The sequence below is a fragment of the Rhinolophus hipposideros genome (assembly GCF_964194185.1).
Source record: "Rhinolophus hipposideros genome assembly, chromosome: 17".
In the NCBI taxonomy this organism is placed as follows: domain Eukaryota; kingdom Metazoa; phylum Chordata; class Mammalia; order Chiroptera; family Rhinolophidae; genus Rhinolophus; species Rhinolophus hipposideros.
In genome coordinates, this window is record NC_138063.1 from 55,805,375 (window position 1) to 55,927,270 (window position 121,896).

The 121,896-nt window shown below is 41.4% G+C and overlaps 1 protein-coding gene across 4 annotated transcripts; it reads right to left on the bottom strand.

Annotated features, from left to right (window-relative positions):
* Positions 1–61,598: 61,598 nt before the first annotated feature.
* SLC41A3 (solute carrier family 41 member 3) lies at positions 61,599–121,418 on the bottom strand. 4 transcript variants are annotated; one of them, XM_081078652.1, is made up of 11 exons: positions 121,201–121,418; positions 116,622–116,908; positions 95,258–95,365; positions 89,086–89,157; positions 84,517–84,661; positions 81,305–81,451; positions 78,460–78,604; positions 77,202–77,281; positions 74,946–75,080; positions 63,680–63,828; positions 61,599–62,470 (listed from the first exon to the last, which is right to left on the bottom strand). In XM_081078652.1, exons 2-11 carry the CDS (start codon positions 116,874–116,876, stop codon positions 62,261–62,263), a joined length of 1,446 nt encoding a protein of 481 aa, XP_080934778.1. In that variant the 5' UTR covers positions 116,877–116,908; positions 121,201–121,418; the 3' UTR covers positions 61,599–62,260. The 4 variants fall into 4 exon arrangements, with proteins under 4 accessions (XP_080934778.1, XP_080934779.1, XP_080934780.1 ...); XM_081078653.1 differs by lacking the exon at positions 95,258–95,365 and having other exon boundaries at positions 121,201–121,324; XM_081078654.1 differs by lacking the exon at positions 81,305–81,451 and having other exon boundaries at positions 121,201–121,324.
* Positions 121,419–121,896: the final 478 nt, after the last annotated feature.

The window sequence follows — 121,896 nt, forward strand, 5'->3', positions numbered from 1 at the left end:
CTTTAAGCCCTAGTGACGAGCAGGGACTCAGTCAGCACTGCCATGTAGTCAGGGTAGGCAGAATGAGCAAAGATGCTTATGACCAGACAAGATGTACATAGTAGGACCACAGGCCCAGTGTGGGTGGGTTTCCCTAGACGTCCAGGATAGCTGAGAGCACACCATGTCTAGAAGACAGTACCGTTGAGGCAGATAAAGAGAGAAACATGATAAGTGAGACTTCAATGTGAACCCAATGCAGTGAAGGCAGTGCAAGGGATAACTGAGTTAAGGAAAGAGAAGCAACACAGAATAGGCAGAGTACAAAGCACCTGGGCATATACATTGGAGGAATTAAACAAACAAACAAAAAGGCTGAAAGAGGGGATGACAGAAGCAAGTGGACCTAGGCAACATAGGTCATGCCAGGTTCCAGGCTGAGGACTCAATAGGCTCATTCAGTATGCCGCTTGCAGACTAATGAAGGCAAAATTGGTTGTGTAGCAAGGCAGTATATAATTTATTAATTATATTATTAATACCAAATATTTGAATAGTCTCAAGAAATTCCCTTGTTTTTGAAAATCCCATATAATCCCATACATTCAGATAGCTTCTTTTTTGTATAAAGATCTGAACATTGATTGACCCTGTGCCTCATCTAGTGATACAGCTAGAATTAAAGAGAGCTAGGTTTGAATCTCAGCTCACCTCATATTCGCTATGACTTATAGTAAGTCCCTTACTCACTTAAGCCTCAATTTCCTTATTTATAAAACAGAGCATGATAATATCAACTGGAAGATTTAAAAATAAATTACATGTGAAATTCTACAGTGCTTGGGCCACGATAGGTATATAGCGTTATCATACTTATCATTAATTTTTATATTTTCAGTGTGAAGGCAGAGACTTTTTACAAAGGGAATCCTGATAACTGGAGTGAGTACATAGGTTGATTTTCTTCACCTCACTGGGATGAATCCCAGGCAACAAGCAGCCTCTGTTGGTCTTTTTCCTATCTTGGGTTGCATTCTTCTTGCTGTTCCCTCTTTCCTGCCTCCAAGGTTGGCAGTGTTGATCTCTCTCCATGTTGAATTCTGTCTGCAGTTGTGGTCAATGTGAAATGTTCAATTGCCCACCAGCAGGAACACCTGACCAAGATTAACCATAGGTGAGAGTCACCATCTTGTAAAAAGAAAGGTTTCAGAACTCATTTCAGTGCTACTTTTTCTGTCTGCTGCCTATAGTCCTGCCATCATTCCCTCGGAGGCCAATGTTCACCTTCATTTCTACCCAGGACCTTTGTGAAGACTTTACTCATGTAAAACTTTACAGTCCTTCAGAAGATGTATTTAACATTTAGTTGTTTTACAGAGTTTTTCTCAGATGGACCTGTGTAACGATGCTCTGTTCCTTGGCAAATCATTTGAACTTCTTTAGAAGGTGGCTAACCAGGAGATACAGTTATTAAACTTGCAGTGAATATTATTCAGAATTTAAGGATTAAAACTTTGCAGCTCAATGGCAGAACAAATAATTGAACAAAAGTTTGTTGTCTTATAATTTTCTTCTGGAAGATCTCAAATCTTTTCCTGGTGCACCTTCAAGCCACATTACTGATACTATTTCTCTCTCTCGCTCTCATTCTGATGCCATTTCCCACCCCCCTCTCTGTCTCTCTCTGTCTCTCTCTGTCTCTGCAGTGCAGAAGTCCCTGTTTCCATTCGTAAATTCTTAAGAGATCTGTGATCACCACCCATTCAACAGAGTGAGTGATGTACTTAGACTAACCACACCTTTCACAACAGTCAGATGTTCAGAAGAATAAATCATATCTTTACAGTCTAGACCAGAATAAAAAAGCTCATCCTCTTATTGCTGGTGAAATCCTGAGAGTCTCAAACAACGCCATTTTTGGCTACAACTACTGACTATTTTTGATCTTGCACATCAGTGCTTGCTGATTCAAAGTGTTTTCTTCTGTGACTATTAAGTGTTCTATCAAATGAACTCCACAGAGTGCAGGATTTCCACTTTGGTCTTGTCATAATGATCAAGTAATGAGAAGATAAAACAAGTCTGCCTAATTTATTAAAGTTAATTATGTTAAAGTTTTCTCATTAAATTAAATCCACATAACTAAAATGAAACAAAATGTAAGATAATTTATGGTTTCAGATCTTACATTTAAGTCTTTAAGCCATTTTGAATTTGTTTTTGTATATGGTGTAAGGAGGTGGTCCAGCTTCATTTTCTTGCATGTGTCTGTCCAGGTTTCCCAAGACCACTTATTGAACAGACTGTCTTTACCCCATCACCACAAGATGGCCTCGGGGTTTTTTTTTGTTTGTTTGTTTTTTTTTGTTTATTGTTTTTTTTTTTTGTTTTTTTTTGTTTTTGAAAATTAATTTGGGGAAGGTATTCTATAATGTTGTGGAGATTTTGTTGGGTATCCGATGGGCATGCGTCCTGTTTGGGAGACCACCTCAGGGATGCTGTGGATACCTGATCATGGCATTGGACACCAGAGGCTGGACATTAATGAATGCCAACTATAATTTTATATATATAATGTGATGGTTCGGTGTGGGGTCGGAGGGATGGTGGATGGGGGGAGGGGGGTTCACAGTGTGAGGGATATGGATGATGAACGTCTAAGTATTACCTTGTTTTGTACACCTGAAACTAATAAATAAATAAATTTATGAAAAAAAAAAAATCTTTAAAAAAAAAAAAATGTAAGATAAAACCATGGCTCTTGCATCACTGTGTTTATTTCTATAATTTTAAAATAAAATTGGAACCAGAGTTCCTTTTTCAACACATGCAGTAATTTGAATGTTTATGGCCATAGTCGTGGGGTGTTGTGGCTGTTTGTACCATAAGGAGCACATTTGGAGTCTGGTCTTTCAGAATACAGAAAGAGGTCTCCAGGCTCAAAAGAAACACATGTTATCCTACAAGTGTATCCCATCTGTTACTGGAAATACAGCATCTCCCTTGGTGACTGGTTTTATATGTCAGTTGTATGGGTTTAGTGTAACATCAGCCTTCTCCCAATAAATAGGTCAATTTTTGTGTGCTGTCAACTTAGTTTGTTCTAAGTGTGTAAGATTGATTAATTCCATGATCAATTCCAAAAGTAAATGAATGCCACCCTCTAAATCCTGTTGGGTCACAGCCTGCTACACCTGATACATCATTGGTTCAGTGTATATTTCTATAATGTAGGAAATAATACACAATTAAAGTGATGGCCTTGACAAAGCAACTTTGTAATTGGAGGAGATTTCAGAATAACCTCAGATATTACATCCATGAAAAATGCAAGGTTGATTATGTCTATATCCACAGTATTTAGGAACATAGAAACTAGGTCAAACATCACGTGTCTTCCAAAAATGTCTTCCTGGCTGACAGAATGTGGACAAGCTTCATTCATTACTCATTTCCGAATTGCCATGCTTACCAGGATTGTTGGCTTAATGCATGATTTACAAAAAGCTGCATGCTGGAAACTTTTTAATGGAATTTTTTGTTTGATTTTTTAAAAGATTTTTATTAAAATGTAACTAACACACAATATGGTATTAGTTTCAGGTGTACACCATAGTTTTTCAACATTTATATACCTAAAGAAGTGATTACCATGCAACCATCTGACACCATACCATGTTATCACAATATTATTGACAATATTCCTTATGCTGTACATTACATTTCCATGAATTATTTGTTTTATACCTGGAAATTTGAACTTCCTATTCCCCTTCACCTTTCCCCCTCCCCCTTTTTGATTTTTCAATTACAGTTGACATTCAAGATTATTTTATGTTAATTTCAGGTGTAGAGGATAGTGGTTAGACATTTATGTAATTTATAAAGTGATCCCCTTGACTAGTCTAGTACCCCCCTGGCACTACACATAGTTATTACCATATCATTGACTATATTCCCTATGCTTTACTTTACATCCCCATGACTGTTTTGTAACTACCAATTTGTACTTCTTATTCCCTTAACCTTTATCACCCATCTCCCCAACCCCTTCCCATCTGGCAATCATCAGCTTACATTCCAACTCCATTTCTATTTTGTTTGTTCATTTGTTTCATTCTTTAGACTCCACATCTAATGGGTTTGGTATTTTCTCCCAAAGAAAAAGGCTATATTTGGAGATTAAATTTTGTGTGTACCCCCTTGATTTTCCATATTAGATTACAAACAGATATGTAAGAGAGCATGCAATACTTTCCTATTTTTATTTTTATCATTTTTTTCAATATGACCCTTTTAATTAGCAAGAGGTATCTATACATCACGTCACACCAATTAGAATGGCTATCATGAACAAATAATAACAAGTGTTGGAGAGACTGTAGAGAAAAAGAAACCCTCATACACTGTTGGTAGGAATGCAGATTGGTGCAGCCGCTATGGAAGGCAGTGTGGAGGTTCCTCAAAAAATTAGGAATAGAATTACCATGTGACCCAGCAATCTCTCTCCGGGGTATCTACCCCAAAAATCTGAAAAGAATCTATAAAGATATATGTGCTCCGATGTTCATTGCAACTTTATTTACGGTGGCCAAGACATGGAAACAACCAAAGTGCCCTTTGATGGATGATTGGATAAAGAAGATGTGATATATATATATACACAATGGAATACTATTCTGCCATAATTTGCAACAACATGAATGGATCTTGAGATTATTAGGCTAAGTGAAATAAGTCAGACAAAAAAGTCGAGAACCATATGATTTCCCTGATATGTGAGATATAAAACTGAAAACAACAAAGGAACAAGACAAACAAATAAAGAAACAAAAACTCACAGACACAGACAATGGTTTAGTGTTTACCAGAGGGTAAATGGGGAGGGGTTGGCAGATGAGGGTAAATGGGATCAAATATATGGAAGGAGAACTGACTCTGGGTGGTGAGCACACAATGTGATATTACAGAATTGTACACCTGGAACCTAATAACTTTACTAACGATTGTTACCACAATAAACTTTAGTTTTTTTTAAAAAAAAAAAAGAAAAAAAAATAAACTATTATTGCAGAAATGCAAAGAGAAAGAAGTAGTTTGATTTCTGCTTTTTTACATTTTTGGAATAGGCTTTTAAAATCCAGATGAGAAATGAGTTTTAAAAGGCAATCCTTTTGCATTGGAAAAGATGAAAGTTATTGAATGAAGAGAAGGCCCTTGAAAATAAAAATGAGAAAACCCTGGACGAAGAGCACATTGAAATAACCCTGCCCCAGCAACAGGAGGAAAGAGGATAAAAAAAATCACACAGACAACCCTGTCTTGAGAGAGGGGAGAAGGTTCATTCTGGCTAAGGGAAGAAAGGAAGGAGGACTGAGTGCTACTCATGGAGGGATTTGTGGCTTCAGGGACAAGGGGACCTGACATGGGTTTTTTGGTGGGGGATCAGAATCATCATAGAAAGACAGAATCCCTCCATCAGCTGTGTGAGGGCATCAGCCAGCCCAGCCAAGGCCTGCAGACCCTCTGATGCCAACTGAGTGAGCATCACTGCTCTAAGGGCAAATTGGTGTTTTGCTCTTCACAGTTTCTGGTGGTCCTGGTCAAGTACTGCCCTCATGTCACTGTGGACCATCCAGAAGAAGCAATGCCCACATTTTCCCTGAGAATTTTTAAACTCTAGTTAGAAATCTCTCCTTTTTGATGGCCTGGGGTGTTATAAGCATTCCAAATGGTTTGCAGAGTCAGATAAAAAACAGTCATAATGAAAATACAGAGGAATGGATAATCATTTTTAAAGTCCTTTTGGGAGTCAGAATTTTTAAAGAACTGAATCTAGTTTCAGAAGGAAAGTCTAATAGTGAAAATGAGGTCATATGAGGTGGCTTGGGACTTATCTGAAGACCTAGTCTGAAGCAGTTCCTAGGATCCACGTCAAAGCTAGAAGGAAAACCCATGGTTGGTAATGGGAAGCAGAAGCCCGAATGAGAGCTGCTGGGATGGGGCTGTGTTGGTCCTCTGGGTACTCGTCTCCCTTTCCAGTCAGTTGATAATAATTGGCCAACAGACTGATAATAATTCTTAGGGGAGCGAGGCTTGGCAAGAGATTTAGCTGGGGTGGGGGTAGCTCACAGGTTCCTCACTGTATTTGTGACAGCTGCTCATCTTCTGGGATGAAAGTTCATCTGAGGGGCTTCTATTGGAGGGAAATTCTGCCTGAGTTTAAGAACGAGACTTGATCTCTTTTGACAAAGACAGAAGAATCAGTGGGGCCTGTGCTGGGAGGAGGCAGAGTCTTCTAGAAAATTAAGCAACCTGGGGTGGGCAGAGTGACATGGAGAAAATGATCTATTCCCTGCCTTTTTGGAAGGTAGAGATGATCACCTAAATGACAGAATGCATTTTAGGTGGCCACAAAAATTTATTCTGAGGAGGACACAATGGGAACACCTTTTTTTAAATGCCCAACTGAGGAGTCTAGGTTGACGGGCCTGCGATTGTGCTCCAGATATAGGTGGCACAGGGATCCATGTTTCTGCTTGAAAATCTGCTGAGCCCATCACGGAATGCCCTGTATGGATACTCACTATTTTACATGAAGAACACCTGTGATGCCCTGAAATGGGGTGGGGACTTTGAAACTCAGAAGAGGTTTCAGTTATTGAGGAAAGAGCCCCAAGCGCTTGTCCTTGGATGAGAGTGGACAGTGCTGAGATTTGTCAAATGGCACATACCTAAATCAAGTGACAATGGAGAACTATATTGTCCTTTGGCATCACTTCACTGTGCATCAATTCTATCTTAGCTCCTATTTCTTTCATTTCAACTTCATTTTTGGTATAAAGTTACACAGAACAAAAGAAAATCCAGAATATAGTGGGATGGGTACCACTGCCCCTGCTCCATTTCCTTGCTGAAATTAAAAAAAAAAAATCCAATTAGGCCATTGGCTGAGATGAAATTTGGAATACCTCATAATTACCGTTAAATATTAAGTTTCTGTATACTAAAAGTGACTTCCATCCCACATTTGCAAATTCAGGCAGACGAAATGGCTCGTGTAATAACAGCTATAAGTGCAAGCAATTCAATTGTGAGGATATTATTTCTTGTTTCAATTCCATGAGTCTCTGGGGACTTTATGAACAGATTACATCTTAAGTATCATTGCTGGCCTAAACGATAGGATGAATTGTAATTTACAGATGCATGAATAGAAATGTGAGAGACAAGTCCAAGGTCAACACTACCCAGAAGTATCATTGTTTATCCACTTACCTTAAAAAAAATCAGATAGTTTTTGCTCTTTTAAAAGCATGTATTAGCCACTTGAATGCCTGATGTATTAACACTGCCCACCTAGACTTTAAACCCAGCTTTACCATCCACACATCTGCCAGCCTTGTAAGTGAGGAGGTGCTCGAGAGGCATTTGGGTGGTGACTTGGATTCTTGTTTAGAGAGCATCCTTTACTGCTGCCAGAGTGAAGTACAGTTTATTTACACACAGGACCTCTTTTCATCCTGATCTGTCTTCTGATTCCTTGTTGCTATCTTGGTGTCCATGAACCTCATCTTCAACAGTATCCTTTGCTATCACAAGCCTCCAATGGTCACTTCCTCCCTTCAAGGGACCCACTCCCTTCATTGGTGCTGGCATAAAACTTCCCTCCACCTCATGGGCCTTTCAAAGCCCTTTCCTTTTCACTTTCTCATAGCTAATGCTCTGATCCACCACATGTGAGATCTCTTTTCAATATTTCCCACTCAGGGTGGAACTCATTATTTCTGGGGGTGAGTATACCTTGATGGTGTCTGTAATCATCTCTAGGACCCGGCACCTCCCACCTGACACTCACTTCAGCTGGGGACTCTGGGGCTGACTTTTAGAATCTATACATTCTGTAGTAGGCTTTGAAGGCATGGGCTCTCAGGATATTATATACTTCCCTTTCAGACCTTTTCTTTTTCTTCCTTCCTTCCTCCCTCCCTCCCTTCCTCCGTCCCTCTCTCCCTCCTTTCCTTCCTTCTTTCCTTTTTTCCTCATAATGTGAAAAAATTCTAATTGAACTAGCCACTATACAACTTCATATGTACAATTTATAGACTTCTTCAAAGTAGCCAAACATCAATGTCACATTCTAACCCACAAGGGAAGTTAAAACTTCCCCTGCTCCACTCCGCTCCTAGGGAAGAAGAGCCTTGATGAAATCAAGACAAGAAGCATTGGTGCTCCTGTTCTACGAAGGAGAGTCAAACTGTAATTAGCATCTTTTCAGAGTGACCATTCTCATTTGGATTATTTATCTTGTTAATCTTTTGTTTTCCCTGGTCATTGGTGACACCTGGGGCTGCCTACTGCTGGGGAAGTTCCCTTAATCTAAAAAATTCTAGCTAGATTGTGAGAGGTACCAGCAGGAAGACAGGATTGAGTGAGGCCAACTCTGTGGCCTCAGAGGAGACTAGTTTGTTTCTTTAGTTTCTCTCTGTGCACTCTTATCTAACAGCACTGGGACACATGGGGACAACATTCGGGGTGGGCTTACTGAAAAGGGGTCAAGACAGCTGTTCAGTTGTCCATTATTATAGACTTTAAGCAGAGAGGAGGAAGGAGCCTTGTAACTTGTTTTGTCCAGGTAGACACATTCTCCCATGGTGGCATTTCCCTGGAATCTCCGGTGATAACAAGTGTCTGATTCATGGATTTAAGAATTTGAGGTCCTGCCTCTCTTGAATAGTAGTTATTTGATTGGAAGTAAGAGAACGTGAAAATTTATTTTACACATACATGGATATCATACAGATCTCAAAGGCAGAACGTATGCGGACCCAATATGTGACTGAAGCAAAAACTAGACTCCTTAATCATGATCACCCTTTTCATTTCTCTGCCATATTTTCTCTGCTTCAGCCTTCTCTCCTAGCAGGAGTAGTAGTGATGTTATATTATAATTGACCTAGTTCCACACACATGCATTTCTGTCCTATAGAAAAAATAAATCATATTTTAATTTATTCATTACCAAATTTATTCTGAAGGGGAAATAACATGTACTGTTTCTGAGTTTCCTATGGCCCTTTACCTAAATCTCTTCTGTGACTCAGAACATCTTGACTTTGCAGTGATAGGCAGCAATATGGCTCCTGTTCCCATTGCAGTGCAAGCTGTTTGAGGGCACATTGATATGTGGCATCTTTACATATGCCACAGCATCTGGATTGGAAGTTGACCAATATGGACAAATAAGATGAAGAGTTTCTAGAGCCAATTTAGAAGAGTTCTCAAAACTGCATGAAATCAAGGGGAGAAAAAGAGGTACCAACAGTAGAATTGAGATCAAGAGTCAAGAAATATTGAGTTATGCTCCAACATGAATAGCTACAATTGGAATAAGTGGGTTGTGAAGATAACATGGAAGTAGAGAAAGAGGATCAGGAGAATGAAGGAAAAATCAAGGTGAAGGTAGGTGGGTCAGCAAGCTAAATCCCATTCCTGGGCAACCTTTACATGCTGCCAAAGCAATTGGTCTGCTGAAAGGGGACACAGGAGACCACATACACAGTGCTGGTGAGTTTTTTTGTTTGTTTTTGTTTTTTGCTGGTGAGTTTTTGATCCCTAATGGGTGCTTATTAGATGGATAAACAAAGAATAAATATTCCTTGTCAACACTGGGCATTTTTGATATAGATATATTTTTTGCTGAGGTGACAGGGGTTTACCAAGGCAGAGCTGTAAGGTATATAAGATTATTTTATTCCTTGAAATATTTTATTCCTTGAAGTATTTTTACTTCACTTATACTGTTTGCAACATTGTAATAGTAGCTATCCAGGTTATTATGCTGTGATAAACTACCTGATCAACGTTGGCTGTGATTCTTTCTTGTTCTGTGACACAGAACACATTAATTTAACTTCTTAAAACCTTGATTTCTTCAACTGTAAAATAATGGTGATATGACCTAAACGATAGGGATATATGAAGTCAAGAGAAATAATGAATGTGAAATGTTTATTATAATGCCTGGAACATAATTTCTCAATACGTATTAACTATTATTATTGTAAATGAATCTTTAAGAAGGTGTGATGATTAGTTTTATGTATCAACTTGACTGGACTAAAGGATTCCTAAATATTTGGTAAAACATCATTTCCAAGCGTATCAATGAAAGCGTTTCTGAAGAGATTAGCATTTGACTCAATGAACTGAATAAAAATCTGTCCTCACCAATGTGGGCAGGCATCATCCAAACTGTTGAAAGTCCCAAATAGAACAAAAACTCAGAGGAAGAGTGAATTCTCTCTCTGTCTCTGTCTCTGTCTCTCTCTCTCTCTTTCTCTCTCTCTCTCAATTCATGAGGTGAAGTTTCCATTTTCTCCTACCCACAGATATTAGAGTTCCTGCTTTTCAGGCCTTCAGACTCTGGGACTTACACTGGAGCCTTCCCCCATGTGGTTTTCAGGCCTTCAGCCTCAGACTGGTAGTCACACCAGTAGTTCCTCTGGTTCCCAGCCTTTGGACTCAGACTGAATCGCACCGTCAGTTTTTCTGGTTCTCCAGCTCACAAATGGCATATCATGTCATATCTCAGCTTCCATGATCACATGAGCCAATTCCCATAATAAATCTCCTCTATGTATCTATCTATTTATCTATCTATCTATCTATCTATCTATCTATCATCTATCTATCTATCCATCTATCTATGTACCCTATTGGTTCTATTTCTCTGAAAAGTCCTAATGCCAAAAGTATAAAAGACAAAATTTTGGAGAGATAGTCCAAGGCCTGAGTTCTAGCACCACAGACAATTCCTATGGATTATACCTTCAAATGTTATGTTGTGCAATATTTGTTGGTTTCTACCCACTGCTGGCATTCAGAATTCCTTTTTCTTAATGATTGCCACATGCTCTTTTTTCAGATGCTCAAAGATACCAATATCTGAGCCTGTATTTAATTCACGTGCAGGCATCACCACTCATCCTTACTCGCTATTGCTGTCCCTTACCCAGGAATTCCCAACTGCTTCTGTTTTGAACTGCAGAATTTTATATACAAGTAATCAATATACAGGTTGAAAATTTAGTTGCGATAATCTAAGAAAGAGTTTGATCATAATTTATTTTGGGGAAAGGCAAAAAATATCTTAAATTCTTCCTACTAATTGATGTTATAAAAGGCAATGGTTACGATGGAGAAATTACCTCTCGACAACTTTATGTATGTAACATAATAATTTTTTTCTAGCTTTTTGGCAACAGAAATAATTCTGCACTGTCAGTGTGTTTAGAAAACCACATCCAAATGCCGCTATCTTCACATTGAAATATAGAGCCTTTGAAGACAATATAGTCATGGAGTTAGCATCTAATAAACAAACTGCCTTGCAGTGAGAAATCTTTGTAGTTTCTAGGTCCAAGATTCATGGGAACACTCACTAAAATCTACCTCAACTTCAAAACACAGAATGGTATTTCTGATCATCCATAGTTTGAATTAGGGTTTTATAATTAAGTAGAAAGAAAGAATGAGGAAGGAGTCAATTGGATTTCAAATTTGATCTTTTCCTTAAATATAAATGCCTTAGTAAAAGGTTACAATAATACCATCCCTTTTGCTAAAATGATATAAGTATTAATATTTTAAAGATTGTGGTATAATTAAAATTTTCTGGTGAATGTACTTTAAATTTTACTTAAATTTTGTAGTGTGCATGTGTCACCAGTTTCTGTTAGGTGGTCTGCACAACAAGAAAGTTTTGCTGAGAAGCAGGGTGTCAGGGCTTGTTTGAGAGGAAGAGTAAGGGCTGAAAATTGACCCAATTTCATGATTTTTTCTAAATCGATATTAAAGGTTTAATATGATCTCCCATGTGAATACATGGCTCAAATCTGCTAAATTGAAGGAGGGGAACCAGAATGCTAAGCACAGGGGGAGAGTGAAGGTTTAAGTGACGGGTAAAAAGATACATTAATAACATTAAAAAGTCATCAATAGTTGCTTTGTCACAAGCTAACTAACTAAATGCTATAAATGATTACATAAAATAAAAATACACCAGTTATTCTGCCAAAGATTGCAGTAAAAGGATAGGTTGTTTAATTTCTATTTATACTTCTCTTGTTCTGAAGTTTAAGATTATACTAAGAAATTGGAATATTTTGGAAATACTTATCTTTGTTTTTATTATATTCCTCATTATTTTGAATTTAGATAACTTTTCTTCAACTTAAATCAGTAATTTAAATAAATCTTCAGTTATCTCATTTTTCCTTGGGGTCCAAATATGCAAGTCTTGAAGGTACTTGCAGCTAGACTTTTAACAGTGACACTTGATCCAGTAAACTGGAGGAACATTCCCTATGGGTTTATGTTGCCTTCTTACTGATCCATCTAGCGTTTGAAGATGTGTTTCCCATTTATTTCGGTAGAAGCCCAAAACTTTTCTTTCTCTGTTACCATGAACATGGCTCTCCGGCTCTGGCTCATCCTATAAAATTTCCAAGTAGCCCTGAAACCTTAGGCATTTGGCCATGCTGCTCACTCAGTGATATAAACACCTATTTCCTGGTGTCGTACAGATTTCCTAAACTTGAGAGTCATCTTTCCCCCTTCCTGCCTGCCTTCCTCAAATGCTGGCATTCCTGCCAGGTGCCAAGAACCAACTTGCTGCTGGGGATTAATTGGCATATGGACACACATCTGTTGATAAGTAAGTATAGGATTGTGATATTGTGATTTTTAAAAAGAAAGATGTATTTTGTCTTCATCCCCAGTTCCTGACACAGAGTTCCTAAAACCCTTGTAACTTCCTATTGTGTTTTCCCGAAAATAAGAATGGGGCTTACATTAATCTTTGTTCCAAAAGACGCATTAAGGCTTATGTTCAGGGATGTCATCCTGAAAAATCATGCCAGGGTTTATTTTCCAGTTAGGTCTTATTTTCGGGGAAACATGGTAAGTGATAAGAGCACTAGGAACATCTTTTGTGCTAATGAGGCGATTCTGGGTGGTCTCCTGGGTGGCTCCTGGATGGGGGCTGATCACCAGGAAGACCAATTAGAAACTTGAAACTTTCAGCCACATCCTTTATTCTCCAAAATAGGAGAGGAGCTGGAAATGGAGCTAATAATTGGTCATAATTATTTATGTGAGGAAGCCTCTATAAAATCCCAACAGTATGGGTTTTGAACAGCTTCCAAGGTGGTGAATATAGCCACACACAGGAGGGTGATGCTCCCCCAGCTCCACGAGGACAGAAGCTCCTTCACTGAGGACCCTCCCAAACCTGGCCTATGTGTCTCTTTTTCTGGCTGTCCATCCACATCCTTTATCATATCTACTATTATATAATAAACGGATAAACGTAAATTTTTCCCTGGGTTTTGTGAGTCAACTCTAGCAATTTAACTGAATCAGTGGAGGGGGTCGTGGGAAACTCTGATTTGTAGACAGGTCGGACAGTAGTTGCAGGTAAGCTGGGGACCAACTGTTTGCAACTGACATTTGAAGTAGACGGCAGACTCATGAGAATGAGCCCTTAACCTGTGGAATCAGATGCCATTTCCCAGTAGATAGTGTCAGAATTTAGTTAAATTATAGGATATCCTGTTAATGTCATAGAAAATTGCTTGATGGGGGAAAACCCCACACACATCTTGTGTCAGTGTTGTGAGTGCGGTAGTAAGTAAGAGTAAAGTAGAAACATAAAGGGGAGAAAAGATGGTTTTTGTTTTGCTTTTACAAGGATTGTATGAAAAAAATGCTTTTGAAAAGCTGAGAGCTATGAGAGCACACAGAGAAGTCTTCCAATAGATTTCTTAATATTGGTGCTAAAAATGGACCTGCGGAAATTAACTCTTAAGGTACTTAACTTTACTCAATATAGAAAGTGGCAATAAGAGCCTACTTTTAATTCGTCATTTCAAACATTTTCACAAGGTTATTTCATCCTTCTGATGGTTGTGAAAATCCCACACTTGATGAGAAAATAGAAAGGAGAATATTCTTGCAGTTATATCTCTATTGAATTTTTGCAGCCAAACATCAGAGTGAATGTGCCTAAAACATGATGTGTTCTAGATCGGGATGGCCTGCTTCAGGTCCTCAGCGTCTCACACTCACTCTCATCTCCATGTCAACCTACTTTGCGCTAGTCATCTCACCTTCTGAGGGCTGACTTAATATCAGTGAGAAGGACGTTTTCGTGGGTATTCAGAATAGCAATAGAAAAATTTATCTCCTTGGCATGTATTTATTTTAAACATATCTTGTAGCAAATTACATTTTTAATGTTTTGTGTTTAAATCATGTCATGATAAGATTTTTATAACATTTTACATTACTCTAGAGGTAATTAATAAAAATTGACAATAATAAAAATAGTAGAAATATGTCAAAATATCATTTTTCTTACATGTGTATCATATACAAAAATTACAAAAGTGAAATAAACAAAAACAAGAAAACCCATAAATTTATCATTCAGACATAAACACTAAAACTGTCTTTCCATTTATTTGTAAAAGACTACATCTGCTTATTTGTTAAAATAAATGACAATATATAGTGTCTTAAAATACATATTTAATATTTACAATATTGGGAACATCTTTACATACCATTACCTATTCTTCTGCAACAACACTCTAACGACCACATCACATGCCATGTTTTAGCATTTATTAACCAGTCCCCTTATTGGTGTCAACATGTTTTGTTTCTCATTATTCACTAGCATTATAAGCAGTGACTCAATTACAAATGAAACTTTTGTACAATTGTGGCTTTGGAATTTGTAAAAGAAAATTAAGAACTGATTTAAAACAGTTTCATAGCATTAAAAAAACAGACTCACTTAGTTTTAATTGAATTGAATAAAATAAAAAATTCAGCAGTTTGTCAAGAGCTCTGGTGAGAGTAAATAACATGAGGTTTTAATTTTGGTACAAAAGCCTGAAATGTTGTTATAATTTATTTAGGTTATTAAAATAGTTTAGAATAATAGCAGCATTATATTACTTAATAGCATGTATTGTGTTAATCACATACTATCTAATATACATAATACTAATGTAACTGATAGTTATGAATATTCTGGAAACCTTCTCTAAAGCCATTTGGTATTAACAATCTTTTTGTTATCCAGAATCTAAATTCTCCTACATTCAGTACTGAAAACACACACAGAGGAGACTAACATTTACTGTGAGTTTATCAAACACATAGTTGGTAGCTGTTTAAATCTGACTCTGTAATGTAAACTATTATATCAGTTATCTAATTGTATCTATTTGAAAATAGCACTCTCCTCTTTTTTAAATAATTAAGTGATTTTATTAACACAATTAAATGAAGGCAAACAATCACTATTTTATGTGAGAAGAAACAAAACATTAGCTGTTTAACTTTCTCTAAATAGCATAAAAGCATTTGACAAACACCAGCACCAACCACATTATCCCCTGATCTTCAGAATATAGCAAAAGCAAGACAACAATGATCAAAATAGAGGTGGATAAACATAAAACAGACTTTTCCCAAATGTTTTTCTCTTTTAATGTTATTGTACAAATTTAATGTTTTCTATAACCATTTGAGACATATTGTTCTCTAAATATTTAGCAAGAAACTTATTTTTAATGTGGTTTCATAGTTTTATATTAAATAATGCCATCATATATGCTAATAATTTCCTTAATGAGGACTTATTTGACAACTGGGACCTGAAGTATTGAGCAATAATGAAATATTTCCCTTCTTGATTGTCCTTGTGTTTTAGGACATTCCCAGTTCCCAGTTCCCAGGAAGAAATCAAAAGCAATGTCTCTGAAATCATGTATGACAGACACAAATGACTAAAAATAATGATCACATTTGGGCGTTTTTCTAACATTCACGGACTGTACAACTGTCATGCCTTCTTATCAGAAAACTCGTAGTTCTAATAAAAGTGTAATCATGAAGTTCTCAAAATTACTTTCACAGTTTAAAATGTCTCCAAAGCCAATTACATATATTTGCACATGCCTGATAAGGTCCCAGAAGACAAGTGTCTTGCCTTATAGCTTTACAAATATATCTACCATGTTTCTCCGAAAATAAGACCTAGCCGGACAATCAGCTCTAATGAGTCTTTTGGAGCAAAAATTAATATAAGACCCGGTCTTATTTTACTATAATATAAGACCAGGTATAATATGATATAATATAAGATAAGATAAGATAAGATAAGACAAGACAAGACAAGACAATATAATACAATACAATATAATAATACTGGTCTTGTATTAATTTTTGCTCCAAAAGATGCATTAGAGCTGATTATCTGGCTAGGTCTTATTTTCGGGGAAACATGGTATTATAAGTATAGAACATGGAAATCATCTTTATTTCTTTAAAAACACTGACAATAATTTCAACTAAAATCATGCAGCATTGTAAAATTACCCTATTTTATGTCTTGATTTGTAACCCATTTCCCTGATAATAAATGGAGATTTGATGGAAAATCTCGTTTAGTGTACATCTAAGTGCCATATTGGCTCAGAGAGCCAGAAGCTTTATAAGGTTCCACATTGGGAATTCTAGAAAGTGGAGGAAATGGACAAATCTCCAAACTGATGAAATGTAGTGATGGATTTGAATTTTCAGATCTAAGCAAAACAATGTTTTGCTGTAAGGAAAGGATGGCCCAGCTGGCAGCCCTATTCAGTTTGAAACTTCTGGCTGGGCAAGATGGCATTTATACTCTGGACACTGCTATGCAGTTCTGTTTCCAACAGTTTCTGAAGATGGAAATGAGATAATGATAGAAGAATAAGTGAAAATAGCTTAGACGATTTAGTGCTGACTCTTAACATCCTCTGACATGAGCAATCTGTGGAGGGATACTTCACTTCCTCGTTCTGTTTTCTTTCTGCTTTCCAAAGCTTCCTTATGCTTCTTTGAGCGGTCTAGAGATAGGATAGTACCAGACGTGGTTAATTAATCAGATCTAAAATTCCTCCTGGATGAGGTTCTTTTCAGCCCTCCTCTAGAGTATTTACTTTATCTCCAAGCAGGTCTCTCTTGGGCATAGACTGCTGTACAATTCCCAACACTGCTCCCAATGTCTCCTTCTTAGGAGCAAAGACACTTTTCAAAAAGCTCCGCAGCAGACCGCCATTCACATCCCATTGGACAGAATTGGGCAACCTATTGGCTTAAATTATCAGATTCAATTTCTGAGCTGGAAACTTGGTTTCTCCTGGAAGAGGAGTTATCTCCTTGAATAAGCAGGAGTGCTCATAGCAAGTAAGTCGGTGGGCAGTATGAGTGACTTGCTCAGGACACAGTGCCTCTTTTTCCTTTCCTGGGCAGCACTCAACTTTATGTGTAATTCCTGCTTGAATTTTCTACAAATCTGTGCTTTCCTGCCTTAGATGGGCAGCTCAATCACTTTTTGGAAATACATATTCCCCTTAGTTGACTGACTCCAGTGCCATGAAAGTCTCCCCCACATGCAATGCTCTTTGCTTAATATTAGGAAATGTTGAAATGTTTAATTCTATCTAATATCATGGGAACAATTTTACTAGCAGACTATAAAAATATAACAAATGCAGTATAATTTGGCATCCACGGTAACATGTTCCATGAAAAACAGAAACAGTACTAAGCATAGTTGATTATTTCAAGATAGTTCTGTTTTGCTTCTTTTATTACTTTCTTGTAATAGAAAAGAAAGTAATAGAAGATGTGCCAATGAGCAAGAGGGAGCAGGCACCAAAGGCTTTACTTATTGGAAAAACCTTAGAATTGCCAAAGTTATAAATAACAACTGGATGTTTTTCTAAATATTAAGGAGAGGCCACCATTTTTCAGTTTTAGCAGAAAAATATTTAATTCATCCCATTAAGTACTAACATTCTACAAGATCAACATTTGAGAAGACTTTCCCTACACTGATTCCTTAAAGCTGTTCCATGCTTTTCTCCTGGTTTTCAAATTCCTATCTCACACGTATTCTCTCATTATTAACCTTATCTTATCAATGAGAAGATAAAGGCCAGGCTTGAATTCCTTTACATCTTCACAAATTGTCATGTTTATCTATTTTTTATTACATAATATGTGAATACATATTTAAAAAGGCTTCACAAAATAAGTAAAAACATAGTAAAATGTGCTTCACCCACTGGCAGAGAATGTCTTTCTCACCTTTTTCCTCAGTAATCAGACCCCCAGATTTTTATTAGTCATGTTGTCACCCAAGATACAGACTGTATTTTCTAGCTTCCCAGACAGTTGGGAGTGGCCAAGTGACTAAATTCTGGCCAAGAGATTTAAGTGGAAGTGGTCTGTGCAACCTTTAGGAAGTTATCAGAATGGGAGGGGGGACGTCTTTCTCCTCTTTTTATTTCTTGTTGTCTAGCATGTAGATGTGATGGCTGGACTTGAAGCAACCATCATACTTTAATCTCGTTGTTCCAGCATGCATACTTTCCATGCTGGAGCAATGAGATTAAAGGACTCTGAGTTCCCATACTCCTGAATTCACCATAAGAGATCTGGACTGCCTACCTGCAATGTTATGTGAGAGAAAAATCAACTTTTACATTTCGTAAGCTGCAGTTTTTTGCATTTACTTTCTTGCATCTGAATAACATTTCAACTACTCCTCCCCCATTTAATCTTGAACTTCACTTTTGGTTCTGTTCTTAGAAGTAAAACTAGAACAGTTTAGTGTGTACCTTCCTACTCTTTTCTATGAATTTTCCTCAAATATATATATGTACACATATACACACATGGATTGGGAGTAATTTTTTTCTAAAATTGGTTCACTTATTATCTTCTTTTACTTTCATTCATGAGGAATGAGTTTCTCTTCCTTTTTCCAAATGTAAGTCTTCCATCTGTCAATGTCCCCTTCCCTTCATACACCCCTGCATTGCCTTTAGCAATGGTGCTTTCTAAGTGATGTATTGTAAATATGTAAAAATAGACATTCTTTTTTTTTAGTTTCAAGTACACAAAACAATATAATAGTTAGACATTTACACCCCTCACAAAATCATATCACCCTCCCCCAATCTATAACCCCTCTGACATCTTATATAGCTGTTACAATTCTATTCACTCTATTCCCTATGTTGTACTCCATATCGTGTGACTATATATATATATTAAATTGTAGTTGACATTCAGTATTATTCAGCTTCAAGTGTATAGCACAGTGATCACACATCTACACCATTCATGAAGTGGTCCCCCTAATAAAAAAAATATACGTTCCTTCAAATGCAATTTCTATACCTCAGAATCATGGCATGGAGTCATTTTTAGGAAGACTGGTGATTTTTCAGTGTTTTACTGGCTACCAGGAAAAAGCCAACGGGCCCACTGTCCTCCATTTATTCTGATGGAGTTTCAGGCTGGGGGTCTGGAGTGGGCCAGCAATACGTCCAGCAGTAGGGAAGTTAAATTAACATTCCAACACTGACTGTATCCAGTTACAGAAAGCCACTCAGCTTCACCCTGGGCAAATGAGCTGCAGTTGTTCTGAGCAGTGAAACATGCATTTTACCTGAGAAAAGGGATTATACACTGATCCGGGCTCTGAACTTTGTTCAAGGCTAGGTCAACTGTTCTTCCAGGTGATAGCCCTAGCTGATGACAGATTCAGAAGCAGAATTTATGCTGTCTGTTCCTCCCTCTTTCCGGTTAAAGGAACTGAGGCTAAAAAGCTTGAGACAGTAATACAGTTTAAGGATTATAACAGTGGTGTGAAAAACAAGCAAAAAGAAAATCATGCTCTAGAATGGATTATCACAATGGCTGTGTGAGGTGAGCCTCTGGAAATCGCCCCTGGAATTTACCACAAAATTTAAAAACTATAACTCCACAAAGGACACCCTGCACAGCAGACAGGCAAGACGAAGGATCTCACTACTGAATTCACCTAAAGATGGGTAAAATGCGTGAGCAGGGGTGAGGGAATGCAGAAGTGCACAGACAGAGCCGTGCAGGCTCAGGACGCAGACCTACTTCAGTGCTCTGAGCTCGCTGCATTCCGGAGCTACCACAGCCGTGGGAGAGGGAAGAACTTGGACTGCTGGGGCGCCGTTTATGGCCCACAGGGCTGAGGGGACAGAATATAACACGGCTGAACCCAACGCACACAGCAGAGACCTTGGAGCAAAGACTGAGGGAAGAAGGATAAAAAGAGTGTTCTAAGCCCTCACTGCCGAGCACAGAATGGAAGCCTTAGGCACTAAGACTAGCCGCCCCCTCCTCACCCTCCCAGAGCTCTCCCCGCCCCCACCTGCCAGTGCTAAGAGCCGAACAGTAGCAGTGTCAGATCAAAAGAAAAGAATATTTGCTGTTCTTAGAACTGTGGACCACAGACACAGATTCAGAGTCCAACTAGTTCTGGCAAAGTGGAGGGAGCTGTGGAAGTAGGACCAGCTGTGGTGGTGATCGCTGCCATTGCTCTCGGCACCTCTCACACTCACACCGCCACTGGCCCCACCTATCTGGGCTGATCCCTGCAGGAGTAAACAGAGCTGCTGAAACACACGGGCTTTGAATCTGGTTCGCCCCGTGACTCAGGAGAACTGTTAACAGAGGAGAAGCCCATCTCCCAGGGAATCCCCCCATTGTGTGAGAAGCTGGAATAGTGCAGAAAAAATATGGCACTTCCGTGTGAGAGAGACAAAAAGGCTGAAGTTGGAGAGAAAATAAAACATTCTACCAACAAGTACTGGAAAACAAAAGAAAGATCTCTTTCTATTAACCTGTTGTGGAAGCCACTACTGTAGATGTCTAGGAAGAGAAACAATAAATCAGTAATTGCCATGAATAAACAAAGCAACAAGACAGCTCAGAAAGAAAGTGAAAAGTCTCCAGAAAAGGAACTTAAAGATATGGAAATATGTGACGTAAAGGACAGAGAATTCAAGATTGCACTTCTTGAAAAACTCAACCAGATGCAAGAAAACACAGAAAGGCAGTTTTATGAACTCAGAAAAACAATCAAAGAATAACATGAGCATTTTACAAAAGAGATGCAAATTTTAAAAAAGAACCAAACAGAATTTCTGGAGATTAAGAACTCAATAGAAGAAATTAAGAATTAAATAGCCAGCTTAGGTAATAGAGTTGAACAGATGAAGGAAAGAATCAGTGACATCGAAGATAAAAACCTGAAAAATGACACGGGTGGAAAAAGAAAGAGACTTGAGACTTAAAAGAAATGAAAGAACTCTACAAGAACTTTCTGACTGCAAAGAGCAATATAAGAATAATGTGCATACCAGAAGGAGAAGAAAGAGAGAAGAGAAAAGAAAATATTATTCAAACAAATTGTCACTGAGAACTTCCTAAACTTGTGGACAGAACTAGATCCTCAAATCCAAGAACAAATAGAACACCTAATTACCTCAATTCCAACAGGCCTTCTCCAAGGCACATTGTATTGAAGTTGTCAAAAATCAACAACAAAGAAAGAATCCTCAAGGCAGCCAGGAAAAAGAAGATGGTAACACACAAAGGAAAGCCCATTAGATTATCATCAGATTTTTCAGCAGAAACTCTACAAGCCAGGAGGGAGTGGAACCAAATATTAGATTATCATCAGATTTTTCAGAAGAAACTCTACAAGCCAGGAGGGAGTGGAGCCAAATATTCAAACTATTAAAGGAAAGATGTTATGAGCCAGAAAATATATACCCAGCAAAGATATCCTGTAGATATGAAAGAGGAATAAGTCCTTTCCAGACATACAGAAGCTGAGGAAATTTTCTAATACACGACCTGCACTACAAGAAATACTAAAGGAGGCTATTCCACCACCATCAACAGGGACAATTAGTGGCAAACAAAAAATAAAAAGGGGGAGAGTAAAGGCCTGAACCGGAATATGGGAATAGAGAAAGTAAGCATGATGAAGAAAATGGAATACTCTAAATATCAAACTGTCTTTTACATAAACATAATGGTAACCACTCAAAAAAAAAAAAATCCAGAACTTAAATATATACTGTAGTCCAGATCAAAATGGCGGCGTGAGGTGAGCCTCTGTAAAGCTCTCCTGGAATTTACAACTAATTGGACAACAATAACTCCACAAAGGACTCCCTGCACAGCAGACAGGCAAGACGAAGAGGTCCACAACTGAATTCACCTCCAGGTGGGCGAATCGCGCGAGCGGGGGAGGAGGGAAGGGAGAAGTGCGGGGACGGAGACGCACGGGCAAAGGACGCAGACCTAGCTCAGTGCTCCGAGCTCACTGCATCCCGGAACTATTGCAGCTACGGGAGAGGGAAGGACTCGGACTGCTAGGGCTCCGCTTACGGCCCACAGGGCTGAGGGGGCAGCATATAATACGGCTGAACCCAACGCTCCCGGCACACATCTCGGAACAAAGACTGAGGGAAGAAGGCTGAAAACTGGTTTAAGCCCTCACTGCAGAGCGGAGAACGGAAGCCTTAGGCACTGAGACTAGCCGCCCCTCCCTCCCCTCCCAAAGCTCACCCCACCCCCACCTGCCCAGGGCTAGAAGCTATAAAGTAGCAGTGTCAGATCAAAAGAACCGAATATTTGCTGTTCTGAGAACTGTGGACCGAGAAACAGATTCGCAGCCCAACTAGTTCCAGCAAAGGGGAGGGAGCTCTGGAAGCAGGACTGGCTGTGGTGGTGGTCGCCGCCATTGCTCTGGGCCAGCTTTCACAACTCACCCCACCCCTGGCCCCACCTATCTGGGCGGATCCCTGCAGGAGTAAACAGAACTGCTGAAACATACGGGCTCTGAATTGGGTGCAGAAAGAGCTTTGGAACTTCAAAAGCTATCCTCACCCCCACAGAGACGTGGTGCCCTACACCCAGGTGAACTGTTAACAGAGGAGAGACCTGTCTCCCAGGGAATCCCCCCATTGTGTGAGAAGCTGGAAAAGTGCAGAGAAAATATAGCACTACTGTGTCAGAGAGAAAAAAAAAAGCTGCGGTCAGAGTGAAAATAAAACATTCTTCCAACAAGTATTGGAAAACAAAAGAAAGACCTCTTCCTATCAACCTATTGCAGAAGCCACTTCTGTAGATGTCTAGGAAGAGAAACAATAAATCAGTAATTGCCATGAATAACCAAGGCAACAAGACAACTCAGAGAGAAAGTGAAAAGTCTCCAGAAAAGGAACTTAAAGATATGGAAATATGTGACGTAAAGGACAGAGAATTCAAGATTGCACTTCTTGAAAAACTCAACCAGATGCAAGAAAACACAGAAAGGCAATTTAACGAACTCAGAAACGCAATCAAAGAATAACATGAGCATTTTACGAAAGAGATTGAAATTTTAAAAAAGAACCAAATGAAATTTCTGGAGATTAAGAACTCAATAGAAGAAATTAAGAATGAAATAACCAGCTTAGGTAGTAGAGTTGACAGATGGAAGAAAGAATCAGTGACATCGAAGATAGAAACCTGGAAATTACAAAGATGGAAGAAGAAAGAGACTTGAGACTTAAAAGAAACGAAAGAACACTACAAGAACTTTCTGACTCCATCAGAAAGAGCAATATAAGAATAATGGGCAAACCAGAAGGAGAAGAAAGAGAGAAGGGAACAGAGAATATACTCAAAGAAATTGTCAATGAGAACTTCCCAAATTTGTGGACAGAACTGGATCTTCGAATCCAAGAAGCAAATAGAACACCTAATTACCTCAATCACAACAGGCCTTCTCCAAGACACATTGTATTCAAGCTGTCTAAAATTAACACCAAAGAAAGAATCCTCAAGGCAGCCAGGGAAAAGAAGACGGTAACATACAAAGGAAAGCCCATTAGATGATCATCAGATTTTTCAGCAGCAACTCTACAAGCCAGGAGGGAGTGGAACCAAATAATCAAACTATTGAAAGAGAGAAATCATGAGCCAAACATAATATATCCAGCAAAGATATCCTTTAGATATGAAGGAGGAATAAAGACCTTTCCAGACATACAGAAGCTGAGGGAATTTTCTAATGCATAACCTGCACTACAAGAAATATTCGACCACCATCAACAGGGACAATTTGTGGCAACCGAAAAATAAAAAGGGGGAGCGTAAATGCCTGAAACGGAATATGGAAATGGAGAAAGTAAGCGTGCTGAAGAAAATGGAATACTCTAAATATCAAACTTTCTTTTACATAATCTTAAGGGTAACCACTCAAAAAAAATCCAGAACTGAAATATATACAGTAATAAAAAAAAGAAACAGAGGGAAACATCATAGAATACCACCACACAGAAATAATAGACAACAACAAAAAAGCAAAGAAACAATGGAGTCACAGCCTTACCAGAAAACTAAAGATAAAATGACAGGAAATCCTCACATATCAATAATCACCCTACATGTAAATGGACTGAACTAAAAAATAAAAAAGGTACAGAGTAGCAGATTGGATCAAAAAACTAAATCCAACAACATGCTGTCTCCAAGAGACACATCTCAGCTACAAGGACAAGCATAGACTCAAAGTGAAAGGGTAGAAATTGGCACTCCAAGCAAATGGTACCGAGAGAAAATCAGGTGTAGCCATAATGATATCAGATGAAACAGACTTCAGGGTGAAAAAGATAACAAGAGACAAAGATGGACATTTCATAATGGTAAAGGGGACTATACAACAAGAAGACAAGCAGTCATCAATATATGCCCCCAATCAGGGAGCACCAAAATATACCAAGCAACTACTAACAGAACTAAAGGGAGAAATTGACCAAAACACAATTATACTAGGGGACTTAAATACATCATTGACAGCTATGGATAGATCATCCGAACAGAAAATAAATAACGAAATCGCAGCCCTAAATGACACATTAGATGAAACGGACATCATTGACATATATAGAACACTTCATCCTAAAACATCAGACTATACATTATTTTCGAGTGTACATGAAACATTCTCAAGGATAGACCATATATTGGGTCATAAAAGCAGCCTCAGCAAATTTAAGAAGATTGAAATCATACGAAGCATATTCTCTGATCACAAGGCTTTGAAACTGGATATCAACTGCGAAAAGAAAGCAGGAAAAAACACAAATACATGGAGATTAAACCACATACTTTTAAAGAACGACTGGGTCAAAGAAGAAATTAGAGGAGAGATCAAAAGATACATAGAAACAAATGACAATGAAAACACATCCTACCAAAATTTTTGGGATGCGGCGAAAACAGTCTTAAGAGGGAAATTTATATCATTACAGGCCTATCTCAAGAAACGAGATAAATCCCAAAATAAATAACCTCATGTTACACCTCAAAGAACTAGAAAAAGAAGAACAAGTGAAACCCAAGGTCAGCAGAAGAAAGGAAATAACAAAAATCAGAGCAGAGCTTAATGAAATAGAGAACAAAAGACAATAGAAAAAATTAATGTGAAAAAAAGCTGGTTATTTGAAAAGATTAACAAAATCGACAAACCCTTGGCTAGGCTCACTAAGATAAAAAGAGAAAAGACACTAATTAACAAAATCAGAAATGAGAAAGTGGAAGTTATCACGGACACCACACAAATACAAAGGATCATTCAAGAAAACTATGAAGGACTATATGCCACCAAATTCAATAACCTAGAAGAAATGGACAAGTTCTTAGAAACATATAGCTTCCAAGACTGAGCCATGAAGAACTGGAAAATCTAAACAGACCAATCACCAGTAAAGAAATTGAATCAGTCATCCAAAACCTTCCCAAAAGCAAAAGTCCGGGACCAGATGGCTTCACTAGTGAATTCTACCAAACCTTCAAACAGGATCTAATACCAATTCTGCTCAAACTCTTCCAAAAAATTGAAGAAGAGTCAGTACTCCCTAACTCATTTTATGAGGCCAACATTACCCTGATACCAAACCTGGTAAGGACAACACAAAAAAGAAAACTACAGACCTATATCTCTGATGAATACTGATGCAAAAATCCTAAACAAAATTTTAGCAAATCGAATACAACAATGCATTAAAAAGATTATCCATCACGACCAAGTGGGGTTCATACCTGGGGCACAAGGATGGTTCAACATCCGCAAATCCATCAATGTGATACAGCACATAAACAAAATAAAGGACAAAAATCATATGACTATATCAATTGATGCAGAAAAAGCATTTGATAAGATACAACATCCATTTATGATTAAAACACTCAATAAAATATGTATAGAAGGAAAATACCTTAACATAATAAAGGCCATCTATGACAAGCCCTCAGCTAATCTCATAGTTAATGGTGAAAAACTGAAGCCCTTTGCTCTACGTTCAGGAACACGACAGGGCTGTCCCCTATCACCTCTGCTTTTCAACATAGTGTTGGAAGTCCTTGCCAGAGCCATCAGGCAAGAGAAAGAAATAAAAGGCATCCAAATTGGGAATGAAGAAATTAAAATATCACTCTTTGCGGATGACATGATGCTATATATAGAAAACCCTAAAGACTCCACCTAAAAGCTATTGGAAAAAATCAATGAATACAGTAAAGTTGCTGGCTACAAAATCAATGTACAAAAGTCCATTGCATTCTTATATAGTAACAATGAAATCTCAGAAAAAGAAATACAAGAAACAATTCCCTTTGCAATTGCAGCAAAAAGAATAAAATACCTAGGAATAAACTTAACCAAGGATGTGAAGTATTTGTATGCTGAAAACTATAAGACATTTTTGAAAGAAATTGAAGAAGACACAAAGAAATGGAAAGACATTCCGTGCTCATGGATTGGAAGAATCAACATAGTTAAAATGGCCATATTACCCAAAGCAATATACAGATTTAATGCAATCCCCATCAAAATCTCAATGGCATTTTTTAAAGAAATAGAACAAAAAATCATCAGATTTGTTTGGAACCACAAAAGACCCCGAATAGCCAAAGCAATATTAAGAAAAAAGAACAATGCTGGAGGAATCACACTGCCTGACTTTAGCTTGTACTACAGGGCAACAATCATCAAAACAGCATGGTATTGGCAGAAAAACAGACACATAGACCAATGGAATAGAATTGAGAACCCAGAAATAAAACCACATAAATATGGACAGATAATTTTTGACAAAGAAGCTAAAAACATACAATGGAGGAAAGACAGCCTCTTCAATAAATGGTGCTGGCAGAATTGGATAGCCATGTGCAAAAGAATGAAACTGGAGTGTTATCTGTCACCATGTACCAAAATTAATTCAAAATGGATCAAAGATTTAAGCATAAGACCTGACACAATAAACTGCATTGAAGAAAACATAGGTACTAAACTTATGGACCTTGGGTTCAAAGAGCATTTTATGAATTTGACTACAAAGGCAATGGAAGTAAACGCTAAAATAAACAAATGGCAGTATATGAAACTTAAAAGTTTCTGCACAGCAAAAGAAACCATCGACAAAATAAAGAGGCAATCGACTGAATGAGAGAAGATTTTTGCAAACAGTTTCTCCGATAAGGGTCTAATATCCAAATATACAAGGAACTCATGAAACTCAAGAACAGAAAAACAAACAACCCAATTGAAAAATGAGCAGAGGACCTGAAGAAACATTTCTCCAAAGAGGACTTACAAATGGCAAGTAGACATATGAAAAAATGCTCAACATCACTAATCATCAGAGAAATGCAAATAAAAACCACAATGAGATATCACCTCACCCCAGTCAGAATGGCTATCATCAACAAGACAAATAGCAACAAGTGTTGGAGTGGCTGTGGAGAAAAGGAACCCTCATACACTGTTGGTGGGAATGCAGACTGGTGCAGCCGCTGTGGAAGACAGTGTGGAGGTTTTTCAAGAAATTACGAATAGAATTACCATACGACCCAGCAATCGCACTCCTGGGTATCTATCCAAAAAATTTGAAAGCATTTCTCTATAGAGACACGTGTACTCCAATGTTCATTGCAGCTTTGTTTACGGTGGCCAAGACATGGAAACAACCAAAATGTCCTTCGATAGATGAATGGATAAAGAAGTTGTGGTATGTATACAAAATTGAATACTATTTGGCGTTAAGGAAAGATGATATAGGAACATTTGTGACAACATGGATGGATCTTGAGAGTATAATGCTAAGTGAAATAAGTCAGACAGACAAAGCAGAGAACCCTATGATTTCACTGATATGTGGTATATAAACCAAAAACAAGACAAACAAATGAGAAACAAAAACTCATAGACACAGACAATAGTTTAGTGGTTACCAGAGGGTAAGGGGCGTGGGGGGAGGGAAATGAGGGTAAGGGTGATCAAATATATGGTGATGGAAGGAGAACTGACTCTGGGTGGTGAATCAAAATGGGATTTATAGTTGATGTAATACAGAATTGTACACCTGAAATTATGTAATTTTATTAACAATTGTCACCCCAATAAATAAATTTAAATAAATATATACTGTAATAAAAGAAGAAACAGAGCAAACATCATAGAATACCACCACACAGAAATAATAGACAATAACAAAAAGGCAAAAAAACAATGAAGGCACAGTCTAAACAGAAAACTAAGGATAGAATAATAGGAAATCCTCACATATCAATAATCACCCTAAATGTAAATGGAATGAACTCACCAAAAAAAAAACTCCACAGAGTAGCAGATTGGATTTAAAAACTAAAGACAATCATATGCTGTCTGCAAAAGACACATTTCAGTTACAAGGACCAGCATAGACTCAAAGTGAAACGGTGGAAATTGACACTCCAAGCAAATGATATCCAGAGAAAATAAGGTGTAGTCATACTGATATTAGATGAAACAGACTTCAGGGTGAAAAAGATAACAAGAGACAAAGATGGACATTTCATAATGGTAAAGGGGACTATACAACAAGGAGACATAACAGTTATCAATATTTATGCCCCCAATCAGGGAGCACCGAAATATACCAAGCAACTACTAACAGAACTAAAGGGAGAAATTGACCAAAACACAATTATACTAGGGGACCTAAATACATCATTGACAGCTATGGAAAGATCATCGAAACAGAAAATAAATTATGAAATACCAGCCCTAAATGACACATTAGATGAAATGGAAATAACTGACATTTATAGAGCACTTCATCCTAAAACATCAGACTATACATTCTTTTTGAGTGTACATGGAACATTCTCAAAAATAGACCATATATTGGGACATAAAACTAACCTTAGCAAATTTAAGAAGATTGAAATCATACCAAGCACATTCTCTGATGACATTCTCAAAATAGACCATATATTAGGACATAAAACTAACCTCAGCAAATTTAAGCAGATTGAAATCATACCAAGCACATTCTCTGATGACAAGGCTTTGAAACTGGATATCAAATGCAAAAAGAAAGCAGGAAAAGACACAAATACATGGAAAATAAACAACATACTTTTAAAGAATGACTGGGTCAAAAAATAAATAGAGGAGAGATCAAAATATACACAGAAACAAATGAGAATAAAAATACATCCTACCAAAATTTTGGGGATGTGAAAAAGCTGTTCTAAGAGGAAAATTTACATCATTACAGGCTTATATCAAGAAACAACAAAATCACAAATAAATAACCTCATATTACACTTTAAAGAACTAGAAAAAGAACAAATAAAACCCAAGGTCAGCAGACAAAAAGAAATAATAAAAATCAGAGGAGAACTAAATGAAATAGAGAACAAATAGAAAATAGAAAAATTTAATTTGACAAAGAATTGGTTCTTTTAAGAAATGAACAAAATTGACAAACCCTTGGCTAGGCTTACTAAGATAAAAAGAGAGAAGACACTAATAAAGAAAATCAGAAATGAAAAGGGGAAGTAATCACAGATGCAATAGAAATACAAAGGATCATCCAAGAATACTATGAAGGACTATTTGTCACCAATTCAATAACCCAGAAGAGATGGACAAATTCTTAGAAACATATAGCTTTTCAAGGCTGAACCAAGAAGAACTAGAAAATCTAAACAAACCAATCACCAGTAACGAAATTGAATCAGTCATCCAAAACCTTTCTAAAAACAAAAGTCGGGGACCAGATGTCTTCACTAGTGAATTCTACCAAATCTTCCAAGAAGAACTAATACCAAATCTGCTCAAAGTCTTCCACAACGTTGAAGAAGAGTCAGTACTCCCTAACTCATTTTATGAGGCCAACATTAACCTGATACCAAAACCTGGTAAGGACAACACAATAAAATAAAACTACAGACCAATATCTCTGATGAATACAGGTGCAAAAATCCTAAGCAAAATTCTAGCCATTCGAATTCAACAATGCATTAAAAGATTATTCATGACGACCAAGTGGGGTTCATCCCCGGGGTACAAGGATAGTTCAACATACACAAATCCATCAATGTGATACATCACATAAACAAAATAAAGGACAAAAATCATATGATTATATCAATTGGTGCAGAAAAAGAATTTGACAAGATACAACATCCATTTATGATTAAAAAACTTAATAAAATAGGTATAGAAAGAAAATACCTTAACATAATAAGGTCATATATGACAAGCCCTCAGCTAATATCATAATTAGTGGTGGAAAACTGAAGCCCTTTGCTCTACGTTTTGGAACACGACAGGGCTGTCCCCTATCACCTCTGGTTTTCAACATAATGTTGGAAGTCCTCACCAGAGCAATCAGGCAAGAGAAAGAAATAAAAGGCATCCAAATTAGGAATGAAGAAGTTAAATTGTCGCTATTTGAGGATGACATGATGCTATATGTAGAAAACCCTAAAGACTCCTCCAATAGCTATTAGAAACAATCAATGAATACAGTAAAGTTACTGGCTACAAAATCAACGTACAAAAGTCCATTGCATTCTTATATAGTAACAATGAAATCTCAGAAAAAGAAATAAAAAAAACAATTCCCTTTGCAATTGCAGCAAAAAGAATAAAATACCTAGGAATAAACTTAACTAAGGATGTGAAGGATTTGTATGCTGAAAACTATAAGACATTTTTGAAAGAAATTGAAGAAGACACAAAGAAATGGAAAGACATTCCGTGCTCATGGATTGGAAGAATCAACGTAGTTAAAATGGCCATATTACCAAAGCAATATACAGATTTAATGCAATCCCCATCAAAATCCCAATGGCATTTTTTAAAGAAATAGAACAAAAAATCGTCAGATTTGTTTTCAACCACAAAAGACCACGAAAAACCAAAGCAATTTTAAGAAAAAAGAACAATACTGGAGGTATCACACTCCCTGACTTTAGCTTGTACTACGGGGCAACAATCATCAAAACAGCATGGTATTGGCAGAAAAACAGACACGTAGGCCAATGGAATACAATTGAGAACCCAGAAATAAAACCACATAAATATGGACAGATAGTTTTTGACAAAAAAGCAAAAAACATACAATGGATAAAAGACAGCCTCTTCAATAAATGGTGCTGGGAGAATTGGAAGACCATGTGCAAAAGAATGAAACTGGAATGCTCTCTGTCACCATGTACCAAAATTAATTCAAAATGGATCAAAGACTTAAGCATAGGACCTGACACAATAAACTGCATAGAAGAAAACATAGGTACTAAACTTATGGACCTAAAACTTTCCAAAAGCGTTTTATGAATTTGACTCTAAAGCAAGGGAAGTAAAATCTAAAATAAACAAATGGGACTGTATGAAACTTAAAAGCTTCTGCACAGCAAAAAAAAAAAACATCGACAAAATAAAGAGGCAACCAACTGAATGGTAGAAGATTTGTGCAAACAGTGCCTCCGATAAAATATACAAGGAACTCATGAAGCTCAACAACAACAAAACAAACAACCCAATTGAAAAATGGGCAGAGGACCTGAAGAGACATTTCTCCAAAGAGGACATACAAATAGCAAGTAGACATTTAAAAAAATGCTCAACATCACTAATCATCAGAGAAATGCAAATAAAAACCACCAGGAGATATCACCTCATCCCAGTTAGAATGGCTATCATCAACAACACAAATAGTAACCACTGTTGGAGAGGCTATGGAGAAAAAGGAACCCTCATACACTGTTGGTGGGAATGCAGACTGGTGCAGCCACTATGGAAGGCAGTGTGGAGGTTCCTCAAAAACTTACGAATAGAATTACCGTGTGATCCAGCAATCCCTCTCCTGGGTATCTACCCAAATATCTGAAAACGTTTATACATAAAGACAGGTGTGCTCCAATGTTCATTGCAGCTTTATTTACGGTGGCCAAGACATGGAAACAACCAAAATGTCCTTCAATAGGTGAGTGGATAAAAAAGTTGTGGTATATATACACAATGGAATACTATTCGGTGGTAAGAAAATATGAAATAGGACCATTTGTGACAACATGGATGGACCTTGAGATTATAATGCTAAGTGATATAAATCAGACAGAAAAAGTAGAGAACCATATGATTTCACTGATATGTGGTATATAAACCAAAAACAACAAAAGAACAAGACAAGCAAATGAGAAACAAAAACTCATAGACACAGGCAATAGGTTATTTGTTACCAGAGGGTAAGGGGGGTGGAGGGTGGTAGATGAGAGAAAAGGGGATCAAATATATGATGATGGAAGGAGAACTGACTCTGGGTGGTGAACACACAATGTGATTTATAGATGATGTAATACAGAATTGTACTCCTGAAATCTATGTAACTTTGCTAACAATTGTCACCCCAATAAACTTTAATTAAAAAAAATAAAAATAAAAGAAGGAAATAGTCCACATTTTTGATATTCAGCATCTATTCCTGCCATTCTTTCAGAGGAAGGAATTCATGAGCCCAATACAGGAGAGATAAAGACCCATCAGCCCACTTATCTATATAGGATGAAAAGGAAGGTCTTTAATAAGTAGCCTAAGTTTCAACTAAAGAAACTAGAAAAAGAAAAGAAAATTAAATCAAGAAAGCAGAAGGAAATAATAAAGATTAGAGCAGAAGTGAATATATTTGAGAACAGAAACAGAAACGAAAGCAAATAAAATTTTAAAACTGCTTTATTGATAACAAAATTAACAAAAACTTTAGCTAGATTAACTAAGAAAGTAAGAGAACACACAAGTTGCCAAAACCAGTATGAAAGAGAGTATATCACTACAATCCCATATAAGTGAAAATGATACTAAGGCATTATTATGTACAACTTTTTACCCACAAATTGAACAACTTAGAAAAAATGGACACCTTAGTAAAAAGACATATATTTCCAGAACTAACTCATCAAATAATAGAACATCAGAATAGACTTGTGATATATACAAAAATAATATTAGTAATATAAAAATCTTTCCATAAATAAAAGCCCCAGCTGATATTCACTGGTGATTTTCAAAAAATATGTAAAGAGGACGTCATAGGAATGGCGGCAGCAGGGCGCACTTTTTGAGTTCTCCTCTGGATCTTATCACAAACGGGACATATAACCCATTAAAGGACTCTGTTCATCACGCAGAACAGCTAAGTGAGTCGTGCAAGCATTACTGGCAGGTGTGCAAATTGGGTGAGCAGGGGAAAAGGGAAGTGAGCGGAGTGGAGACGCAGCCCTCACCTGTGGCTGTGGGGACGCGGTCCACATTTTCGGCTGTTGGAAACGCAGCCGGCATCTGTAGCAGTGGAAACAAGGTCCTCATCTGCGGCAGTTTATACGCAGCCGGCATCCACAGCTGCAGAAATGCAGGGGATCCTGGACAGAACAGAGAACACAAAAGCCAGGAGGTGGGCTCTGTCCCTGCATCCCACAGCTGATCTCTCCCGCCGAGGGGGCAGCATATCCAGCATGTGAGGCAATAATTGCAGCTGAGACCTCCAGCAGGGCCCTAGGCCAAACAAAGAACACAAACTCCATACCTGGGTCCCTCCTCCCCTCTCTTCCAATCCTACCCCTGACATTCCAGAGACTTAAACTGGCCCCTGAACTGAAGAGTAGTGTCAGATTACAGAGGAACCTTAGTGTTCAGGCTCTGGGAAGACTGGCATGCAGTTCTGACCCAGGGAAGAAGCTGGGAAGAGTTTGATTTTTGCTGGGCTGGGAGAGAAGAGACTCCTCTATCCCCAGCCACCATCTTTTCTAGCCTGTAGGAAGAGTGTGACACGGCTGGGCTGGGAGAGAGAAGACCCTTCATACCCAGCACCCATCCTTTCTGGCCTGCCTAGGGAGGGGCAATTACAACTGCAGAGGCACTCCCAGGGATCACCAGTAAACTGCAGATGCAGCTCCTGGCTTTCAACAGCTCAGAAATCTCCCGCCCACCACACACACACACACACACACACACACACACACACACAGAAGAAGTGCCCTAAGACTCAGGAAAACTGGACACAGGGCTGGTGGTGCTACTCTCAGCGTGCATATGTGCAGGCAAGGGCAGAAACTGCACTGACTTTGTAAAAACTACCATCCAGACCCCTCAGCTCCGCGCATCTAAATCTGCAGTCCCAACATCACTCTGTGACCAGCTCTGCCTGCACAATATGCAGGTTACTCTTTGGTACAGCAGAGGACAACCTGGAGATTACTTGATGGGCTTAAGACAAGACTGGCATTGCTTTTTGTTTTGTTTTGTTATATTTTGTCTTTATGGCTTTGATATCTTTGCCTGAGTTGAGTGGTGGTTGTCATTTGTTTTTACATGTGAATGTATTTGATTTTTTTCTTTGTTGTTGTTGTGGTGGTGGTGGTACTTGGTGATTTGCTTTGTTCTGAAATTGCCCTACCAGGGCCCATCTTAAGAGTTACAAGATTCAACATATGCAGAGGCCAACTCCAGACCAAACTAGAGTACTACCGGGTTTGACCTACAAGTCACACACCCAGAGGGAATTCTCTACAGGCACAAGAGCCCATAGAGGCCAAACCACATTTAAGCAGTCAACCCTCAACCAGCAGAACACCCTGCGGTGGTCTCTTCTCACCCTGCAGAGCCAAGTCTCACAACTAGTCAGCCTAGGCGTAACCCCACCTACTCAAGCAAAAAGCAATTAAAGATCTTCTTTAACAGGGACAATATACACAACACAAGAGTCACCTTTGGAGCACACGCAGAGAAGAACGAAGTAGTGCAAGTCAAATATAAAGGACACATACTACATAAGATAACCCAGCAAGAACTAAGAACTCTAGGGGATCTACCTATTATATCAAAGCAAACACAGAGAGTCAGCCAGAATGGGGAAACAAAGAAACATGTCTCAAATAAAAGAACCGAAGAAACCTCCAGAAGTGGAACCAAATGAAACAGAGGTAACCAACCTATCAGAGACACAGTTCAGAACACTGATGATAAGAATGTTTAAGGAGCTCAGAGATGACATAAAGAAGGATGTAGAAATCATAACGAACAACCAATTAGAACTAAACAACACAATTACCGAAATAAAGAACTCACTTGGAGGAATTAACAGCAGCTTAGATGAAGCAGAGTATCGAATCAGCAACTTAGAAGACAAGTTAGCAGACATCACCCAAACAGAACAGCAGAAAGAAAAAAGAATGAAAAACAATGAAGATGGTTTAAGAGACCTCTGGGATAACATCAAGTGCAACAACATGCACATCATAGGAATACCAGAAGGTGAAGAGAGGAAGCAAGGGATTGAGAACATATTTGAAGTAATAATGTATGAAAACGTCCCTAACATGATGAAGGAAACCCACATACAAGCCCAGAAAGTGCAGAGAGTTCCAACCAGGATAAACCCAAACAGGTCAACACCAAGACACATTATAGTTAAAATGGCAAAGCGTAAAGACAGAGAGAGAATCCTAAAAGCAGCAAGAGAAAGACAGAGGGTTACATACAAGGAAACTCCCATAAGACTATCAAATAACTTTTCTTTAGAAACATTGAAGGCCAGGAGGGAGTGGCAGGAGGTACTCAAAATGATGGAAAACAAAGGCCTACAACCTAGATTGCCTAATCCAGCAAGGCTGTCATTTAAAGTTGATGGAGAGATAAAGAGATTCCTGGAAAAGAATAAGCTAAAGGAATTTATTACCACCAAGCCAGCATTGCAAGAAATACTGAAAAGACTTCTGTAAATAAAAGAAAGATGAAAACAATCTAACTATAAATTTAAAAATGGCAATAACTATGTACCTATCAATAATCACTTTAAATGTAAATGCATTAAATGTTCCAATCAAGAGACATAGTGTAGCTGAGTGGATAAGAAAGCAAGACCTTTGTATATGTTGTACACAAGAGACTCACCTCAAATCAAAAGACACACACAGGCTGAAAGTGAAAGGTTGGAGTAAGATATTTCATGCAAATGGAAATGAGAAAAAATCTGGAGTTGCAATACTTATATCTGACAAAATAGACTTTAAATGAAGAACATATTAAAAGACAAAGATGGGCACTATATAATAATAAAGGGATAGATCCGACAAGAAGACATAACCCTAGTAAACATCTATGCATCCAACATAGGAGCACTTAAATATATAAAATAGATATTGACTGACATAAAGACAGAGATCACCAGAGAATATGAGGGGGTGGAACATGAGGGTAAGGGGGATCAAATATATGGTGATGGAAGAAGAACTGATTCTGGGTGTGAACACACAATGGGATTTATAGATGATGCAATACAGAATTGCACACCTGAAATCTATGTAATTTTACTAACAAATGTCACCCCAATAAATTAAAAAAAAAAAAGACAGAGACAAGAGTAACACTATCATAGTAGGGGACTTCAACACACATCTGACAACAAGGGACAGGTCTTCCAGACAGAAAATCAATATGGAAACAATGGCCTTAAATGATACCTTGGACCACTTGGATTTAATTGATATTTTCACAGCATTTCACCCCAATACTGCAAAATACATGTTCTTCTCATGCGCACATGGAATATTTTCCAAGATAGACCATATGTTAGGCCACAAAGCAACTCTTGATGTATTTAAGAAAATTGAAATCATACCAATTGTCCTCTCTGACCACAGTACTATCAAATTAGAAATGAACTACAGGAAAAAAACTGGAAGACACACCAGTTCATGGAGACTGAATAATATGTTACCAAATAATGAATGGGTCAAGCAGGAGGTCAAGGAAGAAATCAAAGATATCTCAAGACAAATGAAAATGAAAACACGACGACCCAAAATCTATGGGATGCTGCAAAAGCAGTCCTAAGAGGGAAATTCATAGCATTACAGGCCTACCTAAAGAAGCAAGAAACATCACTAATCAACAGTTTATCTACACACTTAAGGGATCTGGGAAAAGAACAGCAAAATAAGCCCAAAGGGAGCACAAGGAAGGAGATAATAAAGATCAGAGCAGAAATAAATAAAATAGAAACCAGAAAAACAATACAAAATATCAATGAATTCAAGTGTTGGTTCTTAGAGAAGATAAACAAAATTGACAAACCTTTAGCCAGACTCATTTAAAAAAAGAGAGAGAGGACCCAAATTAATAAAATCAGAAATGAAAAAAGGAGAAGTGACAACAGACACCGCAGAAATACAAACAATTTTAACAAATTACTATCAGCAACTATATACCAACATATTTGAGAATCTAGAAGAAATGGACAATTTTCTAGAGGCGTACAATCTTCCAAAGCTAACTCAAGAAGAAACAGAAAACCTGAGTAGACTGATTACCAGCAGGGAAATTGAATCAGTAATCATCACTCTCCCAACAAACAAAAGCCCTGGACTAGATGGCTTTACAGGAGAATTTTACAAAACGTTCCAAAAAGAGTTATCACCTATTCTCCTCAAACGCTTCCAAAAAATCCAGAAGGAGGGAAGACTCCCAAACGCTTTTTACGAAGCCACTATCACCCTGATCCCCAAATCAGACAGAGACACCACAAAAAAAGAAAACTAAAGGCCGATATCGCTAATGAACATAAATGCAAAAATCCTCAACAAAATATTAGCAAACAGAATTCAGCAATACATTAAAAAGATCATACACCATGATCAAGGTGGATTCATCCCTGGTATGCAGGGGTGGTTCAACATCCGCAAATCAATTAATGTGATACACCACATTAACAAAGTGAAAAATAAAAATCACATGATCATATCAATAGATGCAGAAAAAGCATTTGATAAAATCCAGCAGACATTTATGATAAAAACCCTTAAGAAAGTGGGAATAGAGGGATCATATCTCAACATAATAAAGACCATGTTTGATAAACCCACAGCTAACATCATACTCAATGGGGAAAAGCTAAAACCATTCCCCCTAAGATCAGGAACAAGGCAAGGTTGCCCACTTTCTCCACTTCTATTCAACATAGTGCTGGAAGTTCTAGCCACAGCAATCTGACAAGAAAAAGAAATTTAAAAAATGGTAAGGAGAAAGTAAAATTGTCATTATATGCAGATGATATGATACTATATAGAGAGAACCTTAAAGACTCCACCAAGAAGCTATTAGAGCTGACAGATGATGAATTTAGTAAAGTAGCGGAATACAAAATTAATATTCAGAAATCAGTTGCATTTGTATATACCAATAATGAAATATCAGAAGAAGAAATTAAAAAAAGCAATTCCATTTACAATTGCTCCAAAGACTATAAAATACCTGGGAATAAATTTAACTAAAGAAGTAAAAGATCTCCACTTGGAAAATTATGACACTGAAGAAAGAGATGAAAGAAGATACAGATAGATGGAAACACATACCACGTTCATGGATAGGAAGAATTAATATAGTTAAAATGTCCATACTGCCTAAGGCAATATACATATTCAACGCAATTCCTATCAAACTACCAACGATGTTTTTCACAAAAATAGAACATATAATTCTAAAACTTATATGGGACCATAAAAGACCCTAGATAGCCTCAGCAATCTTGAGAAATAAGAACAAAGTGGGAGGTATAACGATACCTGACATCAAATTATACTACAAGTCTACGGTAATCAAAACAGCATGGTACTGGCATAAAAACAGACACACAGATCAATGAAACACAATAGAGAGTCCAGAAATAAATCCACACCTATATGGCCATTTAATCTATGGCAATGGAAGCAAGAATTTACGGTGGGTAAAGACAGTCTATTCAATAAATGATGCTGGGAAACCTGGACAGATACATGCAAAAAATGAAGCTGGACCACCTCCTTACAGCATATACAAAAATAAATTCAAAATGGCTTAAAGACTTAAATGTAAGATCTGAAACCATAAAATACCTAGAAGAAAATATAGGAAGAAACTTCACAGACATTACCCAGAGTAAGGTTTTTACTGATATATCCCCTCACGTGAGGGAAGTAAGAGAAAAAATAAACATATGGGATTACATCAAACTAAAAAATTTTTTCACAGCAAAGGAAACCATCAATAAAACAAAAAGGGATCCTGCTGAATGGGAAAAGATATTTGCCAATGATATAGCTGATAAGGAGTTAATATCACAAATCTATAAAAATACTCACTCAACTCAACTCTAGGAAAACAAATAACCCAATTAAAAAATGTGCAGAGGACATGAAGAGACATTTTTTTTAAAGGGACATACAGATGGCAAACAGACATTTGAAGAAATACTCAACCTACTAACCATCAGAGAAATGCATATAAAAACCACAATGAGATACCACCTCACCCCAGTCAAAATGGCTATCATCAATAAATCAACAAACAACAAGTGCTGGCACGGATGTGGAGAAAAGGGAATGCTTGTGCACTGTTGGTGGGATTGCAGATTCGTGCAGCCACTATGGAAAACAGTATGGAGGTATCTCAAAAATCTCAAAATGGAACTACCTTATGATCCAGCAATTCCACTTCTAGGTATCTATCCGGAGAAATCCAAAACTCCAATTCAAAAATCTTTATGCGCTCCTATATTTATTGCAGCACTATACACAATAGCCAAGACATGGAAACAACCGAAATGCCCATCGGAAGATGACTGGATTAAGAAACTGTGGTACATTTATACAATGGAGTATTACACAGCCATAAAGAAGAAAGAAATCTTACCATATGCAACAACATGGATGGACTGAGAGAACATTATGTTAAGTGAAATAAGTCAGACAGAGAAAGACAAATACCGTATGATCTCACTTATATGCACAATGTAAAGAAGAGAATAAGTGAATGAACTAATCAGAAACAGTTTTGGAGACAAAGATGAAAAACTGATGGTTGCTAGATGGGCGGAGGGGTGTGGATAAAGGGGAAGGTGAGGGCATTAGAAAACAGTTGGTTACCATAAGATGGGCACGGGGTTTTGAAAATTAATTTGAGGAACGTAATCAATAATGTTGTAAAGATTTTGTAGGGTATCCGATGGGCATGTGTCCCATTTGGGAGACCACCTGAGGGATGATGTAGATGCCTGATCACTGTACTATACACCTGAAGCTGAACAATAATGAATGCCAACTACTGTTCTATATATATATGTATATATATTTATGTATATACTTACAAGAAGCAGAGTACAGAATTAGGAATAAAGACAGTGGAAATGTAATGGCTGTGTGCGATGTCAGAGGGATAGAGGATGGGGGCAGTGGGGATCACACAGTGTAAGGGATATAAATGATAAACGGCTAAGTATTACTTTGTCTTGTGCACCTGAAACTAATAAAAAAAATCTGAAACAAAAACAAATAAACATAAAAAAAAATTATAATCAATTATAATCAATATAAGTGGGAGTGAAAATTAATATAATTTTTGTGCAAAAAATTGATCAGTAGTTATTAAAATTTCAAAAAGTACAAATTCTTTGACACCCATTTCTACTTGTAGAAATACATCCTAGAAAATATTTGTTTATTTGTACAGGGAATTCTTGCAAAAAAGTTCACTGTAGTATTGTTTGTAGTAAAAGAAATATGAAAATAATCAAAGTGTCCATCAAGAGAAACATAATTAAACAAATTACTGCTAAAACTATTCCATGAAATATTACGCATCTGTTAAAAAGAATGAGGTAGATCTATGTGTGCTAAAATGGAAAGATATTAAAAATGTGTTATTCAGAAAAGATACATAAAAATACATGAAGTATAAAAAAATATGTAAAGAAGGAATAATAATAATCCTTCACATTTTTTTTTTTTGGAAAATAGAAGAGAATTCATGCTATTTTCATTTTAGGAGACCATATAACATTGTTACCATAGCCAGATAAAGGCATCATAAGAAAAGCTAAATAAGTCAGACAGAAAAAGTTGAGAACGATAAGACTTCACTCATATGTGGGATATAAAACTGAAAGCAGCAAAGGAACAAGACGAACAAAGAAACAAAAACTCAGAGACACGGAGAACGATTTCATGGTTACCAGGGGAGTGTGGTAGAATAGGGTAGAATAGGGGGTCAAATGTGTGGTGATGGAAGGAGAACTGACTGTGGGTGGTGAACACATAATGTGATACATAAATGATGTATTATAGAATTGTATATTTGAAACCGATGTCATTTTACTAAACGTTGTTACCCCAATACATTTAATGAAAAAATATTAATGTCAACTTTAATTGAAAAATTAAAATAGGGGAAGATAAAGAAGAATAAGAGGTTCGAACTTCCAGATATAAAACAAATGGGGATATAATATAGAGCATAGGAAAGGTAGGCAATAATATTGTAATAGCATGGTACAGTATCAGATGGTTGCTGGACTCACTACCATGGTGATCACTTCTTTAGTATAGGGAATATAATCAATAATGTGGCAATAACACTGTACAGTGCCAGACGGGTACTGTTGAATAACTATGCTGTACACCTGAAACTAATATAATGTTGTATGTCAGCTATATTTTAATAACAATCTTTAAAAAAATTGACAGAACTATAGGAGAAAAAGATTTCAAAAAGATTACATAGGAATAAATTTAACAAAAAAAGTTTAACATGTGTACAGTCATGCACCACTCAATGACAAGGATACATTCTGAGAAATATGTTGTTAAGTGATTTTTGTCATTGTGTAACAAAATTATGAATTTGAAAACTCAATATTGTTAAAATGGCAATTATTAAAATTGACATACAGATTCAATGAAATCTCTAAAAAATCCTAGCAGGTTTTGTAGAAATTGGCAAGCTAATTCTAAAATATGCAGAAATATCCCCAACCCCCTCCCACACACCCATCTAACCACTCTCGGTTTTTTATCTGCGTCCCTAAAACTGTCTCTGATTAGTTCATTCACATAGTCTTTTCTTTAGATTCCATATATAAGTGAGATCATATGGTACTTGTCTTTCTCTTTCTGACTTATTTCACTTAACATAATGTTCTCTAGATCCATCCATGTTGCTGCAAATGATAAGATTTCTTTCTTCTTTATGGCTGCGTAATACTCCATTGTATAAATGTACCACAGCTTCTTAATCCAGTCATCTACCGATGGGCATTTCGGTTGTTTCCATATCTTGGCTATTGTGTAAAGTGCTGCAATAAACATAGGAGTGCATACAGATTTTTGAATTGGAGTTTTGTAACCACAAGATGGCCTCAGGGTTTTTTTGAAAATTAATTTGGGGAAGGTATTCTATAATGTTGTAAAGATTTTGTTGGGTATCCGATGGACATGCGTTCTATTTGGGAGACCACCTCAGGGATACTGTGGATACCTGATCATGGCATTGTACACCAGAAGCTAAACATTAATGAATGCCAACTATAATTTTATATATATAATGTGATGGTTCAGTGTGAGGTCGGAGGGATAGTGGATGGGGGGAGGGGGGTTCACAGTATGAGGGATATAAATGATGAACGTCTAAGTATTACCTTGTTTTGTACACCTGAAACTAATAAATAAATTAATTAATTAATTAAAAAATAAAAAAAAATATGCAGAAATATAGGGGACCAAGATAGCTAAAATAATTCTGAAAAAGGAGAACAAAGTTACAGGACTTACATTTTCTAATTTCAAATTTTAGTAAAAACTTACAGTAATAAACACAACCTGGTATTAATATAAGGATAGGCATATAAATCAACAGAAAAGAGAAGAAAGTCTACAAATAAGCCCTTACATTTATGGCCTATTGATTCAAAATTGGGGACCACACAAAAATGTGGAAAGGATAGTTTTCTCAACAAATCTTGTTGGGATAATTCTATACCCATATGCAATAATGTCAGCTTCTATCCTTACCTCATAACATACACTAAAATTAACTCAAAATGAATCACACATCAAAATGTAAGAGTGAAAAGTATTAAATTTCTAGAAGAAAACATAGATGACAATCTTCATAATCTTGGCTTAGGTAAAGAATTCTCAGACACAACTCCAAAAACAGATGCCATTAAAGAAAAAAATAATAAATTAGACTTCATTAAAAATTATTTAAATTTATTGGGGTGAAAATTGTTAGTGAAATTACATAGATTTCAGGTGTACAATTCTGTATTACATCATCTATAAATCCCATTGTGTGTTCACCACCCAGAGTCAGTTCTCCTTCCATCACCATATATTTGATCCCCCTTACCCTCACCTTCCACCCCTTACCTCCCCCTTAACCTCTGGTAACCACTAAACTATTGTCTGTGTCTATGAGTTTTTGTTTCTCATTTGTTTGTCTTGTTCTTTTGTTGGTTTTGGTTTATATACCACATATCAGTGAAATAGTATGGTTCTTTGCTTTTTCTGTCTGACTTATTTCACTAAGCATTATACTCTCAAGATCCATCCATGTTGTCACAAATGTTCCTATATCATCTTTTCTTACTGCCGAATAGCATTCCATTGCAAATGTACACCCCAACTTCTTTATCCATTCATCTATTGAAGGACATTTTGGTTGTTTCCATGTCTTGCCTACCATAAATAAAACTGAAATAAACATTGGAGCACACATGTCTTTATGTAAAACTGTTTTTAGATTTTTTTGGTAGATACCCAGGAGAGCGATTGCTGGGTCATATGGTAATTCTATTTGTAATTTTTTGAGAAACCTCCACAATGCCTTCCATAGCGGCTATACAAGTCTGCATTCCCACCAACAGTGTATGAGGGTTCCTTTTTCTCCACAGCCTCTCCAACACTTGTTACTATTTGTCTTGATGATAGCCATTCAGACTGGGGTGAGGTGATATCTCATTGTGGTTTTTATTTGCATTTCTCTGATGATTAGTGATGTTGAGCATTTTTTCATATGTCTATTTGCCATTTGTATGTCCTCTTTGGAGAAATGTCTCTTCAGGTCCTCTGCCCATTTTTCAATTGGGTTGTTTGTTTTTTTGTTGTTGAGTTTCATGAGTTCCTTGTATATTTTGGATATTAGCCCCTTATCAGAGGCACTGTTTGCAAAAATCTTCTTCCATTCAGTCGGTTGCCTCTTTATATTGTCGATGGTTTCTTTTGCTGTGCAGAAGCTTTTAAGTTTCATACAGTCCCATTCGTTTATTTTAGCTTTTACTTCCATTGCCTTTGGAGTCAAATTCATAAAATGCTCTTTGAACCCAAGGTCCATAAGTTTAGTACCTATGCTTTCTTCTACGCAGTTTATTGTGTCAGGTCTTATGCTTAAGTCTTTGATCCATTTTGAATTAATTTTGATACATGGTGACAGATAACAGTTCAGTTTCATTCTTTTGCATGTAGCTATCCAATTCTGCCAGCACCATTTATTGAAGAGGCTGTCTTTCCTCCATTGTATGTTTTTAGCTTCTTTGTCAAAAATTATCTGTCCATATTTTTGTGGTTTTATTTCTGTGTTCTCAATTCTATTCCATTGGTCTTTGTGTCTGTTTTTCTGCCAATACCATGCTGTTTTGATACTTGTAGCCCTTTAGTACAAGCTAAAGTCAGGGAGTGCAATACCTCCAGTATTATTCTTTTTTCTTAAGATTGCTTTGGCTATTTGGGGTTTTTGTGGTTCCAAACAAATCTGATGATTTTTCGTTCTATTTCTTTAAAAAATGCCATTGGGATTTTGATGGGGATTGCATTAAATCTGTATATTGCTTTGGGTAATATGGTCATTTTAACTATGTTGATTCTTCCAATCCATGAGCACAGAATGTGTTTCCATTTCTTTGCGTCTTCTTCAATTTCTTTCAAAAATGTCTTACAGTTTTCAGCATATAGGTCCTTCACATCCTTAGTTAAGTTTATTCCTAGGTATTTTATTCTTTTCGCTGCAATTGGAAAAGGAATTGTTTTTCGTATTTCTTTTTATCAGATTTCATTGTTAGTATATAGGAACATAATGGACTTTTGTACGTTGATTTTGTAGCCAACAACTTTGCTGTATTTGTTGATTGTTTCTAACAGCTTTTTGGTGGAATCTTTAGTGTTTTCTATATAAAGTATCATGTCATCTGCAAAGAGTGATAATTTAACTTCTTCATTCCCAATTTGGATGCCTTTTATTTCTTTCTCTTACCTGATTGCTCTGGCGAGGACTTCCAACAACTATGTTGAAAAGCAGAGGTGATAGGGGACAGCCCTGTCGTGTTCCTGAACGTAGAGCAAAGGGCTTCAGTTTTTCACCATTAATTACGAGGTTAGCTGAGGGCTTGTCATATATGGCCTTTATTATGTTAAGGTATTTTCCTCCTATACCTATTTTATTAAGTGTTTTAAACATAAATGCATGTTGTATCTTGTCAAATGATTTTTCTGCATCAATTGATATAATCATATGGTTTTGTCCTTTATTTTGTTTATGTGATGTATCACATTGATTGATTTCCAGATGTTGAACCATCTTGTGCTCCGAGGATGAACCCGACTTGGTCGTGATAAATAATCTTTTTAATCCATTGTTGTATTCGATTTCCTAGAATTCTGTTTAGATTTTTGCATCTGTATTCATGAGAGATATTGGTCTATAGTTTTCTTTTTTTGTGTTCTTCTTACAAGGTTTTGTTATCAGGGTAATGTTGACCTCATAAAATCAGTTAGGGAGTACTGTCTCTTCTTCAATTTTTTGTAAGAGTTTGAACAGGATTGCTATTAGATCCTCTTTGAAGGTTTGATGGAATTCACTAGTGTAGCCATCTGGTCCTGAACTTTTGCTTTTGGGAATGTTTTGGATGACTGATTCAATTTCGTTACTAGTGATCGGTCTGTTTAGTGATCGGTCCAGTTCATGGTTCAGCCTTGGAAGGCTATATGTTTCTAAGAACTTGTCCATTTCTTCTAGGTTATTGAATTTCGTGGCATATAGTCCTTCATTTTTGAAGGTTGTCACAAATTATCCCTATTTATGCTAGTCCAGTAACCTTATTCAGTATTTGTTGTTTTTGTTGGCCAGGTCGTGTGTTAGAAAATTCCTTCAGCTTCTATATGTCTGGAAAGGTCTTTATTCCTCCTTCATATCTAAAGGATATCTTTGCTGGATACATTATTGTTGGCTCATAATTTCTCTGTTTCAATAGTTTGAATATTTGATTTCATTCTTTCCTGGCTTGTAGTGTTTCTGCTGAAAAATCTGATGATAATCTAATGTGCTTTCCTTTGTAGGTTACCGTCTTTTATTGCCTGGCTGCCTTGAGGATTCTTTCTTTGTCATTAATTTTGACAGTTTCAATATAATGTGCCTTGGAGAAGGCCTGTTGGGGTTGAGGTAGTTAGGTGTTCTATTTGCTTCCTGGATTTGAGGATCCAGTTCTGTCCACAAGTTTGGGAAATTCCCATTGACTGTTTGTTTGAAGGGACTGTCTGTTCCCTTCTCTCTGTCTTCTTCTCGTATGTCCGTTATTCTTATATTGCTCTTTCTGATAGTCAGAAAGTTCTTTTAGAGTTATTTCATTTTTTTAAGTCTCAAGTCTCGTTCTTCTTCCATCCGTGTCATTTCCAGATTTCTATCTTCGACGTCACTGATTCTTTCGTCCATCTGGTCAACTCTACTACCTAAGCTGTCTATTTCATTCTTCATGTTTTCTATTGAGTTCTTAATCTCCAGAAAATCTATTTGTTCTTTTTTAAAATTTCAATCTCTTTGGTAAAATGTTCATTTTGTTCTCTGATTGTTTTTCTGAGTTCATTAAACTGCCTTTCTGTGTTTTCTTGTATCTTGTGAATTTTCTGAGAACTGCAATCTTGAATTCTCTGTCATTTAAGTCACATATTTCCATGTCTTTAAGTTCATTTTTCAGATTTTCATTTTCTTTCTGAGTTGTCTCATTACCTTGGTTATTCATGGCACTTAATGATTCATTATATCTCTTCCTAGCCATCTACAGGTGTGAGTTCTGCAACACGTTGATAAAGAGGTCTTTCTTTTGTTTTCCTGTAGGTGTTAGTAGAATGTTTTATTTTTTCTCTGACTGCAGCTGTATTCTCTCTCACACTGTAGTTTTATGTTTTCTCCGCACTATTCTGGCTTCTCACACAATTGGGGATTCCCTGGAAGGTGGGCTTCTCCCTTGTAAACAATTCACCTGGGTCATATGGTACAGCCTTCATGGGAGGATGTGGAGTGCTTTTGAAGTTCCAAAACTCTTCGTGCACCAGATTCAGAGCCCATGTGTTTCAGCAGTTGTTTACTCCTGCAGGGATCCACCCAGACAGGTGGGGCCAGGGGCACGGTGGGTTGTGAGAGTTGGCCCAGAGTAATGGCTGTGTCCACCACCACAGCCAGTCCTGCTTCCAAGGCTTCCTCCCCTTTTCCTGGAACCTATTGGGCTGCATGTCCACATTTGCAGACCATAGTTCTCAGAAGTGCAAATATTCTCTTCTTTTAATCTGACAATTCTCTTCTTTTGATGTTTTAATCTACCATTCTGCTTTTAGCACTGGTTTGGTAGGGAGGCAGCTGCTAGGTCCAGTGCCTATCCTTCCATTCTCTGTTTGGCTGTGACCATTTAAATTGCTGTTTTCACCCCTTGTCCCTCAGTCTTAGCTCCGAGGTCTCATATGTTGTCCCTTCAGCCCTGTGGGCCATAAGCGGAGTCCTAGCAGTCTGAGTTCTTCTTTTTCCTGCAGCTGCAGTTGTTCCAGAATGTAGTGAGCCTGGAGCACGAGGCTAGCTAGGTCTGCACCCTGCGCCCTGCGCCCCTGCAGCCCCATCTCCGCACTTCTCCCTTCGCCCTCCCCTGCTCATGCAATTTGCCCAGCTTTAGATGATTTCAGTAGTATGCCTCTTAGTCTTGCCTATCTGCTGCACAGCGAGTCCTTTGTGGAGTTATAGTTGTTCAATTTGTTGTAAATTCCAGGGAAGATTTCCAGAGGCTCATCTCATGTCTCCATTTTTATGACATCATCATAGAAGTGATTCTTATACTCTCTCTGCCCCTTTAACCAGCCCAGCCCTCACCACACCTGGCTAATTTAACTCACCTGCTGACACACTTGCCTCCAACTAGACCTTGAACATCTGCTCTTGCTCATCTCTCTCACCTGTGCTCATCGCATAAACCAGTTCACTGTAGTCTCAGACCTGGTTAATAAGTGAATTACTTCCCCATCAAGGCCAAGGACAAAGTGAAAGACAAACAGCCTCTCATATTCCCTCTTTGCAAACACAGCTTTCTTAGAGTCTGGAACACGTTAGTATAAATGTTGGGAAGGAGGTGATTTCCACATCAATCCCTGAACCCTATGATCCTTTCAGAGATGTGGTATGACAGGACTGGAGCTCAAAATCTTGGATGCCTCTTAAATACACAAGTGGAGAATCCTTCCCATCCACTAAAAATAGGGTTGGTAATTCAGGAGAAAGTCCCTAGTTACTTGTGGGTGCATTGTCAAGAACTCAGCTGCCACCTATTTTCCTCTGTATCCTCACTTGTCTGTATACTAAGCAGGCAAATCAGAGAAAAGAAAAAGAAGCCATGAGACTTGAGTCCTGTCTACACTTTCCAAACCTGTCAGTCACGAATCCCCAAACCTTTACCTTGGGAGGGACCAACGAACCCACATGCAAATGCAGAATGGTCTAAGAGACAGTGAAAACTCCCCTTTCCCAGAGTAGGAACTAAGATGTCTTTGGCCTTCTGTTTCTCTTAAGGAATATATTAATATACCAAATTTACTTATAAGGAAATGAATATTATAAGTTTTAAAAAGTAATTAAGTCCTGATTTTCAAAGTTAATGTTCCATTTCTTCCCTCGCCCTAAATGCTAGAGAACCTTTATGTATTGACCTCACTCCCTGAATATTTGTGCCAACCTATCTTTGTTTTTATGCCAAATTTAATTAAATTAAGTAATATCAATATATGCGTATGAAAACGAAAAATTTTAATGTCCCTCTGACCTTTTATCACATCCGCTAATCGAGATTCCAGTCCTGGGTGACTCCAAATACCTGCTTCTTCCATGGTTGAATCTAACTATGATCTTAAACCTGGTCAGTCACAAATCGCCCAATGGCTTTTAAACACATCTGGCCTTTGTACTACATCTGGATAATTAAACCATTATTTTACACCTCATAAATAGTTTAGACTTTCACCACATCTTTCAATATTTAAACACTACCAGTTTTCCCTTCATTTTCCATAAAAGGAATCACTTTCTATTACACAGATGAATCAATAATTTGAGGAAATTCTACAGTTCGCTGCCATGAAATCTACAAATATTCCTGGATTCATACCCGTTGTTTACTCCTAATACCATAATAAAACTGAACAATCATCTCTGTCCTAGCTCAGCCCAATTTCTCCAATTGTATCATTTTCTCCCCTGCATTCTTGGGAATTTCATTTGATTGATTATAAGTTAAGTAATCTTTATTTTGACTTTAAAACATGAACACTTTAGAACCCTCCAAATATCTCCCTTGCATTTTTGATATTAGCATAAACACCACACTTATGTAGAGCTGCACTAAAGCCCATAGTATGAGAGGCTGTTGGTAGATTAAATTCACTTAAATTAAGACTGATACTCTTTCTGCCAGTTCTCTGCAGTACTTTCCAGAACTGATTCAAATCCACAAAGCAGTGAAGCCTTTGACAAAAGGCATCAAGTTTGCTTTGGAGGCTTTTAGAACATTAGCAGGATTAAAGGAATCTCCTTGTCCTTAAATGTATCTGAATGGTTGACATAAGAGAAAGAAAATCTTGTGATAAGCATTCCCTGATTAGTTTAATTTTGATTGGCATCCAAGTTAAAAAGTGTCTGTCCTTGGGATTATAAAACTGATAAGGTTAACAACTCTTTAAAAAGGGAGTCCACAAACAGTTCTATGCCTGGTTCTAGAGAGAGAATGAAGCTCTTAACACAGGGGTGTGGTGACTCTACCTTCAATAAGAACACAAACTTAGTTTTTCTATCTATTTCAACTCTGGTAATTACTGGACACAAATTTCTCCAGGAAGTGTCAGCTCTTTTATTGAGTCAAGGAATTTTGATCTGAAGGTGATTGTTTAATTTCACTACAGGCCTTTGGTAGCAGGTTAGGTGACTGTGTACATGGAATTTCTGTGGATTTATAATTCATAAGTGATAGTCAAGGGAAACTTGAGCCTTCAGTTGACTTTACTGTAATTAGTCCAGTGGGGGATACAGGAAATAAAGAAAGAAACAAACAAATAAATAAAAATATAGTGAGAAATTAGATGAATCTTTTCATCTAATGAGGCCCATGTGGTAATCGAATTGGTGACCTGGATGTTATGAGCATTCTAACCAACTGAGCCAACCAGCTGCCCCCTGCTAGCATATTAATCAGCTTGTTGACCTTTGATTCTTCACTGCATGGACAAGAATAACTGAGACTCGTAATATATTTACAAAGCATAGAAGAATTTTTTAATTATCAAGACATAGTAGGTTGGTTAGAGCTCTGCAAGGAAAGGAAGGCCAGCCAGCCAACCTTCCACAGAGGTTCCCAGAGTCCGTCTCTGTCCGTGGGTCAGTGGGTCTGCAGAGTCGGCTGGAGCCCCTGTCCTCTGGGCAGTCTACGGGAGGCTACATCAGACTGATGGCGGCGACGACTGGCCCGTCGGCCCTGGTGGTTTGGTTGTTGCGCTGGGCCGGGCCCGCAGCTCCTACCGCGCCTTCTGCAAGGGGCTCACGCGCTCGCTGCTCACCTTCTTCGACCTGGCCTGGCGGCTACGAATGAACTTCCCCTACTTCTACGTGGTGGCTTTGGTGATTCTCAACGTCCGCCTGCAGGTACATATTTAGCGCAACTACCTTTGTGGCAGTCACGGCCCCCCCTCCCCCTCAGGATGGCTGACTTCCATCCACCGGCTCACCTGCCCCAGAGCAAAGCGACCAGCTTGGCTGGCGCAGGCAGACTTGCTGGCCTGTCTTTCCCGTGCCTCATCTTTTAATGTAAATGAGCGGCTAGATATCCTTCTTTTTGGAAAGTCTTCAATATAACCAAAAAAGCCTGAGATATAATGAAAAGTTGACTCTCAAGGAAATATGTAATTCAAGGAACAGAAAATAACTTAAAAATATGAAAATCCTCAGAAATATATGAGAAATTCTTGCATCCACAAAACAAAAACTTGACGAATTTTAGGAAATAACAATGAAAACAGGATGCCTTAAGGGAAAAAAAAAGAGGAAATGTTACAAACATCTCAAAGACAGATTAACTGCAGAAGAATGGTCCAAATAGGCCAATTTCTGAATTTGAATAAGAAATGAATAAAATTCCAGCTGAATGGAATGAATTCTAAGCAATAGACCGATGGTGTTAAAAGCTGGAGGAAATTAATAACATGATCTGGAAGTCATACATATCTTCATCCCCAAAAAAGAAACAATGGTAAACAGCAACTACAGGGAAACAAAGATTTCAAACTGTACCAGGAAAGCTGCTTCAAATATGAAGCAATGTGAGATGTGAACTGGTTTTTATAAAAGGGAATCGGCTTGAACTCTGGCACGTGGATGAAGACTGCAATCACAGACGCGAGAATCCAATCATAGCGTTCAACTTTGCTATTCAGTGCACAGTATTTGAGCATTACAATGGAAATAGTAGTTATGGTTTTCCATTTTTGGAATAAATTTCTAGGCAAAGCAGGGAAGACTTAATTGCCGTTATAGAACAAAGTTGTATATATGCAACTTTGAGAGTGTACAAGTACTGGCAGAGGGGAGGAAATGGAATAGGGGTGTTATCCTCACAAGGTGGGAAGTCCTAGAATACTATCTCTAGTTCAATTATCTGGGGGATCACTTCCTAGGTTATGTAAATGTCTAACCACTATGCAATACACCTGTAACTAATATAATATTGTATGTCAGTGTAATTGAAAAATAAATAAATTTATATTAAAAAAAGACATAGTAGGATCGCAGATCTTTAGAAAACCCATTGAGAAATATAACACATGCAGCTATGGGAAAGGGAGATATTTGTTGTAGTCTGCGATTGGGGATTGACATCAGGTGTGCTGAAAGGTCAGTGGGTCCCGAGAATTGTTCATGTGGGTAAACCTGATCCATAAACTAAGGCTAGGTGGGGCTGATTTAGGAAGTTGGGTCAGTGCACTGGATGATTCCCTGTAGTGGGAGAACCTGGATAGGGAAATCATTGTGTGAACAGGCTGGAGGGGAAGGGTTGTGATAAGAAGGGGGTATCTAATCACTGATATAAGAGGCGACAGACTTGAGTCTGGGATCCACCCCTCAAGACCAGCATGTTTAGGAATTTCAGATGCAGAGACAGGCAGAGCTAAGTTTAAGTTCTGGCTCTGTCATCTTCTAATCAAATATTTTTTTTTCATTTAAGTAAAGTTTTCTGAATCTAGCTCCTATAACTTGTTCAATGGGTAAATAGTCCATAAATAGCAGGGTTATAGTGAAGATTAAATAGGCAATTATATGTAAATCCCAATCATAGGGTCTCAATACTACCAGAAATATTTTCTGTTTTCAGGATCTCAGGATCAAAGGGTTGTAATCCAACCCTCTTCCTGACACATTTTTAGTATCTGTCCATGCAATAGTATGGTCATTCAGAATGATTCGCCCCAAGATGTAACTCTGTGGTGTGTCGATGGTTTTGAGTTAAAAGCAACTTTAGCCTCAGGCTCACGAGAAATTTCTGCCTTTCCCTTAACTACCTAGAAGAACTTGCATTAGGGGCCTTGCCCATGATAAGTGATTATCAGACGTAACCTCTTTTGACCTATCTATAGTGAGGAGCAAACTTCTATTTATTAAACATCTGCTCTTCTTCTCATCCTGCTAGTATCCTTTGAAGCCCCCAAGGTGCATTATCTCATCCCTAGCTCATAATGTTTCATGTACCTCAACCCCCTTTCTATCTCTGAAACTCTCATGCAAGTGTGGTCTTTGAGTCTGTCAAGTATGTGGGGTCCCTATACATATGTGTGTATTAAATTTGGGTATTTTCTCTTCTTAATATGTCTAATGTCTATTTGATTATTAGACCAGTCAAAAAAACCTTGAGGTAGAGGAAAGTTTATTCCTACCCCACAATAGTTAGTAATTAACATTGATTTAGGAAGTACATCACAGTTTACAAATACCTTCCTATACAGAAATTATGAAATGAAGAATGTTTCTGCCAATAATAATTACTAGGAGAGAACTCCAGCTACCACTTCACTAAGATATCTGAAGAAGTCAACTCATTTTCCCCCAAAATTAAACTTCACTTTTTATTTGATGACCCTGCATGCCCTGTGGGGATTGTTAGACGCAATAATAGACTTATGTATGACATAATGTGCTTCTGCTTCTTTTCTGTGTATAGGGGTTTTTGATAAGACAGGGGTAATTGTAACATTGGCACTAAATCTTCTATTTTGAGATTCAGACCTCTGGTATAATGCAATTTAAGAAGTGTAATTTAGCTTGGGACTTTTTGAAAGCTTTTTTCTTTCTTTTCTTTGCCTTCTGCTCTCCAAAGCTGAATGATTCTGCATAATACATTTACTATGCATACCACTTTCAATGGCTCTATGTACTGCAGCCTTGCTTGCATGGCCTGGTGACTTGGGAGAGGTTTTTGCATCTGTATACAATCCACTCCTGGCTCCAACTTAAATTTACATAACACATGCAAAGGTTGCAATAACCAGTTTAACTGCACCTTCCCCATCCCAATGGCCAAAGCTAAACACAACAGGAGAACCCTGTACAGGCTGAGCAATTTATTTACATCCTGATTGGAAACTATTGGGGGTGTCAAAAAAAATGTATAGAGGTGGACACTTTGGTCCATGTTGCTCAAGCAGTAGTTCACCATAATCAGAAGTGAGGACTCTGATGGTAACCACTTTGAGCACGTCTTGTAATTGCAGAAGTCAAACGTGACTTGCATTCATCTTTTGTTATCAGTATATATTTGATGAGACAAGTAAAGGGTTAACAGGAGCAGGCTTGTGAGCTGGCAGGATGGGACAGGCAAAGAGTTAACAGGAGTGAGCTTGTGGGCTAATAGGAATGAGCTTAAACCTTAACCACTTGGCTCTGACTCCCCTGGCTAGCCCTGCACATGCAGACTGACAAGCACCTTACATCTATCAGAGGTGGGAATTGCAATGGCAACCCTCTGCAAACTAACAAACACCCATCATAATTGGGAACAGAATGGTTCTTAATCGCAACAGCAACCCCCTGCAAGCTAGCTAACATCCATCATAGATGGGAACAGGGCAATTCCCAGAAGAAAATTGTAATGGCAGCCTTCCCCCCACCCACCCTTGCAAGCTAACAAACACCCTACATCCTGCATGGAAAAATATAAAACCCCAGCGCTCCTTCTCATTGGGGCAGTTGTCCCCCTTTGGACTCTGCCCTGGCTAACCTCCTGCCAATATCTTTCTCTCACCCTTCTGTCTCTGCAGTTCCACAGATGTCCCCCATTGGACTCTACTCTGGCACACTTCATTTGCCAGTGTCTCTCTCTTACTGCTCTGTCTCTGCAGCTCTCCTTCTCATACTGCCCTGGCAAAACTTCTGCCAGTTCCAAATGATGTAGGATATTTTCTTTGTGCTGGGATCGTATCTTGTGAAACTGAAGAAGGAAGCACAGACCAAGGAGAGGTGAGGAATTGTAAGAGGATAGTTTATTAAAAGTAAAGTGTAAAGAGTCACAGCGCTCGGAACGAGAGGGGGTTCTGACTGGGTTACCCAGTGGCTGAAGCAAAAGTTCTTACTCTTATACCTTCCCTTGCCTGCTTGGAGAAGGGGGCTGATGTCTTTTAATGGAATTCGTCTATCAGGTTTGTCCTCTTTGCCCAAGCTAAAGGGATTAGTGAACCCATCCCTATCAGATCTGCTCCTTTGTCCAGCCACAAGGGGTTTATGAGATAAGTTATTAACCTCAGGGTGTGTTCTCATATCTTTGTCCTGGAGTGAAGGAGACATTCCAGAACCTGGAGTTTCAGGAGATGGCTGCCTTTTGTTTATTCCACCAGGGACCTCCCTGTTTACCTAACAACATGCTAACTAACCTGTCTCACAAACAGAACTCTGTCTCTCTCTGTCTCTCTCTGTCTCTCTCTGTCTCTCTCTGACTTTCAATAAATCTCTTCTCTGAAAACTCTTGTAGAGTCTCATATATTATTTCACATTCTGCGAATGACATGGGGTTAATTCTACACCAAGACAATATTGAGTATTACAATTTTAATAGTTTTTTCCTTTCTTAAAATGTGTACACATTTTTTTGGCACCCTCTGTGTAAAACTTCAGATGAAACAAAGACTCTAGGCAGTAGTCTGCAGCAGACTGCCCACTTGACCCTCCTCTGTAATAAATATTCCTTCTGTATTTCTACCTGCCTTGTGAATGCTTTCACAACCTGTGAGCAAGCAGCCACGACAGTATTTAGTGCCTAGTTTGTGTGATGGTGTTAAGGTCTAGAATCGACCTCCCCTCAATTGGACAGAGGACACACGCGATAATGCAAGTCACACAGCGAGGTTTATTTCCAGCTAGCTGGGGTCCAAGTATCTGCCCGACGCAGCGGGTTTCAACAAGGACCCCGAGCACTCAAAGCCAAGGGTTTATATAGCATCTTTAAAGCATCTAGTAATTTTCCATAGCTTCAAAGAGTATACATATCATGGGCTTGTTCCACATTCTGGGGATTTGACAAGATAAGCTGGCTTGTACCCCACCCAGTCAGCAGTTAACAAGATAAGCTCTTTTCAAACAGGGCATCTGGTCCACACCCTGTTAAGGTCATCCAGAAAATGGCTTCCTTTCTTATGCTAACCTACTCTTACAATGGGAATCACTGACCCTCCAACAAGACATGAGTCTTTGGATTGGTCTACCTACCATTAAATATATTCCAAAGTAGCCTGGCCACATGTCCAAGGCTATGGATGGCAGAGCTAGGGTTAAGGTTGTCTGAATCCCAAATGTAGAGGAGTTGGTGACAGAGGGCAGGTGCATCCAGAGGGGAGAATGGGGCAAGGCAAGGAGAGGGGGGAGCTCCAAAGGGCTGAATGATGGAGACCAAATGCTGGTGAATTTCACCAAGAATTATTAAATGACAAGTTGGAGAATGATGTCATGGCTATGGAAACAAGATCCCCCACTTGACCGTTGTGAAGATTTCCTTGGATTTGGTGTTAATCTTACAAATTAAATATTTGTGAAATAATAACTCTGAACAGGAGGTCTAATTAGATTGTAAAATCCCATGATTTTTATTTTGTTATCTGTAAGATGAGGATATTGCTATTTTCCTTATGTACAGAGTATGCCAATGCTGCCTAACTTTTAACTTGGGAGAGGAGAGGGCTCTCCTTGATTGTGCATACCTGTGGGTTAGGCTGGGAGAGGTCACTCTCAGGTGAACTGTTCGAGATTCCTGCCACATGTATTTAGCAGCGCTTTAAAAGACCCAATTTTCATGGCTTCTTTCTCTTTCTCAGTTTTATTTGTTCAGTTTTCAGACTGTCCCTGAGTGAAAATACAGGTTCCTAATGTAGACAGGAAAGGGGCCACATTAAAGGGGCCTGTTAAAGCTCAGGAGACTGAAAATAACCACATAGAATGGCTTGAACATAAAAATTCCTAACTAAGGTGGGCCATAGCAGGAAGTCATACCCTTGGCCTGTAGTTTCCTTGACAAAGGTCAATCTTTACCTTAAGTGAGCCTATCTGTTGTCTTTTTGCATATAAGATAATATACCCTTGGAATGTCAGAGTAACCCCTTTTTCCAGACACCCCCCATCCCCTGTGGGGCGGGGGTCAGCACAACCCACCACACCAGAACAGGAAACTACAAAATCCCTCGTTATCTTGTTCCCCAAATATCATCTCTATGTGCTGTAAAATGCTATTAACTATCCTGTACCCACCAATGTAAAAGAAGTGTATGTCTCTCCATTTTACTTTTTATCTAATCCCAGAGATTTCTCAGCCTTGCTTTTTCCCAGTCCCCTAATGTACAATCAGTGAATTTCATGTAACCTTCCTCCTTTGATTCTAATGTGTAAAATAAGTTACAAACCCACCATTCTCCAGAGCGCTTTCTCAATTGGTTAAGACTTTGCTTCCTGGCAATTGTCATCAGTTTGGCTCAAATAAACTCTTATAAGCTTTCTCTTAAATTGGATGCTTTCTCATCAACATGGACAATGACACAACAACAGAGGAGAAGGGACTAGCTTATTCCTAAATTGATCCATCTTTGACAAATGGTCCAGTTTCTCATTTGAGAAACTTGGATCTTCTAATTGTACCCAGGAAATAAATATTAGTGCCAGTTATATTCATCACCCTCTTAGGCATATGGCAGATCAGGGACCTCCTTCTCAACATTTACACAACTTGCTCTATTAAGGCTATGACTTCACAGAATACATGGGAGAGGTTTTCTTTATTATTATTGTGATTTTTAAAATCCAGACTCTGGGCTTAGTGGAGAAATAATTCCTTCATTTACCACGTTAGTGGCTGCAATGGTGTCAGGCATACAGTGAACACAGGTGATAGAGATGAGTGAGAGCAGAAGTTTCTAGACCAGTGCGGAGGCAGATGTTTCATCAGATGACTCTAATGTCATAGGTGCTGGGGTGGAGGTAAGGGTTGGGAAAGAGAGAGCAATGAGTAATCATTTATTTATTTTTTTCTAATTTTAGTGTATTAGAATTGTTATAGAGTGTTCTTGAACATTTAGATAGGTTCAAAAAAATAAATCAAATTCCCTTACCAAACTTGTTCATAATAAATCAGTTTCCCTCTGTGTTCTTAACCTTTGTTCAAATTTGAAAATTAAATGCAGTGCATGCAGATTATTACTTTCTTAAAGTTGACTATGTATTGAGGAGAAAAATTATAGTAGGCAGAATAAAATGTAGGGTGATTGTCAGCAAAATGCCAGACTAAGAAGCTCTAAGCTCTCACTCTCCTACAGTAACACCAATAAAATATCCAGAATCTGTCTCAATCAGTTGGGGTTGTTAGTCTAGGGGACCCAAGAAGCAGCAACAAATGTTTCTTTTCTACCCTCACCACTGCCAGCCCTGGCAGGAGTACCAATTAGCTCCCAGAACATATGTTTTTCTCCTTTCTTCCTGCCTCCCCCAAATTGCTAAATGCATCTCCATGTTTACTGACAGCAGTGCTCATGAGTGTGCCAATGGGTCTCAGGCCACTATTGGTGTGTCTTTGGGAGTTCAGTACACACATAGTATGATGGATCCGGGTGCAAAGGTTCAGTTGTCCCCTTGGCTCCTACCCAATATGGGAATGGAACATCCTTTCCTCTGTAAAGCAGCCCAAGGCTCGTGGATAGGACTGCATTGCTGTAAGCTGGGGGTGGCAGCCCTTGGCTTGGAGTTTGGGGCAGCCAAATGAATTGCCAGGGGCTCCGGGTATGAGGGAAGGGCTGAAGACTTAGGGAGTCCAGGAATGCAGAGTCCAGGTCCCGCTCAATCTGAGTTGACTCTGTGTCTGGGAGCAGAGAAGCTGGGATGCCAGCTGCCAGCCTGGGGCTATAGTAGGTTGGGGCAAAGATGTGGCCCATCTTTCTTTCTGAAAACACTCTCCTTTCTGGCTCCTGACACCAGGATACAGGGAAGACTTTATTCTGGTTTTTCCAATTGCTTTAGCTATTCTAATTCCTTTGCTTTTCCATATCAGTGGCTTTAAAAGGTAAATGCATATACTTTTTTTTTTTTAACACCACAGCAAGTTCTACAACTTGCTATTTTCATTTAATAGTTAATCATCAACATCTTTTCAGGTCAGTACCTATAGATATTTCTCATTTAAAAAATATAAATAAACAATACACACATAGTATGATGGATCCAGGTGCAAAGGTTGATAGTATTGCATTGTGTGAATATACTGCGATTTAGTTACCTGGTCCCTCTTAATGGCTAGTTTTTAAAATGTTCCGTCATAAGTAATGCTGATATCAATACTTTCAATTAAAAAAAAAATCTTTCAATTACAGTTGACATGCTAGTTTCAGCTGTACAGCATAGGATTAGACATTTCTATAACTTAAGTGATCACCCCAATAAGTCTAGTAGCCATCTGACACCATACATAGTTATTACAATATTATTATTCAATTATAGTTGACATTCAATATTAGATTCAGGTGTACAGATAGTGGTTAGACATTTATATAACTTATGAATAGGTCTAGTACCCGCCTGACTCCATACATAGTTATAACAATACTGACTATTTCCCCTATGGTATACTTTATATCCCTGTAACTATTTTGTAACTGCCAATTTGTACTTCTGAATCCCTTCACCTTTTCCACCAAAATGTACAGTATTTGGGGTTCTTTTTTATCACGGGAAGAGGGAAATGGGAAGGCTTTCAGGTTGATTGATGACCACAAACATATGAGCAACAGCAGGGGTCTGAGGAAAATTGTGAAATTTCTTTCTTACTGTGTTGACTGAGTTGATGTGAGTCTGGCCACAAGGTTTCTGCTTGTCTTTGATAAACAATCATTAATGTTGTGCATATTTCTCATCTCAGGAGAAGCAGTTTCTGGTAAGGGGCTGTTTTACTAAACCTCAAGCCACAAGCAGAATTCCTCTAATGATTAGTACGAAAGGCCATGGAAACAAAGCAGGCTCAATAGATGAAGTCAGAGAGGCTGAGCATTTCACTGTTACAATAATGCCCTAGATTCCTAGTCTGTAAACAGGAATGATAATAGCATGTATTGTATCAGATTGTTGCATGGTTAATGAGTTTACATATGTACAATAAAATGTCAGAACATGGCACAGTAAGTGCTCACTATATCTTAGCTCTCGTGCTTTTACAGCATACGCGCTTCTCTTTTGCAGGACTTACTGCAAATAGAATTTTACTACTTCTGTGTGATAATGATTAGTAACCATCTCACCAGTAGACCCTGAGACAACAGCCACGAGTGCTTTTCCCACGTGTGCATCCCTCGCACCTAGCCTGGGCTTAGCATTGGAGGTGTGCTGGGTGTTCTTCCTTTGTCCCTCCAGAGCCACTCTCTACCCTCACCCGATTCTGTGCCCCAGGAGGCTGAGACTTCCATGGACCATCCATAAGTGACACCCCTAGGCATTTCACTTCTGGGTGGGTTTGGCTACTGGGAAATACTTGCAGGAGATGAAAGTGGGCAGAGAATAAGGTTGGGTTATTTATTCCCATGGCTTTCTCTCCACCAGGCCACAAGATGGTAGTCGTTTTAGTTCTTGACTAGAGAACTCCTCAGGCACCCACTTCTAACTACTCTCCTTTAAGTGAACGCCTCAGGGTAGAAGCTCCCCCACTATGCGCAGGCCCAGGGTGCTTCACTGATTCATGGTTCCCACGTGGCTGTAAACTATTTCTGCCTTAAACCTTGTTCAATTACTCCAATTAGCTGCAATCTCTTTCTTTCTGGGAAAGATGCAACAGGTTGTCAATATTTGTTGAATGAATTTTTTTTTCACCACATGAAGTGTGGAAACTAATACACAGAAACCTCATTTAAAATGGAGTTGGGAGGCTAGAAGAGAACTGTAATGCATATCACTCAAGGCACACTACTAACCCCAAGAGGAAGAGAGGTACTTTGCAACTCCGACAGGAAGGGATACTACTTGACTACTTGGCAGGAGAAAGACTCCTCCTTGCCCAGTGACAGCTCAGCCAATGGGAGACTGCCATAACTCAGCCAATGAAAATTCACTATACTTACAACTTTCAGTTTCCTCCAATAAGACTCTTCATTTACAACAGCCCCTCCCACATGCACAAAAGCGTTCCTCTCCTTTGCTTCTCTGGACTTGCACATGGTCACCATTAGACTGCGTGTCCCAAAGTGCAGTACTTGTTGTTCCCAAATCAAACCAATGTTGCTAGAGAAATACCTGCTGTGTATTTAAGGTCAACGGAAGATAATAATCCTCAGCCAAAACCAGGGCTAAAGTTGTGATGAGTTAATAAGAAACGAAAAATGAGTACATATATATTTTTTAAAAGATGGGGTTCTGGAACTGTGGTTCTCAAATGAAAGAGTGCACCAGGACTACCTGGAGGGCTTGTTAAACCCACATTGCTGGCTTGTGACCCAGAGACATTCTATTTTGCCAGGTCTGGAGGAAGGGAGGATTAATAATTTGGATTTCTAATAAGTTTCTTCACGATGTTGATGCTTCTAGGCTGGAGAGTACAATATGACAAACATTACACTAGAGAAATGCCAGTGTTCCTTATACACCCCAAGTCTCATGGTTGCATTAATATCTTTACAAACACAAAATGCCAAATACAATATAAACTATGCTTTATATTTCACTTTTCAGTTCATTAAAATCTAAACAGAGGTTTTTGCTAAAAAAAAAAAAAAAAAAAAGAAAAGAAAAAGGGAGGGGGGAAGCATTGACAAGAGTAAATGCTGGGAGCAGATGAGGGGATGTGTAAGGCTCCGTCCTAGGAAGGGCTGCACACATTTGCAGGGCACACCAGCAGAGTGGCCTACGGAGCCAGACCTAGTGAAGACAGCAGGTAAGCCAGGGCTCAAAGAGTCCTGAATCTTGGGGACACAACAGGTCTCCTTTCTGCTTCACCGCAGTCTGGGCTGCACTGGCATGAAACAGGGCCAGTACATCCTCCAAAGTGTACTGGACAGGCCTCTTCTCCAGCATCTTCAGGACAGAGAATGCTGCTCTCCACACACACATGCATACTCATTCACACACTCACCCAGCACTTGGGTACATGCAGTCACATTCACACACAAACAATGCTCCTGATTTCAGGCTCCATCATGGACTCAGGTACAAACTCCGGGGTCAAGGTGTGTGTGAGTCTTCTTAGAAGATTGACAAAGGGCCACCTAAGGACCCAGCCAGGGAGGAACTGCCTTCTATACCCTGTTGGTGTGAGGGAAGATTCTACTGATTAACTGGGACTGCTTGGGCTCATTAGGGAGGTCCAGATGCCGGTTCTAAAATGCCATCCAGCTCTGCTTCACTCCTCAATAACCAGCTGATAAGAAAGCAAAGTGCCAAGAGGCCAGTTCCTAGCAGGTCCCCTAGCCCTGTGAGGTAGGGGATACAGTGGTTGTCAGGATCCAGGGCCTGGTGCCACGTTAGCCGAGCCATCACTTCTGCCAGGTACAGCAGGATTGTCACCTGTCATAAGAGCAAGCAGACACAAAAGATGGTGACCAAATCAGAAAGCCAAGTGTCATCAAGAAACTCTAGCAGATTTTAAGGGCAGACACCAGGGGGACAAGTCAACGCCTGGTAGTCCCCTTCCTCGAGCTTCTCTTGGGGTCTGACAGCCAGCTATGAACTTGTGAGTGCACCCTCATCCACACTTGCCTAGCTTCCCTCCCTGCGGTTGGGCCTTGCTCCTGGCATCCTGAAGTGCCAGACAGACCTGCTGCTGCTCACCCGCCTTTACCTTCTCTGCTGTGCCAGATCCACTCAGCATCCTGGGAACCTTACACACAAATCTTGCTGGGACTTCAATTTGGGTTTGCTGGAGGCCCTCTCATGGGCAGCTTTAGATGGTTGGCCTTTCCTGAAAGTGCCAGGGGGTAGTCCACACAGCTCTGGTCAGGTCTCCTTGTTGGGGGCTATCCCCAGCCCCATTCCTGCTGCTGCTCAGGAGTTTCTCAGACTGCCCCAGCCTATTCTTCAGAGTCAGGGACAGGCTGCGTTTGTGAATGCCATAATTCAAGATCTGAAAATGCTAATCCCTTAGAATTGCCCTCCAGTGCCCAGTTATCCATGCAAAAGCCTCAGGCCCATCAGGACATCAGCCAGCTATAGTCTTGGCAGACAGTCTGCTGAGTACTACCCCAAGGCAGGCACCAGCTTACTCTCTTTCATGTCCTTATTACCATCCAGCTCTGAGTAAAGTCCACACATGCCTTTGAGCAACACCCAGCAGGGTCCTGGTCCCTGCCCACCCCGTGTGTGATGACTGATGCACATGGGCCAGTTCATCAGCTGATCTGCTCATCAGCTTGCTTCATGGCAACATGCTGAACCCTCAGGACAGCTCCTCTGATCCTCTGGTGAGGAGTGTAGAGTGAGCTGTATGCAGTATGGATTGTGCCGCGTGGAGGGTTGAATAATGAGAGTGCTGTTGGAGTGCGTGTGTGAAGTGTGCAGTATGGAGAATCCAGTATGGAGTATGGAGTGGCTTGTGTGTCTAGATCATGCCCTTGAGTTTGCATGAGTTGACTTGACTCGTGGAAGATGGGGATTGTGCCCTGCGTGTCCAGGAACCTCCAACCCCACCTCCTCAGCATCTCTCCCAGGATAAGGAACAAAGCTTGCTGGCTGCCTAACCCCTGAATGCTGCTTTGCAGCTGCCACAGTTCTCCTTACCTGGATCAGGCCAGCTAGCAGGTAGAATACCACAAAGGTTTTGCTGTTTGGGACCGAAAGGCCTTCCACCAGGTAGATGACGTACAAGAAAATCAGATGGCCCGGAATCACCAGAATGAGCAGAACTCGGGCTGACATGGAATTGATTTCTGGAAGAAACAGAACCAAGGAGGGTTGTGTGACCTGACTGGCAGCAGAGGCCACCTTTGCATGTGTCAGTCTCCAGTGAGGTATCCACATTCACTCAGCTACGTCTTAAAGGTGCCAGGGGGTTGTCCACATAGCCTTGGTCAGTTTACTGAGCACCTACTATGTGGCAGGCATGTTCCAGCAGATGGGAATATAGTCCTGTCCCTTACTGCATGGAGCTGACAACTTAGGGAAGAAAGAAAACCTGGAATCGAGTAGCAAAAACAAACAAATAAGAAAGGTCATTTCAAACTGTGACAAGTACTAGGAAGAAAATAAACCAGATAATGTGGTAGAGGATGAAGTGTCTATTAATGGAATAAGCTACTGGGGATTGGAAGCCCTCTCAAGGAGATGGCATTCAGGCTGAGATCTGAATCTGGGGGAAAGGATTTTGGCCAGAGGAAAGTGAATGTGCAAGGGATTTAAGGTAGAAAAGAGCTTGGGAGTGTCAAAAAAAAAACAAAGGCTTTGCATGAAGAGTTAAGAGCCAGGGAAAGTGGTACACTCATGGGACCTCCGGTAGCCCTTTCCTCCTGCCAAGCCTCTGGGACCCTGTCAGCAGGTACCAGTGATCCCCACACTCTCTTTAGGATCCAGCACTCTACGAGTTTGAGACTCTGCAAGAAACATGATTTACCCTGCCCCATGCTTTAAAACTGTGACATATGGATGTGATGGACTTCTCAAACACAAAGAGTTTCAATGAAGAGAAAGTCTCCGTTTGCCTCTGAGTTAATATAATGTATTTCTTCAATTTAATATGGAAAAGGAAAAAAAATCATGTGTAGCTTAGAAGCTAAAAAGTCTACTATAAAATAATATGTAGAGAGAGGGTGAGAATACATAAGAGCACCCAAATCTATTCATGATCAAAAATTACACAAGGTATAAAGAGCTTCTTTAAAAAAAAAAAAAAACTTAAAAAGGTGGAAGCAAAAGAATTATTGTTGGTAGCTGGCATAAAACTCAAGAAAATCTACAGAAAGACTACATAAATAATTCAGTAAAATATGAATTTTGTTGCTGCTATAGGCTGTTCCTCCCCCAAACCCATATGTTGTAACCTAACCCCCAATGTGATGGTATTTGGAGGTGAGGCTTTTGTGAGGTGGTTAGGTCACAAGGGTGGAATCCTCATGAATGGGATTCGTACTCTTAGAGAAGAGACTTCAGAGAGCTGCCTCACCCCTTCTACCGCATGAAGACACAGTGAGAAGACAGTTGTCTATGAACCTGAAAGAGAACCCTCACCAGACACCGGACTTGCTAGAGCCTTGATCTTGGATTTCCCACCGCCAGAACTATACAAGATAAATTTCTGTTGTTTATAAGTCTCCTAGGCTGTTTTTGTTATAGCAGCCAGAACTAAGACAGGTACATAAATAATATAGAAAGTAAATACTTTTTCTATATACAAATGACAAGTCAGAACATGTAATGGGGACTTCCACTTCTAGACAAGATGGGGTAGACACACTTCTTATTCCTCTCACTAAATAAAACTAAAAACCTTGGGTATTATATATAAAATAAACATAAGAAGATTGTGTTGTTGTTGTCTGCTATTTTTTATTTATCCATCTAAATTCCTTTTATTATATGTTGTTTATTCTTGTAGCATGGCTGCCTCTTTTCTCTTTCTTGTTTAGTTTCAGATATACAATGTGATAGACATTTACACCCCCCACAAAGTGATAAGCCCCCAATCTCTTCCCTCTCTGACACTTTATGCAGCTGTTATAATACCACTGACTGTATTTCCTGTGTTGTAATTTACAGCCGTGACTATATACTTAATTGTAGCTGGCATTCAATGCTATTCTACCTCAGCCTCAGGTGTACAGTGCAGTGTGCAGGCATCGACACAGTCCATGCTGTGGTCCCCCTGGTTAAGTCCAGTGCCCGTCTGGGACCCTACGTAACCTGTACAACATTATTGATTATATTCCCCAGACTGTATTTCATATCCCCGTGACTATATTGTGACTACTAATTTGTATTTTCTAATCCCTTCACCTTTTCTCCCATCCCCACTCCTCTCCCATCTAGCAACCCTCAGTTTTTTCTTCTATATCTCTGAGTCCATTTTTGTTTTGACAAACATAAGAAGATTCTGAAAGGTGGAGAAAAAAGGCAAGCTGGCTAGGGACCTCAGAGCCCAGGGAACAACATGGCAGTGAGTTCCCCAAGTTAGGTGTTTTTTATTTTTTTGCCTCATATATCCTAGCCTGGGTGCTGGAGAAGTCAATAATCCAGAAATGCCAATGGGTACTGACCAAAAACACCAGACTCAACGAAAACCTGCTTTCGTTAGCCAAAGATGCAGAAAAGGGCAGCCTGGCAAACTAGAAAACTTTTAGATAATAACTGCTCTACTCCAGCCAAACACCACAGGAAAAACAGCAGCCCCACCTCCATCAGCAAATGTCAGGTAGGGAGTCTGGACTTCTGCCCTCATCCAGGTGGAATGTGGTACTCATTCCGTCTGGCTGTGTGGAAAATAAGTTGTACCCTGACTACTGGTAATGAGGACCTCCTCACCCCCAACCACCATATCAGTGCAGGCCATGTGGGGAGTAATAACAAGGGACGCCTTTCCTTTCCAGGAAAGGTGGTGTCAGAAGGACATGGACTTCTACCCTTCGCACCAGTAACGAGGTGCTCCTTTTCCAGGAGGCGGTCAATGGAGAAGGAGGTAGAATCTAGACTTCCACCAACACCTCACAGTAAGGAAGCAGTGCATTCCCTTTTCCCACAGTGGTGCAGTGTTAGAGGAGGCCAGCTAAAATAGAAGACATAAATAAGATCCAGTGTCTCATAACATAATACTCTAAATGTCCAGGATTCAATCTAAAATCACTCATTATAGCAGGAAAAATCTGTGAGAAAAGACAACCAACAGATACGAACACTGAAATGACACAGATGGTAGAATTATGTGAAAGAAATTTTAATGAATCCATTTTTTAAATGTTTCAACCAGCAATTACAAGCACACTTGAAACAAATCATAAAAATACAATAATTCAGTAAAGAACGACATAGTCTCAGAAAAGAAGTAGAAGATAATAAAAAAGAGCTATATAGAAATTTTAGAACTGAAAAAATACAATAACCAAAGAAGTCCAAACAACTCACTGAATGGGATTAATAGCAGAATGGAAAGGACAGAGGGAAGAATCAGTGAACATGAAGGAAAAACTATAGAAATGAGCCAATCTAAAAAACAAAGAGTAACATACTGGGAAAAAACAAAAAGAGAGCCTCAGGGACTTGTGGGTCTATAACAAAAGATCTAACATTTGGGACAACACGTTATTAAAATAGTGGCGTGAGGTGAGCCTCTGTAAAGCTTCCCTGGAATTTACAACTAATCGAACAACAATAACTCCACAAAGGACTCCCTGCACAGCCGACAGACAAGACGAAGAGGCCCATTACTGAATTCACCTCCAGGTGGGCGAATTGCATGAGCAGGGGAGGAGGGAAAAAAGAAGTGCGGAGTCAGAGCCGCGTGGGCGCAGGACTCAGACCTAGCTCAGTGCTCCGAGCTCCTTGCATTCCGGAATTACCGCAGCTGCGGTACGGCCCACATGGCTGAGAGGGCAACATATAACATGGCTGAACCCTACGTTCACGGCAGAGACCTTGGACAAAAGACTTAGGGAAGAAGGCTGAAAACGGTGGTTTAAGCCCTCACTGCACAGCAGAGAACGGAAGCCTTAGGCACGGAGACTAGCCGCCCCCTCCCTACCCTCCCAGAGCTCGCCCCGCCCCCATCTGCACTGGGCTAGAAGCGGAACAGTAGCAGTGTCAGATCACAAGAACAGAATATTTGCTGTTCTGAGAACTGTGGACCACAGAAACAGATTCGCAGCCCAACTAGTTGCGGCAAAGGGGAGGGACCTGTGGTAGCAGGAACGGCCGTGGGGTGGTCGCTGCCATTGCTCTGGGCCACCTTTCACAATTAACCCCGACCCTGGCCCCACCTTTCTGGGTGGATCCCTGCAGGAGTAAACAGAACTGGTGAAAAACACAGGCTCCGAATCTGGTGCAGACCGAGCTTTGGAACATCAAAAGCTCTCTGCATCCCCACAGTGTCGTGGCGCCCAATGACCCAGGCGAACTGTTAACAAAGGCGAAGCCCGTCTCCCAGGGAATCCCCCCATTGTGAGAGAAGCTGGAATAGTGCAGAGAAAATATAGTACTACCGTGTGAGAGAGGAAAAAAAAGGCTGCAGTCGGAGAGAAAATAAAACATTCTACCAACACCTAATGGAAAACAAAAGAAAGACCTCTTCCCATCAACCTGTTGCAGAAGCAACTCCTCTAGATGTCTAGGAAGATAAATAATAAATCAGTAATTGCAATAAAAAACCAAGGCAACAAGACAGCTCAGAAAGAAAGTGAAAAGTCTCCAGAAAAGGAACTTAAAGATATGGAAATATGTGACTTAAATGACAGACAATTCAAGATTGCAGTTCTGAAAAAACTCAACGAGATGCAAGAAAACACAGAAAGGCATTTAATGAACTCAGAAATGCAACCAAAGAACACCATGAGCATTTTACGAAAGAGACTGAAATTTTAAAGAAGAACCAAATGGAATTTCAGGAGATTAAGAATTCGATAGAAGAAATTAAGAATGAAATAAACACCTTAGGTAGTACAGTTGACCAGATGGAGGAAAGAATCAGTGACAGCAAAGATAGAAATCTGGAAATTACACAGATGGAAGAAGAAAGAGACTTGAGACTTAAAAGAAATGAAAGAACTCTGCAAGAACTTTCTGACTCTATTAGAAAGAGCAATATAACAATAATGGGCATACCAGAAGGAGAAGAAAGAGAGAAGAGAACAGAGAATATATTCAAAAAATTGTTGAAGAGAACTTCCCAAACTTGTGGACAGAACTGGATCCTCAAATCCAAGAAGCAAATAGAACACCTAATTACCTCAATCCCAACAGGCCTTCTCTAACTCCCATTGTATTGAAGCTGTCTGAAATCAACGACAAAGAAAGAATCCTCAAGGCACCCAGGGAAAAGAAGATGGTAACCTACAAAGGAAAGCCTATTAGATTATCATCAGATTTTTCAGCAGAAACTCTACAAGCCAGGAGGGAGTGGAACCAAATATTCAAACTATTGAAAGAGAGAAATTATGAGCCAAGAATAATATATCCAGCAAAGATATCCTGAAGATATGAAGGAGAAATAAAGACCTTTCCAGACATACAGAAGCTGAGGGAATTTTCTAATACACGACCTGCACTATAAGAAATACTACAGGAGGCTATTCGACCATCATCAACAGGGACAATTTGTGGCAACATAAAAAGGGTGTGAGTAAAGGCCTGAACTGGAATATGGGAATGGAGAACGTAAGCGTGCTGAAGAAAATGGAATGCTCTACATATCAAACTTTCTTTTACTTAAACTTAAGTGTAATCACTCAAAAAAAATCCAGAACTGAAATATATACTATAATAAAAGAAGAAACAGAGGGAAACATCATAGAATACCACCACACAGACATAAAAGACAAGAACAAAAAGGCAAAGAAACAATGGCCTTACCAGAAAACTGAAGATAGAATGACAGGAAATCCTCACATATCAATAATCATCCTAAATGTAAATGGACTGAACTCACCAATAAAAAGGCACAGAGTAGCAGAATGGAACAAAAAACTAAACCTAACCATATGCTGTCTCCAAGACAAACATCTCAGCTACAAAGACTAACATAGACTCAAAGTGAAAGGGTGGAAATTGACACTCCAAGAAAATGGTACCCAGAGAAAATCAGATGTAGCCATATTGATATCGGATAATCCATTAGTTTTACAGTAAATGGACTGAAATCACCAATAAAAAGGCACAGAGTAGCAGATTGGATCAAAAAATAAATCCAACTATATGCTGTCTCCAAGAGACACACCTCAGCTGCAAGGACTAACATAGACTCAAAGTGAAAGGGTGGAAATTGACAATCCAAGCAAATGGTACCCAGAGAAAATCAGGTGTAGCCATATTGATATCAGATGAAACAGACTTCAGGGTGAAAAAGATAACAAGAGACAAAGATGGACATTTCATAATGGTAAAGGGGACTATACAACAAGAAGACATAACAGTCATCAATATTTATGCCCCCAATCAGGGAGCACCAAAATACACCAAGCAACTACTAACAGAACTAAAGGGAAAAATTGACCAAAACACAATTATACTAGGGGACCTAAATACATCATTGACAGCTAGGGATAGATCATCCAAACAGAAAATAAATAATGAAATACATAAGCAGCCCTAAATGACACATTAGATGAAATAGACATAATTGACAAATATAGAGCACTTCATCCTAAAACATCAGACTATACATTCTTTTCAAAGCACATGGAACATTCTCAAGGATAGACCATATATTGAGACATAAAATCAGCCTCAGCAAATTTAAGGAGATTGAAATCATACCAAGCATATTCTCTGATCACAAGGCTTTGAAATTGGATATGAACTGCAAAAAGAAAGCAGGAAAAAACACAAATACATGGAGATTAAACAACATACTTTTAAAGAACAACTGGGTCAAAGAAAAAATTAGAGGAGAGATCAAAAGGTACATAGAAACAAATAACAATGAAAATATGTCCTACCAAAATTTTTGGGATGCAGCGAAAGCAGTTTTAAGAGGGAAGTGTGTATCATTACAGGCCTATCTCAAGAAACAAAAAAAATCCCAAATAAATAACCTTATGTTACAACTTAAAGAACTAGAAAAAGAAGAATAAGTGAAACCCAAGATCAGCAAAAGAAAGGAAATAACAAAAATCAGAGCAGAACTAACTGAAATAGAGAACAAAAGATAACAGAAAAAATTAATGTGACAGAGAGCTCATTGTTTGAAAAGATTAACAAAATTGACAAACCCTTGGCTAGACTCACTAAGATAAAAAGAGAGAAGACACTAATTAACAAAATCAGAAATGAAAAAGGGGAACTTATCAAGGACACCACAGAAATACAAAAGATCATCCAAAAATACTATGAAGGAGTATATGCCACCAAATTCAATAACCTAGAAGAAATGGACAAGTTCTTAGAAACATAGAGCCTGCCAAGGATGAACCATGAAGAACTGGAAAATCTAAACTGACCGATCACCAGTAACGAAATTGAATCAGTCATCCAAAACCTTCGCAAAAGCAAAAGTCCGGGACCAGATGGCTTCACTAGTGAATTCTCCCAAATCTTCAAAGAGGATCTAATAACAGTCTTGCTCAAACTCCTCCAAAAAATTGAAGAAGAGACAGTACTCCCTAAGTCACTTTATGAGGCCAACATTACTCTGATACCAAAACCTGGTAAGGATAACACAAAAAAAGAAAACTATAGACCAGTATCTCTGATGAATACAGATGCAAAAATCGTAAACAAAATTCTATCAAATCGAATACAACCATGCATTAAAAAGATTATTCATCATAACCAAGTGGGTTCATCCCCGGGACACAAGGATGGTTCAACACCCACAAATCCATCAATGTGATATATCACATAAACAAAATAAAGGACAAAAATCATATGATTATATCCATTGATGCAGAAAAAGCATTTGACAAGATACAACACGCATTTATGATTAAAACACTTGATAAAATAGGTATAGAAGGAAAATACCTTAACATAATAAAGGCCATATATGACAAGCCCTCAGCTAATCTCATAATTAATGGTGAAAAACTGAAGCCCTTTGCTCTACGTTCAGGAACACGACAGGGCTCTCACCTATCACCTCTGCTTTTCAATATCGTGTTGGAAGTCCTTGCCAGAGCCATCAGGCAAGAGAAAGAAATAAAAGGCATGCAAATTGGGAATGAAGAAGTTAAATTATCACTCTTTGTAAATGACATGTTGCTATACATAGAAAACCCTGAAGACTCCACCAAAAAGCTATTAGAAAAAATCAACGAATACAGTAAAGTTGCTGGCTACAAAATCAACATACAAAAGTCCATTGCATTCATATATACTAACAATGAAATCTCAGAAAAAGAAATACAAAAGACAATTCTCTTTTCAATTACAGAAAAAGAATAAAATACCTAGGAATAAACTTAATCAACGAAGTGAAGGACCTATATGCTGAAAACTGTAAGACATTTTTGAAAGAAATTGAAGAAGACACAAAGAAATGGAAAGACATTCCTTGCTTATGGATTGAAAGAATCAACATAGTTAAAATGGCCATATTACCCAGAGCAATATACAGATTTAATGCAATCCCCATCAAAATCCCAATGGCATTTTTAAAGAAATAGAACAAAAACCATCAGATTTGTTTGGAACCACAAAAGACCCTGAATAGCCAAAGCAATATTAAGAAAAAAGAACAATACTGGAGTTATCCCACTCCGTGACTTTAGCTTATACTACAGGGCTACAATAATCAAAACAGCATGGTATTGGCAGAAAAACAGACACATAGACCAATGGAATAGAATGCAGAACCGAGAAATAAAATGACAGAAATATGGACAGATAACTTTTGACAAAGAAGCTAAAAACATACAATGGAGGAAAGACAGCCTCTTCAATAAATGGTGCTGGGAGAATTAGCCACTTGTAAAAGAATGAAACTGGACTGTTATCTGTCACCATGTACCAAAATTAATTCAAAATGGATCAAAGACTTAAGCATAAGACCTGACACAATAAACTGCATAGAAGAAAACATAGGTAGTAAACTTATGGACCTTGGGTTCAAAGAGCATTTTATGAATTTGACTCCAAAGGCAATAGAAGTAAAAGCTAAAATAAACGAATGGGACTGTATGAAACTTAAAAGGTTCTGCACAGCAAAAGCAACCATCGACAAAATAAAGAGGCAACCAACTGAATGGGAGAAGATTTTTGAAACAGTGCCTCTGATAAGGGGCTAATATCCAAAATATACAAGGAACTCATGAAGCTCAACAACAAGAAAAACAAACAACCCAATTGAAAAATGGGCAGAGGACCTGAAGAGACATTTCTCCAAAGAAGACATACAAATGGCAAATAAACATATGAAAAAATGCTCAACATCACTAATCATCAGAGAAATGTAAATAAAAACCACAATGAGATATCACCTCACCCCAGTCAGATGGCTATCATTTACAAGACATATAGTAACAAGTGTTGGAGAGGCTGTGGAGAAAAAGGAACCCTCATACACTGTTGGTGGGAATGCAGACTGGTGCAGCCGCTATGGAAGCCGCAGCCGCAGTGCAGAGGTTCCTCAAAAAATTACGAATAGAATTACCATATGACCCAGCAATCCCTCTCCTGGGTATCTACCCAAAAAATTTGAAAACATTTATCCATAAACACATGTGTGCTCCAATGTTCATTGCAGCTTTGTTTACGGTGGCCAAGACATGGAAACAACCAAAATGTCCTTCGATAGATGAATGGATAAAGAAGTTGTGGTATATATGCACAATGGAATACTTTTCGGCGGTAAGAAAAGATGATATAGGAACATTTGTGACAACATGGATGGATCTTGAGAGTATAATGCTAAGCGAAATAAGTCAGACAGAAAAAGCAGAGAACCATATGATTTCACTGATATGTGGTACATAAACCAAAAACAACAAAAGAACAAGACAAACAAATGAGAAACAAAAACTCGTAGACACAGATAACAGCTTAGTGGTTACCAGAGGGTAAGGGGGTGGGGGGTGGAAAATGAGGATAAGGGGGATCAAATATATGGCGATGGAAGGAGAACTGACTCTGGGTGGTGAACAGACAATGGGATTTATAGATGATGTAATACAGAATTGTACACCTGAAATCTATGTAAATTTACTAACAATTGTCACCCCAATAAGTTAAAACGAAAAAAAAAAGATCTAACATTCACATCATCAGAACACAAGAAGGAAAAGTGGAATAAAGTGGGGCCGAAAAAGAATTTGAAGAAATAATGGCTTAAAACGTCCCAAATTTAGCAAAAGATAAATCTGTGTATTCAGGGAGTTAAGAGTACTCCAAGTAGGTTAATCTGAAGAAATCCATAGCAATGCACATCATAATCCTAAATCTACAAAGAAAAAAATCTTAAAATAAACAAGACTTAATGACACCTTATGTACACAGCAAAAACCATTCCAATGATGGCAATTTCCCATCAGAAAACATCAAGGTCAGAAGGAAGCGGCATATTATTCAAGTGTTGAAAAGAACTATCAAACTTTTACCCAGTGAAAGTATCCTTCAGGAATATGCCAGCAGACCTATCCCAAAAGAATGGCTAAATGTAATTCCTGAAACAGAAAGGAAATGATAAAAGAAAATGAATGGGAGAAAGATCCAATTTTTAAAAGCAACAAAAAGATAAAACACCTCCAGTGGTTCTCAGAACAGAAAATCCAGTCTCCTTTCTCAAGCTTTGAGGCCCTATATGATCAACTCTTTCCTACCTTTCTGGCCTCAGCTTCCTTCATCTCCCTTGCTCATTATGCTCAGGTCTCACTCTCCTTTCAGTTCTTCAAACTTATCAAGCTCCTTCCTGTCTCTGGCCCTTTGCTCAGGCTCAAATGTTCTTCCTTCTCCAGCATGCCTCCTCCCAGGCCTAGCCATGCTTATCCTCAGAGAGGAACTTTCTAACCCCAAATCTGAGTATCTTCTTTAATTCTTTTTCATCATACCTTGTGCTTTTTGCCTTTTAGAACATATAGCAATTTGTAATCAAGTGTTCATTTTTTGGTGTGTTTGTTCTTTCACTTATATCCACAAGGGCAAGAAACAGCTTTTTCTCTCACCACGGTAAACTGATACCTAGTACCTGGTAAACATTCAATAAATATTTGCGTGAATAAATGAATCAAAGGTAGGGTTGGGGAATCAGGTCTCTGGGAGATGGAGCTGTGCCTTGAAGATGATCTGTGCCCTTGAAGATGATCTGTGCTGAAGTCAGCACTGGCCTTAGACATAGCTACAAGCACCATATTCCAATGATGTTAATTTACTTGTTTAAAGAAATAGTCACATGGCTTCTGGAAGACATCAGACCCACCTGAGGTGCAGAAAGTGGAGCATGGATTAGGCCAGAATTTTTTCATCCAGAGGGGTAGGACCCCAGGCGTGCTCCACGTGTGCAGGTAAGTGGAGATCCGGCTGGTCTGAATGGCCACAAGATTGCCACCAACACCTGAAAGAAAAAAAAGAATCTGGTTTCCTGTTCTTTATGCCAGTCTCTTGAGTTCTAACCCTTATTTTAAGTTCACTTCCCCCAGGAAGCCTTCTTTGACTGATTCAGCATTTGATCTCTTTTCCTTTCCTCCCCCTTGACCACAGATCTTATTTAGTATCAAGCAATGGTGGCCTGAACCTCATGAGTGAGGTATCAAGGTAGAAACTGTATCACCTTGACAGCTCTTAAGATGAAGGAAGTGTGACTGGCAAATATGTAGGTTCTGATACATATTTGTTGGGTAGAGGGAGAGTCAAAGGGAGGGAGGGAGGCAACTCAGGAAAGGAGTGAGGGTGAGGGAGGGAGGACAGTAGATGGAGAAACCAATGGGAGGATATCATGATAAACCACTTAAGGCCATAGGAAGTGACAGGAACCGGACTATAGTCTAGAATACCTGAGACAATGAAACGGATTTTATTCACCTCAAGGTGAGGAGAGGAAAGAGCAGTGGGTAAGAACAGCAAGAGAGAAGAAAGACGCTCATGTGGCAACAGAGCTGGGGCTTAATGCAGAGGCTCTCAGCTTCCACAGGGTGTACAGCTGATGATGTACAGCTCTGCCAGGGTCAGAGGGTCCAGCTAGCAAAGGCAACGCTAAGCTCCTTCTGCAGGGGCAAACTCTGGGGCGGGCAGAGACCAGGGCCCACCCATGATGACCGTCTCCTTTAGAGGATAGGTTGGGTTGCCCCCATTCTATTTCCTCAGTCACACAGAGAACAATGGACCAGATATGCCCCAGTGACCTCCAGGGCAGAGACCAATGGCCTCAGTGCTCCACAGGATATAAAAAGTGGTCTGTGGGCAGAGGAGGGCTACAGATCTACTTTGCTTGGCCCACACATGATTTTGAAAATAAAATAAATCCAATTGGCAGCATTTATAAATTAGGCCTTTAATCCAGATTCCCAGCTTCTCCTAACAAGTCAGCTGAGGTATCTCTGGACCTCAGTTTCTACCAGCAGCAAGTGGGTGGAGCAGAACAGGCACTACTCCTGTCACACCAGGAACACGTGCCCTGTTCCCCATCACACGTCACTGCCTAGCTATTGACTTACCTGCTTAACTCATTCAAACTGCTCACTTGGCCCCTATAGTATCTGACTTGGTGCCATCCAAGGATATCTTTCTAAGGTTATGGCTGTCTGGGCCTGACTTAGCTGTTGCTGGCCTTACTCATAAAGGCCAGCCCTTGTGCTGGGAACAGGCCCTGTGGGGCTCTGTCAAGGAGCATAGGTATTGAGGTAGCCTACTGACAGGCAAGGAACACAGGCCTGGCTTCCCACAGAAGTGGGGAGGGGTAGCCCAAGAAGGGCCTCTGAAGCTTGTTTCTGAAGTCCCAGAAGGCCAGGGTCTGGGCATCAAGCAAACTACGCAATAAGTTATCATGTTTGGTTCTTCTCCTGATCAGTAGTTCCACTTACAGAGCCCTATCAGAAACCAGACACAAACCAAGCTTTGGTTAAAAGAGGGGCCCTCGCTACTAATGCCCACAATGTCTAAGCCTGGAACGTGAATCAATGAAGGGTGGGGTGGAATACAACAGGGATGGAAGGGATTGGGGCAAACTGGACAGCACAGGTCCTCTCTCAGCAGCAGCTGATTCCTGCCCTACCCCCAATGTAAACCCAGTATTGTCATAACCTTGCTTTGCAAGAAGACAGAAATCCAGATTTTTATGTGTAAATGTCTGAGTTTTAAATGTTAAAATCTAAGTTAAAAAAAAAAAAACATCAGAAGCCAACACCCAGTTCTGATGGCTACATTCTGCAGGTGCCAGAGAATCCTGGGTTAAATTCTGTGTGCCTTCAAGACATGGGATTTAGCTCTGTGGGAAAGCTCAGGTGGCATTTATAAGGAGCAGGGTGTGATGTGGTAAGCAATGGGCAGGGCTCCCCCGGGAGTCTCCTTCTCTCTGAGAAAAACCATGCTCAGTAGCCTCTACCTGCTTAGCTTCATGACTCTGCCTCTGAGAGTCTAGGGTTGGACCTCTGACATCACTGCTGCTCAGATCCCACCACCTGGGCCCTGGGGGCCAACTCAGCCCAGGGACCCCGTGATGGGGGTTGCCAATACCTACCACATATGATGGGAGTAAATATGGCCATGCCTTTGTACTGCTCTTTGGAAATGGTTTTGTTCAAGATGAGCCCTCCGAAACTGTGGAGAGAGCAGACCGCAGTCAAATGACTAGAGTTTACAACTGTAAGTGGCCTTACAAATCTTCTTTGTATAAATTGCCTTATCAGTCTATTTTCCCAGCTTAGCAAACACTTTCCTTACTCCTACATAAAATATCTGTTGTAGCCAGGCTGGACTCCCGACTGCCCTCTGCACCGTACACATGCACTTTCATCTCTAGTCTGAGTCTGAGCTGTTCTAGAAGGCCCTTCACATAATGTCAGCCCACGAAAAACAACAAACTCCTTTTTCCGAGGCCACTTAGCTGGCTGGGCACTGTGACATGACAGTCCCTGAACTGTAACTGAGCTGATCCTTAGCAGAAAAAGAGGCTGCACAAGTATTATCTCCTGCCCTTTGTTCCTGGAAGATGCTACAGCAAGACCTCACTCCCACCAGCCCCTGTAGTTTGGCAAAAGCTACCCTATCCCCAGAGCTCCAGAGAAGTGAGAACAGTTTGCGTACAGAGCCCGGAAGCAAAGATACCTAGACCATAACTTCTCTTTGCTGAGTCAAAGTTAGAAAAGCACATCAGAAAGAAGTGAGGTGGCCCCATTTGGGTCTGGTAGCAGAAAGGGCTCACGAGAATGAGGCTGGAAGATGGAAGACCTGGGCTCAGCGGGAAGACTGAAGGGTCCAGGGGGACTAAACCCTCAGCCTCACTAGGTCCCACCAAGAGTCATCCTGTGGAAATGGTGTTCATTGAGCCATCACCTTGAGGCCAGGTGAGGGACTCCCTGCAGCCTAAGCAGGGGTTCAGGCCAGTGAGAGTTGTGGCAGCAGGGGAACGGGAGACCTGGTATCCCACAGTGCCAAAATGGGGCAGAGGGCCATGGCACTAGTGCGCTCATCTGACGTTTCCAGGTTCAGCTCTTCCTGGCTCTCTGGTGCTCTAGCAATTGTAAACAGGACTGTCTCTCAGAACAAACAAGTCTAGGGTTCTTGGTGAGAGAGAGAGAAGAGTAAATAGGTATGACTCAACCAACACCAGGAGTTAGTGAAGGAGCCCATAGCTGCAGTTCACTCTATGAGCACAGGGCAGTGAGCATCATCCTCTTCCAGTGGACTCCTTGGCTCTCAGGTCACTCTCCTGACCACAGAGCCAGGGGATGGCAGGGGGAGAGAGAGAGGGGACAGAGGCTCTCACCCAAGCTCACCTGCTGATCATCATCGCCAGGATGATTGGGAACCACCCAAACTTTAGGATCTTCATGAGGGGTGGGTTCTTCTTTGCAATGAGGACCCACATCGGAGTCAGGGCCATGAGGCCAATGCAGACCAGCGGAGTCAGATACCGGATGTCTGGGTAGAGAAAAAGAAGGAGAAAGGGGACACATGCAGCTGTGTGGCCAGGGCCAGAGCACACAGCAAGGCCTGGTGGGCTGTGGCCTGGGTTGCAGAAATGAGAGGTGGGCTGGGAACTAAGGGCTCTGGAGTTCTAAGGAGACACCCAATCCTCAGTGTAGGGTAGACTGTACCACCATCCTTTCCAAAGAATTTTCTCCATCCTGTTAAGCTACTGGAAAAGTTCCTCCCTGTCCACAATTCCTGCCACATTTAACTTCATTTCTCCGGCATTTTTGTTATTTTCCTGACTTAAGTACCTTCCTCCACCTCCTTCCAACTTTACTATTATTAATGCTATCATTTATGGGATCATGACCCTGGGCCAGCACTTCTGGTACATGAATTCATTTCGTGTTCTCAACAACTCCACACAGATAGACAAGGAGACTGCAGTGTGAGAAAGTGGCCCACCCAGGACACGATCCAGCAAGCAGTGAAATCAGGGCTATAGCCACAGTCGGTTAGTGATACCAATCCTGCTCCCTCCTTGGCATCCGTGTCTCATAGGGCCTGGAGCTATGGCCAGCTTTGCAGCTATTCATGTCCCTGTATCATCTGAAGATGAACCTGGGTCTGGATTAGCTGACTTGGGCATGCACACAGACACCATTCTCAAACATTCCCTTCTGTCTTGTACTCTGTGTGTGTTTCACTTTCTACATGTACGCAGACCAAGACACTGGCTTTCTCTAGAACTATCCTCTCATCTCTGGCCCTGCCTCTTGAGGGCAGGTTCAGGGTGGTGCATACCCCTCTGCTGAGTCGTCCCAACACTCAAAGGGGTAGGTCTGTGTTCCATGTCCCCTTTCTCTCAGCAGCATTATTAGGAGTAATCCCTTCGTGCCCTTCTCTGTACTAATCAATCGTGGTCCCTTCGTCTGCCACAGGGAGGCCCACTTCCTTGGGCAGCTACAAGGAAGGACAGAACACAGGTGCCTGAGGCTGGCTAGAGACGAAGTGCTTCATGGTGAAAGTGGTCAGCCTCTTCGTCTTACCAGAAGACAGGAGGCAGGCCCAGTGAGCTCTAAATAAGTCTCAAACACTCTGGGAGACAGCAACCTATAGGAGTGCCTACTTGCAGGACATTATTGCGGCTAGCCCAATTTTTCTAGAACGACTCAGAAGCCGTAGCAGGGGTTCCACCTCAGTCTCCCAGCACCATGGTGAGTACTTCCCCTGCATGTGGCTTATCTTCCTGACTACACTGGCAGGTATGATGGTCGATGGCTCATTCCTTGTCAGTAAAGATTTATCTGATATGTGCCAGCCCCAGTGACCCCCTCCTCCCAGTGCTCCAAGGATAAATTCACAGTCTAATTGGAAAGATGAACCATCCATCCATGATTCAACATCTAATAAGTCATGTGTTGAAACACAGTATTTCATTAGGGGTACAGCAGGGACGGAAAAGAAGGGTCTGAGGACACCTGTGATTCATATTTATTTTGCAAATCAAATGCAATTAACTAACCCATACACACATCTTCTTGTTTTGAATTCAGTTTAAAAATAAAATTAGATCTTCATTGCCACTTACATGAACTTTGAGAATCTCCCAAACTGTTAAATATTGGTGGTGGTAAGCAGCTTCTGGGGTGGTAAGGAGCAAGTCCCAGAGCTGAGACGGAAACAGTCCCAGTGTCTGAGCACTCCAAATCAGAAGTGTTTTGTTGCTCTGCTTCAGTTGCCAACATGTAAAAACGGGTGATGTCTCAAATCCTTGGGTCCATGTTCCGACAGGGCAATGATAAATTGGAGCTCTGCTGTGGCTGCTCCTTTGTCTGGGGCATTTCCTCCCACCAAGGATCACCATATGCCCCACCCAGTGCTCCCCAATGTCTTCACCACTGTCCACTCTACTCATTTATGCTACTTGCCCACAGGCATCTGGGGTCCTTACACTCAGAATTGACACTAAATGCAAACAGTTGTATATAGCCATCTTAGCTAGACTGTACCAGCTGGAAAGTAAAAAAGTGATGTTTGGAGGGGAGCAGTCAGTTGTGCAAACCCAGCAGGGGAGAACCATCTGGGCAAGGGTCATGCTGCCTGCTCTCAGTGCTCAGGGCATGCACAAACTGTTTCCAGGGCAGACCTGTGGATACCTCTGGTGGAGTGAGGGCCTGTTGCCAAAAGGTGTGTGAACATCTCGTCTCCCTCAGCTGCTAAACAGGTTGCCAAGCTGCTTCAGAGGAGCTCTGGCTTCCTCTGCCTCGTGCCTATAGGAGAGCATATGCTGGTACGGCTGCTGCCTTGTCTGAGGCATTCCTTCTTGAGAGTCACTTCTTGGGCAATTTATATGAGTCTTGTGTGAACTGCTTTCCCCAAGGAGGCACTGTCACCTGTGAGGATGTGCTGCAGTGACCAGACCAGCCTCAGGCCCTCCCTGCCTCCTCGCATATCCTAAGAGGGAAAATGACAACCTATGTGTCTGCTGACTTGAGTAGTTGTGTCCCATCTAACATGATTGGGACAGCTTGAGGCACTTGCTGGAGAACACCTTGACTTGTTCAATGACCTCAGGCTTTGCCTCTGTAAAAGGAGGATTTCTGACTCCATGACAGACCCCAGGTTCCTTCCTGAGGGAACAATGCCCAATCAGAATGTTGTAGGCACAAACATTCCCACTCAGCCTTGCTGGTGGGGCCCCCCTACCTTTGTGTTTATAGAAGAAGCTACTAAAGAAAGCCAGAATGGACAACGTGATAAGGTCTCCCAGGCTGGCCGCAATGGGTGTGGCAATGTTGTCTGGATTGACCCCGAGCTTTCGAGCACCAATCACTATACAGACCATCAGCATTCCTGCAGAGAGGAGAGAGAAGAGACTCAAAGCTCAGGGAATCAAGTGACCCCAAGGAAGCTCAGCAGCACAGGGGAGAAGTGACACAGGATGAGCAGGAGGTCAGGAGGCTGCTCAGTAACTTCCCTCTAGCCACGTAAGCCTAGGCTGGAGGCTGGGACAGCTGGACTCTGCTTTGTGACTTGTAGGCATAATGCTAAGAAGCAACCTGAAAGCTCTGATGACACACTCAAACCTGTTGGGGAAATAGCAGTCAAGTGGTTCCTGGGTTCCCAAACCACTTGGAGCTACAGACATGAAGCTCACAGCTCCTCACTGCAGGGAAGATGATCCAAAACTGCTCTGAGCAATGGGAGCCCCAAGGACTGAGCCTCCTGTGTCTGTTGGGGAAGAAGGTGCCTGGGTGGAATTAGTAGTGTGAGAGGTTTGTTGGGGGAAAGCCTGTGAGGGGAAATGGGAGGGGTGGCAGTACAGGGTGGCCCTGCGGCAGGAGAGAGGGAAGGAAGGAGCAGGAGCACACACACACTATAGTGCAGTGCTGGGCAGTTCGGCAAGGCTGTCAGGTGTCCTCAGCCAAAGACACATGGGTAGGTACACGTCTCTGTGGAACAGGCCGATCTCAGGAGGCCCACAGGGCCACCACTGGGTGCCGGAAACATGTGGCCTCTGAGTGCAGGGGTGATAGATTTTAGGGTACAGCATTGGAGATCTGCTCCCCAGCTGGAGACTTGAGAGGTATGTTTTTGTGGCCACCCTACCTCGCCAGGTCCTACTTTCTGTTCTGACTCTGTTCACATGACTGTCGCATGTGAACTTCTAGCCCCCAGCTGCTGCGTAGGACTTAATCCAGTAGCATGTAGGACTTAATCCAGTAGCATCTAAAGTGGGTCTTTAAGAAGACACTTTGTATCTTGGCTATTGGTGTTTAACACTTTATCTAGCATTCTGTAACTAAAAATAATTAGAATTATTACATCAGTGTGGTCCTAAAGCTGCCACACCCGGCCATAGTTTGTGCCCTATTTTGTGACCAGGTCACAGCTCTTTTCTCCCTTTTGAAATATCAGTTTTAAGTGAATCTGAGTTGTGTGGCTGAGCTGCTGGTCTGGTGACAATCCCACTGGGACTATATAAAGGGACACCACCAGTTTGAGAGCGCTTATTAAAAACCACCACCACCACGTGGCTTTATGGCAGTCACGTCGCAGTCACACTGAGCCACGGGCAACATTTCTGACCTTCTACACATCTTTGGACAACCCCAATTACATATGTCCATGCAGCCGAGCTTCACCCCATCTCTGGGCTTCAGTTTCCTCATCTGTACAATGAGGAGGTAGGAATTGCATTCTCTACAAGGACTCATAGGAACAAGCCTGAATCATTTGATTGTGTTGTTTTCAGAGGAAACATCATGCCAAGTATCTCCTGGACTCTATTTCTCCAGAAGGTTTGGCATAATCATCCGGCCCTTCCTTTAACCACACTGAGTGATAGTGCCACTGGCCATGGGCACATGCACAGGCACATGACTAAGAACAAACATCCCACCCAGGAAGCACAGCTAAGGAATCTGCTCCCAGGCTTCTGCACTCTTACCTCCTTCCCAATTATGTGCCCTCGCTCAGGAATGCAGCCCTTTCATCAATCGGCTGAAGTCACCAAATAACCTGCTGTATTCACTTACAGAGAGCTGAGCTCAAAGGTGTTTCATGAGCAGTGAGACAGGCGGGGACAGAAGTGTAAATACAAATCCAATTCCTACAGTATCTCTTGTTCCTTCTTATACTTGCACATGTTACAACATACACACAGACATACAATCCAGAAGAGAATCAGAATAAAGTCCATTCATTCAGCAAACATTTGGGAGCTGGTTATATGCCTGGGCCTGTTTTAAGTGCTCTCATAACAATCAGGCTCTGTACTCACACATAAATGTTTGTTGGATCAGACAGTACACAAGTAAGTGAACAAGCATTTGAAGTAAATAAACAGGATACTAAAATAAAGTATGACTGAACGGGGCTACTCTAGACAGATGATCAGAGAAAGCCTCAGAAAGGAAGAGGGACTGGCACTTAACTGGAATTATTGTATGCTCCTGTATTGATGTCTTATTTTGAACTAGAATATGAACATCACAAAACAGGATCCCAGTACATTTTGCTCACCAGTGTATCCCTAGCCCTGTAACAGTGCCTGGTCCATAGCATATCGACACTCAATAAATATTGAGTGATAATGAATGGGGGGCATTCTATCGTAGTCACACAGCAATAGGGTCTCTCCACTGACATCCGTGAGGTCCCTGAGGATGGGGTTATTTCTGCCAATGCTTCTGTCTTTCTGCCTTTTGTAGACACATAGGAAGCATCTGCTGTGTGGCAGGCAGATGGAAGAATAGGAGATGGGAGCCCCGCTCTGAGCTGACATTGTAGCAGGGAGGTGACAGAAAATTAACAAAGAAATGAGATAATTTCAGATTTTTACAAATGCTCTAAAAGGAAAACAGCATGGTGCAGTAGAGCATGGTGGCAGTGCAGAAGGGGAGAAGGGAGGAGAGCAGTACTTGTGAGGGGGTAGTCAGAAAAGGCCGCTCTGAAGAGATGAAATTTGAGCTAAAAACTGAACCTTGCTTCCCACAATGACTGCAGACTGCAGAGCCCAGCAGAGGCCCCTACACAAGCCATACTCAAGAAACAGTTAAGGAATGAGTGAATGAATAAATGAAATGAATGAATGAATAGATGAACAGATGAATGTGTCTACAAAGCACAGGTCAGCTCTTTCAATAAACAGAGGGAAGAGAAACAGAGTTAGGAGCTCACTCTGGCACATACACTTCACCCAGGAAGGGGCCCACTGCCCTCCTCCCCTGCCCACAGAGTGGGTTAAGACCCAGGCAGGCTCTTCCCCACCCCGTAGCCAGACACGCAAGGCTCCACCATTAGTGTTCCATCTTTCTGATTTGAAAGCACAAATAACTGAGACTGGAGCCCTGAGGAGTGGGGCACGCCAACCAGCCAGGATTAGTAGTGGTGCTGAGGTTGAGGGCACAGCTCACCTAGGGCAAAAGCAGCGAGGAAGGCGGTGATAACACTGCTGGCACACAGCAACTCCACCTTCTCAAAGTCTAACTCCCCCCTAGAAAGAACTCCCAGCAGCAGGGCAGCCATAGCAGCCAGGAACCCCACAACGGTGGCCTGCACCTGTGGGGGCAGAAATCAGAAATGTGAGGCAGGGTTCCCCTGACCACCTCCACTCCTCCCTGCCCTTCACCACAATACTGGTATCTACTCTCAGTAATCCAAAACATCTCAATGGAATCATATGTTATTAAAGAAGGTTGAATAAACAAAGAACACTATCATATATACGGATAGGGCAAGCAAGTATTTTTTCTTTTAAATTAAAGCTTATTGGGGTGACAATTGTTAGCAAAGTTACATATATTTCAGGCGTACAATTTTGTAATACATTATCTATATCTCACATATAAAACTGAAAACAAAAAAAGAACAAGACAAATGAAGGAACAAAACCTCACAGACATAGACAATAGTTTCGGGGTTACCAGAGGATCAGGGGGAAGAGGAGCTCTAGAAGAGGGTAAACAGGGTCTAAGATATGGTGATGGAAAGAGAACTGACTCTGGGTGGTGAACGCACAATGTGAGTCAGTATTTTAAAGAAGAAGAAAGCTCTCCAAGTTCACCTATATAATTCAATGAAAGTCCCAACAAGATTTTTCATGATACTTAACTCATTTTAAATTTCACAAAGATAAGTAGATGTGTGAGAATAGCCAAGACAATTTTGAGGAGGAAGATCAAAGGAAGTTTTGACACATTCAGTATCAGGATGTATTTTAAAGCTATAGTAATTAAAATAGGGTGTATTAGCAGAAAAATAGATCAGCAGGACAGGAGGGAGTCCAGGAATAGCATCAGGAATATATGAAAATTTAATATATGAAAATTTGATCATGAATATATGAAAATTTAATATAATAAAAGTGGCATTTAAAATTTGTATGAAATATTGACTGTTGAATGAAAAAGGTAAGAGAAACTGGATATCTGCTTGGGAAAAATACAATAAATTCCTGTTTTAAATCATCACACACATGCACACGTAAACATAAAAATCTAAAGTGTGAAAGAGAAGAAAATATAGTATGTTTCAGATTTCAGATTAGGGAAGACCTTTTACTAAAGATGTGTCATTTAAAATCTATATAGAAAAATAGATAAACTTTATTTAAGTCCAACTATGACTTCCATATGATTCAAGATACCACAAAATTCAAAGAGAGAGACAGACTTGGAGAAAATATTTCCAACATGTATAACTAATAAAGGATTAGTATCCAGAATAATGAAGTCTATTTTACAAATCAATAATAATGATAACAATAATAACAATAATAATAATATAACCTGATAGAAAAATGCACAAGGAATGTGGACAGGGAATTCACAGGATAAGGAAATACAAATGGCTAAGAAACATGCAAAAAAGATGATCAACTTCCCTAGTAATCAGGAAAATTTTAAATGAAATCTCAATTTGAAGGTATCTTATTTATTTATACCTGCTGCTATTCTTCCTCTATTAAAAGATAAGTTCTGTCTTATTTTCTGCCATGGTTCCCAGCTTTCAGAAGAGAGCCTGGATCTCAGCCCTCATCTGTGCTCACTGAATAAATGGATGAATGAATCAATGAATGGATGGGATACACTATTTTTTCCCATCAAACTAGGTAAAATTAAAATTTCAAAGATTGATGATATGAAATACACATTGACAAATATGTGGGGAAATGGTATCTTGTACATTGATGATGGTAACATTGGTACAGTAATTTAGATGGGAATTTGGCTGTAAATTACCCACGTCTCATGATCTAGCATTTCCCAAGAAAACAATTGCACATGTGTACAAAGACCCATATAATAATGATAATGATGTTTAGAGCTGCTATTTACTGAATAGCTTACTATTTGCCATTACAAATGATTTTCATTCAAAGTCATTAAAAGTACAAATTATAGAATTGTACATACAATTCTATACTTTTTAAGCTTAAAAAACAAAAAATTGTATCATATATTGCCTATGCACGTGCACACACACACACAAACACACACACACATTGTAAATGCAAAAAGTGGTTTAGAAGAATATTTTCAATGCTGGTGAGGTTATGGAGAAACTAATAATTCAACTATTAATACTAGTGCTATTACTGAATACTACGAAATCAAATATTTTGTAATACTTTTCAGAAAAATCTGGATCTTTATTGTGTTCGTGAACTTGTGGGAAGTTTTCTTAAGAAAGTCATGCAAAAAGAGAACATTTTCGTTGCAGTGTAATTTATCCAGTAGAAGCCTATAAACGACTGCAGGTGCACCCACAGGGTTAAGTGAAGTTAGACAGGGCCGAAGTTGGGCAGGTTTGCATTGGCCTTGCCAGGCCAACTCTCTCAGTGGCTACCCTTCAGTCTTACCAGGGAGTTTCTAGGCGCTACCTATTGTTAAAAATTTTAAATATCCTCTTGAATACATTTACATGATGGAATATGTTAAAGTTATTAAAAAGTTTAATTGTGAAACTTGTTGCACCACTTGATTTGATGTTAAGCTTTTTAAAAATGGAGGGACAAAATTATACCCATGCTATCATTAGGACCATGTGCCAAGCCACTGCCTGGCTCATGGCAGGGCTTAATAAATTTTTGTTGACAGTCATGTGGAAATGTACATGCATATAAACAAGGATTTGGTGTAAAACAGAAAAGCAAAACCGGTGACTTGTAGCTAAGGTATTTATTTCCTGCTCCTTGCCAGACCCTCTGTTAGGAGTATCACAAGTGTCTCATAATCTCCGAAGCTCTTCAGCTACAGGCCAATATAAATTACCCAAATACCTTATAGTATATTACAAGTGGTCTTGGCCCATGCAACTCACCTCAAGTGGAGAAGGCAGACATCTAAACACAAAATTGCAACAAGGGCAGCCCCACCAGCACATGCCAGGCACCAAAGAGCTGTACCTGGCATCCGGTTGGAACTGAGACCTGACTGGAGTCTTCAAAGGGCTTCATTGCCAGATGAACAAGAGGAGAAAAGACATTCCAAGGAGAGGTAATTGCATAGGCAGAGGCAGGGGTGTCGGGACAGAAAGCTGGTGGAGCAGGTGGGACCAAACCATGAATGCCTTTTGAGCCATTCCCACACTTGGATAAGGGGAACTCACAAAGGGGCTTAAGGAAGAAAAGGCCTAATCAGTTTTCGGTTTCAGAAAAGGTCACGCACATGGCTATGCAAAGGTGAGCTGAAGATCAAGAAGTCTGGAGCAGTTAAAACAGCGAAGATGTCTGCAGTCAGCTAAGGACCAAGAGGCCACAACAAGGAGGAGCAGGGCTAGATTGCAGCGTAAATCAAATGTAGGATGCTCAGTGACTAGATGTAAGGATAATGGGCAGAGAAGCTGAGGGTAACTCGGTTTCCAGCTTGATTAAATGGGAAGACTATTTACTGGGCACATCTAGTGTGACTGATTACCACTTGCAAGCTAGACTCCACGCCTCTCCCATGACCCACAGCTCACAACCACCCACATGGCAGGTAATGTGAAGTGACTTGCCTGAGAGTCCCCAGCTGGTTGACTCCCAAAGTGACTCCCAAACATCAAACTAGACGGAGTTGGGTGTGAGGAGATGGGTGTCAGAAGAGATGGGTGTGAGGAGGGAAGGTGACGAGGCTAGATCTGGCTATGCTGTTTCAGGGATGCTTCTGGGACAGGCAGGTGGAGATAACTAATAAAGAGCTAGAAATAGAGGCTCTGGAACCCAGGTGAGAGGTAAAGTTGGTATCCTTCTAATTTGATGAACAGGGAGATAAGGCTAAGCAAGTCTGTGTGCTCTGCCCAAGGCTATCAGTTGATAAATGATTGCCATAACTCCAGGCCTGTCTGATCTCCGAGTCCAGTTTCTTTGTGAAGCCACAGGCTGTCCCCAGCAAGACAAGCCTAGGTTCTAGATAGAGCCATTCTCTTTCTAGAGCCAACCCTAGCTTTCTGTGAGCCCTTAAGCCAATTTTTGCAGGCTCCTCTTGGGCTTCCTGACTCTGAGAATCTCAGGATGAGCACTTAGCCCAACTAGGGTCAGCTAGAAGGAGGTACAAGTTTAAAGCATTTAAGGGACAAAGTTTTGCAAAGGCTGAGAAGGAATAGGCAGAGAGGCAGGAGGGGCCAAGGAGGAATTTCCAGGCAGGAAAGATTTGCAGACACCCCAGAAAGAATAAGTAGGATCACATGCACAAGGCAATCACAGGAGAATGGCAGCAACCCTGGCAAGCACTGTTTGGGGAGAGAGAGTGGGAAGTGAAGGCAATTAGCATCCTAGGCTACGTGAAAGCGAAATGAGTATAGGAGAATCTTCCAAGAAGCCTCCACCTGCTGCAAGAGTGTGGTCTGGTGGGCATGGGGTGGAGTGACGGGTGGCTCCCATTGCCAAAATTCAGTCCAGAGCACAGGGACAAAGGCTCACTTAGCTTTCATCCTTCCTACCTGCAGTGGGTCTGGTTGCAGATGCAAAAGGGGACCCATCAATCAAAGGGAAGAGTCACCTGAATGAGGGCGAGGTTACTGCTGATGACTCTGTGCTGCTCCCGGGGATCATCAATTTGTCCAGTATTGGCCTAGGATGGAGAGAAAAGGGCAGAGGGTAAGTCTGGCTGGGCCCAAAACCAGGTCAGTCCTTCCTGGAAAAGGCAGTCCCCCCAGGATCGAGAAATCAGCAAATACCATTTCATTGACATCAGAACAAATTATTCTGACCAGCTTTCAAAGCAGTGATTCAGGAATGGAGAGGTAAGAACACAGGTTCTTTTGAGATCAGATGGTGTTATGAACCATCTCTCCCAAACCCAAGTATGCAAGCGCGTGCATACACACACGCACACATGTGCACACAGGCATGCATGTCACCCGCAATTTCAGAGCCGAGTGACTCCCAAGTTCATCCACAGACCACAGGCAGAGGACGCCTCTGTGAAGTTGGCCTGTGGCCTCAGTCAGATTGTTGGCCATGTGCACCCAGCACCTGCAGTTCCCTTCTCCCCTCTCCAGTGAGTCACATCTCAAAGGACCGTGAACCACCCCATGAATCATCCCATTTCAGAAGTGCATTTAAGTCCCTCTTCTCTTAGGATAAGAAAATGACCAGAAATATGACTTTCTCCTTTAAAAATGGGAGACAGCTCCTAATATCATAGCATTTGCTAACAAAATTCAAGATGTAGATAAGAAAAGGTTTCAAAGTAAATATATTTTCCTAGCTCCTTTGTACTAAGTTCCTGAACTCCAAGGGAAAAAATATAATCACTTTTCTTTGTACAAATAAGGGGAGGCTTTTTGTCTTCAGTATGATGGACGTCTGGGACACATCACAGAACAGTCTTAGAGCTTCAGTCGAATCTTCCCACAGACAGATTAATATCCACCTCAAAGACCCTCGTAGCAACAAGGGCACAAGATGGAGAACACTGCTGCACATGTCCAAAACACACGGCCAGCAGGCCCGTCCTTCCTGTCTGCTCCACACTGCACTGTGTGCTCCCAGGGACTCAATGTGCCCGTTGGCTGTTTCCTGTGGATCAACCAACTCCAAGGTTGGTGCTGCTCTTATCACATAATGGGCTTGCTGCTGGCCCATTACCCATGAGTATGAATCAGAAAGGAATTTCTTCCTCAAGACGTTTTATTTCCATATCATTAGCATGATAATCTCAACATCCATCCATGATGTCACAAATGGCACTATTTCATCTTTTCTTATGGCAGAATAGTATTCCATTGTGTATATATACCACATCTTTTTTTATCCAATCACCTATTGAAGGACACTTTGGTTGTTTCCATATCTTGGCCACCATAAATAAAGCTGCAAGGAACACTGAAGCACATATGTCTTTACGGATAAATGTTTTCAGATTTTTGGGGTATACATCCAGGAGAGGGATTGCTGGGTCGTATGGTAATTTTATTCTTAATTTTTTGTGAACCTCCATATTGTTTTTCATAGTGGCTATATTCCCACCAACAGTGTATGAGGGTTCCTTTTTCTCCACAGCCTCTCCAATACGTGTTACTATTTGTCTTGTTGATGATAGCCATTCTGACTGGGGTGAGGTCAACTCTTCATTAAACTCTGCTCAGCTTCTATCTGTGTATGCCACCTCTTTAATGCCAGGACCCTGTCTTACCCAATAAGTTATATCTTCAGAAGGACATTTAGTCCATTCACAGTAAAAAATGACTTGTCATTACTTTGTATATATTTTTTTCTAATAACAAAAAAAATATTTACTGGATTAAAATGAAGGACTGAACATAAGTTTTGCTATCCTTCTCCTTACCCAAATTGGAGGATAAGGAAAGATAATCTTTTAACTTTTTATCTTGAAATATTTTTGGACTTCAGAAGAGTTTCACAGTTAATACAGAGAGTTTCCTGTAAACCCTTCACCCAGCTCCTCCTGATGTTAACATGTTACATAACCACGGGACAATCATCAACTAAAACATTAACAATGGTACGACACTATTGACTAAATGACAGAATGTATTTGGACTTCCACAGTTTTTCTACTAAAGCCCTTTTTCTGTTTCTGGAAATAAATCCAATCGCCCATTGCATTCAGTCATCACTGTCTCCGTGGTCTCTTCTAATCTATGAGAGTTTCTCACCTTTTGTTGCCTTTCATGATTTTGACCCTTTTGAAGAGCACTGGCGAGTATTTCACATAATGTCACTCAACTTGGGTTTGTCTGGTTTTTACTCGTGATTAAGCTGAAATTATGGATTTTGAGGGAGAAGATTGCAGGGGTGAAGTGCCCTTCTCTTTGCATGGTATCCGGGGTTGCATGATACCAACATGGCTGATCACAGGTGATATTAACCTTGATCAGTACGGAAGGTGATGTCTGCCAGGATTTTCTACTGCAAACTTAACTATTTTTCCCTTCCCATACTCTAGAAACTGGAAGTGAGTCACTAGGTCCAGCTTCAGCTCCTAGAGGACGGTATATCAAAGACTTGAAGACATGTGCTAAAACTACGACGGCAATTACACATATTTGAGGAGATACTTTGAGGCGATGTTAAGGTCTTATTTCTCCTTAAAGTCACTCACTAATTCATCACTGGATTTTGTCTGCAACAATGATCGCTGTGGTATGATAATGGTGATTTTAAATTTCCTTCTTTCTACAGTTATTAATTTAATTTTTAAATTAAATCTCTAAGATAGAATTGTCCCTTTTCCCCCATTTATTTATTGACTTAATCATTTATTTATATGGTATTATGGACTCATGAGTAGTTATTTTATTCTAGAGGTCATAAGACAACACTATTTATTTTGTTGCTAAAACTTTTCCAGCTGTGGGCATTAAGCGCTCTTTTAGGTTGGTTCCTGCTTCTGACATGCCCACACCTCCTCTTTAGCTCTCTTCTTTACTTTCAGGCACTCAGATATTCCAGATTCATTTTATGTTTTCCCTGCCCCAGCCCTAGAATGAGCCATTTTCCCAAGGATGCCGGTTGTTTTTAGTGGAGAATGGTATCAGAAACCAAGATCTCGGCACTAGGTGCGCTAGGTACTACGGGGGTGATACAGCTTCTAGGTCCTCTTAGTGGATGAAGCTAGGAAATATATGTATGTACATAATGACTCACCTCTAAACCATGTATGCAAACATATCCATACTTATTTTTGTATCTATCTGTATGTATATATATTAAAATAAAAATGAGGACCGGTCCGGTGACTCAGGCGGTTGGAGAGCCGTGCTCCTAATGCCGAAGGCCACCGGTTCGATTCCCACATGGGCCAGTGAGCTGCGCCCTAAATAGCTAAGATTATGAGCAACAGCTCTCCCTGGAGCTGGGCTGCCGTGAGCAGCTGAAGGATGGCATGAGCCGCCGTGTGCTGCCACGGGCTGCTGTGTGCTGCCATGGACTACCGTGTGCCACCATGGGTGGCCAGTGGGCAAGCGTGAGTGGCCGGCAGCCTGCGAGAGCTGCTGTGAGCTGCTGTGGGCAGGCATCTTCAATACGGGAAGTGGCACATGTGATAACAATGTGTAATAAGTTTCAACTTGTTTGGTTCAGTCAGTTGGGTATGAGGTACAGTTGAGAGAAGGTGTGTTTTAAAGTGTGCCATAAATCATGGATCACGAACAATGCATTAACATGAAATAGGCAAACGGTTTCATCCTGCATCATGACAATGCTCCCTGTCACCTATCGCTCTGGTATGGCAATTTCTGTCAAACAAAAACATTACAATGTGTCTTCATCCACCTTATTCACCAGATCTGGCACCATGCGACTTCTGGCTCTTCCCCAAAGTCAAAATGACATGAAAATTAAATGTTTTCAATCGATTCAGGACATCGAGGCAGCCACGACAGCACAACTAAAGACACTCACAAAAGAGGACTTCCAGAACTGCTTCAGAAAGTGGCAAGAACAATGGGACAGTTTGTTTGAAGTGAGGGGGATCATTTTGAGGGGGATTAATGGCAATGTATCTTTTACTGTAATAAATTTAAAAAAATTTAAATATTCACTATTTTTTGATCATACTTCGTATAGTTGTATATATCTGAGCTTATTTCTAGATTTTGTTCTATGATAATATCAATTGAGACACTTTGCAAAATATTTTAACTACTATAGCTTTAGATTAAATTTTAAAATCCAATTTTAACATTCTTTTTTTCTACCAAAATTTTCTTGGTATTCTCACTCATGCTCACCGATAAACTTTAATATTGTCAAATGTTTCCCTAAATCCTTTTGGCATATTGATAGTAATTGCATTAATTTTATAAACTAATGCAAGGAGAACTGATAACTTTACAACACTGACTTTTCCCAGTCAGGAGCTTTGTATTTCCAAATCTGTACATGTATATCTCAATTGGGGTAGTAGTTTCGTGGGTGGGTGAATGGATGGATAGATGGCTGGATGGATAGATGGCTGGCTGGATGGATAGACAGACAGACAGACAGACAGACAGATTTGTCAAAAGTCACTGACCTGTGCATGTAAATCTGTGTTTTCATTGTATTAATTTCTATCTTAGTACGATGATTACAAAAAGTTAAGAATGGGTGTTGAATGCCTTTAAAGGTTCTACTGTGATTATAATGGGGCTGTTCTCCTTGGATAGACCACTGTAAAGAATTATACTAATCATTCCTTTTTCCTTCCACGTTTTATGTATTTTAAAAGAATTATAACTCTAAAATAAGGTCTTTATAGAGAAGTGTTTAAAATGCAGTTAAGCATTATGAAATAAAAACGTAACACCTGAAATGCCAGCATGACAGAGATAACCATCAACATTTTTTTCTTCCCAAATGACCAATATAATCATGCGTGCGTGTATGTGTATACATGGGCATGCGTGTGTGTGTGTGTGTGTGTGTGTGTGTGTGTGTGTAGTGTGTGTATGTTTCTGCATCATGCTACCTGCTGCTTAAAACATTTCAATGTCCTACAGCGCTCTACATGATCTGGCCCCATGTGTCAGTTTGCTATTGCTGCTGTAACAAATTATTGCAAATTTAGTAGCTTAAAACAACAGAAATGTATTATTTTACAGTTCTGGAGGCCAGGGCTCTGAAATGAGTCTAATGAAGCTAAAATCAAGGTGTCAGCAGGGCCTGGCTCCCTCTGGAAGCTCTAGGGGAGAATCTGTTCCTTTCCCTTTCGCAGCAGGTAGAGAGCCACATTTCTTGGCTCGTGGTTCTTCTTCCATCTTCAAAACCAGTGGCAGAAAAACTTCTCTCTGGGACTCTGCTTCTCTCATAGGCCTTCTTTTTCGTCTGAAACTTCCCTCTGTCTCTTTTATATAAGGACACTTGTAACAGTAGGGTTATCCAGGACGTTCTCCCATGGCAAGGCCTTTAACTTAGTCAAACCTGCAAAAACTTTTTCCATATAAGGTAACATTCACAGGTTCTACAGACTTGGACCTGGACATCTTTGGGGGCTGCTGTTTAGCCAACCACCCCTCACCTAATGTCTTTGGCCTCCTGTTGCCAGACAGCCCCGTCCCCTTGCCCTCTGCACTCCAGCTAAGTTTGTGGCTCTTTTCTCCGTTTCTTGAACACACCACACTTCCTCTTACCACTGTCCTTTTTCATCTACAAATGGGCATCAGAGAGAGGAAAACAATTTCAATTCCTGGATAGCTGTGAGGGAAAAAGAGTGACAAAACTAGGAAGCTTATTGGATAGAGTCCAGAGTAAAACCCCTCCGGTATTCAAGGAGCCCTTCTAGAGGACAAAACCCCCTCACAAAGATTATTAACAGCATGCAATCCTCTGTCTCCTCTATGAAATCTTCCATCAAACCTGTGGTGCTTTCTACGGCTTCAGTGTGAATGTGTAGAGCTGGACTCGGGGTTCAGGTGGCTGAGCAGGGGCAGTACATAGACTTGGGCACAGGAGCACAAAGTCCTACCTGACACTGGGTTAAAGGAGAAACTCAGGACACACGGGGGCTGGGCCTGGACTCACCGCTACTAGAGCCTAACCGTGGAAAAACAGGACAACAGGCCGGAGTAACCAGGTAGAGCATCATGACAGAACAAAACCCAACAATACTCATCTTTTCGGAGAGTCCTATCCACCCACTTATAAGCTGCTTCAGGGAGACCTGGTGGTACAGATGTGTTCCTCCCCAGGAGGTAGGTGACCCAGATATCCAGGTGTCCACTTACAGCTGTGGAGAGTCGTGACGCCAGTGTCATCTCCAGGTTCCCCTTCAGGCCCACTAGGGGTGGCACCAAAGTCAACAGGTCTTTAACCTCCATAAACACGGGCCAGTGCTGGTGGGGACAGAATAAGAAACTCAATCCATACACACATATTGGCATATCTGGGACATTTCTTGAGAGAAGCTTCCACAAGTTACTTCTCACTCACTATAAAATCAATGAATAAGACTAGTTTCTTAAGTGACTTTAAACTAAACACAAAACAATGATAAAGCTATGAAATTTTCTTAATATATCCAGTGAATAGAACTAGTAGTAGCCTCAAGAGAGTCTCTCTCTCTCTGGTCCTCAACACCTGGGAAAATTGGGGGCTAGGATGGGTCTAGCTTTGTTAAGTATGAACAATGTATTTGTAGAAACAGGAATGAGTCACCAATTTCAAAGTTGGGAGATTCTCATGAATTGGGAGAGCTGGGCAGGGACTCCCGGGCAGCCCCAGGCCTGGTCTGTTGCTCCCAGGCACCGAGGTCAAGTGCAAGGTATCCTGGAGTATCTATCATGTGGTGGGGCTCTGGATTTGTCAAAACAGACAGACAGTGCCTCTATCCAGGTCTTTATCAAACATAAAGGAATAAAAATTAAAAATAAAACGAATGAAAGGGATGCACGTTTCAAGAAAACTAGAAGTGAAAAAATTTCTTTGTAAAGTGAAAACTATTCCAACCTGTTTAACATGCAAATTACATTGTTCCCCTACCAATTTGTAACACTCCATCTGATCCTACTGACTTATTTGAGCTCCCTATCCCCTACAGATATCTGTGACCCCCGTACTAGAAACTCCTGGCTTTGGAATGCTAGAGCTGAGAAAAACCAACTTTGTCAACTAGGAGACAGAAAGCCTTTGCTCCCGTTCTCTGAGACAAGAGCTGTGTGAAGGTGAGGCTCTGGAGAGTCACCTATAAAGCAGCACGCTAAGACATCTCATCAGGCCTGGAGGTCAAGGGATTGGGCCAGGCTCTTTTAAGACCCATTGTTTATTATGGTTTCTTCACTCCTTGGTTTCTCCCTTTACCTTATCTACAAAGCTGTGAAATTCAGAATCCTTACCAGCTCTGGTGGAATTATGAGTCTGTCATCTCCTAAAAGTTCAGGAAAAAACCATGTCACCAGGCAAAGAGATGCTGCCATTGTCTCAGTCCTGGTCATCCAGAAGCCTCTGGCCCCATAGCAGCTGTGCAGCTGTCCTATCAGCTGCCACACTCCATCCAGCACAGGTGGTCTCCCCTTCAGTTCACAGACATAGGCCCTCCCTACAGCCTGGGCTCCTGCCTCCAGGCAGTGTCCCCCACCCTAAATCCCCTCCTCCGTCCTCTGCACCCTGACAGGCTCCTGTGTGCTCTCTTTCCCTGCCTACATGCAAAACGAAGTACCCACCAACCCAAAGTAAAAACAAAGCACCCCCCCTTCTTCAGCATCACTACATTTTGAATGAGTTCCCGTCATCACCCATCATAATTCAATGCTGTGCAAGCCTCTGACTGCCCCTGCACCCCAAAGCAATGCCCCTCTTCCTAAAGGAAGCAGTAACCTCCACAGGCTCTGCTAACTAACCATCGTTCTGCTGCTCGCTCTGTGTTAGGGCATCTTCCACCCCACCCCCATACCCCCACCCAACCATGTACTAAGCTCCTACTGTGTGACAGGCACTTCTCTGCGCTCTCTGCACTGCTGTCCATGACTACAACCCCTGTCCTACACTGACCTCTCTAGTCATTCCATCTTAACCTCCAGTTAACCTTTTCCACCTCCTCCCCTTTTAATTTTCTTTAAAATTTAATTTAAAGGATTGTATTTCCTCTTTCCACATAGGAAGTCCACAAAGTTAGAAATTTCACCAAAGTCTAATAATCCCTGATTCTTCAAAATGGGCATAGACTTTTCCACTTTGGGTAGTTCTCAGGGTACATGATGGCCTTCTGGGACTGATTCAACTAGAAGTAACACACTTTCTCAGTAAAACAAAGGATCACTCTTTTTCAAGATTCCAACTCCACAGCTGAGAAACTCCCTGTTAAGGGACAGATTGAAGCAAGCAGAGAGGAAGATCAAGCTACCAGCACCACACCAGTTACTGCCTGTGGCACACACTGCTCTTGACCAATCCTTTCTCACCACTGGATTCACCTCAGCCCACTCAAAGTTAGCTTTCTGCAAACAGTAAAGTCCACCATTCAGGAGACTGGGAGTTGTAGACCTCCTGACTGTAATTCTGGCTTTCCTTCACTCTTTGTCTTCAGTTCTCCTTTCTGTCCACATCCTCTCCTTTTCAAGGCTTGAGTTACCTTCCCCTGCATGCCTTGAGTTTCCTTTGCCACAGCCACCTCTCTCTCCATCAACAAGCATCCTGAAGGGGGTGAAGGCTGGAAGGTGTAATTTTATGCAGGGAGTCCCACCCTCCTTGAGTGTGGGCTAGGACACTGGGATGGCCAAGTAGATTTGAGAAGTCATGTTTAGACATCAGGACTCATACTCTACAACCATGAGGGGTCTATTCTGCGACATAGTCAAGAAACATGGAAGGGTAAAGCAGAAAAACAGGAGGACCATGGATACTGAGTGACACTTAATCCAGTGAATTAACTAGTGCTGGAGTTATCTAACCTGCAGACTTCTTTATAGGGATCATAAATGTTTTTAGTCACTTTGAGTTGGGTTTTCTGTTACCCACAGCCAGAGCACTCCAGCTGATCACTGGGCTCTGTGCTGGTGACGCATGACCTGACGGGCTCAGATCTTCCTTCTGAGTGTTACACCTGCCAACCCAACTGGTGACTGAACCTGTGCACATCCCAGAGACCCCTCCAACTCTACCTTCCTCGCCCAGCTCACCTTGCCCTGCCTTGCCCATTGAGTTTCCAAGCATCCTTTTGCCTTGCCAGCCAGGACTTAATTAACCCTTTGTGTTCCCCGACATCCTGACATCCAAGTTTTCATACAGTGTTTCCCCGAAAATAAGATCTAGCCGGACAATCAGCTCTAACGTGTCTTTTGGAGCAAAAATTAAGACTTGGTCTTATTTTACTATAAGACCAGGTCTTAATATAAGATAATAATATAACATAACATTATAATATAATATAATACTGGGTCTTATATTAATTTTTGCTCCAAAAGACACATTAGAGCTCATTCTCCGGCCAGGTCTTATTTTCAGGGAAACATGGCAACTGTCTTAAATTCTGCCACTGCCCTCTCCAGAAACACTTTAAAAATTTATCCCAGACACTGGGGAGGCTGAAATCAATCAAAAGCAATGGTTCTTGTACTTGGGGAGCTCTGAATCATCACCAGTCTTCCAGCTTTCCCCTGAGGCCTGGAGCTGAACTCTCCATGTCATCTCTGACCCAGCTTCCAGGGTTAAGTTTTGTTGCACATATACGACCATGTCACTCAGCCTTTTATAACCTTTCATTACCAATTCCACTCCTGGACATATACCCAACAGATGTGAGTCCTTCTGTGCCCTCACTAAAACATACTCAAGAATGTTCCTAGTAGTATCTTACCTTGAGAACAGTCAAAACGAATCTACAGTATTAGAAGTCAGAAGAGTGGTTTAGGTTGGGTGGGGCCTAGAGGAGCCTGCTGGGAGCTTAGAATACTCTTGACGTGGGTGGTGGTTACTAAGGTTCATTTACCTTGAGATGCTTTATCAAACTGTACACATATGAGTTGTACAATTTTCTATACTTCTATGCTATACTTCAATAAAACAAATACATGATATTTACTATTAAAACAAAGAATGACAACAGAGTCAACAACACCTTTGCTCTCAGTATATAACTCAAACTCCATAGCAGAGTGAACAGGGTCCCTCACTGCCTGCCCAGTGCCCGTCCCCATGACAGTGTCCACTCATGTTCCTCACTCTTTGCAAACGCATAGTCTCATCTATCCATATCTACACACACGTTGATCCCTTTACCTGGAATGTTTGCTGTTTCTCACGTCATCCTGGAAACTGCTACATTATCTTTAAAGTCCAACTCCAACTGTTCTGCTAACTATAGATTCTCTGACTCCTCTAGGAAGAATGGATTGTTCTCTCTTCCTTCACAGGCAAACATCCGCTCACTGCCTCCACTCCCTCACACTCATCGGTGGGATGATCTGATAAGCAGCTGCCTCACCCACTAAGACTACAAATACCAGGAAGATGGGGACTGGTCTGTTTCTGCTCACCACTGCACTCTCAGGGCCCTGCTGCAAAAGGGAAAGGAACAGATTCTCCCCTAGAGCTTCTGGGGGAGCCAAGCCCTGCTGACACCTTGATTTTAGCCTCATTCGACTCATTTCAGAGCCCTGGCCTCCAGAACTGTAAGATAATACATTTCTGTTCAGGCTGCTTGTTGATTCAGTTCAACAGAATGTGCTGAATGTGCTGAAGGCGGAACCAGATGAATGAGTGAATTCATCTACCCTACTCAGCGTTTGGTTATCAGCTGCTCAAAAGCAGAGATCATGTCTGATTCTTCTCTAATTCAGTGAAGAGCAATCACAAACCCTCTAACAACAATAAAAAAAAAAACCAAACACTTTTATTGTCTCCAGTACACATGTGTGTACATAAACCCCAAAACGTTCTGGAAGGACATTCATGATCTGATAATACAGGAATAAACTAAGATTGAGGGCTGTGGTCAAAGAGGGGTTAACCTCAGCCTTCAGATTTATTTTATTAAAAAGAGAAATATTTATACCTTCCTTGTGTAACTGAAAAATAAATTTTTGAAAAAACCCAAATGACACTCTGGCCACTTACTGGCCCTCAATCCCGAGGCCCAAGCATAGATTGATCCCAGGCCCCAAAAAGAGAGAAACCCCTGGCCCTAAACTGAGAGGAGGCGAAGTCAGTACTCAGCCAGTGCCTTTGGTCTCAGGACTGCACCAGGGATGGCCCATGAGGCATGCCTCCCGAACCAGACGGTCATCTTTGCTCTAGGCTCCTAAGCCGAGGCCCAGCATGCTCCTCCTGTTGCTCTCGGCTGGCACCAGCTTAGGTACCGTTGAAGCCAGGAGCTGGGACCCCGTCCCATATTGTAGGGCTCTGTATGGAGTGGTGTTGCCCAGACTGACTGCTTCCTGCACTGCTGAGTGGCAGTGAGCAGGCAGGTGGTGCTTCAAGCTCAAAACCCAGTGTAACTCAAGTGCCCTTGAATCTCATAGCACCCTGGTGTCACAGAACCACGTCTGCAAAGTGGAGATAAGGAATGGGTACGACTTCCAGAGCTATTTTCTCTTTCTCCCAGCTGCTGAATCTCCCAAAGATGAGTGGCTCAAGGCTTGCATTTGCAGACAGCTTTCCCCATGATACTCTAGGTCTGCCTCCCAAGACACCCCTTTTTGACCTTCCACAGTCACCTATGTGGAGCACAGCTTGGAGCCCCTTCACCCCATTATGTGTTCCTCAGTTCCTACAGCCTGGGAGGGTATTTGTCAGTCAGGAGAGATCGGCAGAATCTGGAAGATTTAGTGGAATGTGGGGAGTAGGGGGTGTGGGGATCGTGCCTGACCATCCATAAAGGTGGCGTAGGATGCCAGTCCAGGAGGAAGTCGAGGTGGAGGGCAGAACACCTTTCCTGACTCTGCATGAAGGAGCCATCTCGGAGGCCAGCATGAATGAAAAGGGCAAAGAGTCTCTCTCCCCAGTATTTGCAGGAAGGTCTTAGGGAAGGGGTGACAAACAAGCCCAGATGAACACAAGTTTTTTAACACCGAGCTGGTCAGTATGCAATGGGCTGCCCGAACCCCAGGAAGGGTGAGCATCCCATCTACTGAAGTATGCAAGCAGAAGCCGCCCGGGAGGCATCGTGAGAGCCTCATTCAGAGACCAACAGGCCAGGGTGGGTGTTGATCACCCCTCTCTAACTCAGAGACAAGTGCACAGGGAAATGCTAGGCGGCAACTAATAAGGAGATGCTGTGTGTACTGAGGAAGGTGGAGTGCTATCTGGGATGACTCCATGGATTAAAAAAATAAATTTAAATTTAATTTTACAGGTTAAGAAGTACATTATATAGTATGATCCCAAATATTTCTGTGTTTATGTGTTCTGGATAGATAAACAGCACAATGTTGGCAGAGATTATGGGCACCCATCCTCCTTCACTTATGTACATTTTGTAATTTTTTTAAAAAACATGCTAACTCTATAAGAAATGTTTAAGTAGACAGAGCAAACCCTCAATGACTCAAACAGCATTACCTAAGCCATAAACAGACCGGGAGAAGCAAACGCCAGAGTGTGTAATCACTCGAGTGCCTCCCAGCAAACACCTCTACCTGATGGAGATCACCATAGCCCCTTGCTGGCCTGGACCCCCAGCCTGGGCTCTGGCTCTTGTCCTCCCACGGAAGAGCCCCACAGAGATTTTTGTGATTAGAGGGAATAGTGCCCATCACCCTTGGGCCACAACACAAAGTGCACTCAGTCATCCATCCTCACAATCCTGCAAGGTGGGAACATTTATTAGCTCAAGCTTCAGATGGGGAAACTGAGGCAGGGGGACACTAAAAGTTCCCTCAGATAGTGAGCAAATGGCAGAGCCAGGATACGAAACTCTCAGGCCTAATGAGCCTGCATTCCCTAGAAGGAAAATGGTTTTAGTTCCTGGGGCTAACGTGGCTCATGTGAACTGACCTTCAGAAAGGCTCATCAGAAGCTATTGTAAATCTCAGACACTCAGGTCCCTGGAGGAACCCTTCTGCCAGCAACATTGAGCCCAAGACTCCCAGGCATCGAGGCTGGACTCAGAGTTGCAGCCCCACTCAGGGCCCTCTTGTGTCCCCCAGCCTGTCCTATCTGTGATGCCTGGGGACCCTGGTTCCTCCAACCCAGTACCCCACAGTGTCCCCTCAGATGCCCAGTACGCACTTGGATTGTGTTCATCACCAGGCCTGCAGTCATCATGCCCAGACCCGAGAGCAGAAGGGGCACCGTGATCTGGCATGTGATGGTGAAGGCAGTCTCAGGGAAGACTCCATAGGGAGACCGGGTGAGCTCACAGCTAAAGCCTCGAAGCTTCTTGCCCTGAAAGCGAAACTCCAGATTCAGCTGGGTGACTACCATGGTCAGGCTGTCAACTTCATTCCCAGGAGCAAGATGTCCAGGTCCAGGGAGCCCTCCTTCCTCTGTCCTCTGCACCTTCACGTTTCCTAAGGAGTTCGCACAGGTAGTGTGGCCAGGTGCCCTGCGCCTGTGAAGGGTTCCCCCTTGGTTGAAGGCCAGAGCAAATGAGAGACCAGAAAAGGCCAAAGTGACTCAGGGACTCATTCAGGGCCTCAGCCAGCTCCTTCTGTCCATCCACTCTCTGCAGATCAGGTTTTCTTCAGAGAGTGACTGCTACGTCAGCTGGGACCTCCCTCAGCTGGCCTGCCACTAGGAGGTTCACTGTCCTTTGGCACGACCTTGGCAGCATCCAGCCCTCTAGCCCAAGCTGGCTCAGGCTAGATGCAGAGCCACGTGACGCCTGGCCTTGATGAGGGCCAAGTGGAGGCCTGCCCACCTCTGCACGTTTGCCCTGGGCAGCGTCTACTCTTGGCAGATAAGGGCCTGGAGAAATCTCAGCATGATGGGCCCACTTCTCAGACTGAATCTACAGCCCTCTGAGGGTCTGCAAGAAAGAAGCCACATCCTGTGGTCACCTCAACTTCGATGTCCAGGGGGTCATGGCCACATGAAGAAGCTGTGTTCATAGGGGAAACACAGCCTTGTTCTTTCAAGGGCCCAAAAGATTTGTAAATGTGCTTCCAAAGGGACCACACTCTCATCTGCTGCAAAGGTAAGACCAACCCGGCCCAGAGGAAAACGGTCTGGGGCACCACCTCTAACTCCTAGGAATTCTATTGTTGGGTGTGCCTGCTGTGCATTCCACAGGTGCCAGGGACAGAATGTCCAGGCCTGAAGGCAGGCCAGAGCAGGGATCAAGGCCATAGCCAGCAGAAGCCCGAAGCTGAGGGTCGGATGCACACTCACCTATGGCCCCCAGGGACTTCACCTAGACCAGGCCCTGTGCAGGCCTCAGCTCTGCTCCTGTTCCTAAACCACAGACCTCCTGGACACTTAGCTGGTTCCCGTCTGTGCCACCCTTTGGTCCTGCTGCCTGAATTTCACAGCCCTCACCAGTCTACATCCTACTGACCTCCCAAGCCTATCCCCTCTCCTCACGAACTCCCGCCAAACATCTCAAATAACCATTTTCCTCAAGCCCCAGATATTGCTTCACTGCATCTTTCCTCACACCGCTCATTTACTGTACATTCATTCAACAGGTATTTTTAAGCCCTTCCTAGGAACAAGACATAATGAGCTCTAAACTTTGGCATTCCTCCCATTGGGAGTTGGAGTTCTGTCTCCTCTTCGATCTGTGACTGCTGGACCAGTAGAACAGTGGAAGAGACACTGTACTAGTTAATTTCTGGGCCAGAATCTTGAGAAACTGACAGCTTCCACTTCCCATCTCTTGAGAAGTTCATGCCTGAAACCCAGCCACCATGCTGTGCGGAAGCCCAAGCAGTCACAGAGAGGCCACATATAGGGGTTCCAGCCAAGAGCCCCAACTGGTTCTAGTCTACAGCCAGCAGCAATTGTCATGTCATGTGGACTATCTTGGACTGGGTACAGTGCCTAGCAAGCCACCCCTGCAGATGCTACATTGGGCAGATAGCCATTCTCAATGAGCCCCACCCAAAGCCCTGCAGATTCATGATCAAACTGAATGACTGGCTTTAAATAAGCCACAAAATTTTGGCGTGATTTGTTGCACAGCAGTAGATAACTGGGACATTTGGGGAACCTCATCTCCACCCCTGACTAACTCATTTCAGATAAACCAACAACTTCCAGGCCTCTCCCCTCCAGCCCAGACCTCCATCCTGGGCTATCAGCTATGCTTAACCCCACCAGGGAGAGGGACACGCACCCCAAACTGTCTTTCATGATTTCTTCCAAACCTTTTGCCCCAAGCTTCTAGCCTCAATGAATGGTTCTGCCAGAAATCCAAACCTCACTCTAACCACCCCTCCCTGTGATCACCTCAACCCCACATCAAATCTGCCTGTTCCCAAATTTCTCCCGCATCTGCCCCTCCTCTCCAGCTCATGGACACGACCTTCACCATGGCCCTTTCTACCTCCCAATCCATCTGCCCACCAACAGTAGCACATGCTCTTCATACTCACATCCCACAGTACATCTCCAGGTCACTTGTTTGACCAAATATTATCAACTGTCAACTCATTATTACCTGAGAAAGTTTAGATTTTGTGATCAGGCATTCAAGGCCCTTTATAATTTAGGAAAAATACATCCCTTTGGACCCTCTCTCTTTCTAGTCCCTGGTCATATAATGCACATGATAGACGGAACTTCCTGCAGACCCTCCTGTGGGCCATGCCTGTATTCACGTTTCTCCTTCTGCACACTCCACAAACAGCCCAGGCCAAATTCCTGCCTGATCTCATGGCCAACTGAATCGCCTCCTTGTTTTGAGGCTTCCCAGCTTCCAGGCCTGAGCCTCATATCTCCTTCCCCAGAATTCCCAAAGTACTTTGTCTGAACCTCTCTGAAGGCAAGTCTACTCCTGCCTAATGCAAGCATGAACTGCACATGCATCCTCTCTCCCTTCTTGGACTGTGCTCCTCTTGAGAATGGAGGCTGGCTGATTCACGGCCACAGTTTTCACAGCAGGGGAAATTATTCATTCATTTACACTACAAATTAGTACTTAGGACCTAATATTTGCCAGACTCTGGTCTAAGTGCTGTGATGCAACTGTTAGCAAACAGATATATTTAGGGCTTTCCAGTGTAGTGATCAAAAGAAACCAAAAACATAATTATGACCTGTGAAAAGTGCTCTGAAGGAAAGACAAGGAATGAGGAGAGCATAGCGCAGAATCAACTACACACAAGCACTCAGTGACCAGCAAATGAATGAACAAATGAATAAAATGATAGATCTTCAATTCCCTTTGTGTAGCAGTCCATGATTCTCAATGCCCTTTGGCAATGAATCATTTCATGTTCAATCAAACACCAGACTCTCAAAATATCTCCAGGATGTTCACCAGCATGTACCGCCTGACAGAGGCCCTACAGGTTCACACCCCATGTTAGCACCAGCGGCAGGACCGAGACCCTCAGCTCCTGACTCCCAGCGCAGACTGCTTCCACTACCTGTCCTGCTCTGTCCCTCCCAGCCCCTTCTCCTGTCTGCCACTGCCCACCATCAGTGGTTTGGGTTCACTGAGTCAAGCACAAGTCTGAACCAGTAGGAGGCTAAGAGAAATGGTGCGTTTTTGAGAAAAGAGTTGCAGAAGTTAACTGGTTTAAGGGAGCTCACTGGGTTAAAACAGAACCCCTCTCGGCTGGCCTGAAACACTAACCAAGGCACACACGTCACCAACAAGTGATCACTTTCTTCTGACTTCAGCAACTCCTTTATAGTTTCTTTATAGTTTTAAATGTGGTCAGACATCATAATACAATATATAATCATACACAATGGGACCCTGAACCATTCTCATCAGTACAGAAGATATGGAAACAGACCATCATTTGCATCATTTTGCATAGAAAGAGATTTCCGATTAACCAAGTTATAAATCATCACAAAAATGATTCTCATTTGTGTTTAAAAAAATCAAATGAGAAATTAAGATAAACATATGCACACTCACACACTCCGTAAAAAGTTCAGAAGGCTATACACCAAAATGCTAAAAGTGGTTATTACCTTTGAGTGGTAGAATTATAAATGACCTTTATTGTATAACTTTCTGTACATTCTATTGTGATTATTTGCTTTTATAACCACCAAAACATAAACTGTCACCAAAAATAAATAAAAGACATCATTATGAGAGAAAAATTACTTTCCTGTGCAACTTGAGAACAAAATATGTCAACACGGTTTATTGGCTTATAATCCAGAAAATCAAGAATGTTGATTTTAAAAATGGTTCAGTAGCATAGTGGAAAATCTCAAAGAGCTTAAACTAGATTCCAGGGCTGTATGAGGCAGTGGGTGGAATCTGGGTCAAGCATCAGATGGTGCTTTCTGGGTGACCTATAATAAGCCCCTGCCCCTCCATGGGCCTCTAACCCACCCACAGCCCCATAACACGAGTGGTGGGACTGCATCAGTGGGTTTTCAGTCCATTATGCCATCAGAATTACCTGGGAATTCCTGAAACATGCAGCCCAGACCCCAGTGCAGACCAATGACTCAGGTCCCCAGGCCTGCGGCATCAGAACCACTCATCTATTCCAACTCCCTTGATTTTTAGGGGGTGTGTCACTGCAGGACAGTTAGGAGGGTCCACAGAGGATGCACAGAGGGTTCTGAAATACACATCATCATTCCTAGCTTTCACTTCGGATTCTTCAGTGGGAACTGGTTATTTCCCCAGGAGCATACCTTCTAAACAGCCTCCTGTTGCTTTCATGAGCCAAGTGGGCATTCTTAAATGCCTGAACTTTTCTCCATCCTGTCAAGTTCTCAGAAATCAAGCCAGTTACATTTTCAGTAGCAGGAAAAGGTTCTTCTTTATTTTCTACTTTTGATTTGGCTAGCAGAACCCACCCACAGTAAAAATGGACTGAAGTATAATACTTGCTCGCCCCCACGCCTGGCCCTGCCAGCCTGTTTTGATGCAGTTTCTCCAAGCAGCTCCTTCATGTCACTCAGGCCTCACTCCAACATCCCCTCCTCAGAAAGGCCTTCTCTGGCCTCCCTCTCCAAAGCTGAGGCATATCACCAGCTTTATTGTTTTCATAGCCCTTATTACCATCAAACACTGATTTAAGCATCTTGTGTCTGTCTCTTTTCACTCGACTGTGACGACCACCCCAACATAGCATCCAGCACAGTGCCAGCCCATGGCACACATACACACGCTGCATGAATGAGTGAATGAACAAATAAACAGAATCACAGAAACAAAGAGAAAAAGAACCCAGTCAGCCTTCCAAAGGTTGATTGGTGAAAAGCCTAAAATTATTGATTTGCTGCCCTAACATTTGGTAAAACCATGGCCTAACCTGCAACTTCTCCCCTCTCTACTCCAGTGGATAAGGTCTCCTAGCTAAGCAATGCTCCTTATCAGGAGGACCACGCACAGTTTCCAAGTATCCCTGAATAGTGTGTTTTAGTTCCTGCCAGCCATGGAATTATTCAAACAAGACAATCCCACCCTCCCACAGAAACCAGGGAACATCTCAACCTATTGCTACTAAAAGGCCTGCCTCCCACAATCCCTGGCAATTCACTCTGCTCCCGAGCACAGCCTCTGTGTGGCCCTGCATGGTAGGCAGTGTCCTCCTCCTCTGGGCTGAGTGCACGTGACTGATAAACTGTGATTTCATCTGTCCAGTGTTGGGACTGTGTGTTCAGCCATCCTGGTAACACTAGGGCTAGAACCGCTTCCTCACCAATGAAGTGAAAAAGAGATGATCAAACCAACAGCTGGCATCATGAACAGGGCAGCTCAGCCCTGACCTAGGACACCTGGCCAGCTGTCATTAACTGCTCTTTGCTGACTAGCTCTTGACACGGCGAAGGACGCCTGGGATGGAGCCACTAATTGCTGGCCAGCTTGTGCTTTAGGCTGCTCCATGTTCGGTTGTCTCTCCTGGGCACTGCCATCTCCACCCACCCTAAAGTGTCGTCCTGGTCCCCAAGGCAAGAACTATTGTTAATTGACTGTATCCTGGCGTGAGTTGCCTTCAGGTATGGTCTGTGTCTGGCAGGTGGTCTCTGGCACTCCTGCCACCTAGTCTGACTTAGAAATTGGCTTGACAAAAATGGGATTCCATGGGCCATCCCCGGCCCTGTTAAAATAGTTAATACAGCTCAAAGTAAGGTAACACAGGGCCTTCAAGGATTGAAATTTTTCACACAAGACCTCCTTAATGAAGGCGTGACTATGCCCTCTGCTTCTCATTTTAAAAATCCAATTCAGCCTGATCTTAAACCTGGAAAGAACACAGGGTGCTTCAATGTGGATGATGACAACCTTACTGCTGTGGCTCCATCCACTGAGATCCCCATTCCGAATATCCAATGTTATTGAAATTACTGACTCCATTCAATCAGCAACCAGTAAATATTCTGCAACTACAGATTTGGCTAATATGTTCTGTTCAGTGTCTATTTCAACAGACTCTTAGCTACAGTCGATCCTCAACTCCGATGGAACACAATACACCTTTTCCAAGCTTCTCATGGGGTACTTCACCAGCTCTGCCATCATATAGACTTTGCAGGCAAGATCTTAACTGCATATGCCACCATTCTCTAGGAGCACAGGTCTGACATTACACTGAGAACATCCTCCTCCAAGAAGACTCATTTGACACACTCATTAAGGACATCCAAATACTCACAAAGGAGTTCACAAGTAAAGGATGGCCCATTACCCCACATGTGGGGCAACCTTGCCACCTTGGTCAAATTCCTGAAAATTATTTAGTACACTGAGGGCAACTCCATCCTTGACACAGTCAAAAACAAATAAACATAAAAACAATCAAACAAACAAACAAAAAAAAACAGCTGTTGACCTTTTAGCATCTACAATTTTAATACATGCCCAACATCTTTTGGTCCTTTTTGAATTCTGGAGAAAACACAGTCCTCCTCTATAAATTTTACTTATGCCCACTGACGCTGTGACTTGCAAAGCAGCCTGCCTTAAATGGGTGCCTCCAACAAAAGGCTCTAGCATCTGTCCAAATTAAAATCAGCAGGCACTCCCATCAGGGCCCTCTGAGACTTTCACTGTACAGAGGCTTTAGCAACCTACACCCATGCCTCCTGGAGTCTCTGGACCACCTGCAATAAACTGCCCAAGGGCTTCTGATGCAAGAAACTACCCTCCTTGCCTGCAGTATGTATCAACAGAGAAGTAGTTGCTAGTTGCATGCTGAGTACTCCAGGAAAGAGAGGCTGTGTCACAGACCCTGGCCTGTGATCCTCGTATCCAGCTGCTCACTGAGCCTTGGGAGGCACAGCTACCGAGGACTCCTCAATACAGGAAGGAGAAATACCTGGGCCCCCTGGCATATCCCACCTGCAGGAGGGGGTGGCCTCCCCTGTCCTCAGTCCCTTGCCAGATACCACAGTGCCAGAGGCGCTCAAACCCGTGCCTCAGGCTCCTGGGTTATGTGGGGAGCTCCGCTGAGGTGAACTGAGTGAGGAGTGTTGACATTAATATCCAAACCTGTAGGGAATTTTGATAAGAGTTTATTTGAGACAAACTGACCACATATACCAGGGAGCAAGATCTCAAATGCTCCTGAGAATGACTTTGCTCCTGAGTTTTGCAGCTTCTTTTATGCATTTGAAATTAAAGAGAACAAAAGGAAGATTACCTGGAGGTGAGAGAAAGCAAGGCAGGGATTGGACTACAGGATAGGTAGCAAGATTATGTGCTTTCTTGGGGGTGGTTACAGCCAATTTCAAAGGGTTGTTAACCTAGATGCACTGAAGCAATGGACAGGGCTTGCTTACAGAAAAGACAAATCTTTTACTAAATTATATGCCTGGGGCATGACTATCCACCATGACCTGCCCGGTTACAAATTTATGATCACATCACTCTGTGAGGTTACTTTCCACAGAACCCCTTTTTTGTCCACACATTTAAGTTACAAGGTGGCAAATGGACCCCCAACTGAGGGAATTGATAAATCTGGCATTGATTAATGTGGATTCATGCTCTCTGGGGATACATACTCCATGCACCACCACCCTCACAGGTCCCTCACCTGCAGTTATTGGCCACAAAGGGGAATTTGCATAAGTTCACCATGGTCCTCTCCCTCCTGTTCAAGAGCCTAATTCACTTGCTAGGGAGGCACTTCATCTTCTCCCTAGAAGTTCTAATCACCACTAAGGTTTAACTTGGTGTCAAGGCATCGGAGGTCAATGTGCTGTAAGGCCTAAAACTAAGAGTATTATGAGCTGTTGTGACATCTGGGGGAAGGCAGGTGGGGCCTGAATAGACTAACCACGTGGCCCCGCCCAATCTGTTCCCACAGATAAGATCCCCTAGCCCACAACACTTCTTTTCATGGGAACTATGCCTTCTTATTCTGGAGTAGTGGGCGGTAGTTCCCTGCCAGCCTGTGAACAAGCCAGTCACACACTCCTGCAGAAACCAGGGACTCCCCCACCCTTTGATACCACACAGTACCTCCCACATTCCTTTTGGGTACACTCTGCTGCCAAATGCACCCTCCTTTGGACCCTATGTGACATGCACTGGTCTCTCCTGGCTGTGAGTACATGTGATTAATAACGCACTGTTGATTCTCAACTGTCCAGTGTCATGTGCTGTGTGTTAAACCATCCCCATAACCCTACAGTGGGAATCCCTTCCTCGTCAACAGGGTGAAGAGGAGGCAATCACAACAGGCTGGCTCATCCCATGTCACCCAATCCAGTCTCCAATCTCTTCCATCATATAACTCTCCAACCCCTTGCCTTTCCTTTCAGCCAGCCGACTTTCCCTGTTGCCTTTCTATGCTGTTCCAGGTCTTTGCTAAGGTGCGATCCCTGCCAGACCTTCCCTCCTCTTTATCTCCACCCCACCACATGGGGCTCAGGGTTCCTGACTACCCTGTAGACCAGCACTGTGGATTGCTAGTTTGAACTTCTGATATACGTAACACAATGAGAGTAGATTCATGACAAAGAGTAGAATTCTGATTTCTTCATAAGAACATATAGTAGACAACTATGTAAGAGATAGCTTCTGTTTCTCAGGAGGGCACAGGCTCAGAGTCTTAAAGAAAGCGTATTAATTTGATTACATTTAAAAAATATATGCACAGCAAAAAACCCCCACCAAAAGCAAAGTCAAAATGGGAAAAATGGGAAACATATTTACATATGGGAAAATGGGAAAACATATTTACAATCCATATCACAATATAAGGGCCAATTAACTTAATATATAAAGAGCACTTAGGTATCAATTAGAAAAAGGAGACCCATTCCACAGAAATATGGGCAAAGAATATAAACAGAAAGGTCCAAAGATATTTGGATATTTGGTTATTCGTTGCAGCATAAGCTCACTCACGATAAGAAATGTAAATTACACTACACTGGACATGGCAGGCAGCACTCCATGAAGGCCCCAATGATCCCTGCTTCCTGTACTGACATCTTGTGTGGGCTGAATTAAGTGTCTTGCTTCTCGCTAAGAGAAGCAAAGTGGCGCTTCTGTGATTATGTTATAAAAGATAGTGATTTTTGTCTTGCTAGCAGACTCGTATTTCCTTCTCAGACCACATACTTTGATCACGCAAGATGCCATGCTGGAGATGTCCACAGGGGAAAGAACTGAGGGTGGGCAACAACCACTGAGGAACTGAGGCCCTCAGTCCAACAACCTGCCAGGAGCTGAATCCTGCCCATATCATGTGAGAGGATGACTACAGCCATGACTGACACCTCGACTGTAGCCTCATGAGAGAGCCTGAAGCAGAAAACCCAGCTAAACTGGATCCTGGCCCACTGCAACAATGAGATAATGCGTTTTGTTTTACATGGCAAAGTTTTGTAATAATTTGTTATACAGCAATAGAAACAAATACAGTACAATGAAATGCAATTTCCCATTTGTTAGATTGTTAAAGATCAAAGAGGCTGGAAATAGACTATGTTAATGAGTGCTGGGGAACAGATATTTCCCTATGGTGTTAGAGGGAGTATAACTGGTCCCACCTCTTAAAATCATCTAGGTCATCTGGTGATATCTATCAAAGTCACAAATGCATGTATCCTTTGACTCAGCAATTCTACTTGCAACAGTTTATTCTACTCATTTACTCAGACATGTATAAAATGTCAAGGTTATTCATTGCAGCATTTGTTAGGGATACCATTTTAAGCTGTTACTATGGGCTGAATTGTGTACCCCCCCAACAAAATAAAAATTCTAACTAACCCCCAGTACCTCAGAATATGACTATATTTGGAGATAGAGCCTTTAAAGAGGTAATTAAATTAAAATGAGGTCATTAGGATGGGTCTTAATTCAATATGACTGGTGGCCTTATAAAAGGAAATTTGTGCCATAAGATGAAATAGTACCATTTTCTGACGACATGGATAGATCTTGAGATTATAATGCTGAGCGAAATAAGTCAGACAGAAAAAGTTGAGAACCATATGATTTCACTGATATGTGGGATATAAATCTGAAAACAACAAAAGAACAAGACAAATGAAGAAACAAAAACTCATAGACACAGACAATAGTTTAGTGGTTACCAGAAGGGCAGGGGGAAACAGGGTGGTAGATGAGGGTAAAGTGGATCCAATATATGGTGATGGAAAGAGAACTGACTCTGGGTGGTAAATACACAATGTGATGTATAGAACTGTACACCTAATGTATTACAGAATGGTACACCTGAAATCTATGTAACTTTACTAACAATTGTCACCCCAATAAACTTTAATTTAAAAAAAAAGGAAATTTGGACATAGACACAGAGGGAAGACCATGGGAAGACACAGGGAGAAGATGGCCATCTACACAGTAAGTCCTGCTGACACCTTCATCTTGGACATCTAGCCTCCAGAACCGTGAGAAAATAACTTTCTGTTGTTTAAGCCTCCCAGTATGTTGTACTTTGTTATGGCAGCCCGAGGAAACTAATACATTGTTAAATTTAAAAGCATATCAGAGGGAAATGGTTAAGTAAATTCTGGTATATCTATATGATGGGATATTGAACAATCATTAAAAAAAGGAAGCTCTTAATATATCTATAAAGAATAATCTCCAAGATATATTGTAAAGTAAAAAAAAAAAAAAAGAAAAAAACATAGCAACTCAACAGTTTATATATGGGTAGAAGGGTGAGAAAAAACACAGAGACAGATGAACAGATATAAATATATGTTTGTACATGCATAAAATATCTTCAGGAAAAAATACAACACCTGGGTCCCTTTAGTTATCTCTGGGTAGACTAGGGAGGCTTGTCCCTGTGCACATTTGTGAACCTTTTGAACAGTGAACCACATAAATGTTTTATCTTTTCCAGAAAAAAATAATTAAAAAAAAAGTGTAGCCTGTACTGTCAGTCAGTTCACATTCAAACAGTGTAGAGTATCAGATTAATGCATAAGGTAACAAGAAATGGCAAATATCCTATCAGCTATAGAAACGATGCCCTGTGTGAAGATAAAATGTTGGGCTGGCCCCTAAGGAAAGACTCCATGAAAGACTGCTTATGTGAACAGGGTCAGCAAAGACAACAGCAGCCTCTCCACTCAGGGTTGGTGGGGAAAAAAAGACACAGGGAGAGGACAACCCACGTGAGGAAAGCCAACACTTGCTAGCTAGAGCTGCAGGATAAGGGCCACGCCGGCGTCGAGCCAGTGGGGCACCACTGCCCCTTTTCGACCTTCGTCACAGAACCCAACTGCACAAAGGAACCCCCCTCGTGGGGAAGGTGACCCTCTCCTCTGCTCAGATCAATCAGGCCATGCTACTCACGGCCATTCCATTCCCTTTGCCAGTATTTGATTTCAAAGTGCGACATGCCTCAAATCTAGCCAGCGAGAAGTTCGGAGCTCTGTTGGGGTCTCCTAGGGAAGTTTCCTTATGCTTAAGAAGGAAGAACCAGAACAGATGGTCCATTCTTCTCTCTCTGGACATGATGTGGCCATGAGGACAAACAAAGCTGACCCGGAAGGAATTTGGAAAGATCCTGGGTCCTTGGAGGTTGTTAGTTGGTGATGACATCACTTTTCAATCCTGGATCACCCTGTCTTGGAAATCTCGTTTTGGGAGATGACATATTTCCTTCTTATTGAACTCACTATAGATCATGTTTTCTAGTATTTGTAGCTGAAACCATTCTAATTGATACAACTGAGGTGAGCCCAGGATGCTTGGATGTCCATTTTAGGAGTATGAATTTTATCCCAAATGCAGTAGAAAAACCAACAGATTTTAAAACTCAGAAAGACCTGCATTGTGGAGCTCCCCGACATGGCGCTCAGGCAGTGACCCCAACATGGGTGCACACAATCCAATGGCATGTGAGAGAAATGGTAGAACAGATATTTCTGCCTAATTTTTATCCTTTTATATAAGTTCTTAAAAATCTGCACAGCACTATATGTGATAGAATATCAATGACAAGGATAACAGTAGTTAATTCTCACTGAGTGCTTTCTAATGCCAACCAGTATTATAAACACTTTCCAGTCCTCTTAACAACCTTATAGGGTCATTTCTAATTTACAGATGAGAAAACTGGGGAACAGAGAGCAACTTGCTTCACTGACAAAGGTCAAACTCAAACCCAGTTAGTTTAGCCTTATAGTCTGGGCTCTTAAGCAATTACTACGACACTGCCTCTCCACATGTAATTTATAAACCTATGTGTATATGTGTGTGTATGTCTTTGTGGTATGTATAATTTCTTTTCCTAAACCAAAGTATGTATGCATATGTACTGGGGACTTATATATGTGAATGTGTACATAAATATATGTCATGTATATATAAATATACATATGTGATATATCGATATGCATGTGTGCATATGGGGAAACATGGTTAGTGATGTTATACTGATAGAAACACTCAATAAAATAGAATTCTTGAAAATCGCCGGTATAGAGAATGGACTGCAGGGAGTGAGACCTGAAGTAAGGAGGGTAGTGAGGAGGCTGAGGCAGGAGGTGGCAGTGGGGTGGGGAGGAGGGAATCCATGGGAGGAAATCTTTGGGATATGAAACCCCTGGTACATGGAAGCCAGGCACTGAGGTGCTGTTGAGGTCATAGCAGTGTTGACTGACCACAGGTTAAAGAAGGATGTAGGACTAGAGGGTATCAGGTCACTGGGAGGAAGAAGAGGACCGAGGGTCTGGAGGTTACAGAGACCAAACACAGGGCATGGGGCTAAGTCAGACTGGGACAGAGACTCCAATTGAGGAACAACTATCCTGGGGCCTGACAAGATCCAGGTGGAACCTGGAAGTGGAGCTGGCAGTGGTGCTGCGATGTTATGAGGAACTGGACAGCTAGGGTGCTGGGAGGGTCACTGAGAAGTCCATAAGGAGCAGGGCCAGATAGGAACAGAGTGAAGTAGGATTGCGCCACAAGAGGGAGTGGTGGGGACTGTGCCAAACCAGAGTACACAGACACCTACAGTGGGCAGCAACCAGATGGTAGCCATGAGGGAATGTGGGTCCAATGTTTTAGGAGTTGCCAAGTTTTCTAGAGAAAAAAGGAATTCGGATTTTTACATGAAATCTCCTGATTTTTAAGTGTTGCTTAAAAAAAAAAAAAAAAACTTTAAATCCCCAGCCATACAGCTACGTGGCAGACTGGGACTCAAACCTTGATTGGTTTCAAATCAGTGAGGGGTGGGGTACAAGGTCCTCGGTGGCACAGAGCCCTGTAATAGTGAGTGAGGCAGAGGTGGGGACTGACTGATGGGCATGTCAACCCTCTTTCTCCCAGCTTACCCCACTCAAGACAATCTTTGTTCTCAGCTGGTTGCCAAATAATAGAAAATATCTGGTCGTTAATGACTTAAAAAGTGTTCTTGGGTCCTGTACTTTTACAGGGAAGACTTCTTAAAATCATGCTGATAAAAGGAACGGGGCTTTGATGGTGGAAAAACTGGAAAGGTATGGTACATGCGTAACTTTTTTGTTTGATGGGTAACTCTCAGTTCCTCATTTTATGGGATTCTGGTAGGGTATAAATCAAGGGACCCTGACTCTCCTCAAAGAGTGATGACAACATAAGTCATGTTGGCCAAACAGAGATTGTCATCCCTCAGGGAACAGTGATGATTGGAATAGGAGTGGACCTTTGACATCAGGGTCACTTTTTGGAGAGTGATGTGGATATTGACAAAGATCTCTCTCTCCTTCGCTCTAATAACATATGCACACAGGATAGATTGCTAAGGGCCACCCACTTCTCTAGGTACAGAAACCTGCCTGCAAATGAAACAGAGCTGAAAGATAGAAAAAGAGCCAGCATCCTGTTATCATTTAAGCACCTGGATCACGCCATGCCTGATAATCAACCCCTTAGAGATTTCAATCATATGAATTAATCAACTGTCTTTGAAAGCTTAACCTAGGTTAAATTTAGGCTCTGTCACAAGTAACTAAAAGAACCTTGCCCAATTTATAGAAACGAATTTGAGAAGAGGAGGCCCTGCCCCATGCTCCTCAAGCTGGGCCCAACATGTGGCTGCCATTAGACAGTGCCCCCACCACCATCATCCTTATATGGCTCCCTCTTACCTGGAAATAATTCAAAAGTATGCCAGCCCCAGACAGTCCCAGGCCTGCAAACACAAAGGGCACTACCACCTGAAGACCAATGGACAAGGCGGTCTCCCTGCTGAGCTCAGTCCCCAGTGGTTTAGGGGACACCCTCTGGCTCTCAGGGACACTCAGAGGTCCATCTTCTGAGGCTCTAGGGAGTCTTCCTGTGCTGAGGGTATACGGGAACCCTAGCTCCTCTGCTCTCCGCTGCCGGGTCTCTGTTCCATCCATGTGAGCACAGCTGAGCCCCTGGCAGTCTTAACCTAGGAGACACAAAGCAACAGGGGTTGTAGGGCAGAGTTCCTGACCCTTCATGGTGCTGACACCCTGTAAGTCTTCAAGCCCTTCTGTCCACTCGAGGCTGGCATCATTCCAGCCAATCCACAGCCTTTCATTGGGTGCCTGCTCTATATGGCTTCCTGCAACTCCGATTTACATAAATTTTTACTTAATATGTTTGAGGGGAAAAAAGTTACGTACAGAAGAGAGCATTACAATATATGAATTGGAACCAGCAAAACTGGTGGTATAAGGACCTGTGAAATTTCTCTCATTCATAAAAGCAACAGGAAAACTGGCAAAAAATTGTCAGAATCAACTTTTTCTGAACTCTGGAAATTAATCAAAGGCTTACAGCAAAACAACGAACATTTATTCAAGAGAAAATGCTGAATCTCAGCAAGAACAGCAACACTGTAACGTCCGGAATGTTTTAACTTGCCTTTAGTCCTATCCCCTGCTTTCTGGCTCTGCAGCAGCCTTAAAAGCCAAGAGCCTGGAGAGAACAGAATGGGCTAGAGCTCTTTCAAAGCCTCATTCTCAAAGAACTGTCATTATTTGGCCTATCAGGTGGTTCACTGTAAAGATGCCACCTGCAGATTGTCTGTATTTCACTTGACTTGTAGTTCACTTAATATAAAAAGATTTCTCCCTAGGGAACATTTGTTGAAAACAATTATAGGTACTTTGTGGCTGCCTGAAGCAGAGGACAATAGTTGGGGTAAGTAATATACTAACCAAAAACCTAAAAGGAAAAGCTGGGGAAGGTGGACAGTGAAAGTGGATGGCAGGAAGTTAGGGCAGGGCAGAAAGCAGGGCCTTATATGCCCAACAAAGAGTTCATGCTTCTTCTTCAGGATGAGGTGAAAGCATTGGATGGTTCTGAGCAGGAGAATGATGTGATAATGTGTTGTTTTCAAAAGACCATTGTTGCTTTCCCCACTGAAAGGAATCAGGGCCGATGAGTGACCCTAGATGACCCCAGTGGTGAGATAGCAGAAATCCTAGGAAGATACAAAAGTAATAGTGAAATTACTTATACATTAGAAAAACAACATTGGAAAGGATTAAGAATAATAATAATAAAGATAATGAATCTGGACATTTATATCCATGATACTGGATTTTTTCTAACCAGGTTTAGTATAAATGAACTGATTAATTTTGTAATCATAACATTTTGTGCATATTGAAAATATTACAGAAATCTGATATAATAGACTTGTAGTTTTAATTAAAAGTTCAGAAGAGTTTGATTAAATAGACACGTGATCAATGTTTACGTATTTGGAGTATTTGTTATATGTGTAAGTTGTGGTATATTAGCTATGTAAATAAATGGGGTGTAATCATTTTCAAAAAAGCAGGCCCTTAGATATCTTTTAAAATGTTGACTGTTCAACAAGTATACTGAAATAATGAATTAGCTGTTAAAGTCAGGTAGGGGGAAGGTCTGTACAAGTATCCAGACATCCAGGCCTTAAGGACAACATCAAAGAGAGGGTGTCCAGATGTCCAGCTTTTTCTAGGCTCCCTTCACCAACCGAATAGTACTTGAATGGCTTGAGCAGTTAGGGAAGTAGTGGGTCAAAGGGATTTTTCACCCTAAATCAGGGATTCGGACCTCTAAAGAATAGGGGAGGAAAGGTCTCCACTCATCCCCAATAAAAACCCTGAAAGCAAAAATCAGAGAAAAAAAATGATTAATTTGACTCCATCAAAGTTTAAATATTCTGTGGGACAAAACTTCTGAACAAAATTAAGAGACAAGCAAAGGTCTACAGAAAATGTCTGAAACCAACATAAGAGACAAAGGAACAATGTGCAAAAAAACAAAACAAAAAAACCCACAACTCCAACACAGCCCTAAGGAACAGAAAAAGCAATGGAGAAAGTGATGCCCAGCAGGAAAAGGCAAATGTCCAGTCAGCACAGACCAGACTAGAAACTGGGGAAATGATTTAAACCCAGCAGCGAGGCCCTACCTCACCATCAGACGACCCAAAAGCCCAGGGAGAGAGAAGAGCCAGCACATTGCCTGGGTGGGGGCCAGTGGGTCCACTCCTGTGAAAGGCATCTTGGCAGTGACCGTTCAGTACCCACATGTCCTTACCCCACAAAGCACAACTGTGGTGACTCACTCACAGGGGCTCACAAGGGGACACACCCAAGATGCTGACAGCAGCTGCACTGGAACCTGACAGCACAGCCAACGCTGAGCTCTGTGGTGTCCCCGAGAGGAATGGTGTGTGGCTGTGCAGGGAGTGCAGCAGCACTATAGGCACAGCACAGCAACAGGTCCTGCAGAAACCACTGTTACATGAGGAAAGCAAGCTGCGGGATGGCGTCTAAAGAACGTCCCACATTGTGCTGTCCTGTGGTCCCTCTTCACAAGTCATATGCATGGGTGCGCGAGGAAAGGTCTGGCCAGGGGTGACCTTGGGAGGGAGTGGAGTCTCCTGGGACAGAGGCTCCACCTCGGTCAGCACCTTTTGGTCATTCCCACCTGCTCTGTACCCCTCACAGGGTGGGGACACTGTGGTCCACCAGCAGGAACCTCACATCCCCCTGGATGGTGGTCAAAGGCCTTCAGCTTCATTGGGAATGTGGGAGTGTTTCGTAAAGAGTGTGTGCTCAAATGTCACTTGGGTTGGTAACAATGAGTACAGCTGGACAAACCAGGTCCTGAAGGACAGGCCTGCTTGTGAGGGAGGCTCCTGTCAGGAGAGTGGGCTATGGCGGAGGGTGGACTGTGGGTTCAGGAAAACCCCTCCTTTAGCCCATGGGAAGGGGGCAGGTGGCACAGACTCTAGGGCAGGAGTCCTACCCAGGCTTCCCACCAGGAGACACAACATGGAGGGGTTACTACAGGACAGCCTCCCAGTACATAGAACTACCCAGCCAAAGTGTCAGTACCATGGAATGAGAACCCCACATGGGCCTTACTTCTTAGAGCACCTCCCTAGGGGGAAGGCCTTGAGAGGAGTCAGGCAGCAGGTCCAGGATCCACCAGGCTGCCAGTCAGATGAATCTGCAAGGTCACCGTTTTTTCAGATGCCTCACAAGGAGTCTGTCCCATCAGACTGAAGAGGACACTGACAATGTGTCACCCAATGAGTGTGTGTGGGGGCAAAGCCAGCCTGGGATCCCAGGCCTCTGGGCAACCTAGTGTTAACATATCAGGTCTGGGACCTGGTCTTTAGCACCTAATACAAACCAGTGAGGCAGCGCCATTCCTGACCACTGGAGGGTAGATGGGAAGTGGATGTGGGTCAAGGTGCTGTGAGGCCGCAGCCCTCTGGGCTTCATAGGTGACTTGGTTCAGTGGGAACACTTTGCAGTCTGCCCCCAAGACTGTAATCCCAGCTTCTCCCCTTCCTAGATGTTTGTCCTTAGAAAAGTTAAATTTTTGTGCTTCCAGTGCCGCATCTGTTAAATGGGGATGGTGGCTTATGAAGAGTACAAGGAATATTGTATTTTTATCACAGGACGCCTGGCTTGTCCCCCACTCCCAATTCAAACTCCTAAAAGCTCTAATGTTTTAGATCAGTGGTTCTTAAAATACTGCAGCATCAGAATCACCTAGAGGACCAGTTAAAGACAAGCATTGCTGGACGCACCTGGGTAGTTTTGGATCAGTTGGAGTGGGGGTGCTGAGAATTTGTACGATGAGCAAGACAGTTAAGCCCAAAGACTGGATGTATGGGGTGTAGGGGAGGTAGCCTCAACGCAACCTGAAGAACAGGACTTGCCCGCACCCTCACGCTCTGGGTCGCCTCTCCAGCCCGCCCCCACACACACCCCGCCGGCACCGCCCCCGCCCTGAGCCCTTGACGTCCCTCCCCCTTACAGTTACCCTATCCATCACATACTCCCCAGCAGCCCCAGTTTCGGATCTGGCTTCCTACCCAGGCGTCACCTCCCCCGTCCCTTCCCCCTCTGTCCTCCCCGTTTTACCTCATCTTTCGCGTACCTCCTGGCCGCAGGCCCCATCCGGGGCTACCCCACCCCCCTTCCGCAGGTCACCTCATTTTCCAGGCTCCCCATGCTGTGCCCCGGCCCTTCCAGATGTGCCCCCACCCCGCCCCAAGATCTCCATCAGACTGTCGTTCTGCACACACACCCTCCCCCCCTCCCCCCACCGTCGTCCCCTCACTTTACTCCATCTCCGTGCATCCCCAGTCCTGGGCCTCCCTGGGAATGCCCGGTGTCCCCCTGGGGGCCCCATCGTCCCGGTACCACCGCCCCACCCGGTCGAGCGCAGGGCCGCGCTTACCCGGATCCCTCCGGGTCCCTCCGGGTCGCGGGCGGTCAGAAGGCGCGCCCGCCAGGCTGAGGACGCGCACAGCCGCAGGGTGGGCCCACGGAGGGAACGGCAGAGACTGGGTCTTCCTACCGCTCCGCCCGCCTGGGCGCCGCCCCCGACCGGCCCCAGGCACTCGGGCGGGGAGGAGAGGGCCCGAGAGCCCGGAAAGACTTGGCAGCCGAGACCCCGCCCTTCGGGTGGTAGGGCCGCGTGTTAGAGGTGGGGGACGTGGGGGCCGTGGGGGCCGCCGTCAGCTCCAGGCTTGGGTCACCCAATCCTTGAGTCGAAATGAGCGAATCCTGAGCGCGCCGAGTATGTTCCACGTTTTCTTGCAGTGAGTTCTCACAACAGTCCTTAGGGGGGACTTCTCTTTGAGGCTGGTTTACAAAGAAGGAAAGCAAGTCTCTGGCTGAGACACTGTTGTCGCTGCACGAAAGCCGGGACTTGAGGTGAGGTTGGTGAAAAGAAAAGCAGGTTTTATTCCAAAATGCCAGCATTAAGGGAAGACAGTGGACTCCCTGTCACAAAGACTGCCTTCCTGCTCTTAATACCGCCAAAGGTTTTATAGACATGCGAGGAGGGGCAGAACAAAGTATTGACAGAAAAACATCCAGCCTAAGAGAAAGCTTTTAAGAGTTTATTTGAGCCAAACTGACAATTGCCAGG

What these genes read in the sequence shown, in the direction of transcription:
- SLC41A3 (XM_081078652.1), bottom strand. Translation starts at nt 116,876, where the DNA reads ATGGATGGAACAGAGACCCGGCAGCGGAGAGCAGAGGAGCTAGGGTTC. An exon ending in CTGGCGATGATGATCAGCAG is followed by an intron (nt 77,282 to 78,459) that starts GTGAGCTTGGGT and finishes CTCTCTCCACAG; the next exon opens with TTTCGGAGGGCTCATCTTGA. An exon ending in CTCCACTTTCTGCACCTCAG is followed by an intron (nt 63,829 to 74,945) that starts GTGGGTCTGATG and finishes TGTTTCTTCCAG; the next exon opens with AAATCAATTCCATGTCAGCC.